At 52.9% G+C, this 110,113-nt stretch overlaps 4 protein-coding genes, 1 long non-coding RNA gene and 1 other non-coding gene across 13 annotated transcripts; 3 read left to right on the plus strand and 3 right to left on the minus strand.

The window, feature by feature from the left end:
• Window positions 1-5,738: 5,738 nt before the first annotated feature.
• TRUB2 (TruB pseudouridine synthase family member 2) lies at window positions 5,739-20,410 on the minus strand. 2 transcript variants are annotated; one of them, XM_030817927.1, is made up of 8 exons: window positions 20,334-20,410; window positions 19,450-19,581; window positions 14,701-14,775; window positions 13,339-13,400; window positions 11,545-11,626; window positions 8,752-8,824; window positions 7,803-7,939; window positions 5,739-6,508 (listed from the first exon to the last, which is right to left on the minus strand). In XM_030817927.1, the coding sequence occupies exons 2-8, from the start codon at window positions 19,520-19,522 to the stop codon at window positions 6,183-6,185; spliced, it is 828 nt and encodes a 275-aa protein (XP_030673787.1). In that variant the 5' UTR covers window positions 19,523-19,581; window positions 20,334-20,410; the 3' UTR covers window positions 5,739-6,182. The 2 variants fall into 2 exon arrangements, with proteins under 2 accessions (XP_030673787.1, XP_003264247.1); XM_003264199.4 differs by having other exon boundaries at window positions 20,152-20,338.
• Window positions 20,378-31,666, plus strand: COQ4 (coenzyme Q4). 4 transcript variants are annotated; one of them, XM_003264198.4, is made up of 7 exons: window positions 20,378-20,778; window positions 20,866-20,997; window positions 22,980-23,076; window positions 23,618-23,720; window positions 29,747-29,876; window positions 30,446-30,539; window positions 31,071-31,666. In XM_003264198.4, exons 1-7 carry the CDS (start codon window positions 20,709-20,711, stop codon window positions 31,240-31,242), a joined length of 798 nt encoding a protein of 265 aa, XP_003264246.1. In that variant the 5' UTR covers window positions 20,378-20,708; the 3' UTR covers window positions 31,243-31,666. The 4 variants fall into 4 exon arrangements, 3 of the variants coding, with proteins under 3 accessions (XP_003264246.1, XP_030673788.1, XP_030673789.1); XR_004031438.1 differs by lacking the exon at window positions 22,980-23,076 and having other exon boundaries at window positions 20,682-20,778; XM_030817928.1 differs by lacking the exons at window positions 22,980-23,076; window positions 29,747-29,876; window positions 31,071-31,666 and having other exon boundaries at window positions 20,682-20,778; window positions 30,446-30,535.
• Window positions 31,667-37,855: 6,189 nt separating this feature from the next.
• Window positions 37,856-37,946, minus strand: TRNAR-UCU. Its single transcript is given in 2 exon segments — window positions 37,856-37,891; window positions 37,910-37,946. It is a non-coding gene; the product is annotated as a tRNA-Arg (tRNA).
• Window positions 37,947-38,261: 315 nt separating this feature from the next.
• Window positions 38,262-59,090, plus strand: SLC27A4 (solute carrier family 27 member 4). 3 transcript variants are annotated; one of them, XM_030817930.1, is made up of 13 exons: window positions 38,262-38,597; window positions 40,560-40,726; window positions 43,196-43,590; window positions 46,238-46,396; window positions 48,007-48,076; window positions 48,179-48,270; window positions 50,622-50,731; window positions 51,009-51,218; window positions 51,399-51,525; window positions 53,469-53,606; window positions 53,814-53,978; window positions 54,066-54,212; window positions 58,733-59,090. In XM_030817930.1, exons 2-13 carry the CDS (start codon window positions 40,566-40,568, stop codon window positions 58,888-58,890), a joined length of 1,932 nt encoding a protein of 643 aa, XP_030673790.1. In that variant the 5' UTR covers window positions 38,262-38,597; window positions 40,560-40,565; the 3' UTR covers window positions 58,891-59,090. The 3 variants fall into 3 exon arrangements, with proteins under 3 accessions (XP_030673790.1, XP_030673792.1, XP_030673793.1); XM_030817932.1 differs by having other exon boundaries at window positions 58,814-59,084; XM_030817933.1 differs by lacking the exons at window positions 48,007-48,076; window positions 48,179-48,270.
• A 7,936-nt stretch (window positions 59,091-67,026) lies between these two features.
• URM1 (ubiquitin related modifier 1) lies at window positions 67,027-90,446 on the plus strand. Of its 2 annotated transcripts, XM_003264202.4 has the most exons (5): window positions 67,027-67,123; window positions 74,352-74,422; window positions 86,238-86,319; window positions 87,673-87,721; window positions 88,078-90,446. In XM_003264202.4, exons 1-5 carry the CDS (start codon window positions 67,089-67,091, stop codon window positions 88,144-88,146), a joined length of 306 nt encoding a protein of 101 aa, XP_003264250.1. In that variant the 5' UTR covers window positions 67,027-67,088; the 3' UTR covers window positions 88,147-90,446. The 2 variants fall into 2 exon arrangements, with proteins under 2 accessions (XP_003264250.1, XP_012364526.1); XM_012509072.2 differs by lacking the exon at window positions 88,078-90,446 and having other exon boundaries at window positions 67,033-67,123; window positions 87,673-88,066.
• Window positions 90,447-92,074, minus strand: LOC115836386. The gene is made up of 2 exons (XR_004031439.1): window positions 91,583-92,074; window positions 90,447-90,875 (listed from the first exon to the last, which is right to left on the minus strand). It is a non-coding gene; the product is annotated as an uncharacterized LOC115836386 (long non-coding RNA).
• Window positions 92,075-110,113: the final 18,039 nt, after the last annotated feature.

Genomic DNA, 110,113 nt, shown 5'->3' on the forward strand with positions numbered 1-110,113 from the left:
GGCAACACGGCAAAACCCTGTCTCTACAAAAAATACAAAAATTAGCCAGGCATGGTGGCTCGTACCTGTGGTCCCAGCTCCTCAGGAGGCTGAGGCACGAGAATCACTTCAACCCAGGAGGTGGAGGTTGCAGTGAGCTGAGATCACGTCACTACACAACAAAAGAGTGAGACTGGGCAACAGGGCGAGACTCTATCTCACAACAATAATATGAAAAACCATGGCAATATTGAGTTGATGTCACCAAGGGACTGGGTGTGGGCAGAGGAAGAACCAGGGCCAGAGGAGAGCTTCGGAGAGGAGGAGCCCCACAAAGGAGACTGAGGCCAGGCGCGGTGGCTCAAGCCTGTAATCCTAGCACTTTGGGAGGCCGAGGTGGGCGGATCACGGGGTCAGGAGTTCGAGACCATCCTGGCCAACATAGTGAAACCCTGTCTCTACTAAAAATACAAAAAAATTAGCAGGGCGTGGTGGCGGGCGCCTGTAGTCCCAGCTACTCGGGAGGCTGAGGCAGGAGAATGGCGTGAACCCGGGAGGCGGAGCTTGCAGTGAGCCGAGATGGTGCCACTGCACTCCAGCCTGGGGGACAGAGCCAGACTCTGACTCAAAAAAAAAAAAAAAAGACAAAGGAGATTGAGAAGGAACCAGGGAGGGAGACGGGGAGACCAGGAGAAGCCTCCTGAAGGCAGTGTTTTTTTGGGAGGAGGCAGTGACCAGCTGTGTGAGATGCTGCTGAGAAGGAGCTGCTGGATTTAACCAGGAGGTCATTGTTGACCTTGACAAGAGTCATTTCAGGAGCGTGTTGGCGAAGGAAAGTCTGATTGGCATGGATTCAGGGGAGTGTGGGAAGAGAGGAACTAGGGAGTGACTAGAGACAACCTTTCCAGGAGTTTTGCTCTAAAGAAGGCAAAGGAATGCAGTAATTGTAAAGAGTTATGAGGTCAAGAAAGAGCTTTTGTTTTGTTTTTATGGTTTTTATGTGGGTGTGATAAAATGTGCATAATGTAAAATTTATCATTTTAGCCTTTTTTTTTTTTTTTTTTTTTTTGAGACAGAGTCTCACTCTCGCCCAGTCTGGAGTGCAGTGGCGCAATCTCGGCTCACTGCAAGCTCCGCCTCCCGGGTTCTCCGCCTCCCTGCCTCAGCCTCCTGAGTAGCTGGGACTACAGGCGCCCGCCACCACGCCTGGCTAATTTTTTTGTATTTTTAGTAGAGATGGGGTTTCACCATGTTAGCCAGGATGGTCTTGATCTCCTGACCTCATGATCCACCCGCCTCAGCCTCCCAAAGTGCTGAGATTACAGGTGTGAGCCACTGCACCCGGCTTAGCCTTTTTTTTTTTTTTTTTTAAGAGTGTTAATTAGCCAGGCGTCACGGTGTGCATCTGTAGTCCCAGCTACTTCGGAGGCTGAGGAGGGAGAATCATTTGAGCCTGGGAGGCAGAGGTTGCCATGAGCTAAGATCGTGCCACTACACTCCAGCCTGGGTGACAAAGTGAGACTCTGTCTCACAAAAAAAAAAAAAAAAAAAATTACATACATACTGACATATAAATCAGCTTCCCAGCCTCTGCTTCACTGACCAGCCAGATCTCCTCCCTGTGCTCATCACTCCATTATTTTCTTGCTTGATCCCACTATGTCATAATCTCTGTGAGACCTAGAGCCTCATCTGTCCTTGAGTACCAAGTCCTAGCACCCAGAGCAGTGGCTGGCCTACAGGAGCACGCGATTAACACACGTGGGTGGGATGAAAGAGAATGAGCCAGTGAGTGTCATTTTAATCCCCATTTTATAGATAGGTGACCAGCTTCACAGAGGTCACATTACCCAGTCAGTAAACACAGTAAGCTGAGGTTCGACCCAGGCCCTTCAGCTGGGAAAGCCAAGATGAGTAGCCTGGGGGCCACACCTCTCCCCCAGGAGCCCAGTTCATCCAGGCGGGCAACTGGCAGATGTGGGGGCCTGTGGACTTGTTAGCAAGGTTGCTGGTGGGGTTTTTGTTTGTTTGTTTGTTTTGAGATAGGGTCTCACTCTGTCACCCAGGCTAGAGTACGTGGTGTGATTTCAGCTCACTGCAACCTCCATCTCCTAGGTTCAAATGATTCTCCCACCTCAGCCCAGATCTGGAGTAGCTGGGACTACAGACAAGCGCCACCATACCCGGCTAATTTTTGTATTTTTGGTAGAGACAGGGTTTCACCATGTTGGCCAGGCTGGTCTCGAACTCTTGACCTCAAGTGATCCACCTGCTTTGGCTTCCCAAAGTGCAGGGGTTACAGGCATGAGCCACCACGCTTAGCCTGCTGGGTGGCTTTTCCTTTTTTTCTGACATAGGGTCTCGCTCTGTTGCCCAGGCTGGAGTACAGATCTCCATTTACTGCCGCCTTGACTTGCTAGGTTCAAGCGATCCTCCCATCTCAGCCTCCCTAGTAGCTGGGACTACAGGCACACACCAACACGCCCGGCTTTTTTTTTTTTTTTTTGTAGACACAGGATCTCCTTGTGTTGCCCAGGCTGGTCTCAAACTTCTGGGCTCAAGCAGTCCTCCTGTGTGGGGATCCCAAAGTGCTGGAATTACAGGCATGAGCTGCCACGCCCAGCAGAATTTTAATTTAAAAGCTCAGCTTAAACACCTCATGATGCTTACAGATTTGGTACATTTTTAACAATCATTGATTGTGCAACTCCATCCTTCTCAGAGTTAAAGACACAGAATAAGGAAAACATCTCCTTATCCAAGTGATTTGGGGTGGTATTCCCAGCTGTCTGAGGCTGTACATTGACCAAATATTTTGGCCATGACTCAGAGTTCCCCTATCCTGCTATCCTGAGATCATGAGAGGCCATCACAGAGTCCACTTTTATCATCTCTATGCCAATAAGGACTCTAAATAGGGTGGTGTGACAGCCCATGTGCCCTACGTTCAAGTTACCTAATTTTTCCAAAGAACTGAGTTTTGCCGATACTCTCCACTCCCACCCAGCTTTCCTCACCATTTCGTTGCATTCTGCTTGCCTAAATATTGCTGATGTTGTTCTGTTTTCTTTTTTTTTTTTTTTTTGAGACAGAATCTCACTCTGTCACCCAGGCTGGAGTGTAGTGGCGCAATCTCCACTCACTGCAAGCTCCGCCTCCTGGGTTCCAGCTATTCTTCTGCATCAGCCTCCCGGGTAGCTGGGACTACAGGCACGTGCAACCACGCCCGGTTAATTTTGTATTTTCAGTAGAGACGGGTTTCACCATGTTGGTCAGGCTGGTCTTGAACTCCTGACCTTGTGATCCACCTACCCTGGCCTCCCAAAGTGCCGGGATTACAGGCGTGAGCCACCGTGCCTGGCCTTTTTTTTTTTTTTTTTTTCTTTTCTGAGACAGAGTCTCACTCTCTCGCCCAGACTGGAATGCAGGGGCACAATCTCAGCTAATGGCAATCTCCACCTCCTGGGCTCCAGCGATTCTTATGCCTCAGCCTCCCAAGTAGCTGGAATTACAGGAGTGCGTCACCATAGCTGGCTAATTTTTGTATTTTTAGTAGAGACAGGGTTTCACTATGTTGGCCAGGCTGGTCTCAAACTCCTGATCTCAGGTGGGCCAGGTATGGTGGCTCACGCCTGTAATCCCAGTACTTTGGGAGGCTGAAGTGGGCAGATCACCTGAGGTCAGGACTTTGAGACCAGCCTGTCCAACATGGTGAAACCCCGCCTCTACTAAAAATACAAAAATTAGCTGGGCATGGTGGCGAACACCTATAATCCCAGCTACTTGGGAGGCTGAGGCAGGAGAATCACTTGACCCTGGGAGACGGAGGTTGCAGCGAGCTGAGATCGTGTCATTGCACTCCAGCCTGGATGACAGAGCAAGACTCCGTCTCAAAAAAATAGTAATAAAATTAGCTGGAAAAAAAAATTTAGCCAGGCATCATGGTGCACGCCTGTAGTCCCAGCTATTCTGGAGGGTGAGGTGGGAAGATGGTTGAGCCTGGGAGGATGACGTTGCAGTGAGTCATGTTTGCACCACTCACTCCAGCCTGGGTGACAGAGCAAGACTCTGTCTAAAAAAAACAGGGCGGGCACAGTGGCTCATGCCTATAATCCCAGTACTTTGGAAGGCCGAGGTGGGCGGATCACCTGAGGTCAGGAGTCTGAGACCAGCGTGGCCAACATGGTGAAACCCTGTCTCTACTAAAAATACAAAAATTAGCCAGGCATGGTGGTACACACCGGTAATCCCAGCAACTCCGGAGACTGAGGCAGGAAGAATCGCTTGACCCAGGAGGTCGAGGCTGCAATGAGTCAAAATCGCGCCACTGCACTCCAGCCTAGGCAACAGTGCGAGGCCCTGTCTCAAAAATAAAATAAATAAATAAATAAATAAATAAGCCAGATACCGTGTGCGTGCCTGTAGTCCCAGCTATTCCGGAGGCTGAGGTGGAAAGATGGTTAAGCCTGAGAGGACAAAGCTGCAGTGAGTCATGTTTGCATCACTGCACTCCAGCCTGGGTGACAGAGCAAGACCCTGTCTAAAAAACAAAAACAGGCCAGGTGTGGTGGCTCATGCCTGTCATCCCAGCACTTTGGAAGGCCAAGGTGGGCGTAATCCCAGCGCTTTGGGAGGCCGAGGTGGGTGGATCACCTGAGGTCAGGAGTTCCAGACCAGCCTGGCCAACATGGTGAAACCCTGTCTCTACTAAAAATACAAAAATTAGCCAGGTGTGGTGGTACACACCTGTAATCCCAGCTACTCGAGAAGCTGAGGCAGGAGAATTGCCTGAACCTGGGAGGCAGAGGTTGCAGTGAGCTGAGAGTGCGCCACTGCACTCCAACCTGGATGACTGAGTGAGACTCCGTCTCAGAAAAATAAAAACAAAACAGGCCGGGTGTGGTGGCTCATGGCTGTAATCCCAGCACTTTGGAAGGCCAAGCGGGCGGATCACGAGGTGAGGAGATTGAGACCATCCTGGCTAACACGGTGCAACACCGTCTCTACTAAAAATACAAAAAAATTAGCTGGGCATGGTGGTGGGCGCCTGTAGTCCCAGCTACTCGGGAGGCTGAGGCAGGAGAATGGCACGAACTCAGGAAGCAGAGGTTGCAGTGAACCTAGACCGCACCACTGCACTCCAGCCTGGGCCACAAAGCAAGTCTCAAAAACAAAAATAAAAAAACGATTAACATTTCAATCAGTCAATTGGCAGACTTTGAGTCACGCTGATTATCCACCACAATTGTGGGTGGAGCTCATTCAATAAACTGAAGATCTTTAAGAGAAAAGACTGAGGTCCCGGCCAGGTGCAGTGGCTCACGCCTGTAATCCCAGCACTTTGGGAGGCCAAACCAGGCCAACATGGTGAAACCTCATCTCGGATACAAAAAATTAGCCAGGTGTGGTGGCGGGCGCCTGTGATCCCAGCTACTTGGGAGGCTGAGGCAGGAGAATCACTTGAACCTGGGAGGCGGAGGCTGCAGTGAGCAAAGATCGCGCCACTGCACTCCAGCCTGGGCAACAAGAGTGAGACTCCGTCTCAAAACAACAACAGAAAAACAATAAAAATCATCTCATTTTCATTTATGTCTTCCAGTATTAAAGAGGTTGAGTGTCATTTCTGGCATACTAGCCATTTGGATTTCTTCTGATACACACTTCATCTCATTTGCCTAATTTTGTCATTGTTTTCTTATTGATTTCTAAGGGCTCTCTGTATATTGTGGATATTAGTCCTTGGTTAATGACACTGCAAATACTTATAATTTTTTTTAATTTTTAATTTTCATGGGCACATAGTTTATTGGGGATTTTTTTTTGAGATGGGGGGGTCTTATATGTTCCCCAGACTAGAGTGCAGTGGCTATTCACAGGCGCCGTCTAGCGCACTACAACCTTAAACTCCTGGGCTCAAGCAATTCTGCCTCAGCCTTGGGACTAGCTGGGATTACAAGTGCCCGCCACCACGCCTGGTTTGCCAATACTTTCTATCAGTCTGTCATTTGTTTACTGTCTTTTCTTCCATACAGAAGTTTTTCCTTTTCAGTTGGGTCAAGTCCATTCATCTTTCTGTTACAGCTTGAGTTTTGTGTCACACATAGAAAAGGTGCCCCTACTCTCACTTTCTATACAGCTATCAGGTCCAGCTCATAGCAGTTCTTCTATTTATCCATCCACTGCCCCAGCAGCTGCCTGGGCACTCACTGCCCCGCACCCCTCTCCAGCCCCAAGGTAGAGCTCCGGCCCTGGGAGTCCCAGGACCATCCCGGACTGGGGAGCTGCTTGGTGTCCAGCCCCGGGCTCAAGCTCTTCTCCAGCTCTGCAGCTACCTGGGGGGCAGCAGCCCGGATAGCATCCTGGATATTGGTTAGGTCCCACTGGGTCCTCAGGAGGGCACTGTCTAGTGTGAAGAAGCCGTCGCGCGTGCGCCGCACTTGGGAGCAGACAGCAGTGGTCTTTAGCTCCAGGCCGATTTCATGAACCAACTTTCGCAGCTCTTTCTGCGTCTCATGCACGCACTGCACCTCTGCCAGGGACACACAATGACAGACATGGTGGTGAGAGCACAGCCTCTAGTGTGTGGTTGTGAACCCACACCCCTTGGATACCTCCTAGGTATGTAACAACCTTAGCAAGACCCCTAAGCTCTCCAGGTTGTGCTATTCAGAGGACCTGCCCTGTGGGTGCCACCTGAAATGTGTTAGACTTGCAGAACCTCAGGCCCCACCGGGACCTGCTAAGTCAGAATCTGCCCTTTTTTGGCAACAAGGTCTCATTCCATCACCCAGGCTGGAGTGCAATGGTATGATCACAGATCACTGCAGCCTCGACCTCCTAGGCTCACATGATCCTCCTGCCTCAGCCTCTGGAGTAGCTAGGACTACAATTCTGAGCCATCACAACTGGCTAATTTTTTATTTTTTGTAGAGACAGGGTCTTGCCATGTTGCCCAGGTTAGACCTGCCTTTTACTAAGACTCGGTTTCCCTATCTGTAAAATGGGAGTTATGAGGAGTAACAGAGATCATTTATAGAAAGTGCTTAATAAACAGAGAGTTGGCCGGGCGCGGTGGCTCACGCTTGTAATCCCAGCACTTTGGGAGGCCGAGGTGGGCGGATCACGAGGTCAGGAGATCGAGACCACGGTGAAACCCCGTCTCTACTAAAAATACAAAAAATTAGCCGGGCGTGGTGGCGGGCGCCTGTAGTCCCAGCTACTCGGAGAGGCTGAGGCAGGAGAATGGCATGAACCCGGGAGGCGGAGCTTGCAGTGAGCCGAGATTGCGCCACTGCACTCCAGCCCGGGTGACAGAGCAAGACTCCGTCTCAAAAAAAAAAAAAAAAAAAAAAAAAAAAAAAATAAACAGAGAGTTCAGTGCCCAAGCAGAGGAGCAGGCATTAACATGACCAACAGAAAAAAGGGGCGGGGGCAGGGAGAGACAAAAGGAACACAGATAAGAGGGGCCTGAGCTAGGTGGGACAGGGGAGGTAAGAGTTGTGTCTGATGGAGCCCTCACAGCTTCAAACATGGCAGCTCTGGAAATGAGCCACTAAATATAACCTTTGCTTGGTAAGGTCTGGCTTCCAAGGGTGACTTGGCAAGAGATAAGAGAGCTTTTGTTCTGTGAGCTCTGTCATCAGCCAAGTCCAGGCCAGGGCTGGGAGGGAAGTTGGCACCTGATGCCTTGGCCCACAGAGATCAGGGCGGCGTGTGCTGGCCTCAGCTGAGCCAGACAACAGTGACCTCTGCAAGAGCGTTCCTGAGTGACTCCCAAACCCAGGGGCCCCATCTCACTGCTCCAACTTCCTTGGCCAACCTACCTAAGAGGAATTCCGGAGGTGCAAAGTAGAGGCATCGGATGCCGGTTATCAGCATCGGGGACTTGTTCATGGGCCGGATCAGGCCTCTCACAGCCATCTCATAGGCCTCCTGGGTCTTCAGGTCGAGGTTGGAGTACCTGCAGATCAGGAGGGGGGCTGCAGCTGGGTGGACCACCTACCCTTTCCCTCACATGAGAAGCACCTCTCTGGAAGCTCCTCACTTGCTTTGTGTGCCCTGCCACCGTGGCTCCTCCAGCCACCTTTCCTGCCCTCCTTCATCACCAGGTGCCTGATAGTCAGGAAACCCAGGCAAGGTGGCTCCAGAGCCCAAGCTCTTAACTCCTTGGCTGCTCTTGCCCTTGAGCTCTGTACTCCGATGATGTGGTCCCTGGTTTCCCTGCCATTAGATCATATAATCTCAGCAGGACAGCTTGGTTCTCTTGCTCTTCTTGGCCTCCCGTTGGCCAACCCAAGACCTGGCACACAGAACCATTTCTTTTTTTTTTTTTTTTTTTTTGAGACGGAGTCTCGCTCTGTCGCCCAGGCTGGAGTGCAGTGGCGCGATCTCAGCTCACTGCAAGCTCTGCCTCCTGGGTTCACGCCATTCTCCTGCCTCAGCCTCTCCGAGTAGCTGGGACTACAGGTGCCCGCCACCACGCCCGGCTAATTTTTTGTATTTTTAGTAGAGACGGGGTTTCACCGTGGTCTCGATCTCCTGACCTTGTGATCCGCCCGCCTCGGCCTCCCAAAGTGCTGGGATTACAAGCGTGAGCCACCGCGCCCGGCCTACACAGAACCATTTCTTAACACCAAGAAAGAAACAGGTAGCTCCTGTCTGGTTCTGGGCTCTAAAAACAAGATCCATGGAATCTGCCCCAGGTTTGGGGGAGCCTATGGGAGCCAAGGGCACTTACTGCTCTCCCAGTACCTCCCTGAGGGCCCTACTCACATCACCAGGGCCTTCTGATGGGAGCCTTGGATCATGGCCAGAATGCGGTCCAGCTTCTCTTTGGTCACGTGGTCTGGAAAAGGCAGGGGGTTGTCAGTGCGCAGGTACCTGCTGAGGATTGGTCACAGCAAACTCCTTCCCCTGAGGCCAGCCCCATCCCTGGAACATGGAGAGAGGATGTTTTGGAGGGATCCCCATGGCGGGGTGGTTGGGAGTCCTTTGAGATTCTCATGAAAGCACTGGACCTTCTTCTCAGAAAGATACACATGACTCAGCATTGTAAGGGCATTCTATCTTTTTTTTTTTGAGACGGAGTCTGTCTGTCACCCAGACTGGAGTGCAGTGGTGCAATCTCGGCTCACTGCAAGCTCCGCCTCCTGGGTTCACGCCATTCTCCTGCCTCAGCCCCCCGAGTAGCTGGGACTATAGGCGCCTGCCACCGCGCCTGGCTAATTTTTTGTATTTTTAGTAGAGGGGGGTTTCACCGTGTTAGCCAGGATGGTCTCGATCTCCTGACCTCGTAAGCCGCCCGCCTCGGCCTCCCAAAGTGCTGGGATTACAGGCTTGAGCCACCACACCCGGCGAGGGCATTCTATCTTTATAACTTTTATTTTAGGTTCAGGGGTACATGTGAAGGTTTGCTACACAGGTAAACATTTGTCGTGGAGGTTTGTTGTACAGATTATTTCATCACCCAGGTATTAAGCCCAGTACCCAATAGTTACCTTTTCTGCTTCTCTCCCTCTGTCTACACTCCCCCACCTCAAGTACACCCCAGTATTGTTTCCTTCTTTGTGTTCAAAAGTTCTTTTTTTTGTTTTGTTTTGTTTTGGTTACAGAGTCTCGCTCTGTCACCCAGGCTGGAGTGCAGTGGCACGATCTCGACTCACTGCAACCTCTGCCTCCTGGGTTCAAGCGATTCTCCCGCCTCAGCCTCCCGAGTAGCTGGGACTAAAGGTGTGTGCCACCACGCCCAGCTATTTTTTTGTGTGTGTGTGTATTTTTAGTAGAGATGGGGTTTCATCATGTTGGCCAGATGGTCTCAATCTCCTGACCTTGTGATCTGCCCGCCTTGGCATCCCAAAGTGCTAAGATTACAGGTGTGAGCCACTGCACCCGGCCTTTTTTTTGAGACAGAGTCTTGTTCTGTTGCCCAGGCTGGAGTGCAATGGCACAATCTCCATTCACTGCAAGCTCCGCCTCCTGGATTCAAGCAATTCTCCTGCCTCAGCCTCCTGAAAAGCTAGGATTACAGGTACATGCCACCACACCCAGCTAGTTTTTGTATTTTTAGTAGAGACAGGGTTTCACCATGTTGGCCAGGCTGGTCTCGAACTCCTGACATCAGGCAATCCACCTGCTTTGGCCTCCCAAAGTGCTGGGATTACAGGCGTGAGCCACCGAACCTGGCCTTTTTTTTTTTTTTTTTTTTTTTTTTGAGATGGAATCTCGCTCTGTTGCCCTGGCTGGAGTGCAGTGGTGAGATCTCGGCAAACTGCAACCCTCACCTCCTGGGGTCAAGCGACTCTCCTGCCTCAGCCTCCCGAGTAGCTGGGATTATAGGTGTGCACTACCACACCCGGCTAATTTTTTGTATTATTATTATTATTTTTTTTTTTTTGAGACGGAGTCTCGCTCTGTTGCCAGGCTGGAGTGTAGTGGTGCGATCTCAGCTCACTGCAACCTCTGCCTCCCAGGTTCAAGCGATTCTCCTGCCTCAGCCTCCTGAGTAGCTGGGACTACAGGTGCCTGCCACCACGCCTGGCTAATTTTTGTATTTTTACTAGAGATGGGGTTTTACCATATCGGCCAGGCTGGTCTCAAACTCCTGACCTTGTGATCCACCCACCTCGACCTCCCAAAGTGCTGGGATTACAGGCGTGAGCCACTGCGCCCAGCCTCTTTTCAAAATTTAGAACAGTAGTCAGGCGTGGTGACTCACACCTGTAATCCCAGCACTTTGGGAGGCCGAGGTGGGCAGAATACCTGAGGTCAGGAGTTCCAGACCAGACTGGCCAACAGGGTGAAACCCCATTTCTACTAAAAATACAAAAAATTAGCTGGGTGTGGTGGTGTGCACCTGTAATCTCAGCTACTCCGAAGGCTGAGGCAGGAGAATTGCTTGAACCTGGGAGGTGGAGGTTGCAGTAAGCTGAGATCGCGCGCCACTGCACTCCAGCCTGGGCGACAGAGCGAGACATTGTTTCAAAAAAAAAGAAAAGGAAAGGCCGGGTGCGCTGGCTCATGCCTGTAATCCCAGCACTTTGGGAGGCCAAGGTGGGCGGATCATGAGGTCAGGAGATTGAGACCATCTTGGCTAACACAGTGAAACCCTGTCTCCCGTCTCTACTAAAAATACAAAAAAAAAAAAAGCCGGGCGTGGTGGCAGGCGCCTGTAGTCCCAGCTACTCGGGAGGCTGAGGCAGGAGAATGGTGTGAACCCGGGAGGTGGAGCTTGCAGCAAGCCAAGATCGTGCCACTGCACTCCAGCCTGGGCATCAGAGCGAGACTCCATCTCAAAAAAAAAAAAAAAAAAAAAGAAAAGGAAAAGGAAAAGGGAAAAAACTGACGATATGGAGAGAAAGTAGGGTCTTTGGAAGTGATGTTACATTTGAGCCAGGCAAGCAGGGGAGTAGAGGGTGCTCCTGGAGCACAGATCCCATGGCCAAAGCCTCAGCCCAAGCCTGGTGTGTGGAGTGGAACTGAGAAGTGGCCAGCATGGCCTAGGGCGGGGAGAGGACTCAGGGAAAGCAAACGCGGAGGGAGGCAGCGGCAGCCACTTCCGGTTCTCACCATAGGTTGTCTTCTCTACCAGCCTCCCATCCTCACGGAAGTCATCTGTAGCTTTGCCCAGGAGGCCACGCACTGTGTAATCCTTCAAGGACAGGGAGGTAAAGATCCGTCAGAGACCCCACTCTAAGCCCTAGTAGACCCTGCCCCAGAAGCTGGGGGTGGGGGGTCCTCAGGTCTCCCTCAGGGAGCTCATGTGCCCAGCCCCTGCCCAGCTGCTCCACGGCCCCATGAGGAAGGGCACCAGCTCTGTCATGTGGCCTTCAGCAGCTCTTGCTCTCTTTGTATTCAAGCTCTCCCGTCACCTGGGGACAGTAACAGGGCCAGTCTCACAGTGCTGCTGCCCGGATTCAGCAGGACGTGGTACCTGGCTCCCAGTCAGCAGGCTTCCTACAAGATTGCTGGCTGGTTTCCATGACAACGAGCACTGGCAGCCTCCAAAGGTGCTGACTGCTGACAGCCACCCTGTGGCCACCCCAGGCCTCCATGTTTCTCCTCTCCAACCTAACTCGGCAATTTCTCACCCCAAGCCCCTTCTAACATGCCCTGTTGGCTTCTCTCCACGCCTCTAAATAGAATAAGATTTCATGGCCCAGATCAGGCCCTTGCTCATCCCTGCTTGTAAAAACTCCCCCTCCTCTGAATCTGTGCAGCTAACCCCATCTGCCACAGATAAGTAATGACTGGCTGGGTACAGTGACTCACACGTATAATCCCAGCACTTTGGGAGACAGAGGCAGGTGGATCACCGACTAGCTGGGAGGACAGGCATGCGCCACCAGCCTGGCTAATTTTTTTGTATTTTTAGTAGAGACAGGTTTTCACCATGTTGTCCAGGCTGGTCTTGAACTCCTGGCCTCAAGTGACCCACCTACCTCAGCCTCCCAAAGTGGCAGGAGCCACTGAGCCCGGCCACAATTTTTAAAATTTTTATAATTTAAAAAAATTTTTTAAAAATAAAAATTATAATAATTAAAAAAAAATTTTAAATAGAGATGGAGTCTTGCTATGTTGCCCAGACTGGTCTCAAATTCCTGGGCTCAAGCAATCCTCCTGCCTCAGCCTCCCAAAGTACTGGGATTACAGGTATGAGTCACCACACCTGGCCCTCATTCCCATTTTACAGATGAGGAAACTGAGGCACACAGATATTAATTAGGTAATCCACCCAAGGACACACAGCTGTCAGAGTGGTAGAAGCTGGGGTTCAAACTGAAGCCATTGGGCTCCAGAATTTGTGCCCTTAACCACTAAAAATGTGGGCCCCATAACGTGGCACCTGCGTACATACTTTGTGGTATCAAACTCCATAGCCCCGACCCCACCTTTGGATGGTAAGCTCCCTGTGGGCAGGATGCTGACATCTACCTCTCAGTCTTGGGACAGAATAGGGAATGGCACCATGATCAAGCTCTGGTGTTGGAGAGACCTAGGTTCAAATCCCAGCTCTTAAAGCCCTAACAACTACATGATCTAGGTAAGTGACATCTTCTCTCTGAGCCTCAGTTCTCTCATCTGTGAAATGGGGCTAACAACAGATTCCACTTTACAGGGAGGCTGTGAGGCTTCCCTAAAGGAATCCAGGTACAGTGCTCAGCACAGAGTAGTCGGCATACACTAACGCCAGTAGTTATTATTGTTATTATTATTACAGCCCCTGCACAGCACACGATCATCAAAAAAATGCTTGCTTATGGCTTGGGTGCTCCCCCACGGAATCCTCTAAGCTTCAGAATCCTGCTGGTGACCCCCAGGAAAGGACCAAGGGAGAAGCAGGCTGTCCCCAGAACCTCGTACCTTGGTAAGATGAGCATTGTACATATCGGTGAGGAGCCTGCATCCATGTCCCACGCCGAGCACTGAAAAGCAGCCAGCCTCATCTCACACCTGGGACCCCCTTCCCATTCCCCTAAGTATCCCCACCCCTACCCCACTATCAGAATACTCCTTTTTCTGATGCTGCCAAAGGCAACAAGAAGGCAAAAAGATCTACAGGGGGCAAGTGCACCCCTCTGGGTATATGTCACATGCAGATTGCTGGGCCTTACCCACATGCACTGAATCTAACTCATGGTTGGAGGGGGCCTAGGATCCTTGCCAAGCTCTCCAGGGGATTCTGACACCTGAGAGGAAGAGATCCCTGGCCTAGTCACACAAACCTGCACTCAAATCAGGGGCAGCTCTGAGTATAATCTTTAGCCTCTTTGAGCATCAAGTTCCCCACCAGTAAAATGGGGGTAAAAATACTGTCTGAAGGCCAGGGGCAGTGGCTCACGCCTGTAATCCCAGAACTTTGGGAGGCCGAGGCAGGCGGATCACCTGAGGTCAGGAGTTTGAGACCAGCTTGGCCAATATGGTGAAACCCCATCTCTACCAAAAAATACAAAATTAGCCAGGTGTGATGCCGAAATCATGCCACTACACTCCAGCTTGGGCAACAGGAGTGAGACTCCGTCTCACAAAAAAAAAAAAAAAATCAGCCAGGCGTGGTGGCGGGCACCTGTAATCCCACCTACTCGGGAGGCTGAGGCAGGGAGAATTGCTTGAACCCAGGAGGCGGAGGTTCCAGTGAGCTGAGATCGCGCCATTGCCCTCCAGCCTGGGAGACAGAGCAAGACTCTGTCTCAGGAAAAAAAAAAAATACTGATTCCTGTGGGTGCTGTGCAGTCGGCACACAGGAAGGGCCCAATAAACGGTGGCCACTGTGGTCACTTCCTGACTTTCTCCCAGTCTGTTTCTCCCTCTGGCTGAGGGAGAGAATGACCCTGCATTCACTCGTGGGGAGACAGAATAGGGAGAGGGGGCATGAGATCATGTCTGCCTGCCTGTGCCTCAGGAAGCAAGACAAGGGGACTGTGACTGTCGCGGCTGGAGGATGTGGGCACCACCTGACCCTGGGGACACAGATGGCTCATGACTAGGGCTTTGTGTGTCCAGACCCAGCCACATGCAGGCCCTGGCCATTAGGTCCAGAGTCACGTGCCTGGCTGCCCCATGATGCAATGATGGTTTTCCCTCTCCGGACCAGGGGTATTCACTGGCCATGGGACCCAGAACAAGTCACCTAAATCCTACTTTCTTCTTCCAGAAAATCATACAATATCTTTGATCTTTTCTCAAGCCTTATCACTGTACCCCCAGGCTTCTCACATCACCTACCAAGTACTCCAGAAGCCTGGGCGTCCAGCTGATGTCCCACGCCAACCTTGAGATGGGTGAATGCTGGTCCACATACTGCAAACAAACAAACAGGGTCCATTTTCTCAACTAAATGCCACCGCAGGATGGCTTTGGGCTGCATGTTGACCTCGTTCTCAGAATGGAGCCTCAAGGAGCCCAAACTAGCATCAGGCTAGACTCTCAGGCTTCCCCGTCATGGAATCTGGGACCCTGAACTGTATCCTCAGTGCCCTGGGATCCAAAGGGCAGCCCAAGATGCCTCTTGCTCTGCCTATCATCAGTCTCCCAGTGAGAGGCTCTAAGAAGACTGGCGTAACACTGAAGGTCAAGAGTGCGGGGTTCGGCTGGGCGCGGTAGCTCACGCCTGTAATCCCAGCACTTTGGGAGGCCGAGGCGGGTGGATCACGAGGTCAGGAGATCGAGACCACCCTGGCTAACACGGTGAAACCCCGTCTCTACTAAAAATACAAAAATTAGCCGGGCATAGTGGCAGGCGCCTGTAGTCCCAGCTACAAGGGAGGCTGAGGCAGGAGAATGGCGTGAACCCCGGGGGGCGGAGCCTGCAGTGAGCTGAGATCGCGCCACTGCACTCCAGCCTGGGTGAAAGAGCCAGACTCCGTCTCAAAAAAAAAAAAAAAAAAAAAAAGAGTGCGGGGTTCCCTGCCCAGCTCTACTGAAGAAGAGTCCCTGGAGGAAAATGGAGGCTGTGAGCTCCTTAAGGCAGAACCTGGGTGTGTCAACTCACCAGCTGCTCAGGAAAGAACTACTGAAAGAATAAACGCAGGAATGAGCCAGAAGTGTTTACACTGCTACAGATTAAGAGGAATCTAGGGGAAGGGTCCAGGGTAGTTAAGGGCCTACTGAATCCAGGCCATGTTACTAAATGTCAACACTGAGCCTCAGTTTTCTCCCTTGTGAAATGAAAATAGGACCCATCTCATAGGACTGTGGTGATATCAATGAGGATTGTACTTGGGGGAAGCTTAACACAATACCTAGTACAGAGTGGCGACTCAATACATTACACTTCTTATTGTTACCATATAATAGAGTCATTGAATATCACAAGTCCAAGGGGTTTTAGAGGTTTCTGGTCAAACCTCTAGATTCCCTGACACATGCCTTAATCACATCTAGTGATGGGGGCACATTACCAGAACCAGTTCCATTGTTGGGCAACTTTATTCAGTAAAAAAAAAATCACTCTTTCGGCTGGGCGCGGTGGCTCATGCCTGTAATCCCAGCACTCTGGGAGGCCAAGGTGGGCGGATCACCTGAGGTCAGGAGTTCGAGACCAGCCTGGCCAACATGGTGAAACCCCATCTCTACTAAAAATACAAAAATTAGCTGGGTGTGGTGGCACACACCTGTAATCCCAGCTACTTGGGAGGCTGAGGCAAGAGAATAGCTTAAACCTGGTAGGTGGAGGTTGCAGTGAGCTGAGATCGCACCACTGCACTCCAGACTCCAGCCTGGGCAACAAAGCAAGACCCTGTCAAAAAAAAAAAAAAACCATTCTTTCCCAGAAACCCCAAAACTCATACCTTAGGACTTCTACCTAGGGTCTCATTTCTCACCTGGAGTCCCAGAATAGAAAAAGGGTCAGCAAACTACAGTCCACAAGTCAAATCCTGAAGACTGTTTTTTTTTGGTGTTTGTTTTGTTTTGTTTTGTTTTGGGACGGAGTCTCACTTTGTCGCCCAGGCTGGAGTGCAGTGGTACGATCTCAAGTCACTGCAACCTCCACCTCCCAGATTCAAACGATTCTCATGCCTCAGCCTCCCGAGTAGCTAGGATTACAGGCACCTGCCTCCACACCTAGCTAATTTTTTGTATTTTTAGTAGAGATGGAGTTTCACCACGTTGGCCCGGCTGGTCTTGAACTCCTGACCTCAAGTGATCCGCCTGCCTCGGCCTCCCAAAGTGCTGGGATAACAGGAATGAGCCACCGCATCTGGCTTGTTTTTTGTGGCCTATGAGTTAAGAATGGTTTTTCCATTTTTCAATGGTTCAAAATAAATCAAGAGAACAGTTGCAGGGGCTCACGCTTATAATCCCAGCACTTTGAGACGCCGAGGCAGGCAGATCACTTGAGCCCAGGAGTTCAATACTAGCATGGGCAACATGACAAAACCCCATCTCTACAAAAAATACAAAAATTAGCCAAGCATGGCTGGGCGTGGTGGCTCATGCCTGTAATCCCAGCACTTTGGTAGGCTGAGGCGGGTGGATCACGAGGTCAGGAGATCGAGACCATCCTGCCTAACACGGTGAAACCCCGTCTCTACTAAAAATACAAAGAATTAGCCGGGCATGGTGGTGGGCGCCTGTAGTCCCAGCTACTCGGGAGGCTGAGGCAGGAGAATGGCATGAACCCAGGAGGAGAAGCTTGCAGTGAGCCAAGATCGCGCCACTGCACTCCAGACTGGACAACAGAGCATGACTCTGTCTCAAAAAAAAAAAAAAAAATTAGCCAGGCATAGTGGCCTGTGCCTGTAGTCCCAGCTACTCGGGAGGCTTAGGTGGGAAGATTGCTTGAACTCAGGAGGCAGAGGTTTCAGTGAGCCGCGATCTCACCACTGCCCTCCAGCCTGGGTGACAGAGTGAGACCCTGTCTCTAAATAAGTAGAATACTACAGTTGTCCCTTGGTATCCAGGCGGATTGGTTCCAGGATCCCTTGCAGATACCAAAATTTGTAGATGTTCAAGTCCCTGATATAAAATGGCATAGTATTTGCATATAACCTAGGCATGTCGTCCCACATACCTTTTTTTTGTTTTGAGGCAGAGTCTCACTCTTTCACCCAGGTGGAGTGCAGTGGCACGATCTTGGCTCACCACAACCTCCGCCTCCCGGGTTTACGCGACTCCTCGTATCTCAGCCTCCTGAGTAGCTGGGATTACAGGTACGTGCTATCGTGCCCAGCCAATTTTTAGTAGAGACGGGGCTTTCCCATGTCTTGAACTCCTGACCTCAAGTGATCCACCCACCTTGGCCTCCCAAAGTGCAGGGATTACAGGCGTGAACCACCACACCTGGCCACTTTTTTTTTTTTTGAGACAGAGTCTCGCTCTGTCGCTCAGGCTGGAGTGCAGTGGCGCGATCTCGGCTCACTGCAAGCTCCGCCTCCTGGGTTCATGCCATTCTCCTGCCTCAGCATCCAGAGTAGCTGGGACTACAGGCGCCTGCCACCACGCCCGGCTAATTTTTTTGTATTTTTAGTAGAGACAGGGTTTCACCGTGTTAGCCAGGATGGTCTCGATTTCCTGACCTCGTGATTCGCCCACCTTGGCCTCTTTTTTTTTTTTTTTGGAGACAGAGTCTCGCTCTGTCACCCAGGCTGGAGTGCAGTAGCACAATCTCGGCTCACTGCAGCCTCGAACTCCTGGCCTCAAGTGATCCTCCCACCTCGACCTCCCGAGTAGCTGGAACTATAGGCATGTGCCACCCCACCTGGCTAATTTTTTCTTTTTTTTGAGACAGTTTCACTCTTGTTGCCCAGGCTAGAGTGCCATGGCGCAACCTCAGCTCACCGCAACCTCCGACTCCCGGGTTCAAGCAATTCTCCTGCCTCAGCCTCCTGAGAACCTGGGATTACAGGCATGTGCCACCAAATCTGTCTAATTTTGTATTTTTAGTGGAGACGGGGTTTCTCCATGTTGGCCAGGCTGGTCTCGAACTCCCGACCTCAGGTGATCTGCTCGCCTCAGCCTCCCAAAGTGCTGGGATTACAGGTGTGAGCCACTGCACCCAGCCTTTTGTATTCTTTTGTAGAAGTAGGGTTTCCGCATGTTGCCCAGGCTGATCTTAAACTCCTAGGCTCAAGTAATCCACCACCTCAGCTTGCCAAAGTGCTGGGATTACAAGCAGGAGCCACCAGGCCTGGCCCTCCCACATATTTTAAATCATCTCTAGATTACTTTTTTTTTTTTGAGACAGAGTCTTGCTCTGTTGCCAGGCTGGCATGCAGTGGCGCAATCTCGGCTCACTGCAACCTCCGCCTCCCGGGTTCAAGTGATTCTCCTGCCTCAGCCTCTCGAGCAACTGGGACTACAGGCGCCTGCCACCACGCCCGGTTAATTTTTATGTTTTTAGTAGAGACGGGGTTTCACCATGTTGGCCAGGATGGTCTCGATCTCTTGACCTCGTGATCCACCCTCCTCGGCCTCCCAAAATGCTGGGATTACAGGCATGAGCCACCATGCCTGGCTAGATTACTTATAATGCCTAATATAATGCCTATGCATCACTTTGAGTGGATTCAACACAGTACTAGGTGCACAGCAAATTCAAGTGTTGCTTTTTGGAACTTTGTGTTTCTTTGTCTTCCCAAATATTGCCAATCTGAAGCTGGATCATGGGATGTGGAACTCATAGACTCAGGGGCAACTGTACTTCGTGACATGTGAAAATTACCTTAAGTTCAAATATGAATGTTCATAAAGTTCTATTAGAATACAGCTAGGCTCATTCCTTTAGATACTGTCTATAGCTGTTTGGCACTACATTGGCAGAGTTGAGCAGTTCCAACAGAAATCACATGGCCTGAAAACTAAAACATTCAGTATCTGGCCCTTTCCAAGGAAATCTGCCAATTCCTGGTCTAATACCTCACTCCTCTGTAGACCTTCAAGGGCCTGGCACAGGAATCTGAGCACTGGGACACTGACTCTGCTCAGGGATTTCCTGGGAAGTGACACACAGGATCCTGCTTAAATCTGCCTTACCCAGTGGATGGTTGATGAGAGAGGGTACGCTGGTGGCTGTGAGGGTCAGCTCCTTCTCTTCGCTGCCTCCCATGGGGCCCAGAAAGAAGCGAACACGCTGTTTAGGGGCGGGAGGCTTCCTGGCATTGAGACCTGAACACACAGAGATAATATATACACACATACATACAAATATATGTACATATAAAATATTTTTTAAGAGACAGGGCCTCGTTCTGTCGCCCAGGCTGGAGTGCAATGGCGCCATCATAGCTCACTGTAATGTCAAACTCTTGGGCTCAAGCGATCCTCCTGCCTCAGCCTCCAGAGTAGCTGGGATTACAGGCATGCACCACGACGCCTGGCCAGGAATATCTTGTTCTGTCCAAACACTTGGGGGATTAGACAACAGGGAAGTATGACGTAGAAGACAAAGCAGAAGCCCATGGTGCAGAGGGCAGAATAACAGTAGTTAAGAAACAGGAGGATTCAAATACACTCTACAACGTAGTAACCGTGTGACAAAGAACAATACTGAGTCAGTTCCCCCCTCGGAAAACAGAGGAAAGTAAGGAGTAAGAAAGCACAGAGAACAGGCGTTTGGGAAAGCGCTCTGCCCAGGCGAATAGGTCACGTGATTTTGTTTTGCGGGAAGGACCAGAAGCGGAGATGGACTTCCAAGAGAACGAGAGCGGGAACGTGGGTCTGGTTCGAGGCACTCACCCTTCAGCAGTTGTAGCTCCACTGTATCCCGCAGGTGCTTCCATTTTAGCCCCGGGGGCTTATAGACCGCGAAAAGCCCATGCAGCCGCGATAAGCCAGCAGACCCCATACTTGAAGATCACAGCACCCGCTGGACCTGGACGGAAATACCGCAAGGCCCCGCCCCCAAATGTGGTCCTTACCATGGGCGCCGCCATGTTCCACAGCCGGAAGAGGTTCGCATTTTATAGTCTTCGGGGAAAACCGGCTGTGGAGAAGGAAATAGGGCCCGGCGCTGAGTGAGCGTGGTTGCGTGTCCTTTGCAGACACTTTCTGGGGCGAGGTGAAATGGCGAGAGTCTTGGATCGGTGGACGTAGACGGTAGACAGTTCGCGTGCGTTTCCTTCCTACTTGGCCTACATGTCTTCTGCCCGTGCAGCGATGTTTCTCCTCGAAAGGCCGTAGGCAACGCGGTCAGAATCGGTTTTTCAGTGTTTTTTGACCCCTCCGACGCTCCATCGCCGGACAGAATCGCCGCGTTCTCAGTGCCCGCCCATCCTCCGCGGACGCCCGCTGCTATGGCGACTCTGCTGCGCCCTGTCCTGAGCCGGCTCCGCGGGCTCCCCGGCCTACCGCGGCCTGCGGCAGGCAAGTGGCGCCGGGTTCCGGGCGCAGGCGGGAAGGAGCCTGAGGGCGCCCGGCTCCTCTGACCTCGGCCTTTTTCTTGCCCCGCAGAAATGCCCCTCCGGGCCAGGAGCGACGGCGCCGGCCCGCTATACTCGCACCACATCCCCACCTCCCCGCTGCAGAAAGCGCTGTTGGCCGCCGGCTCCGCGGCGATGGCGCTCTATAACCCCTACCGCCACGGTAAGACCGCCCGCGCCTCGCCCCCGTGGGGGCGGCTTGGAGCCGTTTCCTGTGGGTAACTGGAGCATAGCCTAGGTCGGAGTACCCGAACCTGGTTGCAGCTCGTGACCACTCGGAACGTTTATGAAAATGCAGATTCCTGGATCCCACCAAAACGCACTGAATCTGAATCTGAATCTGCAGTGGAGGGAGAAATGGGCGTGGAAACCGAAAGTCTGTCTTTAAACTACTTGGGAGAATCTGTCATGCAGCCATATTGAGAACATCTAGAGACTAAATAGATGATTCATAAGTACCGATCAGTTTATAACATCCTACTAGAAAGTCAACTCCGAGGTCAAGGACCATGTGTGCCTCGTTCCACTGCATCTGCAGCCTTATGGATAGTGCCTGGCACATAGTAAATGCTCAATAAATATTTGCTGGATGTGTGACTAGAACATGCTAAGATTCTACAGTGTTTTTCTCATGCCTTCTAGATTTTTGAGTTCTGGGAAGTACTGTTATTCCTACTAATAAAAACAGGCTAGGCACTATTATAGTGGTCACGCCTATAATCCCTATCGGGGGGCCGAAGCGGGCAGATGGCTTGAGCTGAGGAGTTTGAAACCAGCCTGGGCAACACGGCGAATCCCCATCTCTACAAAAAAAAATACAAGAATTAATTGGGCCTGGTTGCATGTGGCTGTATTCCCAGGCTGAGGTGGGAGGACCGTTTGAGCCGGGGAGTTCGAGACTGCAGTGAGCTGTGATTGTGCCATTGCACTCCAGCCTGGGCGACAGAGCGAGACCCTGTCTTAAACAAAGAAACACTATATCTCCATGTCCCCAGTGGTTTTTTGTTTGTTTTGTTCTAAGACACAGTATTGCTCTGTGGCCCACGCTGGAGTGCAGTGGCGCAATCTCAGCTCTGTGCAACTTCCACCTCCCAGGTTCAAGCGATTCTCGTGCCTCAGCCTCCTGAGTAGCTGGGATTACAGGCCTGTGCCACCTGGCTAATTTTTGTATTTTTAGTAGAGACGGGATTTTGCAATGATGCCCAGGCTGACTTCAAGTGATCCTCCCGCCTCGGCCTTCCAAAATGTTGGGATTACAGGCATGAGCCACAACGCCTGGCCAAGGCCAGCGAAGTTTTTAATTTTTTTGTAGAGACGGCATCTTGCCACGTTGCCTAGGCTGCTCTGGAACTCTTGGCCTCAAGTGATCATCCTGCCTCAGCCCCCTAGTGTTGGGATTACAGGTGTCAGCCGCTACACTTGGCCACTAAGTGTTATATATGCATGATTTTCATGGTTTCTCACATTAACCAGCTAAGAAAGGCGTTGTCTGCACTTCACAAATTAAGACACTGAGGCTGAAAAATGTGAAGCAGGCCAGGCATGATGGCTCACACCTGTAATCTCAGCAATTTGGGAATCCAAGGTGGGAGGATCACTTGGGGCCAAAGTTCAAGACCAGCCTGGGCAACATAGCGAGACCTCATCTCTACAGAAAATTAAAAAAAGTAGCATGCCTGTAGTCTTAGCAGTGAGCTATGATCACACCACTTCACTCCAGCCTGGGCAACAGAGCAAGACTCTGTCTCAAAAAAACAAAACGAAACACCAGAAATGTGAGGCAATTTGTACTAGGTCACCTAGATAGTGAACACACCTGGACTGTAGCCCAGCATCTCTGATGCCTAAGCCTCTACCAGTCAATGGAGACGTGATATTGTATTGTGAAAGGTGATTTGTAAAATCTTTAGAACATTGTGCTAACCAGAGCTGTCCCGCCCCAGTAGATTAAGAATAAGAACTATAGATATGTATACTGATCCCTTGTTGTGTGCTGGGTAATTTGCTAAGTGTTTAACCTGAATCCTTATAACAAAGAGCTAGACATTATCCCTAATTTATCCTGTAGGAAACAAAGGCTCAGACCAGGTCAGGTAACTTACCTAAGATGACATCCCCCACTTGTGCCCGTTTCTCTCCTTTCAGACATGGTCGCAGTTCTAGGGGAGACCACAGGACACCGCACCCTGAAGGTCCTCAGAGACCAGATGAGGAGGGATCCAGAGGGTGCTCAGATCCTGCAGTAGGTCCCAGCTCTGCCTGGGGGTCTGGGGGCATTCTCTAGGTATTCTGACCTCTCTAGAATCACACTGTGTTTGTTCTGTTCCGCTAGGGAGCTATTGATACCCTGGCTACATGTGGTTGCAGAGGCTGGGCACTGCCCAATTCCAGGGGTGTCATTCACATACATGTGTATACACTGTGATGACTTCTGAGTTGTGCAGTGTGATGGCCTTGGCCCGGTTTCAGCCACAGGGCTCTGTGCCTTCATTAAGTTCCCATAACATGTGCTGGCTTTACCCCTCCCTTGCAGTACCTTTTGCAAGTACTCTGGTCACATTCGAGGACTGTCTTCCTGCTGAGATTGTGCCCCTGCCCATGTCCTTGGTTTGGGGTAGTATCCTAAGTCCCTGACACTAGCCTGGCCAGTTGTAGGTGCTCAATTAAGGCTTGTGGTGGCCACATTGCTCTTCTGTACGTTCTCCCGCCCCTCAGCTCGCTGTAGTTGGATCGTTCACCTACCTTTGCTCACACCCTCCCAATGCCCAAGTCTTGCCTTTCAGGGAGCGTCCCCGGATTTCAACGTCCACCCTCAGCCTGGGCAAGCTCCAGAGCCTGCCGGAAGGCTCCCTGGGTCGCGAGTATCTCCGTTTCCTGGATGTGAACGTGAGTTTTCAGCTCCTGTGTATCTGGCAGTCACCAGACAAGACAGAGGAATAGCACAGGCATGACACCCTGAGGAAAGAGGAGCCCTAAGCTGCCACCATCGTCAGGAGTGCTCTTCAGGCTCATGCCAAGGCTTTGTTATTTTCTGTGGGATAGGCAAATGGGTGGGAACATGCCTCCAGTTGATAATACTGGCCAGTGTTCATTAACCTCCCACTGCATGCCTGATGCCAGCCTCATCCATGATCTTGCTGAATCCCTCCACAACTCTGTCAAGTATGTTCTATTATTATCCTCTTTTAGTAGATAAGGAAACAGAGGCTCAGAGCAGTGAAGCAAACTTGCTAATTTCACATAAGCGGTATTAATGGAGATGGCAATCAACCCCAAGTCATGCTCTTCACTGCTGTACTGTGTCCCCTTATTCCAGGGACATTGCTTTCCCTATGGTATGGCAGGTGTGGCACTCTCCAGCCCCTCCAGCCCCAGGCAGGGAGGACAAGGAGAGGGGGAAGGGGGCGTCCCAACTATTGGCAAACTCATTCACTAACTGAGGCTCTGCTATGTGCCATCTTTTCTTTTTTTTTTTTGAGACGGGAGTCTCGCTCTGTCGCCCAGGCTAGAGTGCAGTGGCACGATCTCGGCTCACTGCAAGCTCCGCCTCCTGGGTTCATGCCATTCTGCTGCCTCAGCCTCCCGAGTAGCTGGGACTACAGGCGCCCGCTACCATGCCCGGCTAATTTTTTGTATTTCTCAGTAGAGACGGGGTTTCACCGTGCTAACCAGGATGGTCTTGATCTCCTGACCTCATGATCCACCCGCCTCCGCCTCCCAAAGTGCTGGGATTACAGGCGTGAGCCACCGCGCCCGGCCCACCCTTTTTGTTTTGTTTTGTTTTGAGACAGGGTCCTGCTCTGCCACCCAGGCTGGGGTACAGTGGCGCCGTCTCGGCTCACTGCAACTCAGCTCCCTGGGTTCAAGCAATTCTCCTGCCTCAACGTCCCACGTAGCTGGGACTACAGGTGTGCACCACGACGTCCGGCTAATTTTTGTACTTTTAGTGGAGATGGGGTTTTACCATATTAACCAGGCTGGTCTTGAACTCCTGACCTCAAGTGATCCACCTGCCTCAGCCTCCCAAAGTGCTGGGACTATAGGCGTGAGCCACCATGCCCAGCCCAACCATTGTTTTGTGTACTGGGGATATAATGGTGAACTAGACAGCCAAGTTCCCTGCCCTCATTTCTATTCCACTTGGAGAGGTAGACAATAAAATAGTTTTAAAAAATTTTCAGGGAGGGCATAGTGGCTCACATCTGTAATCCCAGCACTTTGGGAGGCTGGCGGGAGGATCACCTAAGGTCAGGAGTTTGAGACCAGCCTGACCAACATGGCGGAAACCTGTCTCTACTAAAAATACAAAAATTAGCCAGGTGTGATGGCGTGCACCTGTAATCCCAGCTACTTGGGAGGCTGAGGCAGGAGAATTGATTGAACCTGGGAGGCACAGGTTGCAGTGAGCTGAGATCACACCACTGCACTCCAGCCTGGGCGACAGAGTGAGACTCTGTCTCCAACAAAACAAAACAAAAAAATTCATATAAAAATACAGGTAAAATGTTTCAAGTAATTCGAATATTCTGGCACTGGTCCGTGCATGTTGGCTCATGCCTGTAACCCTAATACTTTGCGGGGGGCTGAAGTGGGCAGATCACTTGAGCCCAGGAGTTTGAGACCAGCCTGGGCAACATGGTGAAACCCTGTCTCTGCAAAAAATGCAAAAATTAGCCAAGTGTGATGGTGTATACCCATAGTCCCAGCTACCTGGGAGGGAGTTTGAGGTAGGAGGATCAGTTGAGCCCAGGAGGTCGAGGGCGGTGAGCCGTAATCACGCCACTTCACTCCAGCTTGGACAACAGAGCAAGACTCTGTCTCAAAAATAAAAAAATGTATACCAGCACTATTGTCAGCAGTTGGGATACAGTGGGCAAAACCAGCAAAAAGCCTGCCTTTGTGGAACTTACATTCTAGCAGCTATGAAGAGAACAAGTTAGTGTGATAGAAGACAGCTTTGGTACTGGGAAGGGTACAGCCACTTCTGACGGGGTGGTCAGGGCTGGCTCCTCTGAGAAGACTTGGAAGGTAAGGAGGAGCCAACCCTGTGGAGAGCTGAGGAGCATTCTGAGTAGAGGGAATGGCAAGGGCAGAGGCCCCATGTGTTTAGGAAAAGGAAGGTCTACCAGTGTGGCCGCAGAGGAGTGAGTGGCAGGGAGACAGTGAGTGGGCTGGAAAGGGAGCCAGGGCTGGACCCTGTAGGCCACCAGAAGGAGGAGTCTGTGTTTTGTAATAGGAGCAGTAGGAAACTTGTGGAAGGTTTTGAGCAGGATAGTAAAGTGACCTGATCTGTAAAGGACCTTAGGATCCAGTTGGCCCATCTTCCCTGTCCCTGTCATCTTCCCTCCCTCCTCCAATACAGACACATCCCATCAAGGCACCCCTGCCAAATGGCTATCCAGCCTGGCTGCTAGAGCCAGCCAGGCTGATGGAGGTGAGGGGTCTCCAAAGGTTGCCCTAGAACAGTTTCTCAAGCTGGGTAGTGTTAATGTTTGGGCTGGATCACTCTTTGTTGTGGGGGCGGTCCTGAGCCTGGTAGGATGTTTAGTGGCATCCCTGGCTTCTACCCACTGGATGCCAGGAGCACCCCCCCCCCCCGTCAAGTTGTGACAACCACAGGTGTCTCCAGAGATTACAGATGTCCCATGGTGGGCAGTTGAGAACCACTGCTCTAAATGGTTATTGTCCCCGAGACGATGTTCTGTTCCTCACAGTCTCCTGCACAGCTACCTTGACGGGGCGATCACCTGCCCTATTTTAAACCATCTCTCTCAGATTTCACCAGGATGCAAGTCATTTCATCAGTGGGAAACTCACCAGGGTGACCTGCCTCAAGTGCTACACAGGGAGGGACAGTCTTCTGAATTTCCCCCAGTCTTTAGCCCTGTTGCTGTAGAGGGGAGGGGGTAGCAGGAATAGGACTGCTAGGACACCTTGCTCAGCCACAGCCCCATTTGTAACCGCGCTGGCGATTGTGACACTTGCAGAGCAAGGAAATCAGCAGCTCATGGAATGTGAAGGAGCACCTTTGTCCCCACAGAGATTTAGATAAAGGTTCAAGGTGAGGCCACCCTCCCCTCCCTGAGGCTGATTTTGGTGAGAGGTGTGGTCATCTTGTAGTATCAAGACTACAGGCATGGGCTTGAGAATTAGGAGGAGCCTGAGTGAGAATCCTGGCTCTCTTCCCAGCTTTACAAGCCTGGACAAATCTTTTGACCTGGCTGAGTCTCAGATTCCTCATCAGAAGTAAGAGGACCTCCCATATATCTTCCAGGGCACTTATCGGCCTTGGTAATGGATATTAAAGCCACTGGCTTTGGAATCCAGCAGACTTGGTTTCAAATGCTGACTCAGCCACTTTACTAGCTGTGTGATCTTGGGCAAATTACTTTATCTCTCTGAGCCTTGTTTTCCTTATTTTTATTTATTTATTTATTTTTTTGAGTCTCGCTCTGTCACCCAGGCTGGAGGGCAGTGGCACAATCTTGGCTCACTGCAACCTCCACCTCCTGGCAATTCTCATGCCTCAGCCTTCTGAGTAGCTGGGACTACAGGCGCACGCCACCACGCCTGGCTAATTTTTGTATTTTTAGTATAGGCAGGATTTCACCATATTGGCCAGGCTGGTCTCAAACTCCTGACCTCAGGTGATCCGCTGGCCTTGGCCTCCCAAAGTGTTGGGATTACAGGCGTGAGCCACCACGCCCGGCCCTTGTTTTCCTTATCTATATCTGAAGTAATAACAGTATTTACCTCTAAGATTGCAAGGATGAAAGGATAATATATGTAAAAGACACCATCGGTGCCGGCACCTGGTGGATACTCTATGATCACCTTCGGCTTCACACAACAGGCTAAGGCCATTCTTTGGGAACAGGAAGACCAGGCTGTTCCCACTCTGTATGGGTGCTGCTGAGTACTCAGAGGCAGTGGGCAGTTAAGAGGAGGAGAATTCTGGGATCAGATAAGAGCCCAGGACTGGCCTTTTATTCATATGTTCAAGAGATGTTCATTCATCCAGGCCCTGGATCAGGCTACTGGAGGTAAAAGAATAAGCCAAACAGAGCCAGTCCTGCCCTTGTGTAGCAGACAAGCTGTTTGGATACTGTCCATAAAAATAAAATGTGAGTGGCCGGGCACGATGGCTCACAACTGTAATCCCAGCGCTCTGGGAGGCCAAGGCGGGTGGATCACGAAGTCAGGAGTTTGAGACCAGCCTGACCAACATGGTGAAACCCCGTCTCTACTAAAAAAAAAAAAAAAAAAATTAGCCAGTTGTGGTGGCACATGCCTATCCTAGCTACTCAGGAGGCTGAGGCAGAAGAATTGCTTGAATCCGGGAGGAGGAGGTTGCAGTGAGCGGAGATTGCACCACGGCACTCCAACCTGGGAGACAGAGCGAGACTCCGTCTCAAAAAAAATAAATAAAAATAAATAAATGTGAGCACGTAGGTAATTTTTAATTTTCTGCCAGCTACTTTAATAGCAAAAAGAAATTAATTTTTTTGCCATTAAAATTAAGGTGGAATTTTTTTGTTTGTTTTTTTTGAGATAGAGTCTCACTCTGTTGCCCAGGCTGGAGTGCAATGGTACCATCTCAGCTCACTGCAACCTCTGCCTTCTGGGATCAAACAATTCTCTTGTCTCAGCCTCCCAAGTAGCTGGGATTATAGGCGCCCATCACCATGCCTGGCTAATTTTTGTATTTTTAGTAGAGACGGGATTTCACCATATTGGTCAGGCTGGCCTTGAACTCCTCAGGTGATCCGCCCGCCTCGGCCTCCCAAAGTGCTGGGATTATAACCGTGAGTCACCGTGCCTGGCTAGAATTGATTTTAAATATGCATCTTGTTTAGCCCAATATATCCAAAGTATTATTTCAACAAGTAATCAATATTTTTAAATCATTGAGAGTTTTACATTTTTTTCATACTAAGTATTTGAAGTCTAGTGTGTATTTTATATGTTCAGCACATCTCACTTGGACACCTTTCTTGCCACATGTGGCAAGCGGCTGCCATACTGGACAGTGCAGGTCTAGGAGACATTAATACTCACATCCACTAAACATCAAGGTACAGTTATTTTGAGTGCCACTAAGAGGCGAATGATGCTTCCAGAGACCATAACATGAACCCACTTGGTCTGTAGGTTAGGGGTGGCCTCTCTGTGGTGGGGGGAAGGGATGGGGGACAGGAGACACTTAACCCAGGTCATGAAGGATAAGTAGGAGTTACCACAGTGAAGATGGGGGTAGTGGGAGAGAGCACCCCAAGCTGGGAGCAGCTTGTGCTAGGATGAGGGTCTTTGGGGCTTCATTATTTATTTTTAGAGACAATGTCTTGCTTGAGTGCAGTGGTATAGTCATAGCTCCCTGTAACCTCAAACTCCTGGGCTCAAGCAATCCTCCTGTCCCAGCCTCCTGAGTAGCCAGGACTATAGGCACACACCACCCCACCCGACTAATTTTTGTATTTTTTTTTCTGGCTTTTTTTTTTTTTTTTTTTTTGAGACCGAGTCTCTGTCACCCAGGCTGGAGTGCAGTGGTGCAATCTCGGCTCACTGCAACCTCCGCCTCCTGGGTTCAAGTGATTCTCCTGTCTCAGCCTCCCGAGTAGCTGGGACTATAGGTGTGCACCACCACACCCGGCTAATTTTTGTATTTTTTAGTAGAGACAGGGTTTCACCGTATTGGTCAGGCTGGTGTTGAACTCCTGATCTCAGGTGATCCGCCCACATTAGCCTCCCAAAGTGCTGGGATTTACAGGCATGAGCCTCGGCCCCCGGCTAGTCGCCAGAGTTTTCTAGTAGGGTATGAGTTTGGTGAGAATTGTGACAGTGTCAGAGACAGACTAGCAAATCGGGCCCTGGAGCCATCAGGAAGGGTTCTAGGGGAGGCTCATGGTTGTCAGAGGGTCTCCCCAGACACCCGAGCACCTACCCGCTTTGTGGATGATGAGGAGCTAGCGTATGTGATTCAGCGGTACCGGGAGGTGCATGACATGCTTCACACCCTGCTGGGGATGCCCACCAACATTCTGGGTGAGTGCCCCCGACCCTAACGGCCTGTCTCCCTGGGGTGGCTTCAGGGCCAGGGCAGGGCTTGCCTATCTCCACCACCCTCTGTATCACCTGGCTTGGTGCCTCAATTTCTGCTTTACCTGAACATCTTAGTAGCATCTTTGGCACATGTCCCCCTTCTCCCTCCCACTGCTCCTCAGGGCTCCTGCACTAATGGAGCAGCAGAGCCCATCTTCAAGGCTCCTGGTGTCTTTTTAGGCTTTAGCTGCCTCCCTGCTCTGAAACCTCAGTAGCTCCCTAAGGCCTGCAGGAACCATCCTGGAGTGTTTAGCCTGGCTTATGGGGTCATGGGGTCCTCGGCGCCCTGACCCCAGGCTTCCTTTCCATCCCTTACTCCCTTCTGTTCACTCTTGGGCCCTCTCCCGTACTCCAAGCCAAGTGCCCCAGGGCCCAGCACAGGCCAGGACTGGGCACAGCTGACCCCAGTAGAGATTAGGGAGGAATAGTTGCCTCTTTTTACCCTGCTGTGAGCACCACTAGCCTTTCTTTCAGATAGCCTGTTCACCTCCCAACCCATCCCTCACCCACAGGGGAGATCGTGGTGAAATGGTTTGAGGCTGTCCAGACTGGCCTGCCCATGTGCATCCTCGGTGCACTCTTTGGACCGATGCGACTTGGTGCTCAGTAAGTTTTCAAGTGGCAGCCGGGTCGGGGTTGAGGGTGGTATCAGGACAGAACTCAGAGGGACCAGGGCTCTTAGAAGTAGGAAGAGCACACAGGCCCCTGCGCAGCCCCTTCCAGTTCTCCAGGAAGTAAGGGTAGAAAGAATGGAGCAGAGATGTGAAACTGGCCTGGGGCAAGGGTCTTCAAGTGAGCAAATAAAGCCTGTAAGTTTCACAGGACTCTGGGGTCTCTTGGGCCAGGCCTAAGTGCAGGGTCAGAACGACCAGCGTCAGTGGGAAGGCAGGTTGGTGTTAGATTCTGGAGTGAGGGAGCCATGATTTAAATCTGAGCTTTGACATGTTCAAGATGTGTGGCTTTGGGCTTGAGATTCCACCTCACTGAGCTCTGTTGCCTCATCTGAAAAGCAGGGATAATAACTACCTCCTTCCGAGGTCTTTGTGAGGATGAACTGAGAAAATGCACAAGTGCCGAGCAGTCGAGTGCCTGGCCCCCAGGGACTTGATGTTTTCTTTTTCCTCTGCTGCCCCACAGGAGCCTGCAAGTGCTGGTCTCGGAGTTGATCCCATGGGCCGTTCAGAACGGGCGCAGAGCCCCATGTGTCCTCAACCTGTACTATGAGCGGCGCTGGGAGCAGTCCCTGAGGGCTCTGCGGGAGGAGCTGGGCATTACGGCACCACCCATGCACGTCCAGGGCTTGGCCTGAGCTCCTGAGCCAGCGGGGCCTGGCCTACCTCCCCCACCCACTGCTTCCCTTGGAGGCAGAGGGCTCCCTTGACCACCTTTGTTCCTCTTTGAACACTGATCCTTGGACAACATTTATCATAATTTGTCATAGCCACTGCTGAGTGGCCTTGAGGACGAACCCCGCAGGGAGCAAGCAGTACAGTGGCACTCCCAGGGGGACCAGCAGCTGCCCAAGGAGAACTACGCATGAACAGTATCAGTCGTCTGGGCTCATGCTGGGATGTCACAGCACTCTTGTTGCAACTCCTCCCAGCCAGCCAGGTTTGCTGGGGGCCAGGCTGGGTGTCCTTACAGGAGTGAGGGCTACACCCAATTCCAAAAGCCTAAGAAGAGAGAAGTGGAGGGGGAGGCGAGTATGTGAATAAAGGCTCCCATCAGGTCAAGTGTCTGCTTGTCCTCCTTTCCCCCAGGGATGCCCCTGACTTTGGCACTCTCGTGCCTTCCAAGCACTAGGGCAGAAGTTTCCCTCCCAGCCTGGGCTTTAGCTGCTTGTCCCCTCTCCTCTGGCCGAAGTTGGGTGGACATGGATTCAAATTCCCAGCTCCTCCCTGTTTTTTGTTTTTTTGTTTTTTGAGATGGAGTCTCTCTCTGTCGCCAGGCTGGAGTGCAATGGCGAGATCTCGGCTCACTGCAACCTCCGCCTCCCAGGTTCAAATGATTCTCCTGCTCCAGCCTCCCAAATCTCTGGGACTACAAGCGCATGCCACCACACTCAGCTAATTTTTGTATTTTTAGAGACAGGTTTCACCATGTTGGCTGGGATGGTCTCTTATCTCTTGACCTCGTGGTCCGCCCATCTCGGCTTTCCAAAGTGCTGGGATTATAGGCATGAGCCACCGCGCCCGGCCAACTCCTCCCTGTTTTCCAGCAGAGGACTTAGGGCAAGTCCCTTCCCCTCTCTGAGTCCCAATTTCCTCATCAGGAAAAGTGGAATCCTAAGGCACTCACCCCCTAGGACTATTGTGGGAGTTTCTGAGGGGACAATCAGAAGACGGAATTCAGAAAAAGGGCCCAAGGAGCAGGAGGTGGGGTTTTTTGGTTTGTTGTTGTTGTTGTTGTTGTTTGAGACAAGCTCTTGCCCCGTCATGTAGGCTGGAGTGCGTGGCATAACCTTGACTCACTGCACCCTCAACTTCCTGGGCCCAAGCAGTCTTCATCTCAACCTCCCCGGTAGCTGAGGCCACAGGTACGCACCACCATGCCCAACTAATTTTTTTTTATTTATATTTATTTATTTTTGAGACAGGGTCTCACTCTTTTTGCCCAGGCTGGAGTGCAGTGGCATGATCTCGGCTCGCTGCAACCTCTGCGTCCCAGGTTCAAGCAATTCTTCCATCTCAGCCTCCCCAGGAGCTGGGACTACAGGCGCATGCCATCATGCGCTGCTAATTTTTGTATTTTTTGGTAGAGATGAGGTTTCACCATGTTGGCCAGGCTGGTCTTGAACACCTGACCTCAGGTGATCCAGCCACCTAGGCCTCCCGAAATGCTGGGATTACAGGCGTGAGCCACCACACCTGGCCGCCCAACTAATTTTAATTTTTTGTAGAGATGAGTACTCTATGTAGCACAGGCTGCTTGAACTCCTGGGCTCAAGGGATCCTCCCGCCCTTGGCCTTCCAAATAATCCAGATGTGAACGACTGTTTCCAGCCAATTAGGAGCTGTTTTATTCTTACTGTGTTCGTAAGCACAAAAGGCTGCAGTTCATTTTGGAGTGGCAAAAAGGCATTTTCCTTGGGTAAGAGCCAAGGAACAAGGACCGGCTGGATGAAAGGTATTAGAAGAGTGGGTGGCCCTGGCTTGGGATTTAGAACCAGAAAAGCCCCAAGATAGAAGAGGCTTTAGCATTTTTCAAGCCAATTCCTCATTGTGTGAATAGATGATTGATGGCCCAGAGGCAGGCAGAGAATTGCCTGGAGTAACTAAAACACAGGCCACAGGCCCCCTGGTACGTTTACCAGTGCCTCAGTTTCCCTATCTATAATCAGTTTCTAACTGTACTATATGTCAGGCAGTACTAAGCACTTGAGATGCATTATCACATTGACACCTCAAGGTCACCACCCAAGGAGTGAGGTGGTATTTTGCTTGTGTTTTACTAACGAGTAAAGCTGGGGTTAGAACCACGGGTTGTCTGAAGACCTGCTCAGCACTGCCATACCAGGGCCCCAGCCTTCCCTGTGCACACCACGTCTGGTTCAGGGATCCCAATAGCAGAGGAAGGGCAGGGGAGGCTGGAGGCCTACCTCAGAACCATGGACTTTTCAGGAGAGAAACCTTGTTCTGAGCTCCTTGAATCTCTGCGGGAAAAGGAGGCCATGCTAGTGAGTCCCCATCCTCACTAGTCTCTGCAGACCTGCCAGCTGTTTCTGCAGCTTCCCAGGGTCCCAGGCACCCCCACTGCAGCTCACTAAAGTCAACAGTGCCAGGGTGGCAGCGGAGGTCAGACAGATGGCCTTCACTGCCCAGCTGCGCAGCTCACCTGCTCTAGGCAGGCAGTGCCTGGACAACCCTGGGCCTTTATAGCACTTGTGAGATGGACACAAAGTGTCAGGCTTAGCTGGGAATGGAGTCTGGTCTCCTGAGCATAGGGTGGCATTTGTGTTACCAGCTCATGATTGGAGAAAAATCAAACTGGCTATAGGTAATCACTGGTGAGGCCCTACCAACTTCTGCCTAGAAATGTCTATTCTCCCATCTCAGTAAACCATGCTTGCCTTCATCCTGCTCCCTGAACACACCAGGCTTCTTCCTGCCTTTGGGAACAGCACTGTGTCCCCAGCTTGTTACATGGTGAGCTCCTTGTCATTCATATCTGTGCTCAAATGTCACCGCAGAGATGTCTTCCTGGGCTTCCTGCCATCTAAAGCAGTCCCTAGTCCCCCTCCCCCTCTCTCCATGCTATCATCTTCTGTTTATTATTATTTATTTTTTGAGATGGGGTCTCATTCTGTCACCCAGGCGGGAGTGCAGTGCCATGATCATGGCTCACTACAGCCTCGACCTCCTGGGCTCCAGGATCCTCCTGTTTTAGCCTCCCTAGTAGCTGGGCCTATGGTTGCATGCCACCACGCCTAGCTAAGTTTTTTTTGTTTTTTTTTGTTTTGTGACAGAGTCTTGCTCTGTTACCCAGGCTGGAGTGCAATGGCGTGATCTCGGCTTAGTCCAGCTAATTTTTATTTTTAGTAGAGATGGGGTTTCACCATGTTGGCCAGGCTAGTCTCGAAATCCTGACCTCAGGTGATCTGCCCACTTTGCCATCCCAAAGTGCTAGGATTACATGCGTGAGCCACCATGCTCGGCCAAGTGGTTTCTTTTTTTTTTTTTTTTTCTTTTTTTGCGGGGGGACGGAGTCTCACTCTGTCGCCCAGGCTGGAGTGCAATGGCGCCATCTCAGCTCACTGCAACCTCCACCTCCCAGGTTCAGGCGATTCTCCTGCCTCAGCCTCCCGAGTAGCTGGGATTACAGGTGCCTGCCACCACACCTGGCTGATTTTTTTTTTTAATTGTTAGTAGAGATGTGGTTTCACCATGTTGGTCAGGCTGGTCTCAAACTCCTGATCTCGTGATCTCCCCGCCTCAGCCCCCCAAAGTGCTGGGATTACAGGTGTGAGCCACCGGGCCTGGCTATTTTTTTTTTTTTTTTTTTTTTTTTGTAGAGACAGGGTCTTGCTATGTTGGCTGGGCCAGTCTTGAACTCCTGGACTCAAGCCGTCCTCCTGCCTTGACCTCCCAAAGTGCTGGTATTCCAGATGTGAGCCACTGCACCTTACCCTTATTTTCTTTAGAGCATTCACCACTCTGAAATTATTTTATTGGTAGAGCTAGGGGTGGTGGCTCATGCCTGGAGTCCTAGCACTTTGGGAGGCCTGGGGGGGCGGGGGCAGATCACTTGAGCTCAAGAGTTCCAGACTAGCCTGAACAACATGATGAAACCTCGTCTCTACTAAAAATACAAAAAATTAGCCAGGTGTGGTGGCGCACACCTGTAGCCCTAGCTACCCAGGAGGCTGAGGTAGCAGGAGCACCTGAGCCCAGGAGGTGAAGGCTGCAGTGAGCTGTGATTGTCTGGGCGACAGGAGTAAGACCCCGTCTCAAAAAAAAAAAAAAAATTAAAAAATTTTAATGACAATACTGTGATGAGTGTGACACCAGCACAGTGAGCACTGAGTGAGGGACGACCTATTCCATCTCACTTCCACCTGTCCTCTGTGTGGCCAGCTAGACTGTAAGCAACCGAAAGGCAGGCTGTCCTGTTCTCTCTGTGTCCTCTTGCTTCTCCCCCTCAGGCCTGACCCAATGTCCAGTGGTACTGCTTTGGTTTCTCCAGTGTGACAAGCCTGACTGAAGGAGAGCAGGTGGCTGGTCACCAGCACCCTCCCGCTAACTCTCACCTGCCCACTTGCATACGACCTCAGTAGTTGATGTGGAAGTACTCATGTTTATACTCACGGATCCTGGTGTGGTTAAGGTCAGAGCCTCCAATTCACTCTCCCTTTCATTCATTCAAGAAATGTTGGCCAGGCGCAGAGGCTCACGCCTGTAATCCCAACACTTTGGGAGGCTGAGGCGGGCGGATCATGAGGTCAGGAGATCGAGACCATCCTGGCTAACACGGTGAAACCCCGTCTCTGCTAAAAAAAAATACAAAAAAAATTAGCCGGGCCTGGTGGCGGGCGCCTGTATTCCCAGCTACTCAGGAGGCTGAGGCAGGAGAATGGCGTGAACCTGGGAGGCGGAGCTTGCAGTGAGCCAAGATCGCACCACTGCACTCCAGCCTGGGCGACAGAGCAAGACTCCGTCTCGGAAAAAAAAAAATACTCCCCACAAATCTCCACACCGACCCTGTGAGGTATTATTAATTAGTATGTCCCAATTTTTATATATAAGAACAAAATGAATTTTTTTTTTTTTTTTTTGAGACAGAGTCTTGCTCTCTCGCCCAGGCTGGAGTGCAGTGGCGCAGTCTCGGCTCACTGCAAGCTCCGCCTACCAGGTTCACGCCATTCTCCTGCCTCAGCCTCTCCGAGTAGCTGGGACTACAGGCGCCCGCCACCACGCCTGGCTAATTTTTTTTTTTTGTATTTTTAGTGGAGACGGGGTTTCACTGTGGTCTCGATCTCCTGACCTCGTGATCCGCCCACCTCGGCCTCCCAAAGTGCTGGGATTACAAGCGTGAGCCACGGCGCCCGGCCTACAAAATGAATCTTGACCTTTCAGCTGAGAAGTTGAACTCAATGCCCATGCCCATACCATTGCACATTCTGCCTCCTGACGGTGATACCCATGAAGGATGTGGTGCTGGAATTTACTCAAGTCCCCAAAAGGAGGCACCCTATATTCCAGAAGAAATAGGTCCAAATCCTTATCAGACCAAAATTTCATCTTTATTTTTATTACTATTAGTTTTTTGAGACAGGCTCTTGCTGCTCTGTTGCTGAGGCTGGAGTGCAGTGGCCCAATCTTGGCTCACTGCAACCTTTGCCTCCCAGGTTCAGTGATTCTCTTGCCTCAGCTCCCGAGTAGCTAGGATTACAGACGTGCACCACCACGCCCGGCTAATTTTTGTATTTTTGATAGAGACAGGGTTTCGCCATGTTGGCCAGGCTGGTCTCGAACTCCTGGCCTCATGTGATCTGCCCACCTCAGCCTCCCAAAGTACTGGGATTACAGGCATGAGCCACTGTGCCCAGCTTATTTTTATTTTTTGAGACACGGTCTTACTTTGTTGCCCAGGGTGGAGTGCAGTGGTGCAATCACAGCTCACTGCAGCCCCAAGTTCCAGAGCTCAAGCAATCCTCCCACCTCATCTTCCTGAGTAGCTGAGAGTACAAGCAAGAGCTAACTGGCTAATTTTTTTTTTTTCCTGTAGAGGCAGGGTCTCACTATGTTGCCCAGGCTGGTCTTGAACTCCTGGCTGAAGTGATCCTCCTGCCTCAGACTCCAAAAGTGCTGGGATTACAAGCTTGAGCCACCACGACAGTCCCAGAATGTCGTTTTTTTTTTTTTTTTTTTTTTGAGATGGAGACTTGCTCTGTCGCGCAGGCTGGAGTGCAGTGGCACAATCTCGGCTTACTGCAACCTCCATCTCCCAGGTTCAAGCAATTCTCCTGCCTCAGCCTCCCAGGGATCTATTAATATTTAAGGACAAGTGGCAACTGTGGATGCCCAACATGGTTACTTAACAAGAAACCAATTTTTCAGAGGCCAAGAGTCCCAACAGGGCCGAGAATCTGGCCACTCGCCTATGGCTCTGCAGGTGGCATGACAAATAAGGGCATAGGTTTATAGGTTAACTGATTTGTTGCAGGGACCAGAGATCATAGATGGTGAAGTTAACTAAGGGCCTCCAAATCCGTGTCCTTTGTGCCAACAGGTGTGCCAGGCTGCTCCAAGACACCATGGTATGAGAAAGGATTTCTCGTAGTCACCTAGACACCAGGTTTATGGCTGTGTCACAGCAAAGTTGGGTGTGACTTATGATTTTCTTTCTGAACCTTATTTGTTAGATAGGTCCTGGAGTCCTTAAAACAAGCAGGTGGAAGTCAGGGAGTAGGAGCCATCAAAATTCGACTCTGGTGGGACTCGAACCCACAACCTTTGAATGACCACACTAGGCTCAGCTAGAAGTCCAATGCGCTATCCATTGCGCCACAGAGCCGGCTGCGGAACCGGCCGCGCCGCTCACCTCTGCCTGAAACCACCCTCTTAGCGAGCTCGTAGGTGTGGTGCTGGGTGTTTGCTGAACTCGGAGCGTGCTCCGGGTTTTCTGCTGTGGTGTGGACTGGGGTGCTCTTCCTACATCCGGGCGCTGGGGACAGCAGGGCACAAGGGCCGGGGTCGGCAGGGAGGAAGGGCCGGGGTGAAGCCCGCCTGTCTTCTCGCAGACTCGGGGGGCCGGGTGGGGCCGCGCGGCGTGGACTACAACTCCCAGCGTGCCGCGCGGCGGCGCCCCCCGAAGCCGTTGCGCGCGCAAGGCGGGCTGGGGCCGGGCGGCGTCAGGCGCGCTGGGGCTGCGCTGCGCCGCCGGCTCTGTGGCTTGCCGGCCGCGGGGAAGGTGCGCCAGGCGGTCCTGCGGCCCGGCACAGCCGGTTTGGGGTGCGGGAGGCGGGCGGGGGAGGAGCGCGGCGGGCGGGGCCGGGCGGCGGGCGGGGCTGGCGGGGCGGCCGGGCCATGCAGGGCGCAGAGCCGGCTAAACCCTGCTGAGACCCGGCTCGGTGCGCCCAGGGGCGGCTAATGCCCCTCGCGCTGTCTACGCTGCTGCAACCGGGCCGCATCTGGACTGGGCGCCGCGCAGCGGAGCCGACGCCGGGTGAGCACAAGTGGGGCTGGTGGGTTCCCGGGTGGGGAAATGTGCCGGGCCGAGTCGGGCGAGGTGGCGGTGCGGACCCCAGGTGGGGGGCGCGCCCTGCGGCGCTATTTCACCGACAGACGCACTGTTACGTTGCTGTATAGGAGCGAGGGCGGTACGCGTGACCCGGGACAGGGGCCCGAGGGAACTGGTCACCCTCTTCTGGCCTCTTCTTGCCCCAGCCTTCCAGGGCAGGTTCCTGCCCCTCTGCTGTGGGGGGCTATGTGAGGCCAGAGATCTGAGGACCCTGGACCCTGGCGTTGGGGTTAAGGACTCTGGTTCAGTTCCCCCGCCCCCGGCTTTTGCTTTTTGCGAGGTGGAGGGGGAGATGGTGTCCCAGGGCTTCTTGTGGTCCAGACCATTCCCTTATCCTGGCTTGGAGGCTCTCAGGCCATTTCACATTCGTGACCTTCATCTAGTCCCAAGAACAGGAAAACCCGGAGAAAAACAGTCCCATCAGATGTCCCCTTGAGCAAGTCCTCAAAGCTCCAGGAATAGAACCCAAGAGTCCTAGCTCAACCCAGCCCCTGAAGCACAGTCAAGTCATTCGCCTTCCCCTAAGCCCTAGACCCCAAAGATTCATCCGAGTGGCTGTGTGTGTCTGTGTGTTGGGGGTGGTGTCTTCAAGGTCCTCCTCGCCTCCCTCAATCAGCTTTGCCCCCTGGGCGGTCACCTCTCAAGCACTTCCAGGCTCTAACTCGTTTTCTGGGTCGCCCTCTATCGACCAGCAGACGCACTGCGATGCCTGAGCCTATGGGCAGGGACCGAGCAGGGCTCCTTTTCCAGGGAGCTGCCCCTTTGACTTGGCCTGGTCATCCACAGAACCTCTCTGGGTTCTGGGTGGGGAGTCGAGCCAGAGACCATTTTTTTTTTTTTTTTTTTTTTTTTGAGACTGAGTCTCGCTCTGTCACCCAGGCCGGAGTGCAGTGGCACGATCTCAGCTCACTGCAAGCTCTGCCTCCCGGGTTCACGCCATTCTCTTGCCTCAGCCTCCCGAGTAGCTGGGACTACAGGCACCCGCCACCACACCCGGCTAATTTTTTGTATTTTTAGTAGAGACGGGGTTTCACGGTGTTAGCCAGGAGGGTCTCGATCTCCTGGCCTTGTGATCCGCCCACCTCGGCCTCCCAAAGTGCTGAGATTACAGGCGTGAGCCACCGCGCCCAGCCGAGACTTTTTTTTTTTCTTTTCTTTTTTTGAGACGGAGTCTCCCAGGCTGGAGTGCAGTGGCACAATCTCGGCTCAATGGAACCTCCACCTCCCGGGTTCAAGCAATTCTTCTGCCTCAGCCTCCTGAGTAGCTGGGGTTACAGGTGTGTGCCACCATGCCCGGCTAATTTTTGTATTCTTAGTAGAGACAGGGTTTCACCATCTTGGTCAGGGTGGTCTCGAACTCCTGACGTCGTGATCCGCCTGCCTCGACCTCCCAAAGTGCTGGGATTACAGGTGTGAGCCACCACTGCCGGCGAGCCAGAGGCTCTTAAGTCAGTACCCAACACCCCAGGCCATCGGTTTAGGGACCCTGGATGTTAGAAGAGTGAACTGTCCTGTTTGGCTAGAAAAGCCTCTTAGAACACGTCTCACTCCACCCATTGCACAGAGGGCAGAGACTAAGGTCTAAAATGTGAAAGGGTCTTGCCCAAGGTCACTTGGAGAATGGTGGGCAGAGATGGGACTATGAGATGAGAACCAGCCTCCTGCTTCTCACTCTTGGAATTCCTCACCTCAAGTGCCAAGCCCCGAGCCTGCCCCGTCTAGGCCAAGCCTGGAAAGGGACCCCTGTGGTCAGTTCCCCAACTCAGTATGGCTAAGCCTTACCACAGGCTGTCCCCTTGGGATCACAGTGGCCTGGCTGTCTGGGCTGGGAAGTAGGAGACCTGGAGGGATGGGTGTTTGGGTCCACTAACTGCCCTGTGTCCGCAGGCCACAATGCTGCTTGGAGCCTCTCTGGTGGGAGTGCTGCTGTTCTCCAAGCTGGTGCTGAAACTGCCCTGGACCCAGGTGGGATTCTCCCTGCTGTTCCTCTACTTGGGATCTGGCGGCTGGCGCTTCATCCGGGTCTTCATCAAGACCATCAGGCGCGATATCTTGTGAGTACCTGGCCCAGCCTTTCTTGTGGTCTGTCACACTACAGTGAGCTTCTGGTCCCCCAAATCTCCCCAGGCCAGACCTCATGGTCTCTACCAGCACAGGGCAGCTGAGCTGAGTTCCAGAACAGCAGCCTCTGCTCCACACCCTTCCCCTGGCAATAATACCTGGTACCTCCATCTCCAAGGTCAAAGCCTTCTCCCAGGGAATCTCCCTAACTTGAGGCTCCCAGGCCTTGGGCAGGCTTGGCCTAGGACATACATTGAACACCAAGTGTGTTGAGACATCTGCGAGGGGTCCTGAGGATTCTGAAAGTTTATGAAAGGGTAAAGAGGAATTTTGGGGAAAGGCCCTGCCCTCAGGTTGGCAGGGGTGCGAGATGGCACAGGGGACACTGAGTTCTAGAACAGGGCCCCTACTCAGATGTCTGGGATAACGTGCTTCCCAAAGAAAGCCAGGTATGCCCCAAGGGACATCCTGTACCAGAAATACCTATTCCCGCTTGTTCTCTACTAGGTGCCAGGCTAGCTTTGGGGTCCAGAGAGGAATAAGGCAGACCCCATCTGCCAAGCCCAGATTGGTCAGGAGAAAGAAAGGGACACAGCATGTCTGTAAACTGGCAGTGCCATGTGGGCAGAGACCCTGGTGCAGCCTTGCTCACTACTGTGTCCCAGCCCCCAGTTCAGTGACCCACACCCCGCACAGGCAGCTCAGCATTTGTCAATCTCGGTTGATTGCAAAAGAAGGCATGGAGTGGCACACCAGGAAGGGTGGTAGCTGTGGGAGCATGGAGCAAGGAGAAACAGCCTCCAGCCAGGACCCTGGGAATCAGAGAAGGCCTCCTGGAGAAAAAGCGGCTGTACTTGAGAGGTGCCTTAGTGGTGGTGGAAGGAGATAAGTCCAACCAGAAGGCACAGCATCAGCAACAAAGGCATGGAGTCCAGGGCTGGGCGTGTTGGCTCACACCTGTAATCCTAGCACTTGGGAGGCCGAAGTGGGTGGATCACTTGACCTCAGGAGTTCGAGACCAACCTGGGCAACATGGCAAAACCCTGTCCCTACCAAAATACAAAAAAGTTAGCCAGGCATGATGGTGCGCACCTGTGGTTCCAGCTACTTGGGAGGCTGAGGTGGGAGCATCATTTGAGCCTGGGAAGCGGAGGTTGCAGTGAGCTGACATTCCATCACTGCACTCCAACCTGGGTGACAGAGTGTGACCCCATCTCAAAAAAAAAAAAAAACAAAGGTGGCAGGAGTGGGATGTTGCCAAATGATACCACAAACTTATTGAACATCTACTCTGCCTGGCACAGGACCCAGGGGACAGAGTGTTGAATAAGACAGAAGCCTGGCCGGGCGCGGTGGCTCACGCCTGTAATCCCAGCACTTTGGGAGGCCAAGGCGGGCGGATCACGAGGTCAGGAGATCGAGACCGCGGTGAAACCCCGTCTCTACTAAAAATACAAAAAATTAGCCAGGCGTGGTGGCGGGCGCCTGTAGTCCCAGCTACTCGGAGAGGCTGAGGCAGGAGAATGGCGGGAACCTGGGAGGCAGAGCTTGCAGTGAGCCGAGATTGCGCCACTGCACTCCAGCCTGGATGACAGAGCAAGACTCCGTCTCAAAAAAAAAAAAAAAGAAAAAGACAGAAGCCTGGCCGGGCGCGGTGGCTCAAGCCTGTAATCCTAGCACTTTGGGAGGCCGAGGTGGGCGGATCACGAGGTCAGGAGTTCGAGACCATCCTGGCCAACGTAGTGAAACCCTGTCTCTACTAAAAATACAAAAAAATTAGCAGGGCATGGTGGCAGGCGCCTGTAGTCCCAGCTACTTGGGAGGCTGAGGCAGGAGAATGGCGTGAACCCGGGAGGCGGAGCTTGCAGTGAGCCGAGATGGTGCCACTGCACTCCAGCCTGGGGGACAGAGCCAGACTCTGTCTCAAAAAAAAAAAAAAAAGACAGAAGCCTATCCCAGCTAGGCTCACAGGGAGGAATACTGGACAGACCAGCAAACTCATTCATTATTTACTGTGGTCATGGTGGGCCGAGGGAGCAGCTGGACTGTGGGAGGCCCCAAACAAGGAGTTTGGACTTTTACAGGAAGCTCTGGAGACCTAGGAGGTTTCTGCTGGAGCAGCAGGCTGAAAGGGTAGGAGTTGAACTCTGGAGCCAGAGAGGCCTAGAGTTCAAATCTCAGCTCAGCCACCTTCCATCCTTGAAGCTTTGAGCAGGCCATGGCACCACAAGAGCCTTGATTTCCTTCTGTGTAAGGGGAGAGGGGAATCATACGAACTCTCAGTGTTATTGAGAGGCATCGGTGAGAGGGTGCATGTTCCCAGCAGGAGCCGGGAGATGGAAGTGTTGTAGGGGGTCTGGCTCATGAAGCATAGGCTGGCGAGACAGCAGCCTGGGGTAGGGTGTCAGGACCCCTCACTCCCAACCATGGCAGGCACAGCACCCTCTCTTGCTCACACACAGTGGCGGCCTGGTGCTCCTGAAGGTGAAGGCAAAGGTGCGACAGTGCCTGCGGGAGCAGCGGACAGTGCCCATTTTGTTTGCCTCTACCGTTCGGCGCCACCCCGACAAGACGGCCCTGATCTTCGAGGGCACAGATACCCACTGGACTTTCCGCCAGCTGGATGAGTACTCAAGCAGTGTAGCCAACTTCCTGCAGGCCCGGGGCCTGGCCTCGGGCGATGTGGCTGCCATCTTCATGGAGAACCGCAATGAGTTCGTGGGCCTATGGCTGGGCATGGCCAAGCTCGGTGTGGAGGCGGCCCTCATCAACACAAACCTGCGGCGGGATGCTCTGCTCCACTGCCTCACCACCTCGCACGCACGGGCCCTTGTCTTTGGCAGTGAAATGGCCTCAGGTGAGCCCCAAGGGGGCGGGGGACAAGCAGGAACCCCATGGGATCTTACACAGACCACAGCTCCCTTCCAGCCCTGCCGAGGCTGTGTGGGTCAGTGGTTAAGGGCACAGAGTGGAGTCAGACAGCTTAGGCAGTGCCACGGGTAAATGAGATCCTGGGAAAGGGACTGATTTCTCTGAGCCTCAGTTTCCTCACCCGTCATTCTTACCTCATACTGTTTTCAAAAAGGTACTTCAGGCTGGGCATAGTGGCTCACACCGGTAATCCCAGCACGTTGGGAGGCCAAGGCAGGAGGATCCCTTGAGCCCAGGAGTTTGAGACCAGCCTAGGCAACATAGTAAGACCCTGTCTCTACTAAGAAACTTTGAGACAGGGTCTTGCCCTGTCACCCAGGCTGGAGTGCAGTGGTGCAATCACAGCTCACTGCAGCCTTGACCTCTCAGGCTCAAGCAGTCCCTCCACCTCAGCCTCCTGAATAGCTGGGACCACAGACATGCACCACCATGCCTGGCTAAATTTCGCATTTTTTGTAGATACTCAGTTTTGCCATGTTGCCCAGGCTGGTCTCAGACTCTTGAGTTCAAGCGATCTACCCACCTCTGCCTCTCAAAGTGCCGGGATTATAGGCATGAACCACCACACCTGGCCTACTAAAAAAAGTTTTTAAAAAATTAGCTAGGCATGGTGACATGGACCTGTAGTCCCAGCTACTCGGAGGCTGAGGCAGGAGGATCACTTAAGACTAAGAGGTCAAGGCTGCAGTGAGTGACGATTGTGCCACTTCACTCTAGCCTGGCAGACAGAGTGAGACCCCATCTCAAAAAAAAAAATAAAAAAAAAAGGCCAGGTGTGGTGGCTCATACCTGTAAATCCCAGCACTTTGGGAGGCCTAGTGGGCAGCTTTGAGATCAGGAGTTCGAGACCAGCCTGGCCAACATGGTGAAACCCCGTCTCTAATAAAAATGCAAAAAAAGCCTAGCCGAGCATGGTGGTGCGCACCTGTAGTCCCAGCTACTCAGGAGACTGAGGTAGGAGAATCGCTTGAACCCGGGAGACAGAGGTTGCAGTGAGCCGAGATCACGTCACTGCGTTCCAGCCTGGATGACAGAGGTTACGTGTCAAAAAAAAAAGATACTTCACCTGAAGCACTAGCAACATGGCTGATGCTAGGTGGCCCCTCAGTATAATGGTAATCATCCTTGTGACTAATTAGGCCGTATCTAGCTCATCTGTAAAATGGGAACAAAATTAATTCCCCACTTCCCTCACAGAGCCTGCATTTTATTTGCTGCCACATTGGGCACCTGCAAAGTACTGAGGTTGCTGCTTTCCAAGAGCAGCTCTGATCTCTATAAAGACCGGGTGAGGTAGGGATCTTGGTTTTATGGATGATGAGCCTGGGGTTCAGAGGGGTTTGTGAGGAGTTCACCCAAGGTCACACGGTTAGTAAGTGGTAGAACTGGGGTTTCATCTTCAGCTTGATCACTCTGTTTTTTCTCCCCACACTGTTGTGGTTGTGGGATAATGATTAGGGAAGTCATTAGGATGCTGAAAGGGGGCTGGGCACGGTGGCTCACGCCTGTAATCCCAGCACTTTTGGAGGCCGAGGAGGGCGGGTCACCTGAGCTCGAGAGTTAAAGACTAGACTGGCCAACATGGTGAAACCCTGTTTTTACTAAAAATACAAAAATTAGCCAGGTATGGTGGCGCACGCCTGTAATCTCGGCTACTCAGGAGGCTGAGGCACAAGAATCACTTGAACCGAGTGAGCCGAGATCATGCCACTGCACTCCAGCCTGGGTGACAGAGTGAAACTCTGTCTTAAAAAAAAAAAAAAAAGATGCTGAAAGGGGGCCGGGCACGGTGGCTCATGCCTGTAATCCCAGCACTTTGGGAGGCCGAGGCAGGAGAGTCTCTTGAGCCCAGGAGTTCAAGACCTGCCTGGACAATATAGTGAGACCCTGTCTCTATTTTAAAAAGAAAAAAAAAAAAAAAAAAGAAAGGAAAGAAAAAAATGGTGCTGAAAGGGGAGAGGGAAGAAGGCAGCCAGGGAAGAAGAGAGGGTTGGGCAAATCAAGAGGAAGCCAGGAAGGTGGGGCCAAGCCGACCAGCACTGCTCCATGCCCAGGTGGGTGGTTATGTGATGTCTGTGCAGTGCACAGGGGAGCCTGAAAGAAGGTCCCCACTCTCGGAAGGGGATGGAGGGCCACTGGCCTCTGACCCGCATTCCTCCCTTCTATCTGTTGCCCCACAGAGTAAGTAGTGCGGGATAGTGGGTGGGAGCCCATACCTTGATGTGAGGTAGAGCTGGCGTTGCATGCCAGGTCCAGCACATTCTATCTGTGAGCAGGTCCTCTCATTCTCAGAGCCTCAATCTTCTCATCTGTAAGAGGGGCTGTCAATGGTCCCTCCTTTCCAGGGCTGTGAGACCAGGGAATGCAGGTAAAGCGGGCCTGCTCTGTGGTTAGCCCGTGGCTAATAGAACCATTGCCAGTGCCCCTGTCAACACTGAAGGCCCAGTTGCTTCACTGCCTCTCCTCCTACCCAGCCAGTTTCCTCAACAACATGGCCAGCCCTGCTGAGAGCAGAGGTCCCTGGGAACATGGGGTTTTCTGGCCTGCCTGCTGACTGCCCTGTCTCCCCACAGCCATCTGTGAGATCCATGCCAGCCTGGACCCCTCGCTCAGCCTCTTCTGCTCTGGCTCCTGGGAGCCCAATGCGGTGCCTACAAGCACAGAACACCTGGACCCTCTGCTGAAAGATGCTCCCAAGCACCTGCCCAGTTGCCCTGACAAGGGCTTCACAGGTGGGCTCCGTCCCCTCCCCATAGAGGGGCTCTCACACGGGCCCTGGACAGAGCACTGGCCTCAGTGCCAGAAGGAGGCTTTTCTGGAAACTTGCCATGTGCCAAGAACATGTCACGTCACCTCCCTTTTTCCATCTGGAAAATGGTGACAGTAAACCTGGGCCACTCCAGGGTTACTGTGAAGGTGACATGAGCTGATGTGTGTCACAGTGCCAGATACAGGACTGAGAACACAGGAGCTCACAAAGTCCAGTTTGATTTGTTGAACAAGCCTTCATTGATGCCTAATGGGCAGAATCCTGTGGACTCCAGGAACCTGCCCGATCTGGGCTTTGGTTGGGGTTGGGTGGGAGGGTGGGTGAGGAGCAAGACCCTTTGAATATTCATCAAGTGCCTCTTCAGTGCAGGACACCTCCGGATCTCCAGCTGTGATCCTCTCCCAGCACTGTGCTGCCTCCCTGACCCCGCCTCCAGGCAGCCTTCCTGAGCCTCTCACCCCTCATCTTTTATACTGTAGCCTACCTGGTTCTTCTGCTCTTCTCATTCCCTTTCCTGTGAAGCCACATTGCCTGGTGGCTCAGAGCTTGGGCTGTCGAGTCAGATCCGAGTTTATATCCTGGTTCTACTGCTTCCTTCGTGTGAACCCTGACACCTGCCCTGCCCTTGGAGCCTCAGTTCCCACAGCCATAAAACTGGTGACAGTAACAGAACCTACTCTATGGGGTATCTTTGAGGGTTAAAAAAATATAGTGGGGCCAGTCCTGAAGCTAGGGTGTGGCAGGAGGGGCTCAGTAACTGGTCATTGTCATCAGCACTGTTTAACTTCTCTCTTGTATGTGAATCTGGTCTCTTGGGTGCATTTGTCAGCTGCTTGAGGGCAGGGACTCTGGCTGGGTTGCCCCGGTGCCCTCATAGTGCCTAGGGCTGGCAAACAACAGGCAGCCAGAGAGCATGAGGTGTCTCGGCAGGCGTTCTAAACACGTGGAGTCTTCCTGTGGAGTTCCTGACCTCCAGGGAACCTCAAGTCTGGTAGGGCTGAGCCTCGCATAGAAACTCTAACGTGGCAATCCCTGTCAAGGGCTGCAGAGTGGGACAGATCAATGCTCAGCAGTGCGGAAGCTACCTCAACACCCCACTTCCTGCAGCTAATGCCTCCCTGTGCTCTATGACTTGGGGCAGGTGTCACCTTTATCAGGAAGCCCACCTGGCACCACCTCCCCTCCTGCAAGCTTGGGCCGAATGTAGCTACTGGGTTTCAACAGGTCCTGTGCCCTCCCTTGGCACTTGTTGCTTAGTATTGGAATTGCCTGTGTCCTCATCTGACTTTTCCACTGAGCTGTGACTGCCAAGAGGGCCAGGCCCGTGCCCATCTTACTCACTGATGTCTCTCTCCACAAGGGCCTAGCACAGAGCAAGGGCCCAGGAAATATTTGTTGGAATGGATGCTGGTGTTAGAGCTGAATGGTATCTGAGGTTATCAGAACAGGCTTCCTAGCAAGGGTGTGATGGGAATAGGTGTTGAAGGGTGTACACCTGCAGGTGTCCATCGGTGTGACCCTGTGCCCAGCCCTGAGCTGCTCCCGACAGCCACTCGCGTCTGTTTTCTTTAGATAAACTGTTCTACATCTACACATCGGGCACCACAGGGCTGCCCAAGGCCGCCATCGTGGTGCACAGCAGGTAAGGGGCAGGTGCCCAGGGTGGGGTAGGCACAGGCAGGGCTGGGGAGCCTCCTTCTGCCTTTCTAGGGCCCACTCAGCCCTTGGCCCTGTGCCCTCCCAGGTATTACCGCATGGCTGCCCTGGTGTACTATGGATTCCGCATGCGGCCCAATGACATCGTCTATGACTGCCTCCCCCTCTACCACTCAGCAGGTAACTCTAGGGTTGTCACACAGCCTCCAGCACCTGCCAGGTCTCCAGGAACCCCACCCCCATCAGGCAGTGTGCTGCAGTAGAAACACACAGCTTTGGGCCAGGTGCAGTGACCCACACCTGTAATCCCAGCACTTTGGGAGGCCAAGGCGGGTGGATCACTTGAGGCCAGGAGTTCGAGACCAGCCTGGCCAACATGGCGAAACCCCATCTCTACTAAAAATACAAAAATTAGGCCGGGTGCAGTGGCTCACGCCTGTAATCCCAGCACTTTGGAAGGCCAAGGCGGGCGGATCACTTGAGGCCAGGAGTTTGAGACCATCCTCGCTAACACGGTGAAACCCTGTCTCTACTAAAAGTACAAAAAAGTAGCCGGGCATGGTGGCTCGTGCCTGTAGTCCCAGCTACTCAGGAGGCTGAGGCAGGAGAATGGCATGAACCCGGAAGGTGGAGCTTGTAGTGAGCCGAGATCGTGCCACTGCACTCCAGCCTGGGCAACAGTGCAAGACTCTGTCTCAAAAAAAAAAAAAACATTATCTGGGTGTCGTGGCGTGTGCCTGTAATCCCAGCTATCTGTGAGACTGAGACACGAGAATTGCTTGAACCTGGGAGGCAAAGGTTGCAGTGAGCTGAGATCACGCCACTGCATTCCAGCCTGGGCAACAGAGCGAGACACTGTCTCAAAAAATTAGCTGGGTCCGGTGGCGTGTGCCTGTAATCCCCGCTACCTGTGAGGCTGTGGCACGAGAATTGCTTGAACCTGGGAGGCAAAGGTTGCAGTGAGCTGAGATCACGCCACTGTACTCCAGCCTGAGCAACAGAGTGAGACACTGTCTCAAAAAAAAATAAAAATAGGCTGGGCGCAGTGGCTCGTGCCTGTAATCCCAGCACTTTGGGAGGCCGAAGCAAGCGGATCACGAGGTCAGGAGTTCGAGACTAGCCTGGTCAACATGGTGAAACCCTGTCTCTACTAAAAGTACAAAAAATAGCTGGGCTTGGTGGCAGGTGCCTGTAATCCCAGCTACCTGGGAGGCTGAGGCAGGAGAATGGTTTGAACCCAGGAAGCAAAGGTCGTGCCATTGCACACCAGCCTGGGTGACAGGGCAAGACTCCGTCTCAAAATAAATAAATAAATTTAATTTAATTTAAAAATAAAAATAAACAGGATTAGCCAGGCGTGGTACATATGCCTGTGGTCTCAGCTACTGGGGAGGCTGAGACAGGAGAATCACTTGAGCCTGGGAGTTTAAGGCCAGCCTGGACAACATGGTGAGACCTGTCTCTAAAAAAAGTTTTGTTTTAGGCCAGGCGTGGTGGCTCACGCCTGTAATCCCAACACTTTGGGAGGCCGAGGCGGGCAGATCACGAGGTCAGGAGATCCATACCATCCTGGCTAACACGATGAAACCCCGTCTCTACTAAAAATACAAAAAAGGAAAAAAATAATTAGCTGGGCATGCTGGTGGGCACCTGTAGTCCCAGCTACTAGGGAGGATGAGGCAGGAGAATGGCATGAACCTGGAAGGCGGAGCTTGCAGTGAGCCGAGATGGCATCACTGCACTCCAGGCTGGGCGACAGAGCGAGACTCCATCTCAAGATAAAAAAAAAGTTGTTGGCCGGGCGCGGTGGCTCACGCCTGTAATCCCAGCACTTTGGGAGGCTGAGGCGGGTGGATCACGAGGTCAGGAGATCGAGACCATCCTGGCTAACACAGTGAAGCCCCGTCTCTACTGAAAATACAAAAAATTAGCCGGGCGAGGTGGCGGGTGCCTGTAGTCCCAGCTACTCGGGAGGCTGAGGCAGGAGAATGGCGTGAACCCCAGGGGGCGGAGCCTGCAGTGAGCCAAGATCGTGCCACTGCACTCCAGCCTGGGCGACAGCGAGACTCTGTCTCAAAAAAAAAAAAAAAAAAAAAAAAAACGTTGTTTTAAATTTAAAAAAGGATGAGCACACCAGCCTCACAGTGTGTGTGGCAGTGTCCCACGGGGCATCTGGGCCTGTCTCATTTCAGTTTGTTTCCACAGATATGCATGGCATTGCTGCTTGTTTGTAGGGGCTTAAGGGAAGACAGAGCTTGAATAAATATAGCTCCTGCCCTCCAGGTGCTTAGAGTCGGGTGTATATGTGAGTGTAGGAGAGAGGCAGGGAGCAAGAGTGCAGCACCAGGGAAGAGCCTGGTGATGGAAGCTGGGGAGGCTTCTTGGAGGAAGTCACCCAAGGCAGGCAGATGTGAGGTGCAGAAGCCTGCAGGGCAGCGCAAGCCTGCCTGGCTGGATGGCAGTATCACTGATTTGGGGCCGGGGAGGGTCTTCATCTCGCTGACCCTCAGGGGCCATCCCTCTGCCTCCAGGAAACATCGTGGGAATCGGCCAGTGCCTGCTGCATGGCATGACGGTGGTGATTCGGAAGAAGTTCTCAGCCTCCCGGTTCTGGGACGATTGTATCAAGTACAACTGCACGGTGAGCCAGAGCAGGAAGGGTGAGCTGTCCCTTTCCCCTAGTTACCCTCTTCCCAACTACACTTCGGGGCATCTGTCTTATAGCTGAGGTGGCCAGTCATTCCAAAGGGCTCATTTGTGGCAAAGTTCCCATTGTTCAGATGGGGAGGCTGAGACCCGGAGAGGGAAAGGATGGCACGGCCAGCCCCTGGGGAGAGTAGGGGTTTGAGGGATCAGGAGAATCCTAGTGTAGTGAGGGCAGCCTCTGGAGCCTCGAATCACACCAAGTTCACCCCCAGATTGTGCAGTACATTGGTGAACTGTGCCGCTACCTCCTGAACCAGCCACCGCGGGAGGCAGAAAACCAGCACCAGGTTCGCATGGCACTAGGCAATGGCCTCCGGCAGTCCATCTGGACCAACTTTTCCAGCCGCTTCCACATACCCCAGGTGGCTGAGTTCTACGGGGCCACGGAGTGCAACTGTAGCCTGGGCAACTTCGACAGCCAGGTGCGGCCAGGTTGGGGATGGGCGAGGCTGCTGCAGGGATGGCCCACGGAAGGCACTGGACGCAGAGGGGAGGGCAGAGTTCCAGCGTGAGAGTGTGGGTGCTGGAGTCCCACTTCCCTCTCATTGTCCAGTTTTGGGCCCATGGTGAGAGAGCCCAGGCCCAAGTCTTGGCCTTCGCAGGTGGGGGCCTGTGGCTTCAATAGCCGCATCCTGTCCTTCGTGTACCCCATCCGGTTGGTACGTGTCAACGAGGACACCATGGAGCTGATCCGGGGGCCTGACGGCGTCTGCATTCCCTGCCAGCCAGGTCTGCCACTTTGGGGTCAGAGAGGGAGGGGTTGGCCTGGGAAGGAAGGAGGCCAGGCGTGTGTGGATGGGGAGCCCTGTTCTGACCAGTGGCCATCAGTTAGCTCTGCTCTTAGGGTTACAAGTTACTCATTTATTTGTGTATCCATCCATTCATTCATTCATTCATTCACCATTCTATCTGTGCATCAGTCCATTCATTCATTCTTTTTTTTTTTTTATTTGAGATAGAGTCTCACTCTGTCGCCCAGGCTGGAGTGCAGTGGCGTGAGCTCGGCTCACTCTAACCTCTGCCTTCTGGGTTCAAGCGATTCCCTTTTTTTTTTTTTTTTTTTTTTTTTTTTTTTTGAGACGGGAGTCTTGCTCTGTTCCCCATGCTGGAGTGCAGTGGTGCGATCTTGGCTCACTGCAACCTCCGCCTCCCGGGTTCACGCCATTCTCCTGCCTCAGCCTCACGAGTAGCTGGGACTAGAGGCGCCTGCCAACACGCCCGGCTAATTTTTTGTATTTTTAGTAGAGACGGGGTTTCACCGTGTTAGCCAGGATGGTCTCGATCTCCTGACCTCGTGATCCGCCCGCCTCGGCCTCCCAAAGTGCTGGGATTACAGGCTTGAGCCACCGCACCCGGCTCAAGCGATTCTCTTTTCTCACCCTCCTGAGTAACTGGAATTACAGGCACACGCCACCATGCCCAGCTAGTTTTTCTATTTTCAATAGAGGTAGGGTTTCACCATGTTGTCCAGGTTGGGCTCGAACTCCTGACTTCAAGTGATCCATCCACCTCGGCCTCCCAGTGTTGGTATTACAGGTGTGAGCCACCATGCCTGGCCTCATTCATTCATTTTCATATTGACTCCAAATGACCCTGAGTCCAGGCTGCTTGAGATTTATTCTGGCTCAGCTCCTTAGCTCTGTGTCATGGGCGAGTATTCAGCCTCACTGTGCCTAAGTCCCCTTATCTACAAACTGCCCATGGCAGCACCCGCACATGGGGCTGGCCTGAGGATTATGTTTCATAAAGAACATAAAACTCTGAGTGGGTCCCGGCATGGAGCAGAGGCTTGGGGCGCTGGCTTTGTTAGGCTGTCCCCAAGGAGCCTGACCTATGTTCATCCTCCAATCAGTTTTGAGAACAGACATCACTGGCTCAGTGTGTCCGACATACCAAGATGAGCTCCTGGGCTGGGGGAGGGTGGGGCATTTCTGTGGCAAGCAGCATGACTCAAATCAGATCAAGACGCAGAGTACAGGCTGGGAGTGTTGGCTTACACCTGTAATCCCAGCACTTTGGGAGGCCGAGGTGGGTGGATCACCTGAGGTCAGGAGTTCGAGACCAGCCTGGCAAACAGGATGAAACCCATCTCTGCTAAGAAATTAAAAAAAAAAAAAATTAGCTGCAGGCCGGGTGCGGTGGCTCACGCCTGTAATCCCAGCACTTTGGGAGGCCGAGGCGGGCGGCATGAGGTCACGAGGTCGAGACCATCCTGGCTAACACAGGGAAACCCCGTCTCTACTAAAAATACTAAAAATTAGCCGGGCGAGATGGCGGGCACCTGTAGTCCCAGCTACTTGGGAGGCTGAGGCAGGAGAATGGTGTGAACCCTGGGGGGGCGGAGCCTGCAGTGAGCCGAGATTGTGCCACTGCACTCCAGCCTGGGTGACAGCGAGACTCTGTCTCAAAAAAAAAAAAAAAAAATTAGCCGGGCCTGTTGGCACGCACCTGTAATCTCAGCTACTTAGGAGGCTAAGGCAGGAGAATTGCTTGAACCCAGGAGGTGGAGGTTGCAGTAAGCCAAGATTGCACCGCTGCACTCCAGCCTGGGCAACAAGAGCAAAACTCCGTCTCAAAAAAAAAAAAAAAAAAAAGACGCGGGGTACACCTGGTGACGGGACGGGTGGGAGAGGCGGCCTAGGGCAGATCTGACCCTTCCTTCCCCACCCCAGGTGAGCCAGGCCAGCTGGTGGGCCGAATCATCCAGAAAGACCCCCTGCGCCGCTTCGATGGCTACCTCAACCAGGGCGCCAACAACAAGAAGATTGCCAAGGACGTCTTCAAGAAGGGAGACCAGGCCTACCTTACTGGTGGGTTCCCAGCCCTTCACAGCCCCTTCCTGAGGGTTAGGGGAGGAGGGGACCTTCTCCCACCTCCAGAGGACACCTTCCCAGGACTCTCCCAGTCCTGGCCCCTGTGGTCAAACAAATCCTTGGGCTCCAGCAAAGCCTCCCTGGCTTGAGCCCTGGACTCAGAGCTGGCCAGGCCCAGCCCTGCCTCATCCGGCCCCTCCCTAGGTGATGTGCTGGTGATGGACGAGCTGGGCTACCTGTACTTCCGAGACCGCACTGGGGACACGTTCCGCTGGAAAGGTGAGAACGTGTCCACCACCGAGGTGGAAGGCACACTCAGCCGCCTACTGGACATGGCTGATGTGGCCGTGTATGGTGTCGAGGTGCCAGGTATGTGCAGGCAGGCGCAAGGTGTGGGTAGGGAGGCACCACCCAGGGGCACTGCCAGCTGCTCAGTGTCTACCCTGCCACCCCCAGGAACCGAGGGCCGGGCCGGAATGGCCGCCATGGCCAGCCCCACTGGCAACTGTGACCTGGAGCGCTTTGCTCAAGTTTTGGAGAAGGAACTGCCCCTGTATGCGCGCCCCATCTTCCTGCGCCTCCTGCCTGAGCTGCACAAAACAGGTGTGTCCGCCCCTGCTCCAGCTCTCAAATCCCAGGTCCCTTCCCGTTTCCTTCTGGAAAGACCCGGTTGGCTGTTATTTGACCTCTGCACACAGCCTGGCCGAGCAGTTGGTAAAGTGACCTGCCCATGTAGAGGTGAGCAGACGGGGCTGGCAGAGAAGACACACATTGTTCCTTAGTAGAACACATATTAGGTGCCAGGCACGGCACTAAGCCTCGGGATACGGGTGGTGAGCTCTGGACGTTTGCCTTCTTGGAGTTTTAGAGCAGGAGAGAGGCTGGCCTAGGACAAGGCATTCCAAAGGTAAAGAATCGACCACGTAATCTGTGATCAGATTAAACAGATAAAAAGAAGAAAAATGAACCACAGAGCAAGCTGATAGGAAAGCAAAAAGGAGGGACGCTTGGGATGACTAGAAGGCTCCTCTGAGGAGGGGATGGTTCAGCTGAGACCTGAATGAAAGGAAGGACTTTATGGCAGTGAGAGGCACTCTAGGCTGCAAGGATAGACACTGTAAAGCCCCTGAAGCAGGAAGGAGCTTGGGTGCTGGAGGAACGAAAGGGGGCCCCCAAGGCTGGAGCCAAGTGAGAGGGGCAGGCAGTGGCATGAAGTGGGAGAGAAGCCAGCAGGGGCCAGAAGCCCAGGGCCTTGCAGGCCAGGGTAAGAGTTGGGACTGTCCCGGGGGCAGTAGGGAGCCACAGAAGCATCTCAGCAAGGCCGGGCGCAGTGGCTTATGCCTGTAATCCCGGCACTTTGGGAGGCCAAGGCGGGCAGATCACTTGAGGTCAGGAGTTCGAGACCAGCCTGCCCAACATGGCAAAACCCCGTCTCTACTAAACATAAAAATTAGCTGACTGGGCGTGGTGGCTCACGCCTGTAATCCCAGCACTTAGGAGGCCGAGGTGGGCGGATCATTTGAGGTCAGGAGTTCGAGACCAGCCTGGCCAACATGGTGAAATCCCATCTCCACTAAAAATACAAAAAATAAAAATAAAAAAATTAGGCTGGGCATGGTGGCTCACACCTGTAATCTCAGCACTTTGGGAGGCCAAGGCAGATGGATTGCCTGAGCTCAGGAGTTTGAGACCACCCAGGGCAACATGATGAAACCCCGTCTCTACCAAAAATACAAAAAAATTAGCCAGGTGTGGTGGTGGGCACCTGTAGTCCCAGCTACTTGGGAGGCTGCTGCAGGAGAATCGCTTGAGCCCCGGAGGTGGAGGTTGCAGTGAGCTGAGATCACGCCACTGCACTCCAGCCTGGGCAACAGAGTGAGACTCTGTCTCAAAAAAAAAGCATCTCAGCAGGTGGGAACCTGGTCAGACTCATGCTCTACAAAGCTCTCTGGCTGCTGTGTACAGAGTGGGAGAGGATTGCAGGCAGCCCTGAGGGAGCTGGGAGACGAGGGAGGGGCTGTTGCAGTTGTCCAGGTGGGAGGTGGGCAGCGGGCCTGCAGTCGCCCACAGGGGAGCACTGTCTTTCTATCTGTTGGCCCATTGGTGGCTCTCAAGAGTTCCCTGGTGTGCAGGAAATGCTGAGGCTCATGCCCATACCTGCCCCTGCTTTCCTCAGCCCTTGGTGCCTCTTCTGGGCCCTCCCTGGCTGCTCACCCTTTGGAGCACATTTTCCTGGCCACCTCCCACGTTGTCATCATATCAGTCCTGCCTTGATGGTGGGCACTCCCTAGCCAGTGTGGCTTCTGCCAGACAGTGGGTACCTGGAGTGCCTAAAGCATCGGGGAGGATTTAGGACTTCAGTGTGGTTCTGAAGGATGGAGACACTGTGGCCAGGCTAATGGCCAACACTGTGAGCTTCCGGAGGATTGAGCAGCACCATACTTCTGTCCAGGAAAGGCAGGGAGGCTCTCAGACCTTGTATTTCAGATGGGCTTTGCTGCAGAACAAACTACCCCCAAACTTACTTGCCCCAAAATGGCTCAAAACAACCACTTTATTCATAATTCTGTGGGTAAGCAATTTAGGGGTTAAGTGCAGCTGAGCAGTTCTTCTGTTGACCTTGCTTTGGGGTCACGGAAAGAGTTGTCATCGGCCGGGTGCGGTGGCTCACGCTTGTAATCCCAGCACTTTGGGAGGCCGAGGCGGGTGGATCACGAGGTCAGGAGATCGAGACCACGGTGAAACCCCGTCTCTACTAAAAATACAAAAAAAATTAGCCGGGCGTGGTGGCGGGCGCCTGTAGTCCCAGCTACTTGGAGAGGCTGAGGCAGGAGAATGGCATGAACCCGGGAGGCGGAGCTTGCAGTGAGCCGAGATTGTGCCACTGCACTCCAGCCTGGGCGACAGAGCGAGACTCTGTCTCAAAAAAAAGAAGAGTTGTCATCACTTAGTAACTTAGCTGGGGCAGGAGGCAGTTAGATGGCCTCACCCACGTGTCTGGCTCTCGGCTGCTTACTTCTGCAGCACTGTCCAACAGAACTTTCTGCAGCGATGGAAATGTCCTAGGTTTCTGCTGTCCAACACAATAGCTACTAACCTGGCAGAGCTACTGAGCACTTGAAAGGTGGCTGCTGGCTGGACGCCGTGGCTCAGGCCTGTAATCCCAGCACTTTGGGATTAAATTTTGTTTAATTAACTTAAATTTATTTATTTATTTATTTATTTATTGGAGGTGGAGTCTTGCTCTGTCTCCCAGGCTGGAGTACAGTGGCACAATCTCAGCTCACTGCAACCTTTGCCTCCTGGGTTCAAGTGATTCTCCTGTCTCAGCGTCCCCAGTAGCTGGGATTACAGTCACGTGCCAACACACCTGGCTAATTTTTGTATTTTTTTTATTAGACATGGGGTTTTGCATTGTTGGCCAGGCTGGTCTCGAACTCCTGACCTCAGGTGATCCACCCACCCTGGCCTCCCAAAGTGCTGGGATTACAGGCGTGAGCCACCATGCCCGGCCTTGTTTAATAATTTAAATGTAAATAGCCACATGAGGTCATATTGGACGGCGCCGGTCTGGGCCCTCACCTGGGATGGCTCGTCTCTGCTCCACATGGCCTCTCACCCTTTGGAAGGCTAGACTAGCCCCAGGGCACCCCCAAGCAGGTAGAGGTGGAAGATGCAAGGTCCCCCGGGGCCTAGACTCACCCAGAACTCCTACAACATTGCTTTTACCACCTTCTGTTGGTTAAAGCAAGTTGTAAAGCCAGTCCAGATTGAGGCCAATGGAGGTTGAAAAAGTCGAGCTCTTGCCAGGAGAAGTGCCAAAGCCACATAGCAGAGGTGTGTGTGTACAGGGAGGGGAGGAATCTGCAGCTATTTTTGGTAGTCTGTCTCATCCAGGTTCCAGTCCCATTTCTACCACCCTGAGCATCAGTCTTCTCATCTGTACAGGATTAATACCATTGATTGAAAGATGCGGCCAGGCGTGGCAGCTCATGCTTGTAATGCTAGCACTTGGGGAGGCTGAGGCGGGTAGATCGCTTGAGCCCAGGAGTTCAAGATCTGGGTGGGCAACATGACGAAAACCCATCTCTACAAGAAATACAAAATTTGGCCAGGCGCAGTGGCTCACGCCTGTAATCCCAACACTTTGGGAGGTCGAGGAGGGTGGATCATGTGAGGTCAGGAGTTTGAGACCAGCCTGACCAACATGGTGAAACCCCATCTCTACTAAAAATACAAAAAATTAGCTGGGCATGGTGGTAGGCGCCTGTAATCTCAGCTACTTGGGAGGCTGAGGCAGGAGAATCGCCTGAACCTGGGAGGCAGAGGTTGCAGTGAGCCAAGATCGAGCCACTGCATTCCAGCCCCGGTGACAGTGCGAGACTCCATCTCCAATAAATAAATAAATAATTAATTACAAAACTTAGCCAGGCACAGTGGTGCACACCTATAGTCCTGGCTACTTGGGAGGCTGAGGTAGGAGGATCACTTGAGGCCGGTAGGTGGAGGTTGCAGTGAGTTGAGATGGCATCACTTCACTCCAACCTGGGTGATAGAGCGAGACCCTGTCTCAATAAAAAAGAAAAAAATACCATGAATACTTTATATACGAGTAAGAAAATATGTGCTGCTAATTATACTAGTTCAGAGATGTTAAAATCTGCAAGCACATCCATGTTAGAATCCAGAGAATACGGTTGAGCACCTGCCTTATGGGGCTGATTTACAGATGAAATAAGCTCACACTGTTACCTGCTAGGTACTCAAAGGGAGACATCACAGTCAGAAGACCTTAGTTCTGGTCCCCACTCTGCTGTCACTCAGTATGTGACACTAGGCAAATAGCCTCCCTTCTCCAGGCCTTTTTTCCCATCTGCAAAGTAGGGGTGGGTGGGTGGGTAACTAGCAGCTGTCCCCATGCCCCAACTTTGCCACAGCTGCTCTATTACTTTAGGTAATAGATGGAACATTCTTTGCAAACTGTAAAGGGTTGTGCCTCCTCCCCCACTTCCCTCCCCTGTTTGTCCTCCAGCCCTGCTCCCTGCCTTCCTCAGCACTGGTGGTTGGGAAGCTGGGAGCTCAGGCCCCTGCCCTGCACTGAGTCTTCTTCCCTGCTCTCCCAGGGACCTACAAGTTCCAGAAGACAGAGCTACGGAAGGAGGGCTTTGACCCAGCTATCGTGAAAGACCCGCTGTTCTATCTAGATGCCCGTAAGGGCCGCTACGTCCCTCTGGACCAAGAGGCCTACAGCCGCATCCAGGCAGGCGAGGAGAAGCTGTGATTCCCCCCATCCCTCTGAGGGCCGGCGGATGCTGGATCCGGAGCCCCAGGTCCCGCCCCAGAGGGGTCCTGGACAAGGCCAGACCAAAGCAAGCAGGGCCTGGCACCTCCATCCTTAGGTGCTGCGCCTCCATCCAAAACTGCCAAGTGACTCACTGCCTCCCCAACCCTTCCAGAGGCTTTCTGTGAAAGTCTCATGTCTGGCCGGGCGCGGTGGCTCACGCTTGTAATCCCAGCACTTTGGGAGGCCGAGGCGGGCGGATCACGAGGTCAGGAGATCGAGACCACGGTGAAACCCCGTCTCTACTAAAAATACAAAAAATTAGCCGGGCGTGGTGGCGGGCGCCTGTAGTCCCAGCTACTCGGAGAGGCTGAGGCAGGAGAATGGCGTGAACCCGGGAGGCGGAGCTTGCAGTGAGCCGAGATCGCGCCACTGCACTCCAGCCTGGGTGACAGAGCGAGACTCCGTCTCAAAAAAAAAAAAAAAAAAAAAAAAAAAAAAAAAAAAAGAAAGTCTCATGTCCAAGTTACGTCTTCTGGGGTGGGCAGGCCCTCTGGTTCCCAGGCTGAGACTGACGAGTTTTCTCAGGATGATGTCTTGGGTCAGGGTAGGGAGAGGACAAGAGGTCACCAAGCCCTTCCCAGAGAGCAGGGAGCTTATAAATGGAACCAGAGCAGAAGTCCTCAGACTCAGGAAGTCAACAGAGTGGGCAGGGACAGTAGTAGCATCCATCCGGTGGCCAAAAAGAATCGTAGCCCCAGAGCTGCCCAAGTTCATTGGACTCCACCCCCACCTCCAGGAGGGGAGGAGAGGACCTGACATTTGTAGGTGGCCCCTGATGCCCCATCTACAGCAGGAGGTCAGGACCACGCTCCTGGTCTCTCCCCACTCCCCCATCCTCCTCCCTGGGTGGCTGCCTGATTATCCCTCAGACAGGGCCTTTCAGTCTTTGTGGGTCTGTGTCACCTCCATCTCAGTCTTGGCCTGGCTATGAGGGGAGGAGGAATGGGGGAGGGGGCTCAGGGGCCAATAAATTCTGCCTTGAGTCCTCCTAGCCTGTGTGCAAACCACCCAAGCCCACCCTGACCCCAGAGCCCCACAGCCCCACTGTGGCCTGCTTGATCCCCCACGACAACCCCCTGGCCCATTCACCCACCTCATCTGTTCATTCACTCATCTAAGCTGAGGGTGTGGCAGGTAAGATGCCGCAGCCCCTGCCTCCAATGTGCTGGTTCAGCCGGGGGCAGTGCCCGTGTGAGTCTGGCAAGGTGTTTGACAGTATGGGCTTGAAAGTCCAAACCAGCTCTGTCACTCTAAGTGTGTGGCCTTGGGGAAATGACTCAGTCTCCTCACCTGTGAAATGGGATTCATCAGTTAAGAGGATTCAGAAGCTAAAAGTGCCATCACGAGTAAGGGGCTTGAAGGGAAACTGTCACCTTGGGCAGGATCCTGACTCCGCCTGAGGGGCATTTTCCCAGTTGTTCAGGAGCGGGAAAGATTTGCAGGGGTGGGGGCTGCAGTGAGAGCCAAAGCAAGGCTGCCTGGCAGCCCGGACAGAGGCCAGGGAAGCTTCCTGGAACAGTCAACACAGCTGTCCCACCAGCAGTGCCAGTGGAGAGCCAGCTGTCTCCTAGGCCCCGATGGAGGAGTCACACCCAGGCTGGAAACTCACTGCCCAATAGGAAGGGGTTCCCGCACAGCCCAGGGCGGTGAGCAGTGCAAGCCCCTGGGCCTTTATCTCCACTATGGGCTTTCCAAGGAAAGAACCAGAACTTGGAGGTTTTCAGTTACATGGCCAACGTCTTGCAGCAAGTAGAGAGGGCTGGAATGGAGCCCATCCGCTTCCTGCCACACCACCCTGCCTCCTGATGCAGAAGGCGGGGGAAGCCAGAAAGCCTCCATTCCACGCATGCCTGCAAAGCTGCCTTGGCCACGCCCCGGGCCAGCAGCTGACAGTGCAGGCGGAGGGTAGCCAGGCTGAAAGCTGGGGTGCCTCCTGGGGAAGTGCATTTGGAAAGACAGAGGAATCCAATGCCTGTCTTGGGAGAATTTGGGATGCAGAAGCAGAACTGGAGTAGGGGGCCTTGCGGAGCGGTGCTGAGTGGAGTCATGTGGCAGGTATAGCTGCCGTGCCTGAGTGTGTCCAGCAGAGGGCGTGTGGAGCTTGGAGAATCCACTCCTGGCCCTTAGCCGAGGGAAGCATGGAGAGGCTGATTCCCACCTCACCCGCGAGCAGGTTCCCAACTTAGGGGACCCTGTGACAGGCCTCCGAGGGCCTTTGGTCGGGTTTCCAAGGACCTGGATTTGGTTGGCAGTGCGGCTTTGTGTCTTTAACCCTCAGTAGTGAGTTCTCCACAATGGGAAGAAGGAGCTCCCAGAGCGGGGCATTCCTTCCTCCAGGTTGAACACAGTCACCCGAAGGCAGTATGCAGTGGTGGTGAAGAGCTCTGGCTCTGGAGTGGGACAGGCCTGCATCCAAATCCCAGCTCTACCACTTGCCAGACTAAGCTTCAGTTTCCTCTCCTGTAAATGGAGGTCAAGGATTCCCTATCTTGGGATAGTTGTGAAAATTCAATGAGATCATGCACGAAAATCTCAGCACTGGTGCTGGTGTCCACTCAATGCGTGGTAGTTAAAAGAGAAAAAGGAGATATATTTAGATGTTAAAACCCCACTTAGACTAGGCTAAGTTTCCCACTTCTGCAATGGACCCCACCGCAGCCCCTCCATGATGGACAGGGACTGGTGGGCCTCTGACCCCTTCACCTCTCGGGTCTGCATCTGATCATACCTCAACCATGGCCATGTAAGTCGTCTCCATGCATGCAGCAGGTACTTAATACATGCTTGTGAAGTTAACTGACAAAAATAGCTACTGTTTCTCAGGCATTTCCTGACATTTATATAGTGCCCCACAGTTTACAGAGCACTCTGTAAGTTCATCTATGGAGCAAATTCTATTTTTTTTTTTTTTTTTTTTTTTTTTGAGACGGAGTTTCGTTCTTGTTGCCCAGGCTGGAGTGCAGTGGCATGATCTTGGCTCACCGCAACCTCTGCCTCCCAGTTTGAAGGGATTCTCCTGCCTCAGCCTCCCGAGTAGCTGGGCTTACAGGCATGCACCACCACGCTTGGCTAATTTTGTATTCTTAGTAGAGACGGGGTGTCTCCATGGTCAGGCTGGTCAACTCCCGACCTCAGGTGATCCGCCCGCCTCGGCCTCCCAAAGTGCTGGGATTCCAGGTGTGAGCCACCGCACCCGGCCCTATGGAGCAAATTCTAAAGGCCTACCCTGTGCAGGGAGGGCAGGGAACTGCCAGATGAGCAAGATAGAGACCTGGGTCCCAGATCTGCCCTCAGGGAGCCACCATCTCCAGAGAGGGGGATGGTGAGTAAAGAAGCAAAGGCTGTGTGCTTAGCTGCACCTCATCCAGCACCCAGGCTGGGCGTATCTTGGTCAGGGAGGGCTTTCAAGGGAGATTGTTCCAGATGGTGGGAGCAACCACATGTAGAGGGCTGGAAGTCCAGGGCAGGTTCAAAAAGGGCAGACAGGCCGGGTGCAGTGGCTCACGCCTATATCCCAGCACTTTGGGAGGCCCAGGCGGGCAGATCACTTGAGGTCAGGGGTTCGGGACCAGCCTGGCCAACATGATGAAACGCCATCTCTATATTAAAAACAAAAATTAGCCGGGCGTGGTGGCTCAAGTCTGTAATCCCAGCACTTTGGGAGGCCGAGGCGGGCGGATCACGAGGTCAGGAGATCGAGACCATCTTGGCTAACGCGGTGAAACCCCGTCTCTACTAAAAACACAAAAAATTAGCCGGGCGTGCTGGCGGGCGCCTGTAGTCCCAGCTACTCGGGAGGCTGAGGCAGGAGAATGGCGTGAACCCGGGAGGCGGAGCTTGCAGTGAGCTGAGATCGCGCCACTGCACTCCAGCCTGGGGGACAGAGAAAGACTCTGTCTCAAAAAATGATAATAAAATAAAAATAAAAACAAAAATTAGCCTGGCGTGATGGTGGGCACCTGTAACCCCAGCTACTCGGGAGGCTGAGGCAGGAGAATCACTTGAAACCTGGGAGGCGGAGGTTGCAGTGAGCTGAGCACTCATGTCACTGCACTCCAGCCTGGGCAACAGAGCGAGACTCTGTCTCAAATAAATAAGTAAGGGCAGGCAGCGAGGCTGCAGGGTTGGGGAGAGGGGTTAGAATTGTTAGAATCCTTTGTGGGCTCTTCTATTTGCACGCCTCCAGAGAGGAGCAAGCTCCCTTTGGAGGTCCGAGTATCAAGTCAAACCCACTTCCTTAGGCTGCCATTAATGGCCACAATGTACGGCGCACTTCTATGTGCCAGGCTCTGCGCAAAGCGCTTTATGTGCATGATTTCATTAAATCCTCCTATTCAAAGCAGGTACCTTTTTTTTTTTTAAATCCTCCTATTCAAAGCAGTTACAATTTTTTTTTTTTTTTTTGAGATGGAGTTTTGCTCTTGTTGCCCAGGCTGGAGTGCAGTGGCCCAATCTCGGCTCACTGCAATCTGCACCTCCTGGGTTCAAACCATTCTCCTGCCTCAGACTCCCAAGTAGCTGGGATTACAGGCACCCGCCACCACGCTGGGCTAATTTTGTATTTTTAGTAGAGATGGGGTTTCATCATGTTGGTCAGGCTGGCCTCAAACTCCTGACCTCAAGTGATCCACCCGCCTTGGCCTCCCAAAGTGCTGGGATTGCAGGCATGAGCCACTGCGCCCAGCCCAAAGCAGGTACATTTTTATCCCCATTTCACAGCTGAGGCATCTGAGGCTCAGAGAGGCAAAGTCTCTCCAAATACCACAGAGCTCGTGAATGGCAGAGCTGGGAGGAAAGTCCCCTTCCCTGAACCTCAGTGTTCCCATCTGCAAACTGTTCTTCCAGGAGAGGCTGGAAGGGGCCAGCCTCATGCGCTCCCGGAGGTCCAGCTGCCCTCGGGACAGGCAAGTGGCTGTCCAGGCCACTGCGTGGTGTATCACTTTCAGTTCCTGGGAAGAAGGTTAAATACCTCCGAGAAGCCCATTGAGGCTGCGGCAGCAAAGGAGGGGGTGACCGAGTGACTTTCAAAGGGGCCTGAAATGCGTAGCCGGCCCCTCCCCCCGAGGAGGGGGCCCTGCTTCCTCCTGGCCTAATGATATTCTGGGCTCAGCCCTCGTCTTTGGCGGCAGTTTAACCCGAGCCGGGGCGGATTTCTTTCCCACTGATCTCAGCTTGACACCCAATTAGCACAAGAATGGGAGGAGGAAGCCTGCGAGAGGCGCCTCCCAGCCTCCCGGGGCGCGCGAGGGGAGCAGGCGGGAAGACAAAGGACAGCAGGCAGGGGGGTACCCGCGCCCTCGCCTCCCCAACCGACCGCGCCATTGTCTCCCTGCGAGCTTCAGAGAGGACGGAGGCCTACGCCCGGGCTGCCCGGCCTGCTGGAGGGAGCAGGGAATGGGGCCCAAGCCCCTGTTCTGTGTGGACCCAAAGGGAAAGCATTTGGGTGAGGCTAGTCCAAGAGGAGGCAGTGAGGTCAGTGTATAAGGGGAAGGGATCCCAAGGGCACAAAAGCCTGGGGCTGAGGCCTTACGGGTACTCAGGCAAGCCACCGTTTGGAGCTTCAGTGCTCTCATGTGAAAAAGGGATCACGAAGAGGCCCTGTGAGGAGTCAATTAGGGGGTGCATGTAATGCACCTGGCAGGTGCAAAGTGGGCGTGCAATAAATAATCTTTGAAAGATTATGGGTGAGGCCGGGCGCGGTGGCTCACGCTTGTAATCCCAGCACTTTGGGAGGCCAAGGCGGGCGGATCACGAGGTCAGGAGATCAAGACCACGGTGAAACCCCGTCTGTACTAAAAATACAAAAAAAAAAAATTAGCCGGGCGTGGTGGCGGGCGCCTGTAGTCCCAGCTACTCGGAGAGGCTGAGGCAGGAGAATGGCGTGAACCCGGGAGGCGGAGCTTGCAGTGAGCCGAGATTGCGCCACTGCACTCCAACCTGGGCGACACAGCGAGACTCCGTCTCAAAAAAAAAAAAAAAAGAAAGATTATGGGTGTTACGCTAATATTGTTACTAACTAAAGGGTGGAGTGGGGTAGGCTTGGGTTAGAAGGAAGGACTTTATCAGTGATAGCTGGGCATCCACAGAGTGGGCTGGTTTACCCAAAGAGCTTACCAATCTCTGGGCTATGCCAGGAGAAGCTGGAGGACCACCTGCCTGGGAGATTGCAGTAGGGAGGCAGTGTCTCTGGCCCTGTGCATAGACTCCCAACACCTGCTTTAAACTTGGGCTTCCATGTGACTTCCTGTGGGAAGCCTTCCCGGACCCCAGGACTAAGTTGGGGACCTCCTCTGGTTCCCACAGGCCCCGTGTTCTCCCTCCATAGCATGGATTGCTCTGTCTTCTGTGGTTCCCTCTATGTGGTCTCCTTGAACATCAGCCCCAGGAGAGCCAGGAGACCCACAGGTTTTGGGGTTTTGTTTTGAGACGGAGCCTGGCTTTGTCGCCCAGGCTGGAGTGCAGTGGCACAATCTCGGCTCACTGCAACCTCCCCTTCCTGGGTTCAAGCGATTCTCCTGCCCCAGCCTCCCAAGTAGCTGGGATTACAGGTGTGCTCCACCACACCTGGCTAATTTTGTATTTTTAGTAGAGATGGGGTTTCGCCATGTCCAGGCCGGTCTCGAACTCCTGACCTCAAGTAATCCACCCACCTCTGCCTCCCAAAGTGCTGGGATTACAGGCGTGAGCCACCACACCTGGCCTACCGACAGGTTTTTTTTGGTGGTGGTGTTTTGTTTTGTTGTTGTTGTTGTTGTTGTTGTTGTTGTTTTTGAGATGGAGTCTCGCTCTGTCGCCCAGGCTGGAGTGCAGTGGCGTGATCTCGGCTCACTGCAGGCTCCGCCTCCAGGGTTCACGCCATTCTCCTGCCTCAGCCTCCTGAGTAGCTGGGACTATAGGCGCCCGCCACCACACCCGGCTAATTTTTTTTGTATTTTTAGTAGAGACGGGGTTTCACCGTGGTCTTGATCTCCTGACCTCGTGATCCGCCCGCCTCGGCCTCCCAAAGTGCTGGGAGTACAGGCGTGAGCTACGGCGCCTGAGCTTTTGCAACAGGCTCCAGTGGTCTCCTTGTCTCTTTCCTTATTCCCCTCAAATCATTCTCCATATTGCAGCTAGAAATTATATTTTAAAACACAATTCTAAAATGTCACTGTCTCCCAAAACCCTTCAGTAGTCTCCCACTGCTCCTAGAGACTGAAATGTTTATCTGCTTACAAGGCAGGGGTTGGCCCCTGCGCACCTTTGCAGCTCCATCTCTAGAAGGATGAAAGTCAGGCTCCCTAACTTCCACCTTCCTCTCCGTGTTCCAGCATGTTCTCACCCAGACCCTCTGGGCCTTTTGTCCTCCTCCCTGGAATGCTCCTAGAGGTTTCTCTCCCCTCACAGCCACCTAGTTTACTCAGGTTTTAGAGCTCAGCAAGTCCAGTCTACTCAGTTTTCTTTTTGAAGTTCCTGTAACTTCAGTTCCTTTATTTAAGTTTGAGGTTGTACATGTCTTAGTATGCTTATTTGATTACAGTTAGTCTCCCCGCTAGACTGTGAGTGCTCTAAAGGCAGGAACCTTGCCCATCCCCTTTACCACTAGCACTGATCAAAATGCCTGGCACAGGGAGGCGCAATGAACAGCTGTTGAACAAGTGACTTCCAAATCGACAGCAAAGGGGGCGGCTGGATAGCGAGTCGCCCGCTCAGAAGAGATTCTGGGTCGGAAATAAAGATCTGGGAGTCATTTATAATTCCAACCGGACGAGTGGATGGGCTCGCCCAAGCGGTGTGCAGACTGAAGAGATTCTAACTCAAGCAAGATAAGCAGTTACGTGGCTCACAGTCACGTCACAAAAATCCTGCGGGCTCTCCTCCGCCTGCTTGTGGTCCCGTACAAGGCGCTTCCCACCCTGGGTCTCTGAGCCCAGTCGGTGAAAGACGGAGGGAGATCGATTCACAGCCCCAACAGCGTCGGTGATATTCCCTCTGCCACCCCTTACCCTCCCCTCCCCTCCATGACTTCCTCCAACAGCTGACGAAGCTGGATCCCTGGGCACCGCCTCTTCCGTCTGCGGCGCCCGGAGACGCCCGGAAATTTGCGGGCGCGCCGGAAGTTGAGGGGAGTTTCTTGCGAGCTCGGCTTCCTCAACATGGCAGCGCCCTTGTCAGTGGAGGTGGAGTTCGGGTGAGTCACAGAGCTGGGGCGCCGTGGGGATGGATTGAAGTCGTCGGGCCCAGAATTCCTTTCCTTCTGCCGTGGGGCCTGACACGGCCGAATCACTGGGTGTCCCAGTGCCCGCTGTGAGCTACGCTACCCGCCTAGGAGAGTCTGAGAGGCCAGTCTCCCTTGGCAGTGAGGCCGTCTGTCCGGAAATAGAGGCGCACACTGGGAGGGACATGCTCTCTGTGTACCTTTCGGTGCCCTGTGCTCCGCCGGAGTCGAAGGTCGTGACTGTTAGCAGGCAGCCTCTCTATCTTCTTTTCCATTCCTATCTCGGACCAATCCCATCTGTCTGGCATCTGAGCTCCTAGAACCTAGAAGGACCACTCTCCACCCACTGATTTCATTCTTTGGGCAGCAGTTTCTTTTTACGCTGTTATTAAGGTCTTGTTTCTCGTGGGATGTAGTGGCCAGGGCGGGACTTTTTTTTTTCTCTCCCAAGATTTGAGGATGCTAAACAGACCTCAGCCTCCTTCAGGACAGTCAGTAAACTTGGCTGAGTGCCTTCTGCAGAACTTGAGTCAGGTGGAGACACGGGGACAAATAAGAAATCACACTGAAGGGAACTAACAGGGACAGTATAGTATACACAAGACGAAAAATGCAGAAATTGGGACACACACCAATTACTGAAGAAACGCAGAGCAGGGAGGAAGCCTACCCAAGGCACTATTTTGTGCTTCCTACAAACAGATTTGTCATATGGTTTCAAAGCTGAGATAAACTGCAGAGCTTAGAGAGAAGGCAAAGAAACAGGCCTTGAAAGATGGGTGGTGTACTTTGCAGTATCACGTGAAAAAGAGGGACTAGGTAGGGGTGTGTGTCTCTCTGTGTGTGTGTGTGTGTGTGTGTGTGTGTGTGTGTGTGTAGATAAACAAGCCAAGGTCTATGTGAAAGGAAAAGTCTGGGATGGGAATCTAAAACCTCTGCCCAGTGCCTTTCTTCTCATTGGATGCCTCCCATTTCTTTCATGTTTTCCCTTAATTGGGTAGTTCATTCACCAGCCATTTATTGAGTGCCTACCATGTGCCAGGCAGCAAGCCAGACACTGAGGATACAAAGATAAATAGAAGTCTGTCCGTGCCGTACAGCGTTCAGCATTTCTGCCCCTTAGAAGGGGGGTAAGTCTCATGACTAAGTGCATTTTAATTGATATCATCTGGCTGCTTGGATCCAATTAGAACTGTATTGGTCTGGACTCCTCACTGTTTTGCCTCACTGACCCTTGGCCCAGCTACACTCCCCAAAGCCTGGGATTCTAGGAGGATCCCTGCTTCCTTGACATGCCTCAGCAGAGCTGGAAAGAGAGAAGCCACAGACTGCTGTGTTAAGATTTATCTGGGCCAGGCATGGAGGCTCATGCCTGTAATCCTAGCACTTTGGGAGGCTGAGGCAGGAGGACTGCTTTAGCCCAAGAATTCGAGACCAGCCTGGGCAACATGGGGAGACTTCATCTCTACCAAAAAAAAAAAAAAAAAAAAAAAAGATTTATCTGCGGACAACTTGCCTTTCATCCTCATGAGTCAAACATGATCTTTGTTTATCAAGAATGTCTCTGCTAGGTACTGTGCTAGCTCAGTGGGGAAGTCATGTGAGGAAGGTGGGGCCATTGCTCTCCAGAGCTTACACACCAGCACAATTGCCCTTTTTCTGACCCAATCATCTCTAACTTCAGTCTCCCTTATCTCCAAGAGCAATAATGACCCCTGGCAAGGCAGCACAACATTCCTCCACCCACCCACCTTCTATCACCTCCTATCACAGCACAGCGTTCTATGAAAATTGCAGCTTCTCAGGAAGCAGGAATGCCCAACATGATGCTCAACCCAGGTTCCTTCTCTCTTTGTCCTTGTGTTGATGCGCGTTTTTGCCCTGACCTTTCTTTCATTTCCTATGTATCTTAGCAGACATGATTCACCCTTATCCAGAACTGGAGCAAATTTGCAAAGGCTAACATGCCCATCATTTTCTCCCTTTTGCCCCTTAGTGGCCCCACTCCCACTCCAGTCCTGGAAGGGTCTCCCTCCTGAGCAGGTATAGTCCTCTTGGCCCCACCAGCTCCTCCAGAGACCCTCTGGAAGGCCCCTAACACCTACCTTCTTGTCAGTGACCAGGTCTGCCACCCTTTGTCTTCCTCCTGAACTGTTCTCAGCAGAGTGTTTTCTCAGGTTACGCAGGATTCAAAGTATGTAATATAGTTGTGTTTTGTGTCGCTGTGGTCCATGTTATAAAGGCCCAGATATGGAATTCTGTCTGTCCCACCCCTCTTCCTCCTTCCCAAGTTGGGGAGGTATTGGCAAAAGGAGGGAATGTCATTGAGGTCAGAGAAGAACTGGGAGAAATGGGCATTTCCTTTCCTTTAGCAGATATCTGTTGAGTGTCTACCATGTGCCAGGCCCTGTTTTAGGCAGAGCTTGCAGCCCAGCAGGTGGAGAGGAAGTAAATAAACAAAATATATATATGTGTATATGTATGTGTATATACAGAAGATTAAAAGATGAAGATACATCAGAAAAAGTGAAGGCGGTTTTGAGAATATCTATACCTGTCACTGGTATCTACAAACACATCCACCAAGAATTGGGGGGTGGAAGGAAGATGGAGATATGTCAGTTGAGTTTGAATAGCAGATCTTATAAGACATAAGAGAGTCTGGCCTTGGGTCTCTCCTGGGCTAGAACAGGCCCCTTGTCTGTCTCCCTGAATCACTCTTGAGGCTGGGCATGCACCTTCCCCCACTCCAGATGTGCTGACAGCAGAAATGCCAACCCCTCCCTTGAGGGCCAGTGAATTCAGCAGTGACAGGTCACTCTCTGAGCAAGACTGGTTCTCCCTTCATCCGCTTGTAAAGGGAAAAACAGCCTCGGCCTCTGAGCCTGGCACCACCAGGTTTGGCCAGTCTTGGTTGTTTGCCTGAGTCCCAGTGCCTTCAGTTCTCATCCCTCTTCTCTGACCCCCAACTCCTGAGCCCCTTGCCTGTCACCCTCCCCCACCCCAGCTGCTGCATGTGCCAACCCCCACCCAGGAGAAAACGAGGCTCTTGGAAGGGGATAAATGGAGGCTCTGTGCAGGCTTGCAGCTGAAATGGCCCTGTGCGCGGCCACAGATGGGCCTCCTCTCCCCCTCCACATTTCTGCATCAACAAAGCGTGACCTTGTTTGGATGACAGTCGCCCCATGTTTTCCCCATGACAATGCTTGCCTTGCCTTTGCCTCCCAGCGGGCTGTCTCAGGACATCTCTGTTCCCTGAAATTGGGAAAGGGTGGTGGGGTAGAAGACATCGCATCCTTCAAAAGTCTGGTAAGGCCTTTTCAGTTAAGATCCACAAGAAGTCTGAGATGGGAATCGGGAGACCCAGAGGGAGAAGCAGCATGGGGCGCTGAAAGAACCCTGGCACTCATCTCAGAAGCCTCAGCTTCTGGACTTGGCTCCAATCATCTGTGCAGTCCCCGCCTTCCCTTGGCCAGGTGCTGGGACACAGAAATGAACCAAACTCTGCCCTCAAGAGGCTTTCTGACCTTTGGGAAGTCCTGTTTTTTTCTAACCAGTCTGCCGGTGCTAAGCAGGAATCAGTTAGACTCAAATTATAGTTCAGCCCCTGCCTGTCTAACCTTGGACAAGTTAGTTGCTTAACCTCTCTAGGCTTGAGTCTGCTTTTCTATCAAAGTGAGTTAATAATATCTACCTCCTCCCTTCTTCCCTGGGACTCCCTGAGGATGAAATGAGATGAGGAACATCTTATAAATGGTGAGGCGATGTGAACAGTTGTTCCTAGTTGATGCCAGGCCCCATGGACTCTCAGCCTCCAGCACTGTGATGTGCCCACCAGGTCAGCAGCAGGTGGCATGGGCAGGAGCATTTCAAACCATCATCTGGCCAGAGGAAACCCCTAGATGCACAGGGTCTCCAGAGTGCCTCACAGTGGCTCCTCAACATTTTTCCAGATGGAAAGACTGAAGCTTAAGATTGAGTCAAGGCCAGGCATGGTGGCCCACGCCTATAATCCCAGCACTTTGGGAGGCCAAGGCAGAAGGATTGCTTGAGCCCAGGAGCCCAAGACCAGCCTGGGCAATATAGTGAGACCTCATCTCTGTTATAAAATATTTTTTAATTATTATTAGTTTTGAGATAGGGTCTCACTGTGTCGTTCAGGCTGGAGTACAGTGGCGTGACCTTGGCTCACTGCAGCCTCAACCTCCCAGGCTCAGGTGATCCTCCCACCTCAGCCTCCCAAGTAGTTGGGACTACAGGCGCACACCACCATGCCCACCTAATTTTTGTATTTTTTGTAGACACAAGGTGTTGCCATGTTGCACAGGCTGCTCTTGAACTCCTGGACTTAAGCAATCCTCCCTCCCCTCTCAGCCTCCCAAAGTGCTAGGGTTACAGGTGTGAGCCACTGTGTCTGGCCCCCAAAGTATCTTAATAACAAAGAAAAAAGAAGATTGAGTCACACATCTAAGGTCTCAACATAGGGAGAGGTGAAGCCTGGGCTTCACATTGGGGCCAGCAGCTCCAAAGGCTGTGTTCTGCACCTGTGTGGTAAGCTGCCTCTCTAGAAGGCAGAGGAGTAAAAACAAGAGTCTGCAAATTTGGGTACTTGATTTTTTTTTTTTTTTTTTTAATAATTAGAGACAGAGCCAGGCATGATGACTCACAACTCTAATCCCAGCACTTTGGGAGGATTGCTTGAGCCCAGGAGGTCAAGACCAGCCTGGACAACATAGGGAGACCCTGTCTCTACAAAAAAATAAAAATAAAATTAGGCAGGTGTGGTGACATGTGCCTGTGGTCCCAGCTACTTGGGGGCTGATGTGGGAGGTTTGCTTGAACCCAGGAGGTTGAGGTTGCAGCGAGCTGAGGTCACGCTACTGCACTCCAGCCTGGGTGACAGAGTGAGACCTTGTCTCAAAAAACAAATAAATAGGCCAGGCGCGGTGGCTCACGCCTGTAATCCCAACTCTTTGGGAGGCTGAGGCAGGTTGATCATGAGGTCAGGAGTTTGAGACCAACCTGGCCACAATGGTGAAACCCCGTCTCTACTAAAAAAAAAATACAAACATTAGCCAGGTGTGGTAGCATGTGCCTGTAATCCCAGCTACCCTGGAAGCTGAGGCAGAGGATTGCCTAAACCCAGGAGGCAAAGGTTGCAGTGAGCCAAGATTGCACCACTGCACTCCAGCCTGGGCAACAGAGCGAGACTCTGTCTCAATAAATAAATTTTTTAAAAAAGTAAAATAAAGCCGGGCGCGGTGGCTCACGCTTGTAATCCCAGCACTTCGGGAGGCTGAGGGGGGCGGATCACGAGGTCAGGAGATCGAGACCACGGTGAAACCCCGTCTCTACTAAAAATACAAAAAATTAGCCGGGCGTGGTGGCGGGCGCCTGTAGTCCCAGCTACTCGAGAGGCTGAGGCAGGAGAATGGCGTGAACCCGGGAGGCGGAGCTTGCAGTGAGCCGAGATTGTGCCACTGCACTCCAGCCTGGGCGACAGAGCTAGACTCCGTCTCAAAAAAAAAAAAAAAAAGTAAAATAATAAAATAAAAATAGGCCAGGCACAGTGGCTCATGCTTCTGATTTCAGCACTTTGGGAGGCCAAGGCAGGGAGATTACTTGAGCTCAAGAGTTCGAGACCAGCCTGAGCAACATGGCGAAATCCCATCTCTACAAAAAGTACAGAATTAGCTGAGTGTGAGGCCAGGCGCGGTGGCTCACGCTTGTAATCCCAGCACTTTGGGAGGCCGAGGCAGGCGGATCACGAGGTCAGGAGATCGAGACCACGGTGAAACCCCATCTCTACTAAAAATACAAAAAAATTAGCCGGGCGTGGTGGCGGGCGCCTGTAGTCCCAGCTACTCGGAGAGGCCGAGGCAGGAGAATGGTGTGAACCCGGGAGGTGGAGCTTGCAGTGAGCCAAGATTGCGCCATTGCACTCCAGCCTGGGTGACAGAGCGAGACTCCGTCTCAAAAAAAAAAAAAAAAAAAAAAAAAAATTAGCTGAGTGTGATGTGTGATGCCATGCACCTGTAGTCCCAGCTGCTTGGGGGTCTGATGTGGGAGGATTGCTTAAGCCTAGGAGGTCAAGACTGCAGTGAGCTGTGATTGTGCCACTGAACTCCATGCTGGGTGCCAAAGCAAGACCTTGTCTCAAAAATAAATAATAATTTGCCGGGCACCTAATAATAATAATAATTACATAGAGACAGGGTCTTGCTATGTCACCAAGGCTCTATTTCACTGAGGCTCATCTCAAACTCCTGGCCTCAAGCAGTCATCTTGCCTTGGCCTCCCACAGTGCTAGGATTCCAGGTGTGAGCCACCACACCTAGCCGGTACTTGATTATTAGTAAAAATTATATCCTACTTTACCACATTAAAAGTCATATTTAGGAATTGGTCACTGGGGCTGGGCAGAGTGGCTTGTGCCTGTAATCCCAGCGCTTTGGGAGGCTGAAGTGGGAGGATTGCTTTAGGCCAGGAGTTTGAGATCAGCCCGGGTAACATAACAAGACTCCATCTCTACAAAAAATTTAAAGATTAACCTGGTATGGGCCAGGCGCGGTGGCTCATGACTAATCCCAGCACTTTGAGAGGCTAAGGTGGGCGGATCACCTGAGGTCAAGAGTTTGAGACCAGCCTGGCCAACATGGTGAAACCCTCTCTCTAAAAATACAAAACTTAGCCAGATGTGGTGGCTCATGTCTGCAGTCCCAGCTACTCGGGAGGCTGAGGCACGAGAACCGCTTGAACCTGGGAGGCGGAGGTTGCTATGAGCTGAGATCATACCACTGCACTGCAGCCTGGGCAACAGAGTGAGACTAAACAGAATAAAATAAAATTAAATATAAACATAAATATTAATATAAAAAGTAGCCTGATATGGTGGCATGCACCTGTAGTCCTAGCTACTTGGGAGGTTGAACAGGAAGGTCTCTTGAACCCAGGAGTTCAAGGTTACAGTGAGCTGTGATTGCACTACTGCATTCCAGCATAGGCGACAGAGTAAGAACCTATCTCTAAGAAAGAAAGGGGAAAAAAAGAATTAGTCGCTGCACCCAGGGTGTTTCTGCACCTTAGTCTCTGCTTCTCTCGGGCTTCATTACCAGCCCTACCCTCAGTTTTCTGTTTCCACTACCTCTTCCTATTTGCAGGAGCTCACCTGGCTGTCTTTTTCTCTGGTCCTCCTTTGCAGAGGTGGTGCGGAGCTCCTGTTTGACGGTATTAAGAAACATCGAGTCACTTTGCCTGGACAGGAGGAACCCTGTGAGTATTGGCTTTCTGAACCCCTCTCTTGGGGCCGTTGAACAGGAGTTGGTCCATGGGGAACACTCAGCTCTGTTCAGGCCTGTGTTCTGCACCGGTGTGCTAAGCTGCCTCTCTAGCAGGCAGAGGAATAAAAACAAGAGTCTACACGGCCGGGCCGGGTGGCTCACACCTGTAATCCCAGCACTTTGGGAGGCCTAGGTGGGCAGATCCCAAGGTCAGGAGTTCTAGACCAGCCTGGCCAACATGGTGAAATCCCGTCTCTGTTAAAAATACAAAAATTAGCTGGGCATGGTGGCGCATGCATGTAATCCCAGCTACTCAGGAGGCTGAGGCAGGAGAATTGCTTGAACCGGAACCTGGGAGGTGGAGGTTGCAGTGAGCCGAGATCACACCACTGTGCTCTAGCCTGGGCGACAAAGCAAGACTCCATCTCAAAAAAAAAAAAAAAAACTTGTTAATCTTTTTTGAACAAATATACACTGAGCACGTTCTGTGTAGCAGACCATGTGCTGATCACTGTGGCGACAGACATGAACAAGAGCCAGTCCCAGGCCAGGTGTGGAGGCTCACACCTGTAATACCAGCACTTTGGGGGGCCGAGGCGGGCGGATCACTCGAGACCAGGAGTTCCAGACCAGTCTGGCCAACATAGCAAAATCCCATCTCTACTAGAAATACAAAAAATTAGCCACGCATAGCGGTGCGCGCTTGTAATCCCAGCTACTCAGGAGGCTGGGGCAGGAGAATTACTTAAATCTGGGAGGCAGAGGTTTCAGTGAGCCGAGATCGCGCCACTGCACTCCAGCCTGGGTGGCAGAGCAAGATTCTGTCACAAAAAATAAAAATAAAAAGCCAGTCCCTGCCTTTAATTTGGGAGGTTTTAAAGAATTAACTTGCAGATCTTTGGCTGGGTAACTGTCAGGATAGCCTAGGGGCTGGGGACCGGATATGGCAGGTGTTCAGATCTTTTGTAACCTTAGCAGTGGATTCTAGCAAGGGCTCAGGGATGGGATTCCAGTCTCCACCTATGACTGAGATACTTCTGGGGAGAAGAGGGCATCAGTTATATTAAGAGACAGGAAATGAGGTTCCTGGAGGTGGGCAGTAGAAAATGGTCAAGTCAGGCCAGGCGTGGTGGCTCACACCTTTAATCCCAGCACTTTGGGAGGCCAAGGCGGGCGGATCACGAGGTCAGGAGTTTGAGACCATCCTGACCAACATGATGAAACCCTGTCTCTACTAACAGTACAAAAATTAGCTGGCACAGTGGCAGGCATCTGTAATCCCAGCTACTTGGGAGGCTGAAGCAGGAGAATTGCTTGAACCTGAGAGGCAGAGGTTGCAGTGAACCAAGATCGCACCACTGCACTCCAGCCTGGGCAACAAGAGCAAAACTCCGTCTCAAAAAAAGAAATAAGAAAATAGGCCAGGCGTTGGCCGGGCACAGTGGCTCACGCCTGTAATCCCAGCACTTTGGGAGGCCAAGGCGGGTGGATCACGAGGTCAGGAGTTCAACACCAGCCTGGCCAAGATGGTGAAACCCCGTCTCTACTAAAAATACAAAAAAATTAGCCGGGCATGATGGCATGCACCTGTAATCCCAGCTACTCCGGAGGCTGAAGCAGAGAATTGCTTAAACCTAGAGGGGCAGAGGTTGCAGTGAGCCGAATCATGCCACTGCACTCCAGCCTGGGCAACAGAGCAAGACTCCCATCTCAAAAAAAAAAGAAAAGAAAAGAAAAGAAGCCAGGCACGGTGGCTCATGCCTGTAATCCTAACACTTTGGGAGGCTGAGTTAAGAGGATTACCTGAGCCCAGGAGTTTGAGACCAGCCTGGGCAACATGGCAAAACCTGGTCTTTACAAAAAAATTAAAAAATTAGCCAGGCATAGTGGCATGCACCTGTGTTCCTAGCTGTTTTAGAGGCTGATGCTGAAGGATTGCTTGAGCCCAGGAGATCGAGACTATGGTGAGCTATGATCACTGTTCTTCAGCCTGGGTGCCAGAGTGAGACCCTGTCTCAAAAAAAAACAAAAACAAAAACAAAAACAAAAAAACATAAGCAGAATATGTATAGGGAGAAAAAAGAAAATGGTCAAGTGAGATTTGGCAGGATTCTTTTGGAACTGGACACACATCTGCCAGGAATCAATTATTATTGCTCAGATTCACTGGCTGCCACACCTCTCTGTCCCTCCCTCAGGTTGGAGAGCAGTGGCACAGGGTGGGGTCTGTCTGCCACACGTGGAGGCTGGGGGACACTTACTGAGGAGCAGGGCACTGCCCACATTGAGCTGGGAGGGGATATGTGGCTGGGGTTTAGTGTCAGGATTGTGTGTCCCTGGTTGAGGAAGACATGGGGTGCTAAAGGTGACTGTTCCTTAGTTTGACAGATGGCCATGCAGCCTTGGGAGGGCATACAGTGCTCTCAGAAGAAGCTTCTCAAAGATTCAGTCTCAAAGACCTTGCCTGGAAGTTTATTAAAATATCGCAAGTTATTATTTATTTCCTCTGGAGTTTGTCTGACATGAAAACCCACAAATTTTCCTTTTTTTTTTTTTTTTTTTTTTTTGGAGATAGAGTCTTGCTCTGTCTCCCCAGGCTGAAGTGCCGTGGTGCAGTCTCGGCGCGCTGCAACCCCCCACTCCTGGGTTCAAGCAATTCTCCCACCTCAGCCTCCCAAGTAGCTGGGATTACAGGCAGGCACCACAACACCTGGCTAATTTTTGTATGGTTTCTTTTGTTTTTTTTTTTGTTGTTGTTTTTGTTTTTGAGATGGAGTCTCGCTCTGTCGCCCAGGCTGGAGTGCAGTGGCGCGATCTTGGCTCACTGCAAGCTCCGCCTCCCGGGTTCGCGCCTTTCTCCTGCCTCAGCCTCCCGAGTAGCTGGGACTACGGGCGCCTGCCACTGCGCCCGGCTAATTTTTTGTATTTTTTTTTTTAAGTACAATTTCCATCTTATTTTTCTCCAGAGAATAGTCTGTCTTCAGTCTTTAAGAACTCAGCTCCTAATATGGGCTTTGGTGGGGGCATGGGGTGGCACCTGCGGGTCTAAATCAGGGTGAGGGTGTTCGGTCCTTGCGGGCTTCACAAGATCGATTCCTGACTACTTTGCTGTGAATTGCGCAACTCACACAGTAATGTAGCTTCACATACAGCTTGGGAAGCACATAGACATCTAAGATGCTCGCTTCAGAAATGTCCCTGACTGTTGCGGCCTCCACTATGTTTCGAATGACGAATTTCTTTTTTTTTTTTTTTTTTTTTTTTTGAGACGGAGTCTCGCTCTGTCGCCCAGGCTGGAGTGCAGTGGCGCGATCTCGGCTCACTGCAAGCTCTGCCTCCGGGGTTCACGCCATTCTCCTGCCTCAGCCTCTCCGAGTAGCTGGGACTACAGGCACCCGCCACCACGCCCGGCTAATTTTTTGTATTTTTAGTAGAGACGGGGTTTCACCATGGTCTCGATCTCCTGACCTCGTGATCCACCCGCCTCAGCCTCCCAAAGTGCTGGGATTACAAGCGTGAGCCACCGCACCTGGCCCCGAATGACGAATTTCTTAATGGCCTTGTCCTTGGGCATGCATCAGGCACAGTTAGTGCAGCGAATAGGCTGCATGTGGCCACAGCCCTTTTTGGCATGACCATTGTTCCTTCCTTTCTTTGTCCTGTTGGAGGCATGGACCGGAGGGAGCAATTTTTTGTATTTTTAGTAGAGATGGGGTTTCACCATGTTAGCCAGGATGGTCTCGATCTCCTGACCTCGTGATCTGCCTGCCTCAGCCTCCCAAAGTGCTGGGATTACAAGCGTGAGCCACCGCACCTGGCCACTTTTTTTTTTTTTTTTTTTTTTTGAGACGGGGTCTTGCTCTGTCGCCAGGCTGGATTGCAGTGGCGCAATCTCAGCTCACTGCAACCTCCGCCTCCCAGGTTCAAGCGATTTCCCTGCCTCAGCCTCCTGAGTAGCTGGGACTACAGGCATGCGCCACCATGCCCGGCTAATTTTTTATATTTTAGTAGGGACAGGGTTTCACCATGTTGGCCAGGATGGTCTCGATCTCCTGACCTCATGATCTGTCCACCTCAGCCTCCCAAAGTGCTGGGATTACAGGCGTGAGCCACCGTGCCCGGCCAATTTTTGTATGTTTTAGTAGAGACAGGGTTTCACCATGTTGCCTGGGCTGGTCTCTTACTCCTGACCTCAAGTGACCCACCCACCATAGCCTCCCAAAGTGTTGGGATTACAGGCATGAGCCACTGCGCCTGGTCCCCAAATTTTCATTATTCTGGCCCCATTTCACTCATTCATTGACTGAGTACTCAGCAGTGCCAGGTACAGTAGAAAGTACTTTATTTGGGCTGGGCGCGGTGGCTCACGCCTGTAATCCTGGCACTTTGGGAGGCCAAGGCGAGTGGATCACGAGGTCAGGAGATCAAGACCATCCTGGCTAACACGATGAAACCTCATCTCTACTAAATATACAAAAAAAAAGAAAGTATTTTATTTGGCTGGGCGCATTGGCCAGCACTTTGGGAAGCCAAGACAGGTGGATCGCTTGAGCCCAGGAATTCGAGACCAGCCCGGGCAACATGGTGAAACCCCATCTCTACAAAAAATATGAAAATTAGCTGAGTATGGTGGTGCAACCCAGTAGTCCCAGCTATTTGGGAGGCTGAGGTTGGAGAATGGCTTGAGCCCGGGATATGGAGGTTGAAGTGAGCTAGTAGCATGCTACTGCACACCAGCATGGGCAGCAGACCTGAGGCTGTCAGACCGTGTCTCAAAATAAGAAAGTACCTTATTCTTTTTTTTGTTTGTTTGTTTTTGAGATGGAGTCTCGCTTTGTTGTCCAGGCTGGATTGCAGTGGCACGATCTTGGCTCACTGCAGGCTCCGCCTCCCGGGTTCACACCATTCTCCTGCCTCAGCCTCCCGAGTAGCTGGGACTACAGGCGCCCGCCACCACTCCCAGCTAATTTTTTGTATTTTTTTAGTAGAGACGGGGTTTCACCACGTTAGCCAGGATGGTCTCGATCTCCTGACCTCGTGATCCGCCCGCCTCGGCCTCCCAAAGTGCTGGGATTACAGGTGTGAGCCACCGCCACCGCGCCCAGCCCCATAGTACTTTATTCTTTCATGTAGTTGGTAAATCTATTTTGAGTGCCTTCTTTGTGCCATCACAGTACTAAGATATTCATTGGTGAGCAAAACAGATGTGGTCCTTGCCCTAGTAGAGTTAGCAGTGTAATGGGAGTGGAGCCAGGGAATAAACAAGTAAACAAATGAATGTATAACTGCATCATTACAACTTTTAGTAATTGGCATGAGGAGAACAAAAGGGTACTTGAATAGGACTAATAGGTGGTCAGCAGAGGTCTTTTTAAGGAGGTAACATACCAAGGCCAGGTGCAGTGGCTCACTCCTGTAATCCCAGCACTTTGGGAGGCCAAGGTAGGCGGATCACCTGAGGTCTGGAGTTCGAGACCAGCCAGGCCAACATGGTGAAACCCCATCTCTACTAAAAATACAAAAATAGCTGGGCATGGTGGTAGGCACCTGTAATCCTAGCTACTCGGGAGGCTGAGGCAGGAGAATCGCTTGAACCCTGGAGGTGGAGGTTGTAGTGAGCCGAGATCGTGCCACTGCACTCCAGCCTGGGCGCAGAGCGAGACTCCGCCCCAAAAACAAAAAACAAAACAAATAAGAGGTAGAAACTAAAATTTAGAGAAGTCAGGGGTCTCACCCCAAGTCATGGAGTTATTTAAATAGCGGAGTTGGGATTCAGAACTAGCTTTCAGTCCACTGAATTTCAGAGTCCTGGCACTTTGCCACTAACCCATCACCATCTATCCCGAGAGGCTCCCTGAATTACTCTAACATCTTATATTTTCCAGTTTTTACACTTTCCTTCCTTTATTTATTCATGAGTTCAACAGTTACTTATTTCAACTTTCAGATGACCCCAAGAGATAAGAGACCCCTAAAAGAGAAAGAGAAGGAGGGAGGGACCTGAGGTCTATCCAGAGTTACCAAGTAGGGAGGCTGGGCTGGGACTCAGATTTTTTTATCCCTGATCTTCCAGCCACTGTTCAGGGAACAGGCAGGGGCCTATCCCCACTCTGGGAAGAAAGGAGGGGAGTGGGAGGGAAGGCACAGTGGCCCACTTAGTCTTTGGCCCCTTCGCTGTGAGTCCCTACACCTGGTTCCTGTTGTGCCCAGAGGCATGGGTCACGCCGCAGACCCATGGTAACCTAGGTTGGTGACCTAGGTCACCAACAGAGCTGGTTATCAGCTGCCAGGCCTCACCCTGGCACATGTGAGCCCAGCTGGGGGTCAGGGGCCTGGTGCTGCTAGGAGTCTTACCCTTCCCCCAAGTCCATGCCCAGATATGTCATCTGGCAGCCTTCCCAGCCTAGGGGCTGCCACTTGGCCAAGCGAGTCTTGGAGGTTCCAGCAGAAATAATAGCAGCCGTAAGATTTCAGAATGTGACACGCCTCACAAATGAGGGAACTCGTGGCTCCTAGGCCAGGGGAGAGCTTCCAACCCAGCCAATTTGGGAGAAATGATGAGCAAGGCCTAAGGGAGGGTGACTGCTGCGGGAGAGGAAGGCTGGCACGCGCAGTTGCACATCACTTATTCCTGCCAGCCTCTTTCTTCCCCATCTGTAAGGTGGGAGGTTGAGCTCGCTTTGTACGTTATTGAGCTGGTTGTCTCTTTGACAGCTATGAGAAAAGTTTCTTCAAGATCCAAGTATATACAATTCTGTGAAGCAGAGTATGCTGACCCAGTAAGAAGTTGTGCGAGAGGAGGGATGTCTTAACAGCCATCTCGCTGAAACGGCCAGGCAGGCACCCACCAGCTTAGGGTATTGCGGCTGCTGGGAGTTGGCCTCTGTGATTCAAGGCCTTTGACCCAAGGCCCCCTGCCCAGGCCCCAAGTGTAGACATGACCGCCGCACCTTTCTCTGCCTGTCTTCCCCTGCCCTGCCATTGTGCCCCCTCTGCCTGCTCCACTTGCGTTAAAGGGTGGCTGGTGAGGGAGGGCAGGAGCTGCAGGAGCTCCTGGGCGCTTTAAACTGCTTAGCATGCATTTCACAGCCTCTCTGGGGCCAGCTGTTCCTTTCTGTGCTCTCAGGGCCTGTTTGCTGATCCCCTCTCCACCTCCCTCCTCCTCACACCCCTCCCAGTCCCTGTGCAAAATTGCTTTTGAAAAGATCCACTTTCTGCTTAATTAAACAATGAGGAGGTCCCCTCGCACATCTGTAAACCTCCTTCTGAGGCCAGTTTAGCCCACAAACTGCTCCATTCTTACCTCCATTCACTTGTAAATGGCCCCTCTGATGTTCCCTCCACCCCCTCTCCTCTGTTACTCCCCCCTTGCCAGCTCTTTCTTTTCCCTTTTCAACTGAGGCCTGGGGTGGGCTCCCCGAAGAGCCCGTCTTGGAGCCTGGTGGACTTGGTGGGGACAGAGGCAGTTTAACCTGTGGAAGAGAAGACTTAGGGGATCCTTTCTTCCAAATCTGAAGGGCCATCCTGGGGAAGAAGGGGTACATTTGTTGGCATGGTCCCCGTGGACCATTCAGGCCCAGTGGGTGGGAATGACAGGAAGACAGATTTCTGCTTGGGAGAAAAGAGCTCTTAACAATCAGAGAGCCGCTCCACAGAGGAGCTGACCTCCTGTCCCTGGAGGTGTTCAAAGAGAGGCTGGATGAGGGTCTGTTACGCCTGCGAGTCAATATCAGATACGACTTGGAGGTTGTTCTGTTTCAGTCCCACGAGGCTGAGGCTGACACCCTTTGGGGCCCTCCCACAGTGGGCAGTCAGTGTCCCCCAGAGGAGGACAAGTCCACTGGGGCAAGGGATTCTGGTGGAGCTTGTGTCGGTGCTCTCCACGATGGGTATCCTCCCTTTGGCAGCAGCCTTTAGAAGGTACTGGAGCCCAGAGGATGAGGAATCTGAAGTCACTGTGGGCTTACAGCTCAGAGCAGCCATCTGTTGAGTGTGTCCTGTGTGTGTGACACTGCCAGGCCTGCCATGGGCATTGTGCCTTACGTAATCCTCAGCAGCTCTTGGTGTTTGGATTATTATCCCTGCTTGTCAGAGGATGACACTGAGACAGCAAGATGAAGTGACTTCCTAGCTAAGGCCATCGAGCACACAGCCCAGGTCCTCTGGCTGTAGACTCAGAACTCAACCACTCCACCATAGAGCAGCAGCTCTCATCGCCTGCTCTGCCCCTGATGGGCAGGCCAGGTGCCAAGGCATCCTGCACTGGAAACCTTGTATTAGGTGCCCATCCCCCTCCTCTGGTGCTGTGTGCCCGGGGGCAGCCTGGCCGCCAGCACCTGCAGCCTCAGAGTGTCATTCCTACCACCTGGGTTGTACTGGGAGCATTGGCCAACCCCAACATCTTATGGGTTCAAACATCTAACATAGAAGGAAGGTCAGTATCTAGGACCCATCACTACTCTCCCAGTCCCCTCATTCCCTTTCCAGCTTCTGATGGGAAGATACGGGATGCCACAGAAAACCCCAGCCAGTCCCAGCACTATCTGATTAATGGTTGGCTCTACCTTGCCCTCTAAAGCTGGAGTGCCAGGCCACTGGGCAGAGCGTGCGGAAACCCAGAGCGCGAGAGGTATAGGTTCTTCCTCTGGATCCTGGAGTAATTACAGCGTTGATTTGCAGGGCACGGTGCTGAGAGCTTTGTATATATCATCTTATTTGATTCCCCACAATGACCCTATGAGACAATGTTAACATCCCCATTTTACAAAAAAAGGAAGCCGAGGCTCTAAGAATTCCTTACCTAAGGTCATAGAACTAGGAAGTGATGGAGTCCAGCTCAAAACCAGGCCTTTCTGACTCCAGGGTCCATGCTCTTAATCTCTTTCTTCCTCCCTCTTTCCCTCCCTACCTCCCCAGTTGTCCACTCAAGTAATGGTAATGGTAGTGCCATACATTTGAGCTGGATCGTGATTCAAGTGTCCAGTCAGAGACACATGGAAGCACAGGCCTGGGCAGTGGGGCCTGGTTCCCAGGAAGCACATACCTGGGAGATACCACTGAGGTTCACTAGGAGGGAGAGGCCCCTACGGGAGCAGGCCTGTTCTCAAGGCCTGGCCCCATCTCCTGCTGAGCTTTTTACCTTCTCTGTTCTGCTACCTTGAACCTGCCCGTTCCATCCTGCCCCAGCCTTCCCATGTGTTATCCTTCTGTCCAGAATGCTCCCCACCCCACTCATCCTTCAGACCTGAGCTTCACTGTTTAACACCTTCAGTCAGGCCTCTCCTGATCCCAGATGAAGGAGATAGCATTTGTCACAACTAATTAAGTATGGTCTGTCTCCCCTGCTGGCCTCTAGCTCCCAGAGGGTAGGTCGCCCTGTGTCCCTCTTGCCCACTACCATCTCCCTAGCACCTTGCACATAGTAGCTGTTCAATAAATATTTTTCTCCTGTGTGATCACATGGGATCTCAGGAGGGAGACCACCCCTGGTAGGAGAGGGAAGACAAGAGGACACAGAGTGGGAAGGTGAAAGTGAGAGTCTCCAGCCCCCATCTATCCCAGAGCCATCCATCCCCAAGCCACCAGCCCCTGACTCTGCTTAACCCTTCCTCCTCCCCTGGGCGCCTTTGGAAGCCGACCATCTGGCTTGGAGGCTATTTGCATATTGTCTGTGCCTCAGCAACCCTAGCAAGATGTCCCTGGGGGTGTGTTTCAGGCCAGGCCGAGTGGCCCTTGCATCCTGCGAAGGGAGCCATGAGTTCCCCCTCTCCCCACCCCCAAATCCAGGCATGGGGGAACAATACGGGTGGTGATGCGGTAGCCTCACCATGGTAACAGGCTATCAAAAATGTGGGCAGGCCTGGTTGGGGGGCCGGCAGAAGAGGGAGGGAGTGACCTCAGCAAATAGGAGCATCATGATAAATGAGCCCGCACTGGGCAGCAGACTCATCCCCCAGCTCGTCTCTCTGGGACTCCATGCTGGTGCCATCGTTTGGATGACCCCACCATGACCACTAGCCCTTCCCCCACCCCCAGGCCTATCTAGAGTGGAGCAGAAGCACCTTCCCTTTGGAGGGAGCCAGGGCTGTCCCCTAATTGAGTCCTGGTTCCATGCAGGCCAGGCACTGCCCAGAGCTTCACGCCGCTTCCACACACACAGGCACACCCCCTCCCGCCAGGGCTGGCTGATGGATGTGTCAGACCCCGGTGGCTCTATCGAGCGGCCACAAGATGTATGGGTTGGCGGCCCACCAGACAGTGCCAAGATGGAGGCCAAGGGGATTCAGAGCCAAGGGGAAACCTCTGAAACCCAGTGCTCAGGGAGGAACCCAGCCAGGAGTCCAAGTGGGCGGCAGCTAGTTGGAGGCCGCATTTTCCCCATCCCATACCTGCTCCAGGGACCGTGAAGACTCCGATCTGCTTTGTTTAAAAGGAGACATTAAAATGGAAACGCGGCAGTCTCAGTCCATGGACACTTTGCCCGTGGCCCTGTGCTTTGCTGGCGTACGATCCAGGCAAGTTGGCACCAAGCAAAGTGTACCATCCAGGCTGCAGGCCTGTCAGAGCGAGGGGGCACGCGTGCCAGCCAGCGTGCCTTAACTCCCTGCCCAAGGCTGGCGCTGTGTGTGCGTGCCACATTGCAGGCCCAGACAGGGCAGAGCAAAGTCGCCCTGAGTCCTAGCAGCCTTTCTCTTGCGTACACTCTGGACTCCAGGTGGGAAAACCAAGGCCTCACCTGGGACTTCTCCAGCTTAGCCCTGAGCTTTGTCTCAGGCATTAGTCCAGGACAGCAGACCCCTCTGGACACTGACTCGGGATGGGGGTGGTTAACCCCAACCCGTCTGCTGGCTTCCCAGAGGCGAGTTGTCTCCCTAGGACCTTTATCCTCAACTCGTCTAAGGGAATGAGAAGGAACTCCGCAGCCTCAGGAGAATGGCCCTGTGTCGGGGGCGGACAGTTGAGGACCATAGGCTTTGAGGTGTTTATAGAGCCACATTGCTGTGTGCTGTGGCGCGATACTGCTGCCCCTAGGAAAGGACAGGTGACCCTGGAGACAGGTGGCTCTGAGCCTCCACATGACATACAGAGAGACTGGTGGCTCCCCCAGAACCACAAGGAGGCAGATCTCAGTTTTAGCTGAGCAGGAGAGGCCCTGTCACCCGAACCTCTGGCCACCGCTGGCGTGGAGGGCTCTGGAAGCGTGGGGTGGTGGCGGGGGAGTGGAGCAGGGATTTGTCAGCATCCCTAGCTGGTGAATGATCCTTCTCTCCCTCTGCCAGAGGAAATTAACTGATGTTATCAGCTCAGCAATTGTTTTTTTCCCCTCACAAAGGGAAATATATGCAGACCCCTCCAAGAGCAAAGCCGAGTCCTCCCCATCTGGGACTGGCTGGAGAGATAAAGGTGGAGGGGGCTCTTCAGGGTCCTCTCAGAAGTCCAGCCATGGCAGTTGGAGACTGGCTTCCAGGACTTGTGGGTAGGGGCCTGTCTCCTAACCCTTTAGATGCGACAGTCCTCCTGCCGTCTGCCTTGAATCCCCCCACTATAGGTAAATCCCATTGCCTCTTCTCCAGGACTTCAGCAGTGCCAGGTGCAGCTTTCTCTGAAGATCCACCTGGCAAGTCACTGGCCTGTCCTAACTTGTTTCCTCACCTTTGGAATCTACAAGTTCATGGGCCATCACAGCCTGGTCTAAAAGAAGCCCTCTAAACCCCGTGTGTATTTCCTTCTGGGCCAGGCAAGGCTCTGGGGGGGGAGCAGGTGCCATTTGGGTTTGACAAGAGCTTGTTCTGTGCATTCCTCTCCAGGGGACATCCGGAACCTGCTCGTCTGGATCAAGAAGAATTTGCTAAAAGAGCGGCCAGAGTTGTTCATCCAGGGAGACAGCGTGTGAGTCCCACTCCTCCCTTCCCTGAAGGGGGTGGAGGGAGGGACGGATATTTGAGCCCCCACCCCCGGGTTCAGTCCTGGCCTTCTCTGAATCCGGTTCTTCCCTTCTTCCTCCCTGACTCCTCCAGCTCTGAGATCTATTTTCAGTTTTCTTGTTACTAAACCAAACCCTTGAGGATTTTTAAAATCCCAGATGAAAGGAGCCTGGTGAATTTCTCAGAAAACTTGGATTCTGCCCTCTGGTTGCCACAGACTTGCTATGGGACCTTAGGCGACTTACTTCGCTTCTCTGGGCCTCAGTTACTCTCTACACAGAAAGTGCTGAGGAAAAAATGTAGCTAGTACAACTGAAGAGCTAAATATTCTGTTTTATTTCATTGTAATTTAAATAGCCACATGCAGCTAGTAGATTACCATACAGTGCAGCACAGGTCTAGAATTCCAAGGAGTCATTGACTCTGTGTGTGCACACACCCATGCACATGCGCACACACTCACTGGGGACACCCCATAGAAGCCCAGTGCAGTCTCTTTGGAAAGGATCCGGTTCCAGTTGCCAAGAAGTTACTTCTAAAACAAGGCCAGTCCCCCGTGTGAAAGGTGGCCAGTGCAGTTGTGAGGCTCGCTTATTTGCCTCGAAGCATAGGTCACTGTCAGGTCCTAGGGGATCAGCCCTCCTTCAGGTCATGGTCCAGTGGTCCTGGAGGCCACCTCTAAGGCCAGCAGTGCTCCTTGGGCCATTACCAGTGGGAGCCAGGCTAAGCTGCCTGACCAAATGTTGACCTACCCTGCCTTATGCCAGGCAGGACTACACGTGAGCATTGCCATGTGGCATGGCAACTGATTCGGAAGAGGCAAAACAGCCTTCTCTCCAGGATGGGCATGCAGAGGCCTAAAAAAAAGCCGAAGTTCTTTTCCAGGGCTAACGAGAGTAAGATTAGACCCCTGGAAAAGTCCCACTAATGGTTACCATGACAGTGTGGCAAGCACTCCACACATATCAGCTCATTTCGTTTTCGTATAGGCCTTGTGGGATAGACACTATCACTTATCCCATCTTCAGATGAGGCACCTGATACTCAGAAACAAAATGACCCGCCTACGGTCCGGGTGGTGGTGCTGGCTGGCATTTGCACCCATTTTCCATCTGGCTACAAAGACCATGCATGACTGTCTGACCTGGTTTCCTTCACACTCAGACCAGCCTCCCCTTCCTGGGAGATCTTTAGCCAGACCCCAGGAGGAAGGCTCCCCAGCACACTCTCCTGCAGCCCAAAGCTCTCAGCCTCTCTTCCTCTGTGCTACTGCCTCCTGCCTCTCACTCCCTGCTACTCATCACCATCTTTCCCACAGGCGGCCAGGAATTCTGGTGCTGATTAACGATGCCGACTGGGAGCTACTGGTCAGTACCTTGGGGGACATCCCTCCCCCAGCCCCTGCCCTTGCTGCTTCAGTGGGAAAGCCTTGGGCCTCTCCTCAGACACATATAGAGTGGCTGGGTAATCCTCCACCCGACTCCAGCCCCACACTGAGGCTGCTGGAGTCTCCCTCTCCAGGTGAGGAAGGGATGGGTAGCTGGGGACATGGGAGTACCCCTCCATCCTGAAGATTTGCAAGTTGAGGTATAGGATACCCATTTTTCTGGTAGAGTCTGTGTCTTCCAGAGCAGCCAGTCCTCAGCCCCTGCTCTCCCAACTCCTGGGGTGGACCTGGGAAGGTGGCTCTGAGGGTCTCCCGCTCCCCTCTCTCCCGCACCAGGGTGAGCTGGACTATCAGCTTCAGGACCAGGACAGCGTCCTCTTCATTTCCACTCTGCACGGCGGCTGAGGGCCCTTCTCTGGGCCTGGGCACCCTTAGAGGGGAGAACGAAGCAATCAGACATCCCCTTGGGCCCTGCTTCCAGGTCTCCCTGTCCCTCTTGCCTGCCTTCTTCCCTGCTCTGTCCCCCAAGCTCCCTCCAGGCAGGGAAAAGAGGCCAGGTGCTAAAAATGAGCCTTTCTCAAGCACGTGAGCAGCGGAAGGCAGACGGCGCCAGAGCCCAGCACTCCTTTTTCCAGCAGCTGTGGTGGGGGAGGGTTCCCCTCTGGTTTATCAAGAGTGGAAGGAGGCTCTGTGGCCAGGTGACCTGGCTGCCTTCCACTCCTTGTACCTCAGTCTAAACATGGAGTGGCCGCTGACAAGGTGCTCCAGCCCCAGAGCCAGCGTCTTCATGGGGAAGATGAATGGACCTGAGTAGCTGAAGGAAGGCCCCTCCCTACCCAAAGACTGGAGGCTTCTCAGCCTCAATTTCCCTGTCTGGACAGCTGAGGGCTCTGCCTGTCCCCCACTGCTATCAGTATGGAACCCCAGCTGGGGTCCCCTATTGAGTGCTGACTCCCCCTCCCCCCCCCACCGCCAGCAGCTGCTCCTCCAGCCACACCCCTCCTTCTGCTCCCCCCACCCCTAGCCCTTGACCCTGGCTGGCCTGCCCCCCCCTCCACAGGCCACCAGATGGGCTCCTGAGACCCTCCCCAGGCTGCTTACAGCTCATTCTGCTGGGGGTAGAGATGAGGGGAGGGAGTAAGTTAAACCTTGGACTAGCAAGTAGAAGCCTGGGGAGATCCGTGTGCCTCAGTTTCCTCCTCTAGAACTGAATATTTATAGTGGCTGAAAACTGGGGAGATACTTGATGGTGCAAATGTCCATTTTCTCTCCCTTCCCACCTCCTGCAGGAAGCAGGATGGGGCAGGCAGCACCTGGTAGGCAGAGTGGTTTGCCCCTCCTCCCCTTCCCTTCTGGAAGTCTTGGGGCCTCAGTGCTTGCAGCAGCCGGCCTTGGGCAAATAAAAGACTAGGTTGTTTACTAGCCTTGCTTGGAGCTTCATCCTTGGAAACAGGTGGCACCTCGTATCCCCCAAGCCATGGTCTGTGATACAACCTCTCCATCCTCAGCCTAGGGCCTCAGAGTTACCCTTCACCCAAAGAGGGGTGGGGGTGAACACTCAGACAATCTGAGAGGGGGTAGTCTATTAGAGCCATCTGGAGAAGGGGATGGCAGAGCCAGTTTGTGCTGACCAGTCTGGTGTCCCAGGACGCATCCCCACCCGTCTGTCCAAGGCTTTGTCCCACCAGCTGCAGCCAGCAGCCTCAGAACCCAAAATGGGGGTGTCGTAGATAAGACCGCTGAGCCCCCTTTCTGTGGTCTTTCCTTCCCATGACCTAGAGAAAAGAGCTTTGTTTGCTGGAGGGAGACCTCCAAAAAGAATTAGGGCGCTAACATCCCACCAAAAGCGTCATCCCACCCAAAATGTTGCTTTTCATTCTATGTCAATAATTTAAGGTGGAATTTCTCTCCTCTCACCCTGTGGAGATGAAAGTGGCAAAAGGTTGTCCCAGCAGTGTTGGGGGACGGGGTGTGCACATCATTCTTTTGAGGGTAGATGACCTGCTGGCTGGCAGGCTTTTCTCCAGCACTACTGCAGGTAGAGGCCCTCTGGGCTTGTGTGGAGTGGGAGCAGCCGTGTTGGGACTATGGGGAGGAGCTGGTCTGGGTGCAAATTAAGGCCAGTGTTGGGGTCTGAGTGCTGTCCAGAAAGGCTGTGTGACCAACTCTCACTAGTTCCTGAGGTCAGGGTCTCCATGTTAGGGAACAGAGCAAGAGACTTGGAACAGCCCCCTACAGCTGCACTTTTAGAAGGTCAGCCTGTCCGATTCTTGTAACCTGGAGGTCCCTCCCCGTCTCCAGCCCCCTGAGCTGCAGGAGCGGCCCCATCAGTGCACCTGATTGGAACACACTAGATTTCAGGTCCTGGAAACTGGGCGCTAGGATCCGTTTCCCTGGCTGCAGAGAGTGGGAGGCGTGATGTGGAATATCCCTTCTCCCAGCACACCCCAATTAATGCTGAAGAGTAGCGCAGGAGGAGGTGCTGGGAAAACCGAGTTTCTTGGCACATGGGGGTGCAAGCACTGTGGTTGAAATTGGCCATGTCCAAGGCACACCAGATGATTTCAGGTCATTTTTAGCCCCAGACTGGAAAGGGGTCAGGGGACAGGTGACCTGGGCTCAGCCCCCAGCAGCTCCCAACCGCCCCTCTCCCAAGCAACTCCTGATCCCTGCTTTTGAGGAAATAAACAAATAAAACCCCGCTATCTCCGAAGATTTTTCTTTAATGAAAAGGATTCGTTTTTCCAAATTCTGTTTCCAAAGCCGAGGAGATTGCCGGGCTGGAGCGCATAGTTGGCGACGCTTGCCCGTCGAACCCTGGTAGCGGCTGGAGGAGGCTCAGCCCATCGGTCCGTCCGGAGGGGCTTGCGGGAGGGGTTGGTTGGTTTGGGATTTAGGGGTTGGTTGAGGATTTGTTTTGTTTAGGTAGGGAGTATTGGGGTGATAAGTTAGAACAACTGCGAAACGAGTTAGCGGGCGCATTCGGCCGGCCTCTTCTTTCACCCCCGACTTCCTGCGGCTTGGGCTGAGGGCGGACCACATTCGGCCCCGCCGCTGCGTGCCGGCTTCGTTCCGGCCGAAATTTGAAAGGAGGAAAAACGACGCGATCGACTGGAGGACCCTGCTGGCCGGGACTGGTCACCCGCAGAGGAGAAGGAAGAAGGACGAGGATGCGGATGGCGGCGCTGGTGGCAGGGACCGGCGTCTCTGTGCGCGCGGGCCGGGACCGCGATCCTCGCGCTGGGGCCAGCCAGCCGCCTCCCCGAGAGGTCTCGCCCGCGCTGAGCTCTGTCCCTGCGGCCCCCGCCCCTGTTGCGCCCGGAGCTCAGCCACAGATGTCCAGCCACAATTCTCGGTTGGCCGCAGACTCGTACAAGAATTGCGTTTGGACAATCAGTGGCGAAGCCCCTGAGTTCAGGGCCCTGGTCTCCTGCCGGGTTCCCCTTCGCTCCTAAAAAGCGCCAGTCCAGAACAGCTCGGAGCTGCGCGTCGGACCACCTAGCAGGCACTCAGCAGCGGCTGCCCATCCGGCGGTAAGGTGGACTAGCAAGCACGCGGATCCTGACCCTGTGCGGGGATCCCCATCGCCCCTGGCGTGGCTCCTTCGATCGCGGCCCGGAGTCCGCAGAGTGGCCCGCGTTGGGTCTCAGTGCCGCCCCAGGTGGAGGGGGAATCTCCTCTGTCTGGCCTGGGGAACCCCGACTCCCCTCTCCCTGCCCCCAGCCTGGGATCTCCGGGAATCCGGAAGGCAGGAGCCCCAGGCCGGGTCGCGTTTCCGAGCCCGGGGTCCGGGCTGCTGGATTCGTGGGTCCCCCGCCCCCGCCCAGCCCCGCGCACGCACCGGCTCGGGCGCTCTCCGCTTTCCTGTGGCTGAGTCGCGGCCGGGGCGCCTGCGGTGGCGGTGGCGGCGGCGGCGGTGGCCCGGGCGGCGGGGAGTGCTGGAATGCGCCGCCGGGTCACCTGCAGCGCCCGGGGAGCCGGACTGGGAGCCGGCGGGCTGCCGAGGCGCAGGGCTGAACCCGAGCGGGCGCCTCTGGCGGCTCGGGGCCGGGGCGGGCTTTTAGTGGGCCGCTCCAACAATACGGGCCTGGCGCGGAGAAAGGGGCTCGGCTGCAATTGGTACTGGATTTGAATAACGCCACGGGGCCATCAATGGTCATTGTGTCGGCGGGTAATGAATCTCCGCTGTCTCTCGGGCTGGCCAGGCAGCTGCAACCTGCGCTCAGGCAGCTCTTAAAGACATAGCGTGCCCCTCCCCGGGGGCCGCCTCCCCCTCTGCACCGGCCGGACCCCTCGTCCTCCCACCCCCACTCGACGCCCTCAACTCCCAATGCCCCGCCTGCTCCCTCGGCCTGACCCCTTTGCCCATCGCCCCCTCCCTTCTCCTGGGCCAGGCACCAGCATCCCGGCCCTGCTCTCCCGTGGACCTGACTCAGGCCCTGGCCTTGGCTGAGCTCTCCAAGAGCACCCAAGGCACCCCAGAGTCTTTTACGGCCCACGCTCTGTCTCCCAGCTGCATGGAAACCAAAGGCCTCTGGAGCCCCCTCCCTAGGCCCCTACCCAGGGGCTTCAACTGGAGGGTGAGGGGGAACAGTCTGGAAGTCAGAGGGTCACCCCCTGAGAAACCCACGCTGAAGGATAAAGGAGAAGGGGGTACAGTCCCCACCCCTGGGCTGAGGATGCCATCCCTGGAGACCACACCCCACCCGGGAGCTGGAGCCTGCCCCGTCCCCCCACCAAGGACCAGAGCTTGATTCCCAGGCTCCAGCAGGCTCCTGGGTACCTCGGGGCTAGCAGCAGGGGTGGGGGGAGGGGAGCAGGTGGGTGTGAGAGGGGCGTGGAATCTGTGAATGCTTGGCTTGTCATTGTCTCTTCCATTGGACAGTCCACCCATCCAGGAGAGCAGGGGCTCTGTCCAAGGTCTAATGCATCCCCAGCCCCACCCCCAACCTGGTCTGGCAGAGACGGTTCTCAGTCTACTGGGTAAATACATAGCCAGCTTCTCACTCCCAAAGCCCAGCCTGTCTTTCTCAATGAACCTCACACCCTAAAGCGGGAGTGTGTGGCCATTTTTCCCATACAACCTGCCTTCCATTCACCCCAGGGTTCTCCAAGCACCCAAAATACCCCTGCCTCTGTCCTGGCACACCAAGCTGCCTTGCTCTGAAATGCTTTCCTGTCCTCACAATCTCTGGGTGGCCTTGCCACGTGCCCGGCTGAATTGTGAATATCGGTTTGTCTGAGTCTCCTCCCTAGGACAGGAAACGGGTCCTACGGATCTTTGTGCCTCCAGGGCCTAGTACAGTGCCCTCCCCCCAACCAATAATTAAATATCTGTGGGTGGTTGCACGCATGCCCGGTGACTTTAAAATGAGCCACATAGACTTCTTGGAGTTTCTTATAAAAGTTGAAAGAATGTTGCTTGTGGGGAGTAATTCTTGCAGCCCGGGTTTTACAGGGAGGGAGTCCTGCTAGCCAGATCCCAACTCCTCGGAATGCTCCATTTGGTAATAATAACAGCAAAGAGTGTATTGTGTGCCAAGCACTAAGCTCTTTGAGGGTAGTGGCTCACTGATTCCTCACAATAACCCTGGAAAGTAAGTGCTGTTATCAGCCCCATTTTACAGATGAAGAAACTGCAGAGCCCTCCTTCCTTAGGCTCCTCCCTGGAGCTTCCAGCTGGAGAGGGAGGGGGAGCATTCTGGAGGTCACAGGGTCACCCCCTGAGAAGACCATGCTGGAGGATAAGAGAGAAGGCATGCAGCCCCAATCCCCAACCTCCAGAGACCGCACCCACTAGGGATCTAGAAACCCAGAGCTTTGGGACTTACTGCACACTCTAGTTTCCCAGGCTTTATTTAGTAGGTACAGAGGGGATGGATGTAGATGCACACTTAAAACGGCTAGACCCAGGAGACACTCTGTGTTACCTTATATTAATACATTATAATCCAGTCCCAGCCCACCCCAGCCTGGCATGAACACAACCAAGATGGAGTGGGCAACAATAGTCTCTAATTACCAGGTGCCATGGCCCATGTCCATAATCCCAACACTTTGGGAGGCCGAGGCTGGAGGCCAAGGCAGGAAGATTGCTTGAAGCCTGAAGTTAAATACCAGCCTGTGCCCGGTGAGGTGACTCATGCCTGTAATCTCAGCACTTTGGGAGGCCGAGGTGGGCGGATCACTTGAGCCCAGGAGTTCAAGACCAGCCTGGGCACATGGCAAAACCCCATCTCTACTAAAAACACAAAGATAAGCCGGGTGTGGTGGCAAGCCCCTGTAATCCCAGCTACTCAGAAGCCTGAGGTATGAGAGTCACTTAACCTGGCAGCTGGAGGTTGCAGTGAGCCTAGATCGTGCCACTGCACTCCAGCCTGGGCAACAGAGAGACTTGGTCTCAAAAAAACAAAACAAAACGAAACAAACAACAAAAAAAACCAGCCTGGGCAACAAAGTGAGACCCCCATCTCTACAAAAATAAAAATAAACTATTTATTTATTTTAAGAGGGAGTCTCGCTCTGTCGCCCAGGCCGGAGTGCAGTGGCACAATCTCGGCTCACTGCAATCTCCACCTCCTGGGTTCAAGCAAATCTCCTGCCTCAGCCTCCAGAGTAGCTGAGATTACAGGTGCCCGCCACCATGCCTGGCTAATTTTTGTATTTTAGTACAGACAAGTTTTCACCATGTTGGTCACGCTGGTCTCAAACTCCTGACCTCTAATGATCCGCCCTCCTCAGCTTCCCAAAGTGCCAGGATTACAGGCCTGAGCCACCACACCTAGCCAAAATAAAGATTTCTAAATAAAAATTTAAAAAAGAGTTGGGGGCTGGCCGGGTGCAGTAGTTCACACCTGTAATCCCAGCACTTTGGGAGGCCGAGGCGGGTGGATCACGAGGTCAGGAGATCGAGACCATCCTGACTAACACAGTGAAACCCCATCTCTACTAAAAATACAAAAAATTAGCCGGATGTGGTGGTGGGCACCTGTAGTCCCAGCTACTGGGGAGGCCGAGGCAGGAGAATGGCATGAACCCGGGAGGCGAAGCTTGCAGTGAGCCAAGATCGCGCCACTGCACTCCAGCCTGGGCGACGGAGCGAGACTCCGTCTCAAAAAAAAAAAAGAGAGCCGGGGGCTCCCAAGCTAGGTCCTAGCTGCCTTCTAGGAGAAGGGCTTTTCCGTCCCCAGGGTACATTAGAGACAGTTTTTTTTGTTTTTTTTAGACGGAGCCTCGCTCTGTCCCCCAGGCTGGAGTGCAGTGGTGCGATCTCTCTCGGCTCACTGCAAGCTCTGCCTCCCAGGTTCACACCATTCTCCTGCCTCAGCCTCCCGAATAGGTGGGACTACAGGTGCCCGCCACCACGCCCGGCTAATTTTTTGTATTTTTAGTAGAGGCGGGGTTTCACCGTGTTAGCCAGGATGGTTTCAATTTCCTGACCTCGTGATCCGCCCGTCTCGGCCTCCCAAAGTGCTGGGATTACAGGCATGAGCCACCGCGCCCGGCCAGAGAGCCAATTTTTTTTTTTTGAAACGGGCATCTCCCTATGTTGCCCAGGCTGGTTCTCAAAATCCTGGGCTCAAGCAATCCTTTCACCTCAGCCTCCCGAGTAGCCGAAATTTGACAGGAATGTTCCACCATGCCCAACTGAGCCATTTAAAGCCCATCAGTACTGGGCAGAGATATGAGTTGCCCTCACCTGCACCCTCAGGGAAATGAGGAGCCAAGAAGGCTGCTAACTGCAGTCACTGAACAGATATTGATGGAATGCCTACTGTGTGCTCGCCCAGGACTCGGCAGAGGGCAGATGTCCCCAGAAGAGGCTCACAGTGTGGGACGGAGGCAGATCCTGGGGGAGGAGGAGTGGGGAGTTAGGTGAAGGCAGGCACTGTCCTAGGCGGAGGGAACAGCGTGCTCTAAAGAAGTACTTGGCGAGCTCGGAGAAGGAAGGAAATTTGGTGTGGCTGGAGCGCAGTGAGGCAGGGGAAGTTCCACATAAAGCTGAGGTCGACCTTGCCAGGCTCTTAGGCTATTGGGAGGATTTGTGATTTTATCCTAAACGCTGTGGGGATCCTGAAAGGTCTGACAAGTTCAGATTTACATTTTTAAAGGTTTGCTGGGACTGAAGTGTGGAGAATGGGGGGGGATGGGGGGATAGGGCAAATTTGATGACCAGAGACCAATTAGGCTACTGCTGGTTCCCAGGTGAGGGCCGGCGGTGGCAGAGCAGGCTCTCAAGCCCTGTTCTTGACGGTCTATCTGAGTGATTCTCCATGAGCAATGCTTAGTGGACCGATGTTTGCAAAGCACTGTGTGTGCGCTGAAGGTAGGGGAAGGGAGAAAGGCAAATAGTGTTGTTGCCCCCCAGAAGTACCCAGTATCCAAGTGGACCAACAGACACAAATACCTAGCCAACTCTAATGAAAGCAGAGCCCCGGGAAAGCACAGTAGCTGAAGAATTAGCAAGGTTCTGGGGATTATAGAAGACAGAGATTCATTCGAACAGGGAGGCTGTGGGAAGACTTCAGGAAGAGCCAGCATTGCCTTGGGCTTCCAGGACAAGTGATTTCAGGAGGCTGAATCTTAGTGACAGCCTCTGTGCCTATCCATCGTGCCTGTCCTGCCTCTCTAGAAATGGGTGGGTGTTAGGAGGATCCAAACACCCTCTGCATGTGCTTGCAGTTAAGTAATGTGTCATCATGAGCTTCCACCATCACCACCATACACCCCAGGTGTGCATGCACACACACACACACACACATGCACACACACAAAACCAACTCTCAGGAAGATGCCAGAGTCAGCAGGATGCAGTGGCTCACGCCTGTAATCCCAGCACTTTGAGAGGCTGAGGCGGGCGGATCACCTGAGGTCAGGAGTTCGAGACCAGCCTGGCCAACATGGTGAAACCCCGTCTCTACTAAAAATACAAAAATTAGTCGGGCGTGGTAGCAGGTGCCTGTAATTCCAGCTACTCAGGAAGCTGAGGCAGAAGAATTGTTTGAACCCAGGAGGCGGAGGTTGCAGTGAGCTGAGATCCTGCCACTGCACCCCAGCCTGGGCGACAGAGGGAGACCCTGTCTCAACAAAAAAAATTAGAAAAGAAGGCCGGGCGCGGTGGCTCACGCCTGTAATCCCAGCACTTTGGGAGGCTGAGATGGGTGGATCACAAGGTCAAGAGATCGAGACCATCCTGGCTAACACGGTGAAACCTCGTCTCTACTAAAAATACAAAAAAATTAGCCAGGCGTGGTGGCAAGTGCCTGTAGTCCCAGCTACTCGGGAGGCTGAGACAGGAGAATGGTGTGAACCCAGGAGACGGAGCTTGCAGTGAGCCGAGGTCACACCACTGCACTCCAGCCTGGGCGACAGAGCGAGACTCCATCTCAAAAAAAAAAAATTAAAAAAGAAGATGGCAGAGTTGTCCACACTGCCAGTTAAGCAAGCCCTTCCTTCCCACCAGGACTGGCTTTTTTTTTTTTTGAGATGGAGTCTCAGTCTGTCATCCAGGCTGGAGTGCAGTGGCGTGATATCGGCTCACTGCAACCTCCACTTCCCGGGTTCAAGCGATTCTCCTGCCTCAGCCTCCCAAGTAGCTGGGACTACAGGCGCGTGCCACCACGCTCAGCTAATTTTTGTATTTTTAGTAGAGGTGGGGTTTCACAACATTGACCAGGATGGTCTCAATCTCTTGAACTCGTGATCCACCTGCCTCAGCCTCCCAAAGTGCTGGGATTACAGGCGTGAGCCACCTTACCCAGCTTTTTTTTTTTTTGAGGTAGAGTCTCACTCTGTCATGCAGGCTGGAGTGCAGTGGCACAATCTCCATTCACTGCAACCCCTGCCTCCCCAATTCAAGCGATTCTCATGCCTCAGCCTCTCAAGTAGCTGGGACTATAGGTGTGTGCCACCATGTCCAGCTAATTTTTGTATTTTTAGTAGAGATGGGGTTTCACTGTGTTGGCCTCAAACTGCTGACCTCAAGCAATCCTCCCACCTTAGCCTCCCAAACTGCTGGGATTACAGGCATGAGCCATCGCGCCTGGCCTGGCCTGGCATTTTACCAAGGATTTTTTTGTTGTTGTTGTTATGGAGTCTCGCTCTGTCACCCAGGCTGAAGTGCACTGGTGCAATCTCGGCTCAGTGCAACCTCCACCTCCCGGGTTCAAGCAATTCTCCCTGCCTCAGCCTCCCACGCAGCTAGGACTACAGGTGCCCACCACCACGCCTGGCTAATTTTTGTATTTTTAGTAGAGACAGGGTTTTGCCATGTTGGCCAGGCTTGTCTCGAACTCCTGACCTCAGGTGATCCTCCTCGGCCTCCCAAAGTACTGGCATTACAGGCGTGAGCCACCGCACCAGGCCTTTACCAAGGATGTGACCAAACATTGTGCTCAGCACAAAGGACATGCTCAGTAAACACCTGTTGAACGAATGATGAATGAATGATGAACAAATGAATGAATTGATGAATGCTTTATTGAAGTAATAATTAAATGAATGGGTAGATGGAGATGGATGCATGAAAAAGCAGACTTTGGGACAATGGAGTGTAAGATGAAATTAATAAGGAATTGACAGTGGGTGCATGGATCAGCTGAGGTTCTAGGTGTGGCACTTGAGATATTGCTGTGGGTGAGGCTCATTGAAGGGGGCTGGGAGGGGCTTCCGTCATGCAGCAGCCTCAGTTCTGCACTTTAAGGCAAGCCCAGGACCCAGAACATGCAGACAGATGCCCAGGGAACAGCTGTGGCGACAGGCTCCACCTCTGTGCCAAATCTTTCCATCCCTAGATTCCTGTCCCCAAGTGTTTCTGTCAATCCAGGTTTCACTGTGACTTGGCCTGGCAGCCCGGGATAGAGGAAAGAGCCCTCTTGCTATTCAGCGTGCCTCCACAGGCCAGGCCCCTGCCCGCTCTGGGCTCCAGTAGCCAGAACCATTTATACAAAGAGAATTCTCTAAGACTGGCCAGCGCTCTTACATGGTGACTGGCCAGGTGTCCTACCTCTAGAAATGAACTGACAACCTGACTCACTCCAGTCTCAGAAGATGCCAGAGCCAGGCCACTTGTCCCCACTCAGAGGGGATCCTAAGAACCCCCCCACCCTGCCTAGCGTGTTTCAACTTACAGAAAATGTTCCTCTCTATGAAGTGAGTGAAGGCAGGGCAGGGAAGCCTTCCAGGTTACAACATGCACCTGCCCGGCACGCTTCAGCCCATCGTGCTGTGTTGATGTCTTCCTTGACTGGATCACTCCCTGAAAGTGTCATATTTACCAGCTGTCTTGTTTGTCACCTACTAGAACAGAAGCCCTATGAGGGATCACGTCCTGTTCATTACTATATCCCCAGCACCTAGAACAACGCCTGCCCCTTGGAAGGTGCTAAGTTTTGTTTTGTTTTGTTTTGTTTTGTTCTGTTTTGTTTTGTTTAGATGAAGTTTCACTCTTGTCACCCAGGCTGGAGTGCAGTGGCGCGATCTTGGCTCACTGCAGCCTCCGCCTCCCGGGTTCAAGCAATTATCCTGCCTCAGCCTCCCAAGTAGCTGGGACTACAGTCACCTTCCACCACACCCGTCTAATTTTTGTATTTTTAGTAGAGACAGGGTTTCACCATGTTGGCCAGCCTGGTCTCAAACTCCTGACCTCAGGTGATCCGCCCACCTCAGTCTGCCAAAGTGCTGGGATTACAGGCATGAGCCAGCGCGCCCGGCTGGAAGGTACTAAATTTTTTTTTTCTTTTTTCCCTTTCTTTTTTTTTGAGATGGAGTCTCACTCTGTTACCCAGGCTGGAGTGCAGTGGCGCGATCTCGGCTCACTGCAAGCTCCGCCTCCTGGGTTCACGCCATTCTCCTGCCTCAGCCTCCCGAGTAGCTGGGACAACAGGCGCCCACCACCACGCCTGGCTAATTTTTTGTACTTTTTTTTTTGAGACGGAGTCTCACTCTGTCGCCCAGCCTGGAGTGCAGTGGCGCGATCTTGGCTCACTGCAACCTCCGCCTCTCGGGTTCACGCCATTCTCCTGCCTCAGCCTTCCCAGTAGCTGGGACTACAGGCGCCCGCCACCGCGCCCGGCTGAATTTTTGTATTTCTTTTTTTTTTTTTTTTTTAGTAGAGACGGGGTTTCACCGTGGTCTCTATCTCCTGACCTCGTGATCCGCCCGCATCGGCCTCCAAAAGTGCTGGGATTACAGGCGTGAGCCACTGCGCCCGGCCAATTTTTTTGTACTTTTAATAGAGACGGGGTTTCACCGTGTTAGCCAGGATGATCTCGATCTCCTGACCTCATGATTGACCCACCTCGGCCTCCCAAAGTGCTGGGATTACAGGTGTGAGCCACCACGCCCAGCCGGAAGGTGCTAAGTTTTATTAAATACCTGGGTCAGGGCCGGGCGCGGTGGCTCACGCTTGTAATCCCAGCACTTTGGGAGGCCGAGGCGGGCGGATCACGAGGTCAGGAGATCGAGACCACGGTGAAACCCCGTCTCTACTAAAAATACAAAAAAAAAATTAGCCGGGCGTGCTGGCGGGCGCCTGTAGTCCCAGCTACTTGGAGAGGCTGAGGCAGGAGAATGGCGTGAACCCGGGAGGCAGAGCTTGCAGTGAGCCGAGATTGTGCCACTGCACTCCAGCCTGGGCGACAGAGCGAGACTCCGTCTCAAAAAAAAAAAAAAAAAAAAAAATACCTGGGTCAAGGAATAAATAGGCAGGTACATGGATCATTGTAATCTAGTTAGCAACTACCATATATTATGCACTGAGCACTAGGCTAAGCACTTGACATGCATCGCTACAGCCCTTCAGAGAAATTCTATCACTCTCCGCATTTTACCCACTAGGAAACTGAGGCCAAGAGACAGGAAGCAACTTACCCCAGGTACAGAGCTCCTGAATGACATAGATAGGTTTTATTGATTTCAATTAATCTTTTTTTTTTTTTTTTTTTTGAGGCAGAATTTCGCTCTTGTTGCCCAGGCTAGAGTGCAATGGCGTGATCTCCACTCATTGCAACCTCTGCCTCTTGGGTGCCTCAGCCTCCCAAGTAGCTGGGATTACAGGCATGTGCCACCACGCCTAGCTAATTTTGTATTTTTAGTAGAGACGGGGTTTCACCGTGTTGGTCAGGCTAGTCTTGAACTCTTGACCTCAGGTGATCCACCCGCCTCAGCCTTTCAAAGTGCTGGGATTACAGGCATGAGCCACCGCGCCTAGCCTCAATTAATTATTATTATTTTTAATAGAGATGGGGTCCCAGGCCGGGCACAGTGGCTTGTTCCTGTAATCCCATCACTTTGGGAGGCCAAGGCAGGTGGATTGCTTGAGCTCAGGAGTTCAAGACCAGTGTGGCCAACATGGTGAAACCCTGTTTCTACCAAAAAATAAAAAAAAATAACTGGGTGTGTTTGTGCACACCCGTAATCCCAGCTACTCTGGAGGCTGAGGTGGGAGAATTCCTTGAACCCAGGAAGTGGAGGTTGCAATGAGCATAGATCTCGTCACTGCATTGCAGCCTGGGCGACAGAGTGAGACCCTGTCTAAAAAGAAAGAGAGAGAGATCCTTCCTGGCTAACACGATGAAACCCTGTTTCTACTAAAAATACAAAAAAATTAGCCAGGCATGGTGGCGGGCGCCTGTAGTCCCAGCTACTCTGGAGGCTGAGGCAGAAGAATGGCATGAACCTGGGAGGCAGAGCTTGTAGTGAGCTGAGATCACACCACTGGACTCCAGTCTGGGCGACAGAGCGATACTCCGTCTCAAAAAAAAAAAAAAAAAAAGTAAGAGATATGAGGTCTTGCTGTGTCGCCTAGACTGGTCCTAAACTCCTAGGCTCAAGTGATCTTCCCACCTCTGCTTCCCAAAGTGTTGGGATTATAGTTGTGAGCCACCATGCCCTGCCAAGAGCTAGGGTTTTGGTTTTTTTTTTTTTCCAAGATGGAGTTTCACTTTTGTTGACCAGGCTGGAGTGCAATGGCCTGATCTCAGCTCACCGCAACCTCCACCTCCCAGGTTCAAGCGATTCTCCTGCCTCAACCTCCCAAGTAGCTGGGATTACAGGCATGCGCCACCACGCCCAACTAATTTTGTATTTTTAGTAGAGACGATGTTGGTCAGGCTGGTCTTGAACTCCTGACCTCAGGTGATCTGCCCACCTCGGCCTCCCAAAGTGCTGGGATTACAGGCATGAACCACTACGTCCGGCCCTAGGTTTGTTTTAGACCTAAGTCTGTGTATCTGCAAAGCCCACATTCTTTGATACTTTACCACCTCACCCCTCTTACTCTATTGCCCCAGTACCCAGTGAAGTAGGAACCATTGGAAGTTAAAGAGTTGGGACTCACGGGAGTTCAAGACCATCCTGGACAACATAGTGGGAACCCATCTCTACCAAAAAAAAAAAAATTAGCTAGGCATGGTGATGGGTGTCTGTAGTCCCAGCTGCTTGGGAGGCTGAGGCAGAAGGATCACTTAAGCCTAGGAGGTTGAGGCTGCAGTGAGCCATGAGTGTGCCACTGCACTCCAGCGTGGGTGACAGAGAGAAACCGTGTCTAAATAATAATAATAATTGGGACTCAGACATACTGTATAATTCCATTTATATGAAATATCCAGAATAGGCACATCTATTGAGACAGAAAGCAGATAAGTGGTTGCCTAGGGCTGGGGAGAAGGGCAGGTGGGGAGAAATGGGGAATGATAGCTAATGAGTATGGGCTTTCTTTCTTTCTTTCTTTCTTTTTGAGATGGAGTCTCACTCTGTCACGCAGGCTGGAGTGCAGTGGTGCTATCTCAGCTCACTGCAACCTCCGCCTCCTGGGTTCAAGCAATTCTCCTTGCCTCAGCCTCCCGAGTAGCTGGGATTACAAGCGCCCACCACCACGCCCTGCTAATTTTTGTATTTTTCTAGTAGAGATGTAGTTTCACCATGTTGCCCACGTTGATCTTGAACTCTTGACCTCAGGTGATCAGCCTGCCTTGACCTCCCAAAGTGCTGGGATTACAGGTGTGAGCCACCACACCCGGCCTGAGTATGGGCTTTCTTTTCAAAATAATGAAAATATAAAATGGCTTGTTGTGATGGTTGCACAATTCTTGAATATACTAAAAGCTGTTGAATGACACACTTTAAGTAGACAAATTGCATGGCATGTGAATTACATCTCAACAATGCTGTTATGAAAACAAAAGAGAGAGGCCGGGCGCAGTGGCTCACGCCTGTAATCCCAGCACTGGCCGAGGCGGGTGGATCATGAGGTCAGGAGATCGATACCATCCTGGCTAACACCGTGAAATCCCATCTCTACTAAAAATACAAACAATTAGCCGGGCATGGTGGCAGGCACCTGTAGTCCCAGCTACTCCGGAGGCTGAGGCAAGAGAATGGTGTGAACCCTGGAGGCAGAGGTTGCAGTGAGCCAAGATTGCGCCACTGCACTCCAGCCTGGGCGACAGAGCGAGACTCCATCTCAAAAAAAAAAAAAAAAAAAAGATAAAAAGAGAGAGATGGGGCTCCCTGCTCCTCTGCCCAACCCCCAGCCAGTGCCCTTCCTGCCCAGCAGATGCCAGGAAAATCTGTGCCTGGGAAGGGCGGTCTGGCACCTGAGGGCCCCGCCTGACCAGCCCTTCTCAGCAGCAGGAGCTGGGTGGGAGTCACCTTATGCCAGAGACGCCCCAGCAGTGCCATCCACCTCCTGGGCTGAGGAGTACCCCCAAGAGGCTCTGCCCGGGTGAGTGCTCCTCTGGCCCCACAGCCAGGCAGTGAGGGAGGGAAATGTTGTCCATGTCGGGGCTCCCCAAGAATCCCACCTCTGCCACTTACCTGCTTGGCGCATGACTTCATACCTCCCAACCTCAGCTGCCTAACCAGTAAAATAGGAAAAATAAACATCTCCTGGGTCTTTTGTGAGGATTAAATGAGATAATACATATTATTATTCCCATTTTATCAAGGAGGAAACAGGCCCAGAGAAGGGAAGTGACTTGGGTGCAGATGGCACAGCTGGTGGGTGGCAGGTGAGAGACTCGGGCCTGGGTCTCATGGCACCACCCAATCTTTTAGCATTGTGTAGAGTGGACCAATGTCTGCACACTCCACCCACCCCTTCACCAACACTCTCTTCCATCTCCCTCCTTCTCTTGGGCTCTGGGGCCCTGTCTCCTCACTGCTCACGCTCAGAACAAGTGGAGGTGGCTGAGTCCCCCCAGAGCACAGGACGCCCTCTCCCCCAGCCCCCACCCTGCTCCCCTCCTGGGGCCGTGATTCTGTCTTGCTTTTGCTTGTAATAAAGAAAATATCTCAGCTACCCTTCCATGGTTGCTTGGCAACCCCAAGGGGGGTTGGGTGGGGGGGGACCAAGGGGAGGAGGGATGGGGGAGGACTCTGGAGCCAATCTGGAGACAAAGAGTAGGATTTGGGTGACATGGAGCCTGTTCTTAATGCTAACCTGGCCTGGCCAGGGCGGCGGGTGGGGGCGGCGGGCTTCCTCCCACCCCAGTGTCTCACACCAATAAATATGGATTAGGGAAATGGGCTGAGTTTTTCCCACGGGCCTGAAAGGCTGCATCTGACCTTTCTACCCCCTTTATGTACCAACGTGACAGTCAGAGACAGCAAAGAGCAGGACCCCCTGAGATGCCTCCCCATGGCCTTCTGACTTGGGGAAACTTTTCACCCTCCTCCTTCCCCTGGCCCCAGACCAGGTCACAGCTCTGTCTGGGCCCCTGTTCCGGGGATGAGGAGGAGGCTGGTGTTCAGGTGGGCGCCAGGAGCTCCCATCCTCAATTTCCACTCCGGGCCCTGCTGGCTGCGACCGGTGCAGAGCCAGGCTGTGAGGCCCTGGCCTGGTTAGTGACGGCCCTGCCTGCCTCCTAGACAGTCCTCTGCTCTGTGGCTCCCCCATCCCGTCCTTGCCTTATCTCTGCCTGGGCCTCCTCCATCAGGAGCCCTGTCCTCTGTGTCCCTTTGCGTCCCTCTCCTCAGCTCCTTCCCACCACCCTCTTCTCCACTTGGTGTCCCTCTTTCTCTCCTCCTGCCCGCCCACGCCCCAGTCATCCATGAAACTAGGAAGCCCTTGTTGCTGAGGTATCTCCCGCAGTGAAGAGGGCAGGAAGGGTTGTGGAGGGGGAGGCAGGGGCCGTGATCTCGCTCCCTGGTGCCCGACTTGCTGGTCGTTGGCTGGGGGTGGGGATCGGCCGCTCTGAATGGAGTCAGTGTAGAGGCAGGAAAAGCAAACACCTCCGTGTGGGCCCTGCTGGCAGTGGATGGGAGTGGTGGGGGGGCAGGGGCCTGGGCTCCTCTCAGCCTTCTTGATCAGACCTCTCCCCACTCCTGAGGCTCCCTGTCTCCCTGGACCCTTGTCCTACAGTGTCCAGAAGGAGAGTGGGGTGAAGGTTTAGGGGCAAGCCCTCTGGGAGACGTCTTTGCTCAAATCTTTCCCTGCTCCTCTGCCCAACCCCCAGCCAGTGCCCTTCCTGCCCAGCAGATGCCAGGAAAATCTGTGCCTGGGAAGGGCGGTCTGGCACCTGAGGGCCCCGCCTGACCAGCCCTTCTCAGCAGCAGGAGCTGGGTGGGAGTCACCTTATGCCAGAGACGCCCCAGCAGTGCCATCCACCTCCTGGGCTGAGGAGTACCCCCAAGAGGCTCTGCCCGGGTGAGTGCTCCTCTGGCCCCACAGCCAGGCAGTGAGGGAGGGAAATGTTGTCCATGTCGGGGCTCCCCAAGACCCCCACAATCTCCGTGAGTCCTCATGGTTCTGTGGCATTTTCTGTTGTGACTGTCTCACCGACTGTCTGGGACTCGTGTCACTGATGGCTTGGTGAGGGGAGCTGAAGGGATGATTAGAGAAGCTGGAGGAGAGGGCTGGGACTGTGAGGAGGCAGGAGGGGCTGGAGTCTAGTGTATAGGACTCCTGGATTCTCAGTCAACTTTTTGTGTTTTATTTTTATTTGTATGATTTTTAAATTTCTGTTTTAAAAGATAAGGTCTCTCTTGTATGGAATATATCTTTATATTAAAAAAAAAAGATAAGGTCTTACTATGTTGCCCAGGCTGGTCTTGAACTCGTGGGCTCAAGCAATCCTCCCACCTCAGCCTCCCTAAGTGCTGTGATTACAGGCCTGAGCTACCGCACCCAGCCTAGCCAACTTTCTGATTAGATTTGTGAAATCACAGAGGCTCCTGTAATGGTTTCCTTTTAACACTTTGGATTCTAAAAGACCTTTGGAATGAGCTCAGAGAGAGTTTGCAGTTCATCCTGGGTGACACAGCAAACTGGTGGTACTCAAACCCACCAGGCCCCCTCATCACACCGCAGGCTGTTTGTGTTATGGAAGCCATCTTTGACCACCTCTCTCCAGACCTTTCCTTTCTGTTCTCTCTCCAGGCACCATGCCCAGGGCCCAGCCTAATAGCAGGAGCAGCCCCTGCCTGGGCCTCAGAGGGTCACAATCTCCTCTGACTATCCCTGGGAAGCTGTGGTTGGCTTTTGCCTTGCACCCCCCAGAGAATGTGGACCCCTTTGCTCTTGGTGTCTAACCATAAGAGTCCCTCATGTTGTCTTTAAAGCCCAACCACTTCCCAAAAAGCAAGGTCAACAGCTGACTGCATACCACAGCACCCCAGTGGTGCCTGCTTTGAGGTGGGACCTGGCTGGGGGGACCCTGCCGAGTAGAAACAGGCATTCCTCACTGGGCCAGGCTCTGTTCTGAGGTCATCCACGTACCTCGCTGAACGGTCACCACATTCCTGCAATGTGGAGTCAATTTTACGGATTGGAAAACTGAGACACAGAGCATTGAAGTGACTCATCTGTGGGCACACTGCGAGAAAGAGAGCTGGGATTCAAGCCCATAGCTTGGCTGCAGAGCCCAATCCCTTAAACATTCTTCCATAGTGCCTCTGATTCCTAGGGGGCCTCCACTGGAGGTCATTGCATTCAATCCCCTGCATCTGGGTGTCCACCCACGCCCACCTCTGCTCACAGATAAGAATCAATCAAGCTTTTTTTTTTTTTTAACTTTATTTTTATTTTTTGAGACACGGTCTCACCCTGTCGCCCAGGCTGGAGTGTATGGCCATCACGCTTGGCTGATTTTTGTATTTTTTGTAGAGATGGAGTTTTGCCATGTTGCCCAGGCTGGTCTTGAACTCCTGGGCTTAAGTGATCCACCCGCCTCAGCCTCCCAAAGTGCTGGGATTACAGGCGGGAGCCTCCCAAAGTGCCAAAGTGCTTGTCCAACCTCGTTTTTTTTTTTTTTCTCGAGACAGAGTCTCGCTCTGTCGCCCAGGCTGGAGTGCAATGGCACAATCTCGGCTCACTGCACTGCAAGCTCCGCCTCCCAGGTTCATGCCATTCTCCTGCCTCAGCATCCCGAGTAGCTGGGACTACAGGCGCCTGCCACCGCGCCCGGCTAATTTTTTGTATTTTTAGTAGAGACGGGGTTTCACCATGTTAGCCAGGATGGTCTCCATCTCCTGACCTCATGATCCGCCCGTCTCGGCCTCCCAAAGTGCTGGGATTACAGGCTTGAGCCACCGCGCCCGGCTCAACCTCGTTTTTAAAGGCAACTTCGGCTGGGCGCGGTGGCTCACTCCTGTAATCCCAGCACTTTGGGAGGCCGAGGTGGGCAGATCACAAGGTCAGGAGTTGGGAGACCAGCCTGGCCAATATGGTGAAACTCCATCTCTACTAAAAATACAAAAATTAGTCAGGTGTAGTGGCGGGTGCCTGTAGTCCCAGCTACTCGGGAGGCTGAGGCAGGAGAATCGCTTGAACCCGGGAGGCGGAGGTTGCAGTGAACCAAGATCGCACCACTGCACTCCAGCCTGGGCGATGGAGTGAGATTCTGTCTCAAAAAAAAAAAAATAAAGGCACCTGCTCCAAGGGTGGAATTTCCCCTGGGGATAAGCAGACATTTCTTTATTCATAGCCTTCTGGCGGGGAGGGAAGACCCTCCCAGCCAGAATTCACCATGTCCAGCTGCCTCGTTGTTCCTCTCTCCTTCCCACTGGAGTATAATTTCGGGAAGGAAGCAGCTCCGCCTTGAGGCTTGGCTTCACACCCTCCAGACTGTGTGACGCTGGACAAATGATTCAACTTCTCTGAGCCTTAGCTTATCAACTGTAAAGTGGAGCTAATTATACATCTGCTTTGTGAGTCTGAGAAAGTTTACATGATAAAAGGGTATGAAGGTCTGAAAGGGCTTAGTAAGCACAGTGCCTGGCACCTATGAAGTGCACAGGACCAAGTGGCAAATACTTCTTCTTTTTTTTTTTTTTTGAGACGGAGTCTCGCTCTGTCGCCCAGGCTGGAGTGCAGTGGCGCAATCTCGGCTCACTGCAAGCTCCACCTCCCGGGTTCACGCCATTCCCCTGCCTCAGCCTCTCCGAGTAGCTGGGACTACAGGCGCCCGCCACCACGCCCGGCTAATTTTTTTGTATTTTTAGTAGAGACGGGGTTTCACCGTGGTCTTGATCTCCTGACCTCGTGATCTGCCCGCCTCGGCCTCCCAAAGTGCTGGGATTACAAGCATGAGCCACTGCGCCCGGCCAATACTTCTTACTGCATCCTGAGGGGTCCTTCCCAGACCTTGAGATCCCACCCAGCCACAGCCAAGTCACCTTCTGGGTTGTCTTACTTAGCCGTGGGATTGTCCCTGTTCCCCTGTCCCCTTCCTAGTCCGGATTCTGGCCTCAAGAGACAAGGCCCCAGGGGTATAGGAGTTGGAGGAGGGGGCCTTGGCAGCACCGCCATCACCACTATCATCACCATCATTGAAACCTTTCTACTTGCAAGATCAGAGCCTCGTGCTTTTGGCCTTACAGTTTAGCCTTCTTACTACAGATAGGGAAACTGAGGCCCACAGTGGGGAAGGACTTGCTCAGGGTCACGTAGCAAATTGGTGGTGGAGCAGGAACTAGCTCTCAGGCCTCCACATACCCGGTTGGTTTCCCCTGTCTCTTGTTGACGACTGCCTACCTCAAGTCCTCCCCTGGCGTGCCTAGGGTGTGGGGCCTGGCACCCAGTCCTGCCTGGCAGAGCCTGGAGAGAAGTGAGCCGTGGTTGGTGGAGTAGTCGCAAAGGCCCGGCGCATTCTCAGCCCGGCTCTTTGTCTGCTGCTTTGTGATGGTAAGTGCTGCTCCTAAATCAGTTCTGTGACACTGTTATTGTTGCCCAGGGCGCAAAGAGTCTAAACTTTTCCCCTGAGGTCAAGAATGTGGCTGGTCCCCAAGCCGCCCAGAGCAGAGGCCTGGGTGGCTGGGGGTGGGGATGGGGCCTCGCCCCGAGCCGGAGCGAGATGTTAGGGGGAGGGGGTCAGCGGGAACAAAACGCTTTGAAATGCCTCCTCTCCATCACTGCCAACATTGTCCGCTGCCCGCGGGGGGCCTGGCACCGCCTCGCCGGGGCTCCGGCCCCCAGCCCTGGCCAGGCCCTGCCCGACATCTGAAAATGGACAGAAGGTTATTGTCCCTTCCCGCAGCCCTTTGTCTGCCCCAGTTCCAGATGTCTAGGCTGGGACCAGGGAACTGACCCATGGTGGGCAGGGGGGAGGGGACAAAAAGGGAGAGCACGGGTCACTGCATCCTGAGGGGTCGTTCCCAGACCCTGAGATCCCACCCAGCCACAGCCAACTCACCTTCTGGGTTGTCTTACTTAGCCCTGGGATTGTCCCTGTTCCCCTGTCCCTTCCCTACTCCAGGTTTTGGCCTCAAGAGAGAAGGCCCTAGGGGTACAGGAGTTAGAGCAGGGAACCTTGGCAGACTCACGGAGGGGGCTGAATCGCAGCTCCACCCAGTAATTGTGTGATCTTGGACAGGTGTGGCCCTCTCCCAGCCTGCTTTCCCCATGTGCAGACCATGGATCAGGTTCATTCATTCACAGGTAATGACGGAGCCCTCCTACGTACCAGCTCTGAGCTGAGCATGGGGGCACGCGGTGGTGGATGGACCACTCGGATCCTGCCCTTGACTATTGTGGTTAAATAGAAGAGTAACAGGCAGCATTTCCCACCCACTACCTCTGGGTCAGGTCCTGAGCTAATCACTTCATCTGCGTCATCTCATCCTTTCCATAACAAAATCAAAGATGCAGAGGCATTGTTCCTGTCTCCATTTTCCAGCTTTGGAGACTGCTAGACTCTGAGAGGTCCAGTCACTTGCCCAAAGCCAGGCAGTCTGGAGGCAGCAGAGCTGGGATTCTAGCCCAGACCGACCGTAGCCACCAGGAGGAGTAATTCGCTAATAAATACTTGGAAAGAATCAAGCACAGAACCTGACACAGCTCCAGACTCAGAATTGGTGGTGTTTACTCCATGCATAGAGTGTCCCCATTCCACAGGTGGGGCGACTGAGGACAGGGAGAGAAAACCTGGGGCAA

Source organism: Nomascus leucogenys, chromosome 8 (assembly GCF_006542625.1).
Source record: "Nomascus leucogenys isolate Asia chromosome 8, Asia_NLE_v1, whole genome shotgun sequence".
Taxonomy (NCBI): domain Eukaryota; kingdom Metazoa; phylum Chordata; class Mammalia; order Primates; family Hylobatidae; genus Nomascus; species Nomascus leucogenys.

Coding starts and splice junctions, on each gene's coding strand:
- TRUB2 (XM_003264199.4), bottom strand. CDS start 20,260: ATGGGGTCTGCTGGCTTATCGCGGCTGCATGGGCTTTTCGCGGTCTAT. Junction 19,582..20,151: donor GGAGCTACAACTGCTGAAGG/GTGAGTGCCTCG, acceptor CTGTGTGTTCAG/GTCTCAATGCCAGGAAGCCT. Junction 7,940..8,751: donor CATCAGAAGGCCCTGGTGAT/GTGAGTAGGGCC, acceptor CCTGATCTGCAG/GTACTCCAACCTCGACCTGA.
- URM1 (XM_012509072.2), top strand. CDS start 67,089: ATGGCAGCGCCCTTGTCAGTGGAGGTGGAGTTCGG. Junction 74,423..86,237: donor GCCTGGACAGGAGGAACCCT/GTGAGTATTGGC, acceptor ATTCCTCTCCAG/GGGACATCCGGAACCTGCTC. Junction 86,320..87,672: donor TTCATCCAGGGAGACAGCGT/GTGAGTCCCACT, acceptor TCTTTCCCACAG/GCGGCCAGGAATTCTGGTGC.
- COQ4 (XM_003264198.4), top strand. CDS start 20,709: ATGGCGACTCTGCTGCGCCCTGTCCTGAGCCGGCTCCGCGGGCTCCCC. Junction 20,998..22,979: donor CTATAACCCCTACCGCCACG/GTAAGACCGCCC, acceptor CTCTCCTTTCAG/ACATGGTCGCAGTTCTAGGG. Junction 29,877..30,445: donor GATGCCCACCAACATTCTGG/GTGAGTGCCCCC, acceptor CCTCACCCACAG/GGGAGATCGTGGTGAAATGG.
- SLC27A4 (XM_030817930.1), top strand. CDS start 40,566: ATGCTGCTTGGAGCCTCTCTGGTGGGAGTGCTGCTGTTCTCCAAGCTG. Junction 40,727..43,195: donor ACCATCAGGCGCGATATCTT/GTGAGTACCTGG, acceptor GCTCACACACAG/TGGCGGCCTGGTGCTCCTGA. Junction 51,526..53,468: donor CTGCATTCCCTGCCAGCCAG/GTCTGCCACTTT, acceptor TCCCCACCCCAG/GTGAGCCAGGCCAGCTGGTG.